This window comes from Lissotriton vulgaris, chromosome 12, assembly GCF_964263255.1.
Source record: "Lissotriton vulgaris chromosome 12, aLisVul1.2, whole genome shotgun sequence".
Classification (NCBI taxonomy): domain Eukaryota; kingdom Metazoa; phylum Chordata; class Amphibia; order Caudata; family Salamandridae; genus Lissotriton; species Lissotriton vulgaris.
In genome coordinates, this window is record NC_141700.1 from 586955255 (window position 1) to 587099433 (window position 144179).

Below are 144179 nucleotides of genomic sequence, written 5' to 3' on the forward strand. Positions count from 1 at the left end.
CATGATGCAGAGGTACATACATTACTCGTACATCTCAGGTATCAATGCATTGAATGCAATTGGTGGTGTGTGTAGTGATGCATGCCTCCCTCCCACATACAGGCCTCCCAGAGAAGATGGCTACCTACCTGTAAGGTGAGAGTGAAGAATGCAAAGGCTTCCATGTGCTCCTGGGCGGTGAGAGGGAGGGCTCCATCTTGCTGGGGTGGTGAACAATGCAATGGCTCCACAGTGCTTGTGGGACGGAGGGAGGGCTCCATCTTGCTGGGGTGTGGGGCAGGGGGCATGGTGGGCGTAGTAGTGCAGACCTCCATCCAACATACAGGCCTCTCAGAGAAGATGGCTACCTACCTGTAAGGTAAGGGTGAAGAATGCAATGGCTTCCATGTGCTCCTGGGTGCTCCATCTTGCTGGGGCGTGGGACAGGGGGCATGGTGGGAGTAGTAGTGTAGACTTCCCTCCCACATACAGGCCTCCCAGTGAAGATGGTTACCTACCTGTAAGTTTGTTTGGCTAACAATGCAATAGCTTCACAGTGCTTGCGAAAGGGAGGGCTCCATCTGGCTGGGGTGTGGGTCAGGGGGTATAGTGGGAGTAGTAGTGCTGACCTCCCTCCCACATACAGGCCTCCCAGTGAAGATAACTACCTACCTGTAAGTTTGTTTGGTGAACAATGCAATTGCTTCACAGTGCTTATGGGAGGGAGGGAGGGCTCCATCTTGCTGAGGTGTAGAACAGGGGCATGGTGGGAGTAGTAGTACGGACCTCCCTCCCACATACAGGCCTCCCAGTGAAGATTACTACCTACCTAAAAGTTTGCTTGGTGAATAATGCAATGGCTTCACAGTGCTTGTGGGAGGGAGGGAGGGCTCCATCTTGCTGGGGTGGCTGGGGTGTGGAACAGGGGGCATGGTGGGAGTAGTAGTGGAGACCTCCCTCCTACATACAGGCCTCCCAGGGAAGATGGCTACCTACCTGAAGTTTGTTTGGTGAAGAATGTAATGGCTTCCAGGTGCTCCTGAGTGGGATGGAGTGCTCCATGCTGCTGGGGTGTGGGACAGGGGGCATGGTGAGAGTAGGAGTACACGCCTCCCTCCCACAAAGAGGCCTCCCAAGCAAGATGGCTACCTACCTGTAAGGTGAGGGTGAACAATGCAATGGGTTCCAGGTGCTTCTGGGTGGTGTGGGGGGAGGGCCCCATCCTGCTGAGGTGTGGGACAGGGGGCCTGGTGGGAGTAGTAGTGCAGTCTGACTGTGCTCATGCTCCCATGGTTATATTGCTAGATATGTTTAGGGTACATGGGAGTGGGTGTCTGTTGGATTTGTGAGACACGTTTTTGTGGGTGTGTGGTGCAGATGGATGTGATTTGTTTGGTGTGGTGTGTGTTTTTGGTTGTGCAAAACAGTACATATTATTGTGTTGGTTGACATTTGTTTGTACTTACCAGCCTCCACTCCCCCGGATACTCCTATGAGACTCTCAGGATGCAGTATGGCAAGCACCTCTCCTCCCATGGTGTGAATGTTTTCTGTGGGATGGGAGGGCCACTGCCAGTCCAGTTAGCCAGCTCCCAGTCCTTGCTCCTCCTCTCTTTGACAACCTCTTGAGATCATGCCACCGCTTCATGATCTCCTTCTTGGATTGCGGGGTGGACCCTACTCCATTGACCCTCTGTACTATCCTTTCCCACATTTGAGTCCTTGTGGCTAAAGGCGTCTGTTGGACCAGGCTACCAAACAGTTGTGGTTCCACTCTGACTATCTCATTTACCATGACTGTCAACTCACTCTCTGTGAATTTGGGCATTTTCTGTGATGTCATGGTGTGTGGTGTTTGAAGTGTTTGTGGGTGCAGGGGTGTGGGTGCTGGGTGTGGTGTTTTTGTGTGAGGTGTGTTATGTGCTGGGGGATTGTTGGTGCTGGTGTGATGGTGGTGGTGGTGGTGGGTGTGCTGTGTTCTCTAGCCTCTCCTGTCAGATCTGGGTTATGCCCTTCTCTTCTGGAGTATTGCAAAGGATTGTGGTCAGTGAAGGGGCAGGTTTTATACATAGCTGTGTGGGTGTGTCCACAAAGGATTGTGCTGTCAGGTGTGTTGTGGGGGTTGTCCTGGTAATTGAAGGTTTCTGTTTGGTATTTTTCCTTTTCATTTATTTGTGTTTTGTGTATTTTGGGGGCATGGCTACATTGGTTTATGCAATTTTTGGCATTGCGGCAGTGTTTTTGCTTTGGACCGTCATGTTTTTCATATATCGTCCACTGCGGTAGCCATGCTGCAGCTCTTCTGCTGTCTCTCACATTCACTCCTGTATGCGACCGCGGCGGTCGGGAACAGCGGATCGTACCGCGGAACCATCGGGGATATACTAATTTCCTGTGCAGTGTCTCCGCTATGCTTGCGGCAGGTTGTAGCTTTTCCGCTGCGTTTCCGACCACCGCAGTCGGTTTTTGGACGTCACTGCTCGCGTCGGGCAGTTTTGGTTGGCCCGCTACCGCCGCGGTCGGTCTTTTTTAGCGGTTGTTCCTAATTTGACTGCCGGCTTCTCCACGGTCCGGGCGGACGGTTGTTTCCAGCCTCCATGGCGGTCGTGGTGGTTTACCACCCGTCACCATAATGTTACTGACATATTTTTTTTAGAATCATCTTTAAAATTTTGAAAATATTTCTCTTAATTTTTATAATATTTACATGAAAATATTTATACCTGAAAAAAACCTTCCCAAAAATATTTTACAATTACATTTACAATCCCACATACGGGCCTCCCAGAGAAGATGGCTACCTATCTGTAAGGTGAGAGTGAAGAATGCAATGGCTTCCATGTGCTCCTGGGCGGTGTGGGGGAGGACTCCATCTAGCGGGGTGGTGAACAATGCAATGGCTTCACAGTGCTTGTGGGAGGGAGGGAGGGCTCCATCTTGCTGGGGTGTGGGGCAGGGGGCAACGAGGGCGTAGTAGTGCAGACCTCCCTCCAACATACAGGCCTCCCAGAGAAGATGGCTACCTACCTGTAAGGTGAGGGTAAAGAATGCAATGGCTTCCATGTGCTCCTGGGTGGTGTGGAATGAGGGCTTCATCTTGCTGGGGTGTGGGACAGGGGACATGGTGGGAGTAGTAGTGCAGACCTCCCTCCCACATACAGGCCTCCCAGTGAAGATGGTTACCTACCTGTAAGTTTGTTTGGTTAACAATGCAATAGCTTCACAGTGCTTGCGGGAGGGAGGGCTCCATCTGGCTGGGGTGTGGGACAGGGGGCATAGTGGGAGTAGTAGTGCTGACCTCCCTCCCACATACAGGCCTCCCAGTGAAGATAACTACCTACCTGTAAGTTTGTTTGATGAACAATGCAATGGCTTCACAGTGCTTGTGGGAGGGAGGGAGGGAGGGCTCCATCTTGCTGGGGTGTAGAACAGGGGCATGGTGGGAGTAGTAGTGCAGACCTCCCTCCCACATACAGGCCTCCCATTGAAGATAACTACCTACCTGTAAGTTTGTTTGGTGAACAATGCAATGGCTTCACAGTGCTTGTGGGAGGGTGGGAGGGCTCTATCTTGCTGGGATATGGAACAGGGGGCATGGTGGGAGTAGTAGTGCAGACCTCCCTCCTACATACAGGCCTCCCAGGGAAGATGGCTACCTACCTGTAAGTTTGTTAGGTGAAGAATGTAATGGCTTCCAGGTGCTCCTGGGTGGGATGGAGTGCTCCATGCTGATGGGGTGTGGGACAGGGGGCATGGTGGGAGTAGGAGTACAGGCCTCCCTCCCACAAAGAGGCTTCCCAAGCAAGATGGCTTCCCACCTGTAAGGTGAGGGTGAACAATGCAATGGGTTCCAGGTGCTTCTGGGTGGTGTTGGGGGAGGGCCCCATCCTGCTGAGGTGTGGGACAGGGGGCATGGTGGGAGTAGTAGTGCAGTCTGACTGTGCTCATGCTCCCATGGTTATATTGCTAGCTACGTTTAGAGTACATGGGAGTGGGTGTCTGTTGGATCTGTGAGACAGGTTTTTGTGGGTGTGTGGTGCAGATGGATGTGATTTGTCTGATGTGGTGTGTGTTTTTGGTTGTGCAAAACAGTCCATATTAGTGTGTTGGTTGACATTTATTTGTACTTACCAGCCTCCACTCCCCCGGATACTCCTATGAGACTCTCAGGATACAGTATCGCAAGCACCTCTCCTCCCATGGTGTGAATGTTTTCCGTGAGATGGGAGGGCCACTGCCAGTCCAGTTAGCCAGCTCCCAGTCCTTGCTCCTCCTCTCTTTGACAACCCTCTTGAGATCATGCCACCGCTTCATGATCTCCTTCTTGGATCGTGGGGTGGACCCTACTCCATTGACCCTTTGTACTATACTTTCCCACATTGGAGTCCTTGTGGCTAATGGCGTCTGTTGGACCAGGCTACCGAACAGTTGTGGTTCCACTCTGACTATCTCATTTACCATGACTGTCAACTCACTCTCTGTGAATTTGAGCATTTTCTGTGATGTCATGGTGTGTGGTGTTTGAAGTGTTTGTGGGTGCAGGGGTGTGGTGTTTTTGTGTGAGGTGTGTTATGTGCTGGGGGATTGTTGGTGCTGGTGTGATGGTGGTGGTGGTGGTGGTGGGTGTGCTGTGTTCTCTTGCCTCTCCTGTCAGAACTGGTGTATGCCCTTCTCTTCTTGAGTATTGCAAATGATTGTGGTCAGTGAAGGGGCAGGTTTTATACATAGCTGTGTGGGTGTGTCCACAAAGGATTGTGCTGTCAGGTGTGTTGTGGGGGTTATCCTGGTAATTGAAGGTTTCAGATTGGCATTTTTCCTTTTCATTTATTTGTATTTTGTGTATTTTGGGGGCATGGCTACATTGGTTTATGCAATTTTTGGCATTGCGGCAGTGTTTTTGCTTTGGACCGTCATGTTTTTCATATATCGTCCACTGCGGTAGCCATGCTGCAGCTCTTCTGCTGTCTCTCACATTCACTCCTGTATGCGACCGCGGCGGTCGGGAACAGCGGATCGTACCGCGGAACCATCGGGGATATACTAATTTCCTGTGCAGTGTCTCCGCTATGCTTGCGGCAGGTTGTAGCTTTTCCGCTGCGTTTCCGACCACCGCAGTCGGTTTTTGGACGTCACTGCTCGCGTCGGGCAGTTTTGGTTGGCCCGCTACCGCCGCGGTCGGTCTTTTTTAGCGGTTGTTCCTAATTTGACTGCCGGCTTCTCCACGGTCCGGGCGGACGGTTGTTTCCAGCCTCCATGGCGGTCGTGGTGGTTTACCACCCGTCACCATAATGTTACTGACATATTTTTTTTAGAATCATCTTTAAAATTTTGAAAATATTTCTCTTAATTTTTATAATATTTACATGAAAATATTTATACCTGAAAAAAACCTTCCCAAAAATATTTTACAATTACATTTACAATCCCACATACGGGCCTCCCAGAGAAGATGGCTACCTATCTGTAAGGTGAGAGTGAAGAATGCAATGGCTTCCATGTGCTCCTGGGCGGTGTGGGGGAGGACTCCATCTAGCGGGGTGGTGAACAATGCAATGGCTTCACAGTGCTTGTGGGAGGGAGGGAGGGCTCCATCTTGCTGGGGTGTGGGGCAGGGGGCAACGAGGGCGTAGTAGTGCAGACCTCCCTCCAACATACAGGCCTCCCAGAGAAGATGGCTACCTACCTGTAAGGTGAGGGTAAAGAATGCAATGGCTTCCATGTGCTCCTGGGTGGTGTGGAATGAGGGCTTCATCTTGCTGGGGTGTGGGACAGGGGACATGGTGGGAGTAGTAGTGCAGACCTCCCTCCCACATACAGGCCTCCCAGTGAAGATGGTTACCTACCTGTAAGTTTGTTTGGTTAACAATGCAATAGCTTCACAGTGCTTGCGGGAGGGAGGGCTCCATCTGGCTGGGGTGTGGGACAGGGGGCATAGTGGGAGTAGTAGTGCTGACCTCCCTCCCACATACAGGCCTCCCAGTGAAGATAACTACCTACCTGTAAGTTTGTTTGATGAACAATGCAATGGCTTCACAGTGCTTGTGGGAGGGAGGGAGGGAGGGCTCCATCTTGCTGGGGTGTAGAACAGGGGCATGGTGGGAGTAGTAGTGCAGACCTCCCTCCCACATACAGGCCTCCCATTGAAGATAACTACCTACCTGTAAGTTTGTTTGGTGAACAATGCAATGGCTTCACAGTGCTTGTGGGAGGGTGGGAGGGCTCTATCTTGCTGGGATATGGAACAGGGGGCATGGTGGGAGTAGTAGTGCAGACCTCCCTCCTACATACAGGCCTCCCAGGGAAGATGGCTACCTACCTGTAAGTTTGTTAGGTGAAGAATGTAATGGCTTCCAGGTGCTCCTGGGTGGGATGGAGTGCTCCATGCTGATGGGGTGTGGGACAGGGGGCATGGTGGGAGTAGGAGTACAGGCCTCCCTCCCACAAAGAGGCTTCCCAAGCAAGATGGCTTCCCACCTGTAAGGTGAGGGTGAACAATGCAATGGGTTCCAGGTGCTTCTGGGTGGTGTTGGGGGAGGGCCCCATCCTGCTGAGGTGTGGGACAGGGGGCATGGTGGGAGTAGTAGTGCAGTCTGACTGTGCTCATGCTCCCATGGTTATATTGCTAGCTACGTTTAGAGTACATGGGAGTGGGTGTCTGTTGGATCTGTGAGACAGGTTTTTGTGGGTGTGTGGTGCAGATGGATGTGATTTGTCTGATGTGGTGTGTGTTTTTGGTTGTGCAAAACAGTCCATATTAGTGTGTTGGTTGACATTTATTTGTACTTACCAGCCTCCACTCCCCCGGATACTCCTATGAGACTCTCAGGATACAGTATCGCAAGCACCTCTCCTCCCATGGTGTGAATGTTTTCCGTGAGATGGGAGGGCCACTGCCAGTCCAGTTAGCCAGCTCCCAGTCCTTGCTCCTCCTCTCTTTGACAACCCTCTTGAGATCATGCCACCGCTTCATGATCTCCTTCTTGGATCGTGGGGTGGACCCTACTCCATTGACCCTTTGTACTATACTTTCCCACATTTGAGTCCTTGTGGCTAATGGCGTCTGTTGGACCAGGCTACCGAACAGTTGTGGTTCCACTCTGACTATCTCATTTACCATGACTGTCAACTCACTCTCTGTGAATTTGAGCATTTTCTGTGATGTCATGGTGTGTGGTGTTTGAAGTGTTTGTGGGTGCAGGGGTGTGGTGTTTTTGTGTGAGGTGTGTTATGTGCTGGGGGATTGTTGGTGCTGGTGTGATGGTGGTGGTGGTGGTGGTGGGTGTGCTGTGTTCTCTTGCCTCTCCTGTCAGAACTGGTGTATGCCCTTCTCTTCTTGAGTATTGCAAATGATTGTGGTCAGTGAAGGGGCAGGTTTTATACATAGCTGTGTGGGTGTGTCCACAAAGGATTGTGCTGTCAGGTGTGTTGTGGGGGTTATCCTGGTAATTGAAGGTTTCAGATTGGCATTTTTCCTTTTCATTTATTTGTATTTTGTGTATTTTGGGGGCATGGCTACTTTGGTTTGTGCAATTTTTGGCATTGCGGCAGTGTTTTTGCTTTGGACCGCCATGTTTTTCATATATCGTCCGCTGCGGTAGCTATGCTGCAGCTCTTCTGCTGTCTCTCACATTCACTCCTGTATGCGACCGCGGCGGTCGGGAACAGCGGATCGTACCGCGGAACCATCGGGGATATACTAATTTCCTGTGCGGTGTCTCTGCTATGCTTGCAGCAGGTTGTAGCTTTTCCGCTGCATTTCCGACAGCCGCAGTCTGTTTTTGGACGTCACCGCTCGTGTCGGGCAGTTTTGGTTGGCCTGCTACCGCCGCGGTCGGTCTTTTTTAGCGGTTGTTCCTAATTTGACTGCTGGTTTCTCCACGGTCCGGGCGGACGGTTGTTTCCCGCCTCCATGGCGGTCGTGGTGGTTTACCACCCGTCATCATAATGTAACTGACATATTTTTATTAGAATCATCTTTAAAATTTTGAAAATATTACTCTTAATTTTTATAGTATTTACCTGAAAATATTTACACCTGAAAAAAACTTCCCAAAAATATTTTACAATTACATTTAAAAACAGTTCAGGTAAGAATTATTTTTCATGTTTCATTAACATATTTTTTTTAAATTAAACAAATGTATTCAAACAAACATTTTTTAATGACTCCCCACTCTTATCCCATATAAACCCAACATCCGGCTGCTACAATTCTACATAAAATAAAAAAGTAATTAATACTTTAAACAAATATTTTTAAATTACTCCCACCCTTATTCCCTATAAACCCCACACACGGCTCCTAAAAATAAGTGAAAGTGCAATAAAATAAGTACTACTAAAATATCAAAAAGAGAATTTAAACATTAAACAAAAACAAAAAATACAAATAGTCGATATTAGTTACAACAATATTTCATATCAATATTTTGAAAATCAATATTTCTAAAATACACAAAAATCTATATTTTTTAAGAAAAACTTTACCTCAATATTTTACTCCATTGATATACTTGACTCGATATTCATGCAACTCGATATTTCTCCATCGAAATTCTGTCTCTTCATCCCTTGATAGCATTAAGGCCGAGCTCAGTATTATTGATCATGTTAAGCAGCTCCCACCTGGTTATTTGTAACCATGGGGCGTTCATCTTTATTTACAAGGTGAAGAAGGGTATGGACCCTCCCGTGTTTATTTGAGTGTCAGAAAATTGTCTGAATTCTTCCAGAATGTCCTTGTACTGAGCCAAGTAAAAGTAACCAGCAGTCCTTTTTTCTTAAGCCGGATGCAATAGAGTTGTTTTCTTCTGTAGCGGATGCTGGTATAACTTGGCTAAATCTTCTCTAGGGATTACCAGGGTTGGGGTGTGTATGGTTATGAGGGTGCAGAGGCACAGTCATCTGGGGAAAAGCTGGGTGTAGGCAAACACCCCATATTGCTAGTTGGTGCCCATCAACACAGAGGTAGCCCATTGCATATCTGCTACATGCAGTATTGATTCACAATGTTCGTTAGTGCCAAGCTGCATTGTTCCTTTGTCTCTGAAACACATGGATTTCAGTGTAAGTTTCTGTACAATTAGGGCTTGCCCCATCCCTTCTCTCCACGTGTACCTATCTATCTCAGTGTCCCATGGGGATTTTGACATGGGGCATCTATGATGGCATTCAACCCTTTCCTTCTAGACTCATTTCCCCTGGTATCACCGAGACAAATGGTCTGTACTGGAACTACATGTCCGGGGTCTATTTGGTATTAAAGAATACTGCCCCAGCTACGCTAAGGGCCACGCTGAGACCACAGACAGAGGCAGGAGCAGACATGTTTGTGTATTGGTGCAGTGGCTTTGCTACCTCCAAGAACCTCGTTTCAGGAAAATCGCGGGCCAAACAGTGTCCTCCCCTATAGTGCCTACCCTGTGCCTCCTGTCCAGTTCTGTTTGAATGTCACTAGGCTCAGAAAAATAGATGTAGTGCTGTGGGGTTGGTTTCATACCAGCAAATGTTTACCACTACTCTATGGGGTTCTACTCTACTGGGTTATATTTTGCCACTTATCATACATAGGTACAGGTGGATGAAACATTTGCGTTCTCAGGGACCATTTCTTGGGATAAGTAAAGTCTATCTGCGCCCATGGCATGGGGTAAGAGTGAGCAGACATAGCATGGTTTAGCTGCTGTCTGGGCACCCACGGCGCTGATACCATGTGTTGTGTAAGAGTGTGCTTTGTAGCATATGTGCCACACTAGCGTTTGTTTCAGTGTAAGTGTACGTGAGGTGAGAAAGGTCCCTACACAAGTACTGTAGAAACCATGTGAATAGGCAGATTTCTCGCTATAGATGGATGTCACCACAATCATCCTAACCAGATGATGAACAATGATGCAAAAATACATAACTTTTGGAACATTGCAAGTCTTGGGATGGTGCATGGAGGGGTCCTTTGCAACTTTATGGCATCCAGGGGTGTCTTTTCTTGGCATAGGGTAAACAGTCTGTAAAAAATGTCTGTTAAATATAGTCTAATGAACTGTTCAAGGAGGATTTGATGGGGAAGGTTTTAGCTGTACCTCGGAGAGGTGGAGCCAGGCCTCTCCTCCTTTTACCTTGAGGGCGGTAGGTGTTGCAAATATTACTCAGTTGGGCCTTTCAAATTTGACTTGCTTTAATTTCCTCCTGAAGTTGCGGATGTAGACTTCCTCCTCGGGCTAAGGTGTTGGTAGGGTAGCTTGGCAGTTGGGCACTTGGGGACTTGGAGCTCCAGTGGTGGTGGTGGTGGACCTGCTTAAATAGGAAGTTGGCATTTTTTGCTAATTTAGAAAGATACACATGCTGTTCGTACCCTAGTGCCTGAGAGCTTGCTTCAGCACTCAGTTTGGTCTGTGTTTTGGGATGGGTGTTCCCATCAGCCTGCCAATTAAAATCTGGTGTGGTGTAAGGTGGCGATTGCTGCTAGGTGTGTTCCTTAGTGCAAACAAGGCTAGGGGTAGACAGTGGAGCCACTTTTTGTTAAGGCTGGCGCACATTTTGCTAATCTTGTTTTTCAGCAGGCCATTGAGTTTCTCAATGATACTGTTGCTTTTGGGATGATATACAAGCCTGTTGGTGCTAAATACAAAGAAGGGCACAGATGTGGTCAAACATGGAGTTGACAAAATGCCTGCTGTTGTCTGATTGGATGACATCTGCTACCCTCCACCTTGGTATCACCTTCCTGATGAGGAACATGGGTGCTGCCTTAGCAGGGCTAGTCTCAATCCACCAGGAGTACAGGAAGCCCACTAGCATCAGGTACAGGTAACTAGTACATCGGTAGATCATATCGATGACGCGGATATGCAGTTCCTTGAATGGCCTTGTTGGTCAAGAAATGGCCGATGACATGACCTTCAGTGTAGGCTTGAGTGAGTATAACTGACAGACAGTACACTCATTCAGATGTATGGTTACGGTTTCAGACAGGTGGGGATGAACCAGTTGCTTTGGAGCTCAGCTACTAGGTTATCATTTGCCATGTGTGTGGATAAGTGCAGTTGGGGTAAAGCTATAGTGACTAGACATTGGGGCATGACGGGTTTCCGTGTGGTTACATGTTGGTATATAAGGTTGTATGCAGTTTGCAAGCAACCTTGGGCTAGCCATAGCCCCTGTTTGTCAGACAATACTGTCTCCTGCACTTCCCTCAAGTATAGTCCTGCTGTTTCAATATACAGTCTGTCATGCGATGGTTTGGTTCCTGTAGTCTGCTGTAAGCAGAGGTGCTTCTCTGACCTTTCCGTAGGCTGCCTTTTTCACAATTTGGTCTGCAAATGCATTTCAGAGATACAAAGTCCCTGCCCCCGGTATGAGCAGCACATTTAGCCATGCCTTTACTGGGCATAGGACAGCTCCACCGGGCCGATGCCAGGTGGAGCTGTCCTATGCAGCTATAGAGGATTCTGGCCCCTTGGCCATCACCTACCCAGCCTGACATCTGACATTGTTTTACTCGTCTCCCCGTTCGGTCCCCTTCCCTCCCCCTCCTCCCTCCTCTGCGATTGTTTGGATTCTAACTGATGTATCTATGTATTCTGTAACTCGCCGATTCAACTGATGTAGATACCTACTGCAGAGCCTGAGCAACCTTGGCCGATGCCCGTTGGAGCTGTCCTATGCAGCTATAGAGGAGTCTGGCCCCTTGGTCGTCACCTACCCAGCTGGTCATCTGGCATTGTCTTCCTCATCTCCCCGTTTGTGTCTCCTTCCCTCCCCCACCTCCTCCCTCAGTTTCTTTGCTTCAAAGTGTTGTAACTTTGTAACTGGTAACTCGCTGATCCAACTGATATAACTATGTAACCTGTAACTCGCTGATCTTCATGTAAAGCGCTCTGAAATCTCCGGGTCTAGCCAGCACTATATAAAACTTTGCAAATAAAAATAAATAAATAAATAAAATAAAACAAATAAAATTCTAGGGGGTCCCTCTGTGCGAGGGGGGTGCCGTCTGATTTTAGAAACCCTTGTCTTCTCCATCTGCCCATGCTAGAGTGCACCTTGGTAGTGACATATGCAGAGTCGGAATAGACCCTTACTGTCTTCCCTGAGTTTTGGGTGAGGGCTTCAATTAACTCTGTTAGCTCTACCGCCTGTGCTGAGAGGTGCGGGAGGAGATTCAGCTGTGTGGTAATGTGCAGCCCCCCTGTGACTATTCTGTTTTAAAATTGTCATGTAATTCCAGAGATACTTTATATCACAGACTTAAACAATTTTTGATAGAATAAAATAATATTTTAGTTGTGTTTCTGATTGTGTGTCTGGCCTTCTTTGTAATTAACTAGCAATTATCTCATTTAATGCTAAGTAATTATTAGTTTCCTAGGGATTTGTATGTATGTTCCCTGTCCTGGGAAATGACATTGATAGCAGAGGGTGCTAATATATACATATGTATGTACCAGCAATGAGGTGAGCTATTATAGGCCCATACCATCTAGAAAGGAGAAAAACATAACACATTGCAAATTAATATTACTAATGACCCAAAAGGGTGCCAAAAACTACTTGAAACCCACATGAAGTCAAAAATGGGGCAGAAACCACCCTGACTGCATGCTGAGCAGTGTGTATGATTGCGGCGGATCAGCAAGGAGAACGGATATCTACTGAAAAGCATGCATATATTGAGAAAAGCTTTTTAGCAAAAGATTTTGAAAACAAAGTGTATAAACAATAGTTGATAAAATGCCGTAGTAAATAATATCATATGATAGACATATATCAGTGGAAATGTCCGGAAAGAAACAATAAATAGCAGCCCAGTATTCACTCTTTGCAAACCAGGTTTGCGAAGATGTTTAGTCCATCAGAAAGACATGCAATTCTCTGTCTTGGTTTAATCCTAAGGCCACAGCTCCTAACTTGGTGATCCATATTGCCTCCCATTAGCGTAATTGTAAGGTATGATTGCCCCCTCTGGCGTGGGCTTTTACCATATCTATAGTTGTAAGCAGGGGAAACCCAATAAACCCTTGTAGGCTTGGGCAACGTATAATTCAACACAAAGAGGTGCTACAAGGGATTTATTTTTGAATTATTCGGTCTTAATTCTGAGTTGTACCATAGTAACACTCAACTGTATCCACTGGATAACAATATTTCTTTAAATGAATAAACGAATCAATGGAAGGTCAGAAGAAAGCAGAGTAAAGGGATTTTTTTGTTTGACAAAATCTTTACTGAAAACAAATTATGGGAGATACATGTACATACTGAATGTAGCAACAGATCATGAACAAAGATTGAATACAATTTATCTATAGTTCATGACAAAAAACATCAGCTCCTATTTAGTAAACAAAACATAACCCAAAATGATCAATTAAATGTGGTTACGAATATGTGTTGAAAAACAACATTAGTGGAGTTGATGGAGTGTCGACGTTTCGGTCTTGGTTGCAGATGTCAAAAAGACCATCATCAGGACGAGGATATTTCAATTGCTGAAGCAAAAACTCCCTTGGGGTGTGATTGACCACGGAGCCAGGATACATCGTTTTACGGAAGAAGGAGACGCTATCCCTTAAAACCGGAGCTTATTGAAAAGAACCAACACCGGGCTATTGTATTAACTCTTCAGAGATCACACTGAACAGAAAGTGTGTCATATGATCGTTGTTCCAATTCACCGACCAACGCGTCTAATATTTTTCTTTAAGAACTTTATTGATACAGCATTGAAAATTCGGTGACAGTCAACCAAAAAAGAGACACACCGCTTCCCACCCCAAGGGAGTTTTTGCTTCATGTTTTTTGTCATGAACTATAGATAAATTGTGTTCAATCTTTGTTCATGATCTGTTGCTACATTCAGTATGTACATGTATCTCCCATAATTTGTTTTCAGTAAAGATTTTGTCAAACAAAAAAAATCCCTTTACTCTGCTTTCTTCTGACCTTCCATTGATTCGTTTATTCATTTAAAGAAATATTGTTATCCAGTGGATACAGTTGAGTGTTACTATGGTACAACTCAGAATTAAGACCGAATAATTCAAAAATAAATCCCTTGTAGCACCTCTTTGTGTTGAATTTTACCATATCTATGGCATTGAATCGTAGCTGTAGCTCATCCCTGTGGTAACTTGTGGCATGATAAAAAGAGCCTGCAGAAGGGGTAATTAGAGTCAATGCTGCGGATTGCTCTATGGAGCTCTTGCATCCTTTCTTTCAGTGAATGGATGGTACTATTTATATAAATAAGGTTGCTTGATACAAACAATAGAGTAAGCAACATATTTTGTATCGAAATTCATAACGTTTCATATGTTGTACACTTTCTTTGTGTTGTACTGAAAAGACTTGACCTTATCACAAGCCAATGGGCAAATCAAGCAATGAAAACATTTGAAAAAACCTACTGCCAACTTGGAAAGCCAAGTGTGACACCAATCATTTTTTTATGTATCAAGGAAACTGTGACAAACCAGATCTCTAATAGTTCTGCCACTCTTATGTACCATCACAGATTGCTTTGAAATGAAAAGCAAAAGTGTACCATCAGTCCCTAATGGTTGTCAATGTTTGTAGAGTGTTCTATACACATGACTGCTTAGCCAACTATATGGTGTGATGAGTGTGGGAAGTTTTATCTGGTCCATTTTTCTATGACTAGGCCATAATACAGCACTTCTATTTGTTTTTATGATTTTGTTTTCTTTTTGCTATTTTTTATTTTACTTTTTTAGAGTTTGATATAGCGCAAACTAGACCAGAGACATTGGGTATCGGACCACTTTACATGAGCACCAGTTTTGTTACAGATGGAGACATTCATTTTTGTTAGGGAGATTCAGTGATTTGCCCAGAATCACAGGATGTTGAGCATCGTTGCAGAGACTCAAACCCGGTTCCCCAGCTTCAAAGTCGACCGCTCTAGCCGTAAGGCTACATTCTCTCCCAGGTCTCCATTGGGTATGCCTAACTGATGAATCTTGTTACTAAGACTGATAACTCTTCTGCAAAAATACCATCATTACTACAGTTTCTTCAAAGAAGGGTAATTTCACCCTATGGTTATAGTGTTAATCTGGGTTCTAGGATGAGAACAACGTTCATGTCATAGTGAGTTGCAGGCTGTTGGCTTCCAATAAATCTTCAATCTAATGTTGCAGTTATCAGCATAGAGTATAATATCTAAATACTCAATTACATACTTAGGCAGCAGGGTGTTTTGGGGCATCATTGTAGCACCACAGTTTACTAGATTTGTACTGGCACAATCAATACTCACCCATACTGTGACCATTGGATGTGCAGCAGGCCTCTGCACAGCTACCATAGTTTTGCACTTTCAACTGAAGCCAGGCTCTTTCACCGCCATCTGAGGCAGCTGAGTTGTCCACAGAATAAACGTGCATTGGCTTCCCTGTTTTTAAGTTAAGATTATTATTGTACCTAATTAAACAACAGTTTCATAATATGGTGTATACTTTAGCTGAAACCCTTTCACACCTACCTTGCATTTCAGCAGGACAGTCGGCTTCACCCCATTCTATACAATAGTTATCTGACATCTGTGCCCTGATATCAAAGGAACACACATACTAGATAGGAGGTGATATTCTGTAGCCACTCTTTGTAAATTTGTGATTTGGGGTCTGAGATACCCTGAGGAGCTAAGTGGAGCCCCTTTATCCCACCCACCACGTCTGATTTTGCACACTTTATTCTCAGTCTCTTGTTTGCTATAACTTTGAATCCCTTGGCTCTATTCTTGCCATTTTACTTACTATATTTAGTAAATGCTTTTCTTTTTAAGAATATCTACAATTGACATTCATGTTCTTTTGTTCTTAACAATAGTATTACTTGATTGTGATATCACTTATAATGTCACATCCATTTTCTCTGGGGACTGTGAATTGCAAAATTGTGTCACTAGGGGACAGCTCAGCTTTTAGAATCAGGGACCTATTTGGTGGGAAATCCTACCATTCCATTTTCTGTTCATCCAAGCTCTTGTTTCCATGAACACTAGGCATTGTATTATGTGTACGCTGGGTCCTACAGTTTAATTATTTTGGTGAAATACCACTTTCAGAAAGTCCTGTGGAATTGGTTGTGTCGAGATGGGGGTGAAATGCAAAATAGAAGGGCAACCCTGCAGAATGTGATGAGGGGGGTAGAGTAGCCCATACCTCATGGAAATTTATTGGCCGAGGGTTGAGTGGGGGCCCCTAGAAGGTTTGGGAGGGTCTAAATGGCTGAGACCCACTTGCGCCGCAGGGGCAGCATGGCCCTGTATTACATCCCTGCGCACAGAGAATTTTTTATTATACATGTTGCATTCACTGGTTCTCAATGTCATAGCATGGGTATATATCAACACAGGTTGTCCAGATTGTCTGGCCTATTATCAGAGCACAAACAGTTGATTACCTTGAACGTACAATATTTTTCTCACTTTTTTGGCTCTGCATTGTTGGCACAGAACTTTCGGTGATTCTGCATACAGTTGGTATTCTACTTCTCTTTTCTTTTTTTGTATCATACAAAAACACTGAGGACATACACTTTTGTTTCTAGAAGCCTTTGTTCTAATGTCCTACTCCTCTCCTCGTGTGGCACTTTGCAGCCAAACTGAAGAGTGGGCCCAGGCTTCTCTTCTCTGACGTTTTGGATAATCTGGATACTTTAATTGCATATTAGTCACCTCAGATTCACACAAATGTGAAGAATAATTTTAAGGCATTAATCTAATACTTTTCAGAAGTTCCTTTAATAGAATGTGTAGTGATGTACAATTAAATAAGAAGAAGAAAAGGTGAGTTATTCTTGTCCAGTGTTTATTAGCCACAGCTTCAGCAGTCCACGGGTAACTGACAAACCTGGAATGCTGTACAACCAATACCCATAGCAACATTCTACATTCCAGAGATGCAACCTTTTCATTTCCCTTGAGACAAACTGGACCCCATTGTCAGAAACAATCTCTTTGGGGTAACCTTCTCTTAGAAACAAATTGTTTAGAAATTTGATGACCCCAGAAGTGTTAGATTCCTCTACAAACTTTACTTCCCACCATTTACTGTAGTAATCTATGACAACAATGGCAAATTTGTATTTGTACGGCAAAATACTAAAAGGCCCTATGAAATCAATGGCCAGTTTGGACCACACAGACTTAGGTAAGCTGACAGGTTGGAGTGGAACTGCTTCAGTTTTAAGGCCTTCACTGGTGGCACAAATGACACATGCTCGGATACTGGCAATGATGGGAGAGTCCATCCCAGGCCACCAATAACTGCCTCTGATCTTTCTTTTAGTAATGGTCTGACCTACGTGCCCCTCATGACCATAAGTGATGATTCTGTATCTCAAACAAACAGGTGGAATAAATGTATTGCCTCGTACCAGCATCTCATTTTCTTCAATCAACAGCTCATCAGAGACCGTAAAATAAGATTGCATGGCCTGAGGAAGCCCCTTCTCTTTAGGCCACCCATTCATCACAAATTTCCTTACACACTCCAATTCCACATCTTTTTGAGATCCAGCATTCCACTCATGTTCAGTGAATGTGGTGTTGTGACAGACATCAACCCTTGCGATAAAACATTCTTCATCATTTTAATCAGCATTCTCAGTATAATCAGTAAAGCTTAAAGGTGAGCGAGACAAATCTGCCCTAGTGTTCTTACCACCAGGAATATGTTCAACAGTTAAATTGTATTGTAAAAGCTTGGAACTTAATCTGGCTATCCTGGGTGTGTGATCTTTAATAACAGAACCACTTAAAATACTTACTATAGGTTTGTGGTTAGACCTAAGGATGAACTTTCTTCCCCAAATAAAACATTTAAAACATTCAAGCGCCCAACAGCACCCCAAAAGTTCTTTTTCGATGACCAAGAATACTTTTTTTGTTTAACCCCAAAGACCTAGCGGCAAAACCAACAGTCACCTCAGTTGGACCCTTCACCTGGGTAATGGTGGCACCCAAACCATCATTACTGGCAATCACAGTGATGATGCACTCTTTGGAAGAATAGAAAGATGCAAGAACACCAGCCAATATGATATCTCTTTTCAAGTTTTGAAATTCTTCTTGACAATTTTTCTCCCATGCAAATGTTTTGTCTTTCTTCAACAGTTCTCTTAACGTGACAGTTTTAGCTGAAACTTTTTGAATAAACTTCGAATAGAACTCGCAAAGACCCAAAAAGGATGCAACATGTTCTTTACTCTTGGGATTTGGAGCTCTGGTAATTGCATCAACTAAACCGGGTCTAGCTTCAACCCTCCACTCACAAATAACATGGCCCAGATACTCAATTGTACACTTGGCAAACTCACATTTCCTGAGATTGGCAACAACCCCAAACTTATGTACCCTCTCCAAAACAGCATGCATGTGTTTGTCGTGGGTTCAAAGATCTTCACCCGCGATTAAGATGTCGTCTTGGAAGGTTACAACGCCCTCAATTCCTTTCAAAACATTCTCTAGAACATGCTGAAAACCAGATGCCACCTACGCTAGGCCGAAAGGCATCCTCTTGAACTGAAAAGTGCCCATTGGAGAAACGAAAGCTGTAAGGTGATGTGATGACACATCAAGTACTACTTGATGGTAGGCAGATGCTAAGTCGATCTTGGAGAAAACCGTAGCACCAGAGAATGAACTGATGATGTCATCAATTCTGGGTGGAGGGTGTGAGTCAATCCATATTGCCTTGTTAAGGCTTCTAAGGTCAACACAGCCTCTCAGTTGCCCATTCTTCTTCTTAGCAATAACTAAAGGGGATAACCATAAAGAAGACTCAATGGGTTCTATTACACCATCGGTACACATCTTCATCAGAATCTTGGTGAACATTGATGGGTACATTTCTCAACTTGTGTTTCACAGGGGTGACATCTCTTTGAACTTTAATATTATGCTTGAACCCTTTAATTGTACCCAGTTTGTCATAAAAAACTGAAGGAAATATCCTGTTCCACTTTGAACTGTTAACAACGGCATCCGGAGAACTATCATTTTGGTCACAGTCAGATACCAAAGAAACCTGGACATCCTTACCAGTACTGAGAGTCATGCCGAAAAGACCTTGGTGGTACCACCCAAGAATGTTAAGTCCCTTCTTGCCAACATACACTTTGCCGAAGATGGTTTAAGTTTTAAACTTGAGATGACACTCAAAATACCCAGACAGTTCGATCTTTCTTCCATCATAGGTTATGGGATTCCTGTCAGGTGGGAGAAACTCTTGGTTCTCCCAGATCTCTGAAAACAGTTCATCAGTCCCCATTGTCATCCTGGCACCAGAATCAATAAGGAGGTTTAAGATTTTACCATCCACCTCAATGTTTCCATAGGGATCCACACTGTTCGATTCACCATCTTGTATGACAACAACCATATACCTCACACCTCTCATACAACCTTATTCATCATCAGAGCTATCGCACATATCACCATCGGGAATGGCATTGACTTTGTCTCTGGATGACTTGCAAACCTTCCTTCCCAAATAACTTGCATTTTACATTTTTGGTAAGACAAGGCCAACAATTGGGACTATGATTGGGGTAACCACATCTAAAACAAATGTTTTTCTGGGAGAAAAACCCACCTTTGTATTCTTTTCTTTGTATTTCTTTTAAAAAAAATTTTTGTTTTAAAACAATGTTCTCATTCACTATAGACACGCCACTAGTTTCTCTACGAGTAAGCTCCATACAAGCCTTGCTTAAACTTCGATACCTTTGACCACATCGATTGTTTCTAACAGACGGGGATTTCTCATAGTGAGAAGTCTTTCTTGGACCTTTTTGTCTCAGAAATGTACTACTATCTAGTCACGAATAAGCTGATCTGCGAAATTCTCAGACTCACACTCTGCAGCCAGCATACGTAAAACCGCCACATAAGTGTCAATGGACTCGTCTTGTAACTGCTCTCTCGTAAAGAACTTGTGTCTGTTAACAAGCAAGCTTGGTTGAAAGTCAAACTATTTTTCAAATTATTTAACAGCCAATTCATATTCATCTAACTCATGTCCATCCTGCTAGACTGGATATGGCGGGAGATGTTCATAAATGATTTGCCCCTCAAACACCAGATTATGTTTTAATAAAAACCTCTTGCGTTCTGGGCGATACCTGTTCCTGCAATGGCTCCCAGGTACTTGGTGAAAGCCCTGTACCAATTTCTCCATGAGACAGGGGGATCACCAGGCGTCTGAAGAAATGGAGGAGGGGCATTGACATTCTGCATATTAGCCATAACAAACAGAAACGTAAAAATCAAGCAGAAATTCAATGACAGGAATTCGTAACAACCATTTAAAGTAAAGAAGAAACAATTTGCTGCCACAGATGGATTGGTTAATATTAAAAGTCTTCCACCAAGTGATGCTCCAGGTTGCATGTGCGCATCATGGGTGTGCAGTCTAGATGCGTGTGCACATCAGGGTTGTGCAAATCTGTTGGATCTTTGAAAACAGCTAACTTTTACTGAGTGTGCACATCATGGATGTGCAAACTCGTATGCGTATAAACCTCAAGCAATATGTTGCAGTTATTTACTGTTCTTGGACTGCGTGTGCACATCACAGACATGCAAGCTGTATGTATAACTTGAGGCAATGTGTTGCAGTACAGTGATGCAGTACTGTACTGTTCTTTATTTTTCACTGTGGTTGCGCTTTTACTTTTAAATGTTCCTTTTCGACTATCTTTAAAAATGTGGAAGTAGAGAAAACGGGTTGGCGTTCTAGTTGATGTTATCTTCCTTTTCCCTGACTCCCTCGTAAATCTGCCACTCAATGTCCCAGCGACGCGACGAGAACGCGCTGACCGGATCCTCAGGGAGAGAAGCGATGATGCTAGCAGAGGTGAAACACAAAAGGGAATCACGCTGCTGACGTGTGCTTCAGGCTTCCTCGGGCAGAGAAGTCACAACGAGGGAGCGTTGTGGAATGTGTGGAGACACAGTAGGTGCTTGAGCGTTGGCACGCACTTAATTGTGAGTAACTAGGCCCCCACGAGGGGAGGCACAAGCAAACAGTTAAGTTCTTGGATGCGCTTGAGCGGCAACAACACATGCACACTGGCCTATCCTCCGACGTGAGACGTGCGCATAAGAAACATTCAAAACCTTCACTTGCCTCATGTGTATACTTGCGACCCTTTGTTCCCTGGAACAGCAAAAGATGCATACAGTTCTGTCTTTTGATAAATCCAAACGGCAACAAGCGTGCGGTTAAAACCAAAGTTTCACTTGCCCCCATGTACTGTTAAATCGGGCAGCAGTAATACACAGGAAGCGCAGCACTTCAATTCAAAGTCTCGAACATACCTAAAGTACCAATACTGGCCTGCGTGTCTGGTTGGGCTCCATGTATTCCGCTTCTCTCGCCGTAGAGTACCAAATCCAATAGAAATGGGTGGCTGATGATCTGTGCAGCGTAGGTCCTTGGCTGTGGCTAAATCGTCGCCAAATTGTAGTGATGTACAATGAAATAAGAAGCAGAAGACGTAAGTTCTTCTTGTCCAGTGTTTGTTAGCCACAGCCTCAGCAGCCCACGGGCAACTGACAACCTGGAATGCTGTACAACCAATACCCATAGAAACATTCTACATTCCAGAGATTCAATACTGGAATGCAGGAGAAATTAGATATGCCTCCATGTATTTGCCAACAATGCCAAATAAGAAATCTTATAAAGTTTGACAAAACTATAAATTGATAGCCACTCATTGTAACAGTTTAGATGGGAAAGATATTGCCAATTCTTTAAATAAAAGTAAAATACAGACCCTCATTTAGAGAGTCAGGCTCGCAAAAACGTCAGAATTAACGTAAATTCCACAACAATGTACAAAAGGTACATTTCAAATCTATGCAAATAACTTGATAACACCACTGCATAAAACACATCCACAACTGAAGGAAATAACATATCATGCAATCGAACCCTGAAAAGATGGCTTGGGTTCTAGAGACTGCAGATAAACAGATGTCATCCAAACTAAAAACATTTCAAGCAAGATGTGACAAATGGATCACTGACATAATATAGAAATAACAAATATAGAATTACCAAAATATTGAAGAAAAAATACAAAATGCAAAAATATCAAATTCCTATCTATAAACAGGTAAGTACAAAAATTTCGAATCAAAAATACAGTTTTAAAAAATATAGTTAGTCAAAATTTCGATTTTTTTTTTTAAATGTCTTAAAAGTAATTTAAAATTAATGAAATAATAAATATAACATTTACTATTACCACTCCAGTGAGCCCAACAGTAGGGAAAGCGTTGGATAGCGTAGGGATAAAAATTACTATTCCCACTCCAGAGAGTGCAACAGTAGGGAAAGCGTTGGATAGCGTAGGGGTAAAAATTACTATTCCCACTCCAGAGAGTGCAACAGTAGGGAAAGTGTTGGATAGCGTTGGGGTAAAAATTACTATTCGATATTAAATTACTTACCTTCAATTCGATATTTTTCACCACTATATTGTGTCCATTCGATATTTTGTCCATTCTATATTTTGACTTCGATATTTTGGTAATTCTATATTTTGAATTCGATATTTTGTCTTGTTACTGTGACTAATACACGTGAATACCCTAACTAATATACCTACAATGGCACAATACAATCAGGAAATACAGCTATTACTGGCTTTCACAGTTCGCACAGTTCTCAGTATAGATATTGCATAATGTCCATAGTAAAACGGAGTCCCTACCAAGCATGACTGTATGGCAGTGGAATACCCTAATGTGTTCAACATAGAAAGTATCTTGAATCATGATAAATTTTTATATTTTACCAAAATCACCATGATAGTCTTTTGATTTTTTACCAAAATCACCATCATTTACAACATGAAATTGACACTAATGATGGCGTGTGCACTGACCCGCTCAGAAAGTATTGTAAAGAGGCAGAACATTTTAACAAGAGATTATGTCATTTCAAACTGTGTTCATGTAAGCATACACGCATACTTGTAAATTAAAGCCCACAACCATAAATCTCAAGCAAAGCCATAAATATAATCCATCTCCTACTCCCCTTTCTAATCCCAAGTGACCTCCTATCTCAGTCCCATCTTAAGCCCACATGACCCCATAAGCATTCCTATTTGCCTACCAACTACGTATCCTCAAGTGCCACATATATTTAGTGTTAAAACCACTTCTATCCCTCTGTAGGCCCTCAAGAGTAGGGCACTCCCTCTGCACTTTGCAGAACTCTGCCTGAGATGGGGCTTCCTCAGTTTGTTACCTGACCAACTCTGGTAGACCCCCAGGCCTGCAATGTCTTCCCCTGTAGGCTCTGGGGCATAAACCTCTGGGTCATCCTTCTCCTTGACCGTGGGAACCCCTGCCCTTCCTCAATCATTTGAGCCTTTGGCACCATCTCTTTATCACTCAGGGACTCTAGGGTAACCTCTGCGCTCCCCAACATTAACTGGGCAACCTCATCCCCAAGCACTACACTAGCCATACCTAGGAAAGGCCCATCAGTGGTGGGCTGCTTCCTGTGCTCGTAGATGGGATCCCATTTAAAGATCCCGTAATTATAGCATTCATGGCACTTAGGCATGAAGTAGCCCTGGGGCTTCTTCCCATGAAAACCACCCTTTTTTGCTCATAAATGGACTATAAACCCTTTCCATGAAAACTCTTATTGTGAGACTTGTGAGAACTGCTTTTGTTTTTCCTTGCCTCTCTCCTCTTTCGTCTGATGTAGACCCTTTTCACCCTTCTGATGATCCCCCAAGGTACCTTCTTTGACACTGTGGTACTAATCCAGAGGTCAGCAGGGTACTGTGAGCTTGGAGGCCATCCCATGTTGGCTCAACTCTTTACAGAAATTACTTAGCATGTGTGCTCTCTCAGAAAATAAAAATTGTTGTAAACTGAGTGGTGTTACTCCAGTGTGAGCATTTCAGATATGTCTAGCTCTGCGGCATATGATCTGTGAGTGTTCATATTATTTTACATTTTTTCACTCTTCCCCGTCTATAAACATATGACTGAGAATTTGGGTAGAATGGAAAAATTAAAGGACATGGACTGTAGAAGTGAAGAAAGATGTTTATGCATATTGAAAACTAACTAGCCGTATGAAAATGGGTACCCATAATTGTTGACCCGCCTATTTTTCTTCTAGCTCTAACACCAATCACAGGAAAATTGTGCTTCAAATTCACTGTATTGCCACTGTTATCTTAAAGTTTGCTTGGGCGGGTGAACCCACAAGACACTATAACACCATAAAGGTATTGGGATATTTCATTAGTATTCCTTCAGAACCTCTTCATTATTTTGGCTATTTATCTGGAAATTGTGATGCAAAATGCGCCATTTGCCCCTATTTTCTTAAATCTTTACTCCAAGGCAATTCCTCTAGACTCCATCACTATCATGGTCAGTGCATTTTGAGATACCTATGTGAGCCCCACCACTTTCAACGTTCACAAAATGCCATCGGTAATGAATTGTGCTGGAGTAAGGTGACCTTAAGACGTGCATCTATCTTGAAATACACCTATACACATCAGAAATTGGTAGATCCATGGCAAACATTCTTTAGGAGAGAGAGATGGTACTAGGCCATCTGTTTTTTGTGCTTTATGTTCTAGACAGTGAGGTTGGTGTCCAGGGTGAATCCAAGTAACTTGGCATTTGGTGAAAACTGGGGATTGAAGCCATCAAGGTTGAGCCATGTTTGTACTATTTCTTGGTTGTTGCTCTTGGCAAATCATATGAATTTTGTCTTGGTTGGTTGGAGCTTTGGGTAGGCACTGGGCATCCAAGCTTGGGTGAGGTACTGCTAGTGTTTGAGGCATTGGATGTTTTTCCTGGAATACATGGGGAAAAAGATCTTTCTGGAGGTTAACATGGATACAGTGTCCATTTCACACTCCTCAATGAGTGTATCCTCTCTAAAATGCACTCTGTGCTGCTATATGACCTACGTATTCTCAGAAATCTCAAAATATGTCCAGATAAAAACCAAATAATTTCAATTTTACCACACTATTTATACTCCACGCTCATTTTATTCTCTCCCCTACACAGCTTGACACAAATCATACTTTCACCTACAGCTTTAGCCCCACCTTTTTATATTTTTTAATGATTAGAGATATGTGGAGAAGTGTGGCTCAAGTGGTAGGAGCGGCAGACACTGATGCAGAGGTGTGGCCCGGACCAGGGTTCAATTCCCCGCCTCAGCGGGTCTTGGGCTCAAATTTCCCCGGACCTGACAATTCTCTCCTTGGTGCCTATTCCAATCATTGAGTCCCACTCTGTAACTCTGGGCAATAGCTTGCTTAATCTCCACGACGGCCCCTCGCAGCAGGACGCCTGGCTTTCACCTTGGGGATGCCCAGTAATGGGTTATCTAGCAGGGGAATACCAGGATGGGTTCCCTAAGCAAGCGCTTAGAAACCGGTTGGTGATACAGCGCTATATAAATTAACTACATTTACATATCTTAATTCATAAATTTTTATACAGTTTCCATTGTAATGCATTCATAGCAATAGCAGGAGTACCATCTGATCTGAGGAGAGTTTCTAAACTCATCTCAGCCACACACAAATATTCCATACTGATACCAATGGAATTATTATACCATAAAGGCCTGTATGACTGGGTGGTCAATCAATAACACTGATAGGAATGTTTTGATACTTTCTGAGATAAAAATTTGCTCAGCATAGATTACAGAGATTGGTATATCTTCAGCAATTATACTTCAAAAAATGTATCACCATGTTTCTCTTGACATAACTGCCTGTATACATAGAGCTCCCGACTCCTCTTGTGTTTGCTTTGTTCACCCTAAGTTGGAAGGGTATGCCCAGAAGTGGGTCCCTTGCTCACTTTACGACTGGATTCAAGCTAGGCTGGCTGATGAAGGGTGTTACCCAGAAACCGGTCCCAGGATGCTTGTTTCCGGTAGGGGAAGACCTGACTTGGCAGTTCGGGATGGACTGTTCCCATTAGGCACAGGGTCAAGACGGATTTGCATATAGCTGGGTCTGAACTGAGGTGGTGAAGTGAGCGAATGAATGATGATGGATTCAACCCAGATCTGTGACTGGGGGTGAGTGTCTGAAAGGGTTCAGCGCTCAGTCCATCATCCTCTTGTGTTTGTTTTGTAATGCAAAATGTAACAGAGTGGAGAGCACATAACAATGCCCCTTACATAAACACAAACACATCATAAGTATCACCACGCACACATACTAAAGAAGGAACGCAACTACTTTTAAATCTGAAAAATAAAGGCCTCTTTGAAAAATTATTTTAAAAAATCCGAAAATACATTTTACAGTCTTTGCTAATTAAAAATGAAATGTCTTTGGGAATTGGATAAAAAATAGCGCATGAGTTGATATAGGTAGATTCAACTTGGAGAGAGCCTGGCAACCTAAAAACGTGTTGGGAATGTAATGGAATCAGTCTAAATGCATAACATCAAATGGGGAACATATTCACAAAACATTACTCCATGTTGATACATTATACTGCCAAATCAAAGTGTTGAAATCCAAAAGTATTGTTTAAATTCACTAGAAAAGTCAAAAGTCCAAAATATATATATATAAAGTAAGTCCTCCTTCCCTGATGGGGTGTCAGAATTGCTTTCCTTGGTTGAAGGTCATCATTCCTGGAGTCAGGATTTCAGTCCAGAAGCTAGTCAGGAAGGGGGACACATTCACTTGCGTATATAACATCTGTCCGGACCTGCTAGAAACAACCTCACCGTTGCAGCCTCACCACCCACACATACATTAGAGAATAATCCGATTCAGACATGAAGATGCTAGAAATTCGTGTGAGTGGGATCTTTGTAGGTCATTAGTGATAGAGCACATATTTTACCACACTGCACTCTGGACTCCCTGCTTGGAAATGATTCGTAGTTGTATTGGCCCTCCGCTGTAGCTTATTTCACTCATCTGACCTCACGTCCCCTCAACTTTCTTGTTTTTCACCGTCCTGGTCACCTTTCAGGTTCAACGCTGCTCTTGTGACTATTCAGCTTTTGTCTTGTTGTTTAGATGCTGCCTGTCTACTTTGTGGCTGCTGCTGTTTGCAGAGTACCCTGCTCTTCAGTATCTGGGAACCATGGCTAAAATGTTTGTTAACACATGATGTCACCACTGTCTGGGCTGCTCTGGATTAGAGTAAAATACTCATCCCGATAGTGGGACAATTGATCAATGTTCGAATTATTACTCTGTATTGCATTTTCAATTAATTCTTAGTACCTACCTTATCTATCCAGAACTCCCCACAGCGCCTGGGAGTCCGTCATGCACCAGTCCGATAGAAGACTTCAGTCCAGACCACGTCTTCCAGGCGACAAAACACCACAACGAGCACTTCTGTGTTTTCTCTTCCCTTTCCTAATTTTCCCATTGTCCTTGAGAGATCTTCACTTTTCACTACCTCGGAAGAGACTCAGGAAGGCAGGGATTCTCGGTGAATCTCTATCCTCGGGATGAAGCTTGGCACCTGTCCACTCTCTTCCTCTTCTTCAGAGACCCAAACCTCCTGGACTTCCACTACACATCCTGGCACTTGGTTTTGCAGGACAGAACTGGACACCACCTGTGTATCTGTAGGCTTAGGAACAGATAGGGAAGACATAATAAGGGGAATAAAACACCTGTAGTGGTGGGTTAAGACAACAGATGGAGTTGGTTGTATTCCAGGAGGACTGGAGGCACCACAGCTGCCTGTGCTAGTCCTCATTCAGCTCTTGGTGTGCCTTCATCTCAGCTAAAACGTCTGGAAGGGACCAATAGATCAGCTGACCAGCAAGTGCCTGCTTCATGACCTCCTGGAAGGCATCCATGGTCACAAATCCAGGGGGGGGGGTGAGTGTAACACCATGTGATGGCTCAGGGATGCCAGGGGCAGATCTCACCCCCAGCCACTGATATTTCAGGTTAATTCTTGCAGGAGGAGATGAAAAAGGTGGTTCCGCTGATGGTACAAACAGCGTCATGCCTTAACAATGGAAGGGCATGCCCCTTGGACACCACCAGTTGGTATGTCTTGTTAGAAAGGAGGAGCCCAACTGCCTGCCTCGTCATCCATCCCCTCATTGGTTTCCTAGTCTCAATCAAGAGTCTCCTGGATTGTGATTGGATCACTCTCCGGGCAGGTTCACTTTTTCTGCTGGTGAGTGCTGGTGGAAATCATTGGTATGATTCTAAATGAAGCAGGAATCACATCGGTAGAATTTATTGTATGGAAATTAATTATGTTAAATGCAAATACATTTAAAAATACACTTGTGTGTTTTAGTGAAGATGACTGTATCTAATGCAACTTCATTTATAATTTCGTACACGCATACTACATGTGGAGTGTTTACTTGTGACATGAAAATGTAATTGCATGTGAATGATACATATAGTCATAACATGATCCATAAATGAGCGAGCGAGTGAAGTGTTAATGGGCGCATAGTACATCAAGACTTGCAGTGTTGGCCATTCATGATTGACTTGAAACTGTCCAACCACAGTAATGCAGCAACCAATGTAGCAGTTCAGAGAAAAATGAGGCAACTAGTTGGGAACTTGGGTAGCACATCCATAGGTGGAGCTCTCCAGCCAAAGCTTTGTGCTCTGGAGTACTTTCATACTCAAAAATGCTGCTTGAAAATATATATTTCCATGTGGACACATGAGGAGAAGCATGCTGTGGGCCCCTGGGCCAGTGCATGATCCCCCACTTCTTACGAGCCTGCCAATATGATTCCCAAATGGAAAGCTGTCCTACAGGGACATCAAGGTGCCAGGCACTTTGAAATGTGGGTATCAGACCAGTGGTATGCCAAATTTAAGTAAAGCTTTGATAAATTACACTGCCTCCACCAAATAGGAGTGGGAGATCCATTTCATCCCTCTCCTATCTGCGATCCATAGTAGGTCACAAACCCCTTTTGTGTGACGGTTTTTACGTAGAAATATATCCTTCTGCCGTGCAAAGCCTGTTTTTGTGATCCCCATGTGATTGCAAACAAGTTTTGCACATGAGGCCCTTCATTCTCACAGGCAAATAATTAAAAACAGGCAAAGCTTTGGATACATATCATTTACACATGCTAGGCCCAAGTTGCAACCTACAGGTCCACTGCGGAATTCCATGGTACCACTGAATACATTCTAAACAACACCTACCAGTAATAAAGAGAAATGCCAGGGCTCCCATGCACCTCTCTGATCTACATTCACCCCCTTCAAACATAACCATTTCTTTCTTCCATTTTTGTAGACAAGCAGCACAGTGGCTAAGCACAAATGACAGCTTTGCTGTTATACATTATGCTGATTTGTCCTCACGTTGCTCTTGTGCTGATTGCTGGCATTTCTCGGTGTTTGGGATAAATGGACTCTGTTGTTATGGCTCAATCCATGATTCTATGGTCCCATTATTCTAATAAACCTCGATTCAGCAAGAATCTGTCCTTGATTCTCAATGTGAGAAAATACCCCAGAAAATTGGGCAATTACTTTCATTATTTCAGGAACAAATCGAAATTATGAATCCCATCGGCATTGAGTGGCCAATCTATTAGACAAATAGGCCCGGCATCAATGGAACTCTAACGGAGAAATGTTCTGGTTTTTACAGTCGGCTGAAATACAATTTAGAGCTCAGTCCAGCTCTGCTTAATATTTTGTTGATTGAGACTGCATATCACATCATTCAAGGCGTTTACATGATAGAAGCACGCATGGTTAAACCATGCGTGCTTCTACCACGCAGCCCAAACCACAAATGCGTCTTAACCACGTATTCCTTTATCCAGTGGTCGAAGTGGGTCAAAAAAAGTTGGGGAACTGTGGGCGGAGACTCCGAGGGCGGGGATAACCCAAGGATTGGATCAGTGGGCAGAGACAGAGGTGTGGCCAAAATGTGCAAAACATCCCAATTTTGAGTATTTGTTTGGCCTTTCACTGACCAGTTATAGCTTTTTGTGTAATTTAATTCAACCAATGGATACACTTGATTATTTAAGGTTTAATATGAATTATTGCCATTTAAAAACATTCACAAAGTGGGATATATTTCCAATCACACAATGTCCCAAACACACTTAAAAGTGGAATCACAAGCCATCTGCCTCTGAGCCGTACAGTTTCTGTCATCAGTACTTCTCCTCCCTTCTTCCACAAGAACAGTTCAAACATGAATGGCAAAATATCTTAGGGCCATATTATCAAGATAGGGCGATACATTATCACCACTTTTATCGGCAGGAAACTTCCGCTAAAGCGGCGATAATGGGCTTGATAATAGGCCCTTGTGAATTCCCATAGAAGCCCAGGTTAACACCAGAACCTGGGCTTCTATGGGAATTCACAAGGGCATATTATCAAGCCCATTATCACCGCTTTAGCAGCAGTTTCCTGCCGATAAAAGCGGTGATAATGCATCTCCCTTTCTAGATAATATGGCCCCAAGTTCGCAAATGTTTCTATATAATTATGGCTCGGCCATATTTGCCACATAATATATCACCCACTGCATAATCTTACAGTTTTAACTAATCATTTTTGCAGCTCAAACGGATAAAAAGTTACTAAAAAACGTGATTTGTGTTGCTGCAAAGTGGACGGCTCTTTGCATTGGTTGACTGATCACCTTTCTCACTGCTGCATTTGTATGTTACACTGGTACAAATGAGGCAGAATCTTTGCAGAGACTTAACATGTGTAAAAATGTCAAAATAATAAAGTATAAGAAAATATATTGCATTATGCTGCAGCCATTTTTTGCTGCATAATTTAGTCGACACTGCTGCATAATTCCAGTGGCCCGCAGTGCAGGTAGTACATGTTAAAAGTGCTTGTACATAAAGCAGAGAGACTGTGAAGTTTGCAAACTCAGTTTGGTGTGCGTGCAAATCCTGCATTGCCGATCCATGGTGAGTTGCAGCTACTACTGCTGAAACAAAGCCAATGGAGGTACCAGTGGGTGAGGCGGACTGGCCTTGAGGGCAGAGTGCTGGTGGCGACCTGTACAACAGTGTTTGTTGGTACCCCCCAATGACCACCTACTCCTCGGACTCCCTGACTACCATGCTTTAAGAGTTCTCCTAAAGTCTCCATAACCACACTCTTTCTCAGATGCATTTAATTTTGATTTACAGCACCACTCATACCAGTGTATTGTGTCAGAGCACTTTACACCACACACTACACAGAGACAATTATTTATAAGTGTGTATATCTCTGTATAGGAAATGTTACATAAGACAAAGGACTACAAGGTGTAGAAGTCACTTGACAACCATACTAGTAGGCAGTATAGTTTAATAGCTCACTGTTCTATGTTAGGATTTTAACTTATATACTGCAAGTAACAAAAGGATCTCTCTGACAAAAGCAGTAACCTACTCACCTAGTTAACATTATGAGCACTTTTTGATCTGCATGGTACATGTTCTCAGTAGCTGGCACATTAACCCTCTGTGCTACCTTTCCAGGAGTCAACCCTTCCACTACACAAAACTCCAATCTCTTTCTAGGAAGAACAGTAATCACCAGAGTTATCATGGCATTTTTATTGTTGCTGAAAATGCGATGCAAAGCGCGCTACGAAATTTGTTTTATTAATTAAATTGTTTAAACAATTTAATTAATAAAACGAATTTCGTAGCGCGCACTTGCAAAGCACACTACGAAATTCGTTTTATTAATGAAATTGTTTACTTACCTGCAATTATCCATGTGCCGGTTTTTAGCACCCCCCCACCCTTCCCCTCTCCGCCTTCTTGCCCGACTGCAACTCCCTCCATGGGCCGCGGCTGTTCCCCTGCCCTAAGGCCTAAAACCCTGCCCCTTTACATACACGATCCCAACCTACCCCCACCCCTGCACTGTCCCTATAAATACCCTGACCCCCCCCCCCCCCCCCCCCCCCCAGGCCTAGATCCTAACCCCCCAGCCCCACTTACGTCACTGTGTCTCTTCCTGGCATCTTCCCGCTTCTGCCGTCACCACAGCAGTAGCAGCCAGCAGCTAGACAGCGCACTGCCTTAACCACGCATGTGCATGGTTAAGGCAAAGCGTTGTTGAGCTTGCGTAGTCGTAACATGTATGGTTAAGAACGCGGTGTTCCGACTGTTTCCCTTCAAAGCAGGTCCTGTGTCTATATATTGAAAAAGCCACATTGTTATGTACCTTTAAAAAGGATATAGGCAGACTAGATTGTATGTACCTCGACTAAGGATATGGCCAGATTACATAAAAATGCCCTATGTGAAGCCATTTTTACAGCTAAACTCCGACTTCTACTTTTCTTTTTTCGTGGCAAACATAATGTCACGTACCATGCACGAAAGAAGAAAAAACTAATTAAAAGAAGCCATGTAAAAAAAACTAATAAAATAGTAAAGGATGATTTCATAATATCAAGAGCCACCTTCCTCCAAAAACATGCAGCTAATGATTCCCAGACTTTCCTGAAATGCCCACTCAAGACCACGTGCCTCGCTGATTGTCTTATCAATAGTAATATAGCGTTCTAAAATCAGGTCCCACCAAAGACCAAATGCTAAAGTGGGAGACCTCTTCCAGTTCTTCGCCCTACAACATTGGCAATGAATATTTACTTTAAAGCGTTCTCAATCAACTGCACCAATCCAATATCCCAGCAAAAGTACAGTTTGCGCACATACAAACCCCTAACAGCATACTTCGTAAATACATCCATTTGTAAAAAAGCACACTTAAGACTTTTTGTTATAATTAGCTGGATTCTCAAAGGAAAACAAAGAGACTCGTGGCTCAGCATACAATTTGTTGTTTGCATACCAAACTGAGACACTATTTATGAACTAAACAGAGAAACTGGTGTACTTTGGAACTATGAATATATCCGGGGTTTATATACTTACAAATATAATACACTCGATACCAAACTATGACTTTTTTATGTACAGACACACAAAGTCCAAGCTTGGCAGATACATCCTCTGTGTAAAAAGCATGAGATGAGCTCATTGTTCCGGCTATAATTATCACTGCAACTTATGCACCGGTCTTAGGCCAGATGTATCAAAGGGTTTTACCCATTTTGTGTCAATGGCAAAATGTGTTCATACATAAGGCCCTAGGGGCGCAGAAGATCGCCACTATACAGTTTATTGTTGAAAAAACATAGCCAAGTATTATTTATCTAATTTGTTCATTTAGACCATTTTGTGCAGAGCTAGAAAGTGCACTTTTGTGATGTAATTCCATACGGTTCCTTTTTTAAGATTTACTAAAGAAGTACATTTTGCTATGCTTGGAAAAACACTCTCTGAGATGCAAGGGTTTGTAGCATGGGAATAGAAACAAAGTAAAGGAATCCCTCCACATGGCACTCTGCATTTTATCCTTGTGAGCTTCTCATACAGGGTAAACACAAACTTCCCTCCACTACAATTTGTATCCCAAGATCCAATAAAAGAGAAAAAGGAGTCCATCCAATTGTCAGAACCCCTTTCAGAGGGCCACAGGGCAAGCAGGAACTACTGGGCTCAACTGTGGGGGTTGAGTTACTCCTGATACCCCAGGACCCGGCCTACTATGGATTTTGAGCAACTGGGACAAGTAGCCCTTCAGCACTTGACTCTCAGTGGTAGCATGGGTTGAGCATTCAAAGACTTCTTGGGGGTGACAGGTGGAGAACTAGACACAGGGGGTGAGCACAGATTCACAGCTCAAAATAGGTTTAGCATCAGAAATAATGAATGGTCCAGAGAAATACTTGCTTTTATGGAAAAAGGAGCATTTTTATACGAGCACAAAGTAAAAGACAAGGGGGCATATTACCAACAACTAGCGACAATTATCGCTATGTTGGCTTAGCGGCAATATTTTTATCGCCGAGCTGCGACGATTTTTATCGCTTAGGAACCTTGCTATTATCAAGGTTTATCTCCTAAGCGATAAAAATCGTCCGAAATGCATGAATATCGCTGAAAAGTCCGCGATATTCATGCATTATCGAGCAATTGCTCTTAGCCATGTTATCCACCTACCATTGGATAACATGGTTAAGAACTGCTCAGGGGCAGGTGTTAGCTTTTGGAGATATTCGTGCTTAGCGCGAATATCTCCAAAAGTTGGTAATAGGAGATAGCGATGTTAGCGACTGTTTCCAGTCGCTAACATCTTGGCACGCCCACTTTGCATGTCATTAGTGATAAATTTCACTGACATGCAAAGCGGGGCCCAAGATGGTCGCTATCTCCTACTAGCTGTCGCTAACTGGTGTTAGCGACAGCTAGGTAATAGGGAGATAATTTTATCTCCGCTTTCTTGGCTTTTAAAGCCAAAAAAGCGGAGATAAACTCCCTTGATAATATGCCCCAATATTCACAGACAATAGACACAGTCCCCTGGGGCTCTTGTGTTTCATAGACAGTGCCTGAATCCCACTCCCCTCTCCTAGCACCTAATTACATTTGCATGCCTGGATGGTGTTGGCGTTGCGTATGCACACTGAGCACAGACTGTGTGTAGTAAGGGCTTGTCCAAGTAGTGGAGCACCATGGTGTATTGGGAGTACAATCTCAGCTGAACAGATTTACACCAAATCACAAAAAGCATACTTTCTGTGTAAAGATATAGCTTTCTGCCAAATTTGGTGTAATTCTGTTCAGCTGTATTTCTTTATCACTGACTGAACTTCTTTATGGAAAAAACATGGGGAAATGGCATTTTGGTATCCCCTTTTTCTTGGCCCCCACGTGAAAGGATCACTCCAAAACTTTCTGGGAAGCAGCTGATGTATATGAACTTTTTTTGGAACTGTTTGTAATGATTGGTCGAATGGTGCCAAAGTTTTAGAAAAACAAAAAGCACTCTTCCTATGGAAAGTCTGATATAACTGCACACACACACACATGCGCGTGCACACACACACCGTCACACACATACACACATAATACCCAGTCGCAGTCGCGACTGGGTAGTTATAATTAGGACCATGTTTCGATAGGAAAAGCAGTTTTTGTTTTCCTAAATACTTTAGTGCCACTTGACAAATCTTCCTGAAACTTTTCCCCCAAAAAAGTGTTATCCACCTCAGCTCCTTCAAGCAAAGTTTCAGGGTGATCCATGATATGGGGCACTATGCCAAAACACATTTTCTCCATACATTTTTCCATAGGAAAATTGAACAGTGATACCACAAAAACTGGTAAACGGAATTGCACCAAATTTGACGGAAAGCTAGATCTTCGTCCGAAAAGTGTGCTTTTTGTGTTTGGTGTAAATCCGTTCAGTAGTTTTAGAAAAATTAAGGCTAAATAAGATCGATATTTCAAACCACAGAGGATCCGTGGAGCAGTCAGATTTCAAGATGAGGATCCATGGAGCAGTCAGATTTCAAGACGAGATTTTTATACATGTACTAGCAGCCCGCCCCAACCTTGTCCGGGAGCAATCAGGCTTTCCCGCCCCCGCCCGCCCCGACATAGCAGCCCGTCCCGAAATGAGTGTTCAGGGCCCCCGAAACCCCGTCCCCCGCCATGAGTGTTCAGGGCCCCCGGCCGCCCCGTCCCCCGCCTGCCCCGACCCCCGCCTGCCCCGACATTGTCCGTGGGTCCCCCGGAGACTTATCTCAGCCGCCGCTCCTCCCCCGCGCTCCTCAGTTCACCACTCCGCCGCTCCTCGCCGCTCGTCACCATTCCTCCCCACCTGTCCACCGCTCGTCACCGCTCCTCCCCGCTTGTCTGCCGCTCCTCCCCACGCCATGTCCTCCGCTCCTCCTCACGCTCCTGGACGCCGCTCCTCCCTGCGCTCCTGACGTCAGCACGCAGGCCGCGGCCGGCGCTTCTTCCACGGGACTACTTTTTTTTCGCTAAATTTTATAAATAACGTATATTTTTTAACTTTATATAGCCTATGTCCATCTGCACACCCTGACAATTACAACGATGTATCAGGTGTGTGGATTGGCGCTGTGGTTCCCGAGTTTACCTGCCTCAAAGGTTAAAAGTTCTACCTTTATAATAGTAGTATAGATAAAAAAAGAAGAGAGGAATACCCTGTTCCCTTAGGCCCGGTGAAGGGGACCAATAGGGGACAAACTTTTTTTTATACATTTTAAAGAGGCCTTTCACACTTAAACTCCCCCCAGGTGGACCAGGATGTTGGGGCGCAGATCATTTTAATAATGTAGGGAGGAAGTGAGTGGCCCTCCTACCCGAGCCTCTAGGGCCCCAGGGACCATGTTCTCCAGGATCAAATAAAAATTAGAGGGGAGGGGGCACATTCCCCCAAGACAGTAAAGCCTTGGAGACCCCATTCCCAGGGCCTAAAATATAATTGTGGGGACGGGGTGCATGGCCCCACCTTGTTGAGCCACCATTCTGTGGAGCTGGCTGAATAACTGTGGTTCAGGGAGCATACCCAGTACACTGTTTCTCTGCCTGCAAGAGCACAAGCAGGGACCATTTTTTGCTCCCACCCACCTTGTGGACATCCCAGGCAAAATGCTAACCATAGGTAGAATGCTAGTTCTGGCATACCAGTGGCATTTCTTGTCAACTTGTGGGCATTCGTACTGATCAGGATAGAATGGCTGTAATCTTTGGTATATAATGTGCATCCATGGTGTGCTGGCATCAAGCGCAATGAATGCCCCTGCCTAAAGGTGGTAATTTTTGACATTTTTGGCATCTACGATATGATTGTGCAGCTCTCTGGAACAATGCTGGTCCTAGAATAGCTGTGGTCACTCTTGACATATTGGGCCATATTATGGGCTTGCTGTCGGGGGTCCAACCTCTTAATTACAATGTGTCCTCTATGTTGGAGGTCGCAAAGTACTCCTTTACACAGCGGCTTGTGCTGCAGCCAAGGAAAAGGGCCGCAGCACAAGCTGCTGTGTAAAGTAGCACTCCCTGCTCCTCTATACACATGGTGCATGGAGGCGCTTGGGAGCACTACATTTGACCCCTGGGTCACTTTGCATTGGGTCACGATGGAAGGGGGCTCCATTTGGGGTCCCCAAAATCTGTTTCCGACAGCCTTTTCATGGCAGTCTTTCTGATTTGAAAAGGCCGTCGGAAACAAATATTGTAATCCCAATGGCTGTGCCTGCCTCAGCACCACCTCCATTCAGGATTGAGATTCCGACCGCCGCCCCGATGGGATCACTGATTCTGTCAAAGGTGGCGGTCTTCGGCCCAACTATTTAGAGTCCCACCTCCTGAATTGTAATGCGGCAGTCAGACTGAAGGGCTGTCAGTCGGTCGGAACGCCAACGATGGCCTGTTGGTGGTGGTCTGACCGGCATCATAATACGACCCATAGTGTACATGTATGGCATAAACATGCTCAACCATGACATAATGGCGTTCCTGGCAGTATGGTGGCAATTCTGGTCATATTGTGGTCATGAACTGCATAATCGTCCCCAAAGGTGGCATAATACTTTCCCATGCACAAAAGTGGTAACTCCTGACATATTGTGGGAATCAATGGTTCAGTGGCAGGCCTGGAAGTATGCTGTTTATTCTTCCCATATTGTTGGCCTTCATTGATTGAACAATGATTTGGCTTTCTGAATGTTTTTTTGTAAAATAGGACCCCAATAAATCGTGGTCACACTCTATAATAGTACCTATATTTAAAAAAAATAAGCAAGTGTGACTCAAAATACCATTGCCCAATATCATTAATTAATTCAACTGCAAAAATGATAGGAAGAATTTTATTAGACCGCTTAGAAGTTTGAGTCCATGAAAGTGAGATTATATTGGACTTGCAGTTTGGGTTTTCTGCTGGCCAAGGAACAGTTAAGCATTGTCTTAATCTTTGTTTTTTAATTAACAAATACACTGTAGGCAAGCTTGGGAGTGCTTGCTTAGCCTTCTCGGACTTGAAATTAGCATTCAAGCATTTTAAACTTTTGAGCATTATGTCTGGCATGGGGATGGAGGCTAACATTGCCAGCTTTTTAAGACAGTTGCAGAAAGAGCTAACTGCTAGTGCGAGCTATGGCTCTATGCATGAGACAACAGTACAATTTAGTTCAGCCAGGGGTATGTGGCAGGATTGTGTACTGTCATCATTTTTATTTGCACTATATATATTTTTCTGGCAAGACATCTAGGGAACCTGAATGTGGATCCCCTACAAGTTGGGTATTGTCCAGTTCCCACGCTACTCTACACGGATGTTGCTGTGCTTATTGTCAAGATGCCACTTGGGCTTCTGAGGTTGTTCGATCAATATACCATTTTTATAACAGATCTAGAGTTAATAGTGAATTTATGATTTATGTATGGCCCAAAGGAAAATGGAAACAAGTCTTCTGTGGTCAAATAAAAAGACTAAACTTATGCCAGTTTCACCCTTTTCTTATTTGGAGGATACTCTTTGATGACACCTTTATTTAGAAGCCATTAGGGTGAACTATGGCAGCAAACTTTTCTAGAAGTGTGGAGACATCTTACGATTTGTAATAAATCTAGGATTTAAATCTCTTAAATAATTAGTGAAAGTGTATAAAGCAAAATGCTTATCAATTGCAACATAAGGATCTGGACTTTTGGGAATTAAGGATTACACAATCATTCAGAGAATTGAGAATGGGTGTCTTTGAAGACTCTTGGCAGTCCCTCAGAGCACTGTTACACTTTTATGTCATGTAGATTTAGGAATTAATTATGTTTCAGATCATAGCAAACGCCACCCTCTTCTTTTCTGGTTGTCTATTTGGACTAAGGGCCTCATTATGAGTTTGGCAGGGTGGGACCGCCCTGCTCCCGCAGCGCCAAACTCATGTTTGAACCGACCACCAGAACAGGAGTTTTCTCCTTGTCTGGAGGGTGATTATTTGGCATTTTCTTTGGCAATGGGAATGTCAAAGCTAGTACCTGCACGGCCTAAATGCTGTAGTCCATGCCATGCAGGTACTGATATGCATGCATTCAGGGGGGGCACATGTTGTGCCCCCCTGTGTGCATCCACGTGGAGTGAGATACAAGTGGTCCTACCCTATGTTTCCTCACTGCCTCACTTTTTTCATGGTGGTCGCACCACCATGAAATGTGTGGCCGTGAGGAAACTCGTAATATGCTTGGTGGGACCACGTAAGCCCTTCCAAGCATATTGCATCCTCAAGACCACCACGCCACCGCCAGGGATCTCTGATCCCAGGAGATTTCGGTGGTCCCATGGCGGTCTGACTGCCCTGGTCATCACGGGGTGGTCAGAAGACTGCGTGAGACTGGCAGTCCGTGGACCACCAGACTTGTAATAAAACCCTGAGCCAAAAACTAGCTTCATTCTCAGGATATTGCTGGATTGTATGAAACTTGACAAATGGCGGACGATTTGTTGGCTGACTGACTTATAGTGTGAGCTATAGTCTGGACATACCAAAATCATACACCAACCTAGAGACCCTTTTACCTTTGAAACAATATATGCTTGCATCTGGGCATGGAGTAGGAACATTAGGGATTGTACCGAAAATGTTATTCGCATAGTATTTCACCATAGTTCTCTAAAATGCAGACTGAGCCCATTGCACTTTACTTTCTCATTCATTGAACCAGTTACTCATGCTACTAGTCTGGGAGTGTGCTTGTGCGATTGTTCTTCCTCGTAGTCTGCATTGCACTTTATGGCTTTTTGCAAATTCCATACACATACGAAGAAACAATATTCATTACCATTGCGGAGAGAGGATATTTTTAGACCATTAGGTAGGCCATGCTTTATGTCTAATCACTGCCTTCATTTAATATTTTTCTTGGCGATTGTTAACTACATCCAGTGTGAAATTAAATGGTGGACGATGTTGGGACTTTCTGTTGTTTCCCAGTCAGCTGCACTTGATGCATTTTAGCCTTTACATGATAGATCTGTGATGATTTAAATATGTCTAATAATTGTGGTCTTTTTAATCTATTTATTAGGTGGATTTTTATTATTAAATTGGATGCCTTAATTCAATTTGTATTGTTTTCATTCTTTGTTTTTACAAGATGTGAAATGTTTATATACATTTGTATCTTTGTTTGTGTCTTTTATGGCCTATTTATTACCAAATAAAGAATTGAGTTGATTTGAATTGATTTGAATTGGATTCGATTTGTAAATGGCCCTGCTGCCCTAATTGGGGTGTCCTAGGCTAAGACTGTAGATCAGCTGTAATGAAAAGACCAGATACTATAGTTGGAGGGGCCACGTTTTCGGCTTTCTTCTGAAGGTAGTTTCGGAGTGATCAATCTGATGCTCAAAGGGAGAGTGTTCCATAGCTCAGGTGCCTGGAAGTAGAAGTAGTGTCTGAGAGTTTAGAGTGAGAGATTGCAACAAGATGATGGTTTGTGGACTGAAGATTTCACTTTCGAATGCAAGCGAGGATGTACCTTTGGCCTTTCCCAGAGAAGGCCTGATGCACAGAGCCTTAAACCTTGCCCTTTTGGCCACTGTCAACCAGTGGAGACTGCTCAGGAGAGTCAAGGTCAGATGTTGGTGAGGGATGTTTAGAGGCAGCTGGGGGGGGTGCGTTCTGAATGACTTAAAGATGATGAACAGGCATCTGAGACAGACCAAGACAGACCAAGAAAAAAATGTCCCTATAATGTAGGCGAGAGGTGATAAGGGCCTTGATTACAGTTTTGTGAGGGGTCACAGAGAGAATTTTGCAGGAGGACAAGTCAGCAAGCAGTAAGCTTTCTGATATGAGTGGTGTATGATAGTTTATAGTCTATCCAGACATCTAAGTTTTTAACCTCAGGTCCGGTTGCCGGGGCTGAGATCACTGAGTCAGGAGTTCAAAGACCAGAGGGTGTGTTGGATGCCTACTAGCAACATCTCTGTTCATTGAGCTTAAGGCAGATTAAGCTCATCCACTTCAAGACAATAGCCAACCAGTTTTGAAGTTGACCAGATGAGTGATCAGACAGATTTACAATGAGCAGAGTGTTATGAGCATAACAGAATATACTTGGTTGAAGGAGCAAATTATGAAGGCTGGATGAAGTAAATAGATATAAAAAAGAGTAGGATTGAGAAAAGATTCATATGTGTCCCCACGGGGGACAATGTAATTGTTGACATAATGTTGGCACACATGGCATAGTGGTGCCCACATCTGCTACATTGTTCACCCCTGCATTACAGTGGTAACTCAAAACATATTGTGTGTATACGCGGTATGACCGTGTCCTCCCTGGTATTATTGTGCCCCTGGTTTAATGGTGGTCATTTCTGGCATATAATGAGAAGCAATGACATGATAATGCAGAGGAAAAACTGTAAATACTTTTGAATAAATTACAATTCAAGGAGCTTGAGATATGAAATTAAATGAAGCAATACAATTGAACTATGTAGGGTGTAGGCTGGTATACATGCTTAGCCAGCCCTTTCTCCAAATCTCAGGACAGATAGATCTCTCACAATATCTGGGACTTGGAGAAAGAATAGAGCAAACCAAAACGTATTGCACTAGTAAGTGAGTTCACATTTGTGCAACAGTAAGCTATTTGGGCAAAGTAAAATATGTTTTTAAAGCTCCTACGGAGGTTTATGAGCACCTTGACCATGGGGCTCTGATTCCACTGGAAATGATTCATATATGGTATAAAAAAATGAAGTGCATATGAACTTGCTATCCGCAATACATTACTAGGAACAATGACTAACAGCAGCCTTTGAAGCAAGTCCATCTAATGGATGAATATATTTTTTGCTTCTGGCTTTTGTCCATGTACTAGCAATTTTTCTACTGAATGCGCTCTGAATATAGATTAATTTTCTCTAGGAAAGATGAATCTCTCAGTCAATTTATATAATATGCGCATGAATATTTAATTTCATATTTCATGACCTTTGCTAGCAATTTAAACTTTAAAAATTAAAATCCTCCTATAACTGCAGGTAAATACCAATCAGCTGTCAATTATTTTAACTCATTCCTATTATTTTCTGCTTTAATTAAACGAGTATTGACAATTAGCCACTATTAGCCTGTATTTTCATTGTGTTTCTTTGTTATTTGGAACACAGTGGCATGCAGGGACATATCTGACTGCCTGGTGGGTAGTGGGCCAATGGTGTTAGACCTTACAAGTAGCTAACAGAGTTTTTTTTTGTTCTTGATACTTGTAGTCCTGTTTATTTCAATCAATGAAAGCATGAGGGGCGGTATTGAAGAAAGTGCCCTGGGATGCTATAGGCTTGAGCACCCTCTTTGTGCACCCCGGGGCACTATGACATTACAGAAGGGGCCGCAGATGCTTGTGCGGCCCCTTCTGTAATACAGGTAGCGCTGGTGCATATTTAGCACTAGCGCTATCTCAAGAGGGTTTTCTCTCATTTGCATGGGGGCGTGGAACCATGCAAATGAGGCACTCTCTTTACATTTGCGCACACGCCGTGTTATCGACATGGGTGCAAAGGCAAAGAAGCTGTCAGAAGGTGCACTGATTGTGCGTCACAAAAAGTTGGCACACTGAAAAATAAGCATTAAAAATGCAACTGATGCTTGTTTTTTTTTCCAGCAGAAAAGAAAGCACCTGCTACATGTGAGAACACCCCAACCAAGCAGCAAAACAGTGTGAAACTTACATATAAGTATTTAAAATAGATGTAGAAGCATAATTGAAAATGTAAATAAAATAATGAATTGGTCGCTAGAAGGCGTGAAAGCAAGATGGCTGCACGTACGTGAGGCTCCTGGCAGCCCTAGAGCCTAAATCCGTCAGCATCCTGCCTAATCTCACCCTACAACCCCTCAACCTACAAGGGATGACAAGCCAAACATATCAGGCAGCTAAACAGTTGAAAAAGGAGCTGTGAGCTCGAGCTGCAGGCCAATTAACAGAGAGTTATTTTACTAGGCCGCTCTGCGCCCATTATGGCGGGCGCCCGCGGACCTGGCTTAGCTCAACCGCCGTGTGCACCTAGGCTCGGCTGGACACGGGCCTCCTTTCCTGCCTGGCAGACCGTATTCACCTGAAACTCTGCACGGGTCCCCAGCGACCTGGGCACCTGGGGAACCGGTGGGTGAAAGATGTGCGGCCTGGAGAGAGACATCCTGCTGGCTGTGGCTGGCCATCACCGAGAGTCCCAGTGAGTACACGCTGCTGCACGAGACACGCCGCACTAGTCCCGACTGTCCAAGAGGGTCCCCGGTGCGCTGCCAGGGCGGAAGGACTAGGCTACATCTCCGTTGAGCCCACTATCCTGCACAGAGGACTGGCCCCCGTGGGGAGCACTTCCCACTCAGTGCAGCACTGCAACCACGAAGTGAGAGCCGCAGCGGGTGACCGAGGGGCCTGCTGCTGGAGGGGGACCTTGCGGAGGGAGGTTTGTGAGGTGCGGTCGTACCCTGTGGAGCAGAAACAGCTTGGCCCATAAGCAACAGAGTGACCTGATACACACTCTGCTGGCTCCTTTGAAGAGATGCAACATCGGTGAGGGTAGGAGTACTACACTCTGTATAGAGGTGTGCACATTTTTACTCGGACCTGACGTGGTCCTGTTCTTCAATTCATCATTGTTCAATCAGAATCCATCAAAAACAATTCTTCTGAAACATCTTCCAATGCAATATCTTTTATTTGATATTTTCTCTCAATAAACTCATATTTCCAAAATAGTGTCAGATTTCATTATTTTCAGCATTTCACATCAACCCAATGCATTTCGGGTACAAACGGACCCTTCCTCGGGGGTCTCTATGGAAAAACACAAAAAAAATTTTTTGAGCCCACAGCTTTGTTCTCTAATGTGTAAAAGGCTAAATAATTTCATGGTACCCCACATTTTGCAATTTTAAATAAACAGTCTCAAAATTACTCAAGCGTGCAACTATGTGTTAAACAAACGTGATTATTTATCAATGATTATGTGATCTCCGTAGTAGATTACAACTTCTTGCATACACTCGATATGAGGATTTAGGAGTCTTGCGCTATCGTATATTGATAACAGTCCCTGCCTGACTTGGTCACTCTCACAAACAAAATTACATGTCCCAGATCTAGACAAAGCGTTTTAACAATTATTTTCAGGCTTCTCATGCATTTTTAAATCGGAACGACTAGCGTTCCGTGTCAGTTACTTACTGAAATGCTTGCTCGCGTACCGCTTCTTACTGCCACCAATGCCGGTATAGCTTAGATGTCAAACCTTGTTCTCAGCTCTTATTTACACGCTCATTGGCTAATGATGCGGTCACGTGACCGCAATTGTTCAAAATGTATCAAAATAGTGCAAGCGAAATAATAAACTTATCTTATCTTCACCAACAGTAAATAACGTTCAACTGTTATAAATGTAATTTAAGTAACCTTAAAGAAAATGACATATATAAACTTAGTGTGACCAATAGATATTCTCACAGTCAAAACGTGCCGGCCATGTTGGAACGGGATATGACTCAGGTACACAATGCATATTATCATGATGTTTAGCACAATGTTCAGTGTACTGATTAGATGTAACCACGGATCAACACTGTCAACCGAGGTCAATACAGGGTCAACAAAATACCATCCTGTTGATTTATAAAAAACATGCTAGTTCCAATCTGTCATTGAGCCCAAACGGTTGGAGGCTCCCCATCTTTTTTATCCAAAAGTATTCCGCCCTTAGTCTCATTTTATGTGTGTCCATATCTGGACGTGTTTCAATCACCTCAAGTATGGTGAAACGTAACTGGGAAATGTTGTGTCCTGTTTCTGCCCAGTGTGCTGCCACTGTAGATTTCAAATTTTTTAGCCGGATATTACTCTTATGTTCTGTTATCCTTATCTTGATTTTACGTTCTGTTTGCCCAACGTATAATTTTCCACAAGGGCATTTGATGCCATAAATTACTCCTTTGGTGTCACAAGTGCTTGAATGTTTTAATGGAATTGTTTGCCCAGTTCTGGGATGTGTGAAAGAGGATCCTGTTATTACGTTGCTACAATGTGTGCAGTTTTCACACTTTCGCATTCCTTTGTGGATTATACTGTTTTGATTCATTTCTTTCTTCTTTAGCAATTCTTTCAAATTTTTTGATCTGTTGTAGGCAAATGTTATAGGCAAATGTTATACTTTCTGCGAACAAAGGTTGAAGATCAGGTTCTTGAATGATAATGGCCAATGCTTTCTCATAATGTTAGTGATTTGCACTGACTGCATAGAATGTTTTAGAACACATACTGTAAGTTTTTGGTCGGATTTGTCTTTTTTGGTCAGTAAAGATTCTCTTGTCATGGCCATGACTTTAGTTTTGGACTCTTGTAGTAGTTTATTTGGATATCCTCGTTTTTGCAGTCTTTTGATCTGTCTGTCGATAGTGTCTGAAACCTCATTGGAATCCGATGTGATCCTTTTGTAGCGGATAAATTGGGATGTGGGTAAATGTTTCTTGAGAGCAGGATGATGAAAGCTCAAGTAGTGTAATCCGCTATTGCGGTCCGTCTCTTTCCTGTGTACATTTGTGCGTATTTGACCCTGTTGTATGGAAACTTTTACATCCAAGACAGGACACAACATTTCCCAGCTAAGGGCGGAATACTTTTGGATAAAAAAGATGGGGAGCCTCCAACCGTTTGGGCTCAATGACAGATTGGAACTAGCATGTTGTTTTATAAATCAACAGGATGGTATTTTGTTGACCCTGTATTGACCTCGGTTGACAGTGTTGATCCGTGGTTACATCTAATCAGTACACTGAACATTGTGCTAAACATCATGATAATATGCATTGTGTACCTGAGTCATATCCCGTTCCAACATGGCCGGCACGTTTTGACTGTGAGAATATCTATTGGTCACACTAAGTTTATATATGTCATTTTCTTTAAGGTTTCTTAAATTACATTTATAACAGTTGAACGTTATTTACTGTTGGTGAAGATAAGATAAGTTTATTATTTCGCTTGCACTATTTTGATACATCTTGAACAATTGCGGTCACGGGACCGCATCATTAGCCAATGAGCGTGTAAATAAGAGCTGAGAACAAGGTTTGACATCTAAGCTATACCGGCATTGGTGGCAGTAAGAAGCGGTACGCGAGCAAGCATTTCAGTAAGTAACTGACACGGAACGCTAGTCGTTCCGATTTAAAAATGCATGAGAAGCCTGAAAATAATTGTTAAAACGCTTTGTCTAGATCTGGGAAATGTAATTTTGTTTGTGAGTGTGACCAAGCCAGGCAGGGACTGTTATCAATATACGGTAGCGCAAGATTTCTAAATCCTCATCTCGAGTGTATGCAAGAAGTTGTAATCTACTACGGAGATCACGTAATCATTGATAAATAATCACGTTTGTTTAACACATAGTTGCACGCTTGAGTAATTTTGAGACTGTTTATTTAAAATTGCAAAATGTGGGGTACCATGAAATTATTTAGCCTTTTACACATTAGAGAACAAAGCTGTGGGCTCAAAAATTGTTTTTTTGCGTTTTTCCATAGAGACCCCTGAGGAAGGGTCCGTTTGTACCCGAAATGCATTGGGTTGATGTGAAATGCTGAAAATAATGAAATCTGCCAATATTTTGGAAATATGAGTTTATTGAGAGAAAATATCAAATAAAAGATATTGCATTGGAAGATGTTTCAGAAGAATTGTTTTTGATGGATTCTGATTGAACAATGATGAATTGAAGAACAGGACCACGTCAGGTCCGAGTAAAAATGTGCACACCTCTATACAGAGTGTAGTACTCCTACCCTCACCGATGTTGCATTTCTAGACAGTGTTCTGAGACAAAACACTTCAAGAGGGAGTAGCACAACGTTAAGAAGATGTCTAAACATTATTTAAAAGTGAAATTATAAGAGTGCAACTGATGAACATATTAAGATTTATCCTTTGAAGAGATGCCATCACAAGCTGACTGTGCCTCCGAATACTGGGTGTGTAGACGTGGTCTCCCTGGGGTGCCCCGGGTGCTTTGACACTGGTGCACTGGCGCCCTGTTTGCGGACCCACCATACCGTGCCTCAACTTGGACCCCCAATAAAGCCACACAGATAACCAGCTGAGGATCCTGGTCTGCGTGGCCCGGCGACAGGCTGCACAGTAGGGCCTTCGCCGCTCACTGTTTAGAGCCGGCCGAGACCCCTGCGGACGCTGGTTCTGGTAGCTGGGAGCAAGGCGGAATCAGCGACCTATGACACCAATGACACTGGCGCCTCTATTTCTGCACGAGAAGAACACAGCCATGCCAATCGAAAGTGGAGTAGATCCGACCACTGAGGGACCCAAAACTGGAAGTAGCAGCTGAAAGGAAAGACTGAAGGGATTCGCTACAGGCACGTTCTACAAGCTTGACCGGCCCAAACGAGCACACAGGTTTGGAACTGCACCACAGGCAGCTATCGTGAAGGGGGATAGGTGATCAACCCCTAAAAGTGGGGAAAACACAGAAGGACACCAGCCTACAGACTGGGGAGCTATGGGCAAAACTGACGGCAAACAAGCAAAACTGCAGTTCGAAGTGCGGAAATCCTCCTGAATAGCCGCCAAACCCGAACATACAATGGCGTAGAGCTTGAGCCCTTGTCCCAGACCTCCACGGGCAACCTCAAAGAACTGCTCCTAACTATGAAACACAGCCTCACCTCACTCGAAAATAAAATGGACACTATGAATGCCTGCATAGATAAAGTCACGCACAGAATTTATCAACTTGAGGAACGCAGAACAGCGCGTCTCACCCCTGGGAGATTCATCTGCGGGGCGGAATAAACAATTACTACAAATGGAGCGTCTATTGAAGGCCATTGCGGCCAAAAACAAGGACCTGCAATCGAGGTCACACCGCAACAATATACACATACTAGGAGTGCACAGGTCGCATGGGGGACTTTGTAGAGTGGCTTTTCACGACAGTGTTTGACAAAAGTGCGTTTTCCACAATGTTCATCCCTGGCCGCTCAGCCCCCGCCCGTATCTCCTGCTAGACCGATCATAGTGGGCATTCTTTTTGTAAAAGTTTTATTTTGATTTAAGCATGAAAACAAACAGGGCGAGGGCCCCCAAGGTGCCACAAATTCCCCGCACAGGGGGCACAGGAAGAAGCAATAGTGTCATTATTACACAGTGACAGATGAACTTCAGGTCCAGATCAATATACGCTAGTTAGTGAGCATAGCTCAGAAGTCCTCAGAGCCCTGTAAAGAGAACAAACTGGAAGATACGCAAGTCCGGGCACCTGTTCAGCTTAAGCGGGGTCAACAGTCCCTGCAGTACGCTCCCCAGGGGACCCCAGAGCCCGGAACAAAGGAAACAACTCCCCCCCACCCAAACCTCCCCCTCCCTCCCCCATGGTGGTGATCCAACAAGCACTCCGGCTGACACGCCTTCATTCACGCTAGACTTGAAAGAGGTGTAGTGACCTGATGGAGGCCGGGCAGACGGCTGAGGGCAACCCTTCAGAGAGAAAGTCCACCAGGGGACCCCATTGATATCGAAAGTTCTTGAAGTTACCCAAGAAGATGTCCGCCATTCTCTCCATACTCAGATATCTCCACAGTCGCGCGTGCCACAATGAAGTTGCTGGTGCCCCCCCTCTGCTTCCAAGCGGCGGCCAGAGTGAGCTTGGCAGCTCCTAGGCAGAGCCACAAGATTCTCTTATTCGCCCGGGTTTGATAGTCCAAACCGGGTTCCCGCAAGCCCAGCAGGACAGAGGCAATGGAGTCCTCAATAGGATAGTGAAGAATGTCCTTGATATGCGAGAGGATTTCCTCCCAGTAGGGCCGAATCACTGGGCAGTCCCACCAGATGTGGCGGAAGTCACCCAGGAGCCCACAACCCCTCCAGCACCTGTCGGACGTAGCCAGGTATATGCGATGGAGCCTAGCCGGGCAAAGATACCAGAGCATAAGTGTCTTAAGATGCGCCTCCCGCAGCTGCAGGGAGTGGTTAAACGCAGTAACGTCCCTCCACAGTGCTAACCACTCGTTATCGGAGATTTCTCTCCCCACCATCTCCTCCCATTGTTCCATATAACGAGGCCTCGGTGCCACAGCAGATTGAAGCAGGAGGCGGTATAAGAAAGAGATAGTCCCCTTCATGGCCGACGTCCGCAACAGAAAAGCCTCAAATGGTGATGGGGGTCTCGTAGCCGCTTCCCGCACCCCAGGCGACGTGGCCTAGTGGAGCAGCTGCACATGGCGATATCGCTCAGTTTGGGGAATCCCATAGTCCCTCATGCAATTGGTAAAGGAGAGGGGATCTTGCCTATGAAATAAATGTGTCAGCGCCCTGCAACCTCCTTCCCTCCAGGCATCGAAGGCTCCATCTCGGAGCGCCGGAGCAAAGGCGGGGTTAAAATGTATGGGCATAAAGGGAGAGGGGAAGGTAGTCCAGCGCTCATCTGAGGCGAGTGTGTCCCACACCTTCAGTGTTGTACCAGTCGGAGTGCTAATATATGCGTTGAGGGGTCGGTCCTTCTTGGGCTTCCAGGCGAGATCCCACACTGATCTGCCAGCCACGCTCCGGTCCATGTGGAGCCAGTGCTTCTCAGATGAATGCTGCGACCACTCCACCAACACCCTCAGTTGTGCCGCCTTATAATAGAGTTGGAGGTCGGGGAGGCCCACTCTTCCTTCCGCCCTCGGCCGACGTAAGACCGCAAAGGAGAGACGAGCCCGTCCCCCTTGCCAAATAAATCGCATTATTTGCGTCTTGAGGCGCCGAAAAAAATCGCTATCCAGCGGGATGGGCAGCGCCTGAAACAAATATAGGTATTTAGGGAGGAGAACCATCTTCACAGAATGGATTCTACCCAGCCAGGACAGGAATTTAGGTTTCCATTTATCCAGTTCCGCCCGCGTTTTAGCCAAGAGCGGGGGGAAGTTGGCCGAGAACAATTTGCCCACCGTCGAGGTCAAATGGACCCCCAGGTAGACTATCAAATTGACGGCCCACGCCAGGGGCGTCAGAGGACGGACCCTATCCACCTCCGCCTATGACAGGGTGAGGTTCAAGACATATGATTTACTATAGTTGACCTTGAAGCCGGCCACAGCCTCAAATTGCAACAGGGCCTCCCTGGTGCAGGGCAAGGAGCGTTCCGGGTCCACCACCGAGAACAAAATGTCATCCGCGAAGAGCGTGATTTTATGTTGCTCTCCCGTGAACGGGATGCCCAAAATCCCCTCGCAATTCCGCACCGCCAACGCTAGGGGTTCAATGCTCAGTGCGAACAGGAGAGGCGAAAGCGGGCAACCCTGCCTGGTACCCCTAGAGTGTGGGAAGAGCGCCGACCTGTGTCCGTTCACCGTCACTCGCGACCTGGGACTGCTATATTTGGCCTTCACCATAGTAATAAATTTGTCCGAGAAGCCAAACGCCGACAGAGTGGTAAAGAGAAAGCCCCAGTCCACACGATCGAAGGCCTTTTCGGCATCCAGCCCCACAAGGACCGCCGGGATGCGAAATCTATCGGCCTTTTCAATGAGATGCACCACTCTCCGAGTGTTATCGTGAGTTTGGCGCCCTTTAATAAAACCGGACTGGTCGGGGTGAATAATCGCCGGCATCAGATCTTGCAATCTGCGAGCCAGAATCGCTGAGTACAGCTTAGAGTCTATGTTCAGGAGCGCTATGGGGCGGTAGGAAGCACACTGGGTAGGGTCCTTCCCCGGTTTTGGCAAGACCGTAACCACCGCCTCCGCCAGTGTTCCAGCCGCGGTACCAGAGGTGCCCACGTCGTTAAACAGTGCCACCAGGAAGTCGCAGAGTTCGGAGTCATACGACTTGTAAAAGATGGCTGTATAGCCATCTGGCCCGGGCGCCTTGTGCAACTTCAGGTTATTGATGACCTCAATGACCTCTTCCCTGGTGATCGGGGACTCTAGCAGTTCGTTCCACTCCTTCGATACCTGGGGGAGTGGCACGTGCTGCAGATACTCCCTTTGCGCCTCCGCATCGAGACTATCCCCTGCGTAGAGGTCCGCATAAAAGCGGCCAAAAATCCTCGCCTTCACCTCGTCCCTATGCTGCAGCACGTCGTGTCGTCCCTCACCCCTCCGATATATTCCCGCTCCCTTCTGTCCCGTAGCTGACGGGCTAGGTGTCTTCCCACCTTATTTCCAAAGGAGTAGGAATGCCGCCTCATCCGCAGCATCGTAAGTTCGGCCCTGTTATTATAGTGGGCTCTCAGTTTCCCCCGAACCGCCGTGAGCGGTCGTAGGGTCGTCCTGGATGGATTAAGCTTGTGCTCCCGTTCGAGTCTGGCCAGTTCAGCCTCCAATTCCTCCCGATCTTTCCTCCGCAATTTATTAAGATTAGCATTAAGCGCTAGACAGGTACCCCTTATAGATGCCTTAAGGGCGTCCCAGGTATTAGCTACCGACGTATCTGTTGTGGGGTTGAGGTCAAGAAACTCCCTAATAGCCTCCCGAAGTGCCCTATTCGATGCGTCACCCCTGACCACCGAGGCGGGGAAGTACCATTTCCGCTGTCCGTCACCAGACGGTGACCAGCGAAGGGTGAGCACCAGCAAACTGTGGTCTGAGACCGAAAGCGGAAGAATGGCAGTGTCCTGGACATCCCCCTTAAGTGCCTGACTGATGAAGACATAATCTAATCGGGAGTAGGATCGGTGTACGTGCGAGAAGAACGTGTAGTCCCGAGAGGTAGGGTGATGAAATGGCCAGCCATCAGTCAGTCCCAAATCCCCCATCAACCGTTGTGTCGTGCCCGAGAACACACCCGTATCAGCCCTGTGGGTCCTAGAGCTATCCACATCCTTGTCCCACACCAAATTAAAATCGCCCAAAAGGAACAGGCTCCCTTCTGCGAAATCCCCCACCTTCTGCAATAATGCCTGTAGGAACTTATTCTGGCCTGCATTAGGGAGATATATCACAACAAAAGTACACAGGCGACCTTGAACCATCCCCTTCACCATCAGCCAACGGCCATCCCTGTCATTTCGCACCTCAACTGGTTGGAAGTGTAACGCAGCGCGGAAGAGGAGAGCCACCCCTCTGTGTTTTGTAGGAGCAGAGGACCTGTAAATAATTGGGTAAGCCCTATGCCTAAGGCGCAGCTCGTCTTTTCTTGCCAGATGAGTCTCCTGGAGGCCCTCCACATCTAGCTGATGGTCCACCACATACTTCCACACTTTCTGTCGCTTCTGCGGCGAGTTAAGCCCCTTCACGTTCCAAGTCCCTATGCTAACAGACATCGCAAAATACCGCTCCCCTCCCCCGCCCTAACAAGTCACCCCATGACCAAGCACCCCACACACCACACCCATCACCACCATGGTCCCCCCGACCCCCTTCCCTCACGTCCAACACCCCCCAACTCCCCCCCCAGCAGAAGCAGTGGCAAACAACTCCCCTTGTCCCCCCCCCCAAAAGCCAAACCCCAAGTAAAAAAAAAAACACAAATACTTTACAGTCTCAACGAAGACTCCCAGAACAGTGCAGCGCACCGGAAAGTCCCTGGGAGGGGGGTGGAAGACCTCGGATGGGACCTCCAAGGCCGCGGTCCTGGGGGTCTTCTCACAAAGTACCTGCATCCCCATGGACCGGAGAACGTGTGCCCCTCCGGAGCCTCCAGACCCAAAGCCAGCCGCTATGCCGCCCCAGAGCTCTGCTGCCAAGTCGTCAACGTCGCCGAAGCGACGGAGGCCACCGCTTCTCCCATCGCCTGTAGGCTGGTAGCTCGATCGGGCCGCCCACGGCCCGCCGCCGATCCCACTCGATGCCAAGAGGAAGAGCAATGTCGCCGTCTAGGTGATGGGCTGCTCGCCCTCGGAGTTGGCGATTCATCCTCGATGCCCAGTAAGTCCTTGGCCACCTGCAGCGAACGTATTTGTTCTAGCTTGTTTTGCCAACGAAACACTATGCGAAAGGGATGTCCCCATGAGTAAGAAATGTTATGCTGCCTCAGGAACGCCGTAACAGGCCTGAACTCTCGCCGCTTCTTGAGAGTCGTTGCCGCCAAGTCCTGAAAGAGCTGCGGTCGGTGTCCACGAAACAGCAAAGTAGGAGAGTCCCGCGCCTTCCGGAGGATCCTCTCCTTGAGTTGAAAATCGTGGACACACACCAGGATGTCCGGGGGCGGCCCTCCTCCCCTCCTCGGCAGACCAACTCGGTGAACCCGGTCCATTCGAACCTCACTCACATCTTCGTCACCCAGAAGCTGAATGAAGAGGTCCTGCACGTAACCACGGAGGTCCCCCGCCTCACCATCCCACGGCACCGCTCGTATGCGAATGTTGTTTCTTCGTGAGCGATTCTCTAAATCCTCCGCATGGGATTGCAGGTCTAGGTTCTGTTCAGTGAGCCTCAGAACGTCCTGCTGCAGCTGGTGAACGTCATTCGCCATGCTGAGGTCGTGGTCCTCCAACGTGGCTACCCTCTCCCCCACCGCATCCACATCCCTCCGTACTTCTCGAAGATCAGACGTGAGCTGCGCTCGGAGGTCCGAAATATCCTCCTTGATAGATTTGAAGAGGTCCGCCATGAAAGCTTTAGTGGCCGGCGCATCTTCATCGGAGGGCTTAGGAGAGGAGCTCGGGCCAGGGGACGCCGGCTGCTGGGTGCTCTTCGACTGGCCATCCTTTACCGTTTTCCCCTTACGCACCACGGTAGCCATCGCGGCCCCACGCGGCTTCCTGGGAGGCACCCTGAACGCAGTTCCTCCGCCACCAGGCCAGGACTCCACGAGGGCTCGGCTCGGCGCCTTCATACTGGGCCCAAATTGCCAATCACCGCCTCAATCCGTTCATCTGCGGGAGCAGCGAAGTCCACTAGCCACTCCGGGCCAGCACCCACAGCAGAGTGCGGCAACAGCTCGGCCAACGTGCCGCCAGGAAAGCGGGGGGTCAACGAGCCCGGGGTCTGGCCCTGCTAGATCCCACAACACGCCAATGTCCCAGTGCTTGCCCCGAGAGAAGGGGGGGGGAGGGGAACACAGCCAAGATGGCGGCCTCCAGAGAGGCGCCGGGAAAGCTCCCTCTCCGCCTGATCTCACCCGCGGGTCCCGCCGGCCCCCCAATCAGTCTGTGCCAAGGATGCAGGCAATCGCCGCTCGGATCGGCACTCCTCCGCAGTCGTACACCCCTCTCCCAGCTGCCGACCCAAAGTCACTCGTCTGGGGCCAAGCCGTGTGCCTCCTCACTCACCGCCACTAACCAGGTGCCCTCTGCCCTCCTGTGGACGGGCCGCTCCTCCCTCAGGTCCGCACAGCAGAGTCGCGCTGCCCTGCGACCCGCTCCGGCTCAGGAGCCCGGACAGCCGCTCCCGGCGGACCCCCAGCCAGGCCTCAATCCACGGCCTCAGGTAGTAGGCAGGCCGCTCCGCTGCTCCGGGCGCGCAAGACACGAGGCTCCGCCCCCGCCGGGGATCCGGAAGCTCGGTACCCGACTGGCACCCCCTCTCCGTCGACCGGGCCTCGCGGTGCCACACTACGCGTCCGGGTGAGAGCGCCGGTCCTCACTCCTCCTCACACACCGCCCCCGGGCTGCCACAGCACACCGCCTCTCTCAGCTCCGGTCCTGGGCTCGGCACAGCCGCCGACACGGGCGCCGCGAAGCGGGTCTCCCTGTCACCGGGCGATCAGCCCAGCTGGCCACTGCTACAGAGGGACGCCCGGACCACCAACTGCCCCAAAAGAGCTCCGGGGATCTTGCCAAACAACGCTATTTAGGGCCTGGGGCCGGAGGGGACACGAAACACGTCCTACTCCGCCGCCATCTAGGCCACGCCCCCATAGTGGGCATTCTTAATTACTGCGACCGGGATACCGTGCTTAAACTGGCAAGAGAGTGGAATACACTAGCCTATGAGAGATCCGAACTGGCTATTTTCCCAGATTTTACAATGTCGGTACAGGAGGCCTGGAAAAGGTTCCTTCCAGTCAAGAACAAACTGCAACAAATAAATATCCTGTACGCTATGTTATTTCCAGCCAAGCTGCGGAGCACTCACATAGGCAAACACCACATTTTTACAAATCCCCAAAATGTGGCAGACGTCTTAAAAAACACCCTGCGGAGGTTCCCCCCCCCCCCCCGACAAGATCCAGAACCAAGTTCTCCTCATTCTAATGCTGACCTATCTGACATAGAATGATTGGCTGGATCACCTGACTACCACAGTGGCCTCTATTATTCTGCTGTGCTGCGATGTGGTGACACAGGCCTATGGATCAAGGATCTGTCTCATCCTGCATTGAGCACTGGCATCCGGTGCTCCTGAGACTGTCTGAAGCATGGAGCTGACACAAAGTAGCCACTGAAGAACGTAATTTTGTCCCATGCATTTGCTCTATCAAGCTACATGGTGAAAAGAGTTTGCGCTGGGTGTTCCGATATTCACTGTATCCCCGTGTGTGGCTGCACCCCCTACGTCACGGGGTGGAGAAGGGCAGAGAGCGCCCCCGGGGTCCTTGTGCCAACATTGTTCACAGCCTCGAGCCGCCAGCAGCCCGAGGCGGTGTACGAGGCTGGAAAGTTCTAAATTCATGTTAATGAATGTCATGTTAATCACATCTATGATGGAGATTTGATTACAGCAGGAAAGGGAGAGGGGTCTGGGAAGAGGCACGCTGATGTTGTTGTAATGCAGGCAGCTTAGCATCCCAATATGCACTGTGATCATTCGTATAATAATTTGTTTAACACGCTTCCCGGGTACACGGTTTACATTTTAAATAAATATGTAGCAGCTTTAATGCGGGGTAATACCGGCCTGCAAGTGGGGGGTCCTGCTTGTACGGAGACGGGCTGTGTACAGAGGTCGGCACAAGGACCCCGCGGGCGCTGTCTGCCCGAGACGTGAGCCATGTTCGAATAGAGCATGCGCAATGATGATGACCCGGAATGATGGTGGGCGTGGTACCACGTCATCGGCCGTAATGTGCGCATGCGTACGCATGCGCAAAACAGGGGGGGCACTGCCACACGGGGGCAACGGATTATGGAACATGGGCACCCGCATTTAGAGAGAGGAGTTGCAGTGACCTGTGGGGACTCCCGACAGGTCAACCCTAACAAGTTTGTTGCCAACTGTTTTACTGGCTTTTTCTTTCAACACCTTTGCCCTAGAAAGGGGAATTGGAACTCTGTTCTTGCATGCCGCTGAGGAGGGAGGGGAGGGAGGTAATGTAGGTCACAGCAGGATTGGGCTGCTGATGTGGGAGGAGGGTACGAGTGCTTTACTGCACAGGAGGGGACAGTTGGGGATAGGTACATTCACACCTGCTGCAGACCTTGCATCACGATATTGCAATTCCTATATACGACACACACCATACCATCTGATGCATGATTACCGCATACTTCATGGCGTGCCCGACTTCAACTAACTATATCCTCCTCACATGGAGCGTGTGGGGATTGGGGAATCCCAGGAAATGTCAGCACGTTTTAGCTTACCTTGACAGCCACAACATCCACGATGACATACTCCAAGAGACACACATGGGCCGGTGGGCTTCGTACAGATGCTACTCGACGTACTCAACATATGCGCGGGGACGGTGATACTTGTCAAAAAACATGTCCCCTACGCATTGGCTGACCTTCAGGGGCGATATTGCATAACATGGGGAAAAAGTCCTCTTATTCCATCACACTTACCTGCTGCCACGGGCCTAATATAGATGACCCCATGTTCTTTAATTTACTACGGGGGAAAATATTCGACATTGGCTCCACTCATGTGGCATGGGGAGGGGACTTTAACTTAACACTCGACCTAACAATGGATAGACAGCGACAACAGCCGTACCACTACACAGCGGCCCAACAACAACTGCTTGACATTCTCTGTGTAAAGAACCAAATGTTTTTTGTTCAAGAACATGGTACATTCAGGATACAAATGTTGCAAAGTATCACCCTTTGAAGTCTTCACATCCACATTTTTCACATGAAATACGTACCGAGGAAAGTGTTCCTCTCCGTCGCAAACTAGTTTTACCTGGTTATTCTCCCCCTCTCTGCACACTCTTGCAAAGTGTTCCTTCCTTTTACATTTCAGACATGTTGCATTGAGGGCAGTGCAAAGAACATTGTTCGAAGGTGGTTACTGCTGCCACACCTAAAACATTGTAATCCTTCAGTTACACTCATAGGTTTTTCTGTCTTGACTTCTCTTTCCTTGCCTTTAAAAATCTCACTGTCATTGTTGTCATCCTGATACCCTTTGGCATTAACTACACTACAGACCAGTTCTTTGGGTGGGTTCATTTCTAAAATGCACTTAGCAGTGTGTTCAATAGATTGTGCCATACTAATGGCCTCCTTCAAGGATGGGTTTTTAGATAGAAGCTTCTCTCTAATGCGAGGATTGTGGGTACATCTTACTAACTGATCCCTGATAAGGGAATCATTCAGTTCCCCAAACTCACATAATTGAGTTAGACCTCTGAGAGCCGCAATGTAATTGCTAACCGACTCTTGTTTGCCCTGCACTTAAGTAAAGAACTTGTGCCTTTCTAGGATGACGTTTACTTTGTCACCAAAGTGAATTTCCAACTTCAAAAGAGTGATTTTGAAAACATCCAAATCAACCTCATCATCTTCTAGCTCAGGATCAGGTAGAGTATTGTATATTTTCCTACCTTGAACACCAAGTTTGTGCAACAGGACATGTTGTTTACGAACAGCAGAGAATTTTTCTCTCCCAATGGCAATAAGGTATGAATCGGACCGATTAATCCAATCCTTCCAATGGATTTCAGGATCCCCAATCTCATTTAAAAAGGATGGTGGTTGACTCATGGATGAAGCAGCCATGGAGTAGGGTAAGAAGAAGATTCCCTAAAGGCTAAGGGTGAACGTGGAATACAATGTAAGTGCTCACAACTAAGTTTACTCAGAGGTACAGTGGCACACAAAGGCTAAAAGTCCCACCAATGTCGAATATAATATACAGGTAAAAAGGGCAGATAGAACGTATGTATAATTTACTAAGGAAGGGCTGCACTTTAAAGATCCTGTCCAGAAGGATGATGATTATAAGGAACCTAGAAAAGTGGCAACTAAAAAAAACTACCTGAAAACTGAGAGGCTAAATGTGTGCATTAACAACCCCAATTAATTCTAATACTTTTACAACCATAAAAACATGCAGGAAGACTTAGCTTGTAAGGCAGAACTCAGTGAGCACAATCCTTTACATACTCCTACAATAGATGCAGAAAACTATGCATGTAATGGAACTAGTAATCACAGATAACCTCTGGATCCCCCAAGCTTAAATGGCAGAAGTTCCACTTAAGGAATAGTGAATGAAAGAAGATACAAGAAACTTTGCTTGTGAAACAACCAGAAAATACGCCAGAGCAATACTATGAAGAAGGTGTGCGTGTCACTGTGTAGAGGTGCGCACACCGTGCATGAGTGAGGAGGGAGGTCAGGGGAAATAAAAGTCATAAAGAATAACTCTCTTGGGGAAATGTACCAGGAAGGTGCAGTACTCTCCTATGTGTCCTGATAATGGCCATGAACAGTGGGGAAGACTGTGGAACTTGGTGAAGTAAAAATCTTGCCTAGAGGTATGAAAGATTCACCAGATGTGCCTTGGTTGAAGAAACTGTTCCCAGGAAGAAACGATTGTGGTATGGACGTTTTACAGACAAGGAGAAGGAAAACCGGAGGAAAGGGCCGGTTCTACAGCAGCTGGTGATCTGGGAAACTGACGAGGAGCGCTCTGAGGGAAATTGATGAGCAGCGCTCTGGATGACTGGAACTCCGGAAAACTGACAAGCTGCGCCCTGTGAAGAACTGACGAGCGGCGCACAGGGGCAAAAATGAGGACGATTGGGTGCCGGAGGAACTGCTAGCGTTGTCCGTCGGGCCACTCTGAGAGGAGATTGACGAACGGAGCTCCGAAGTAGGACAAGGGGAACAGAACATCAGAAGAAAGAGCAGGCAAAATCGTCGACCATAGAGAAGCAGTCGGCTGTCAGCACTCAGGAACCATGTGCAGATCAGGAAGGACGTGAAGCACTGCTGGCACTGTGGCGGGAACACACAGGATTACAACCAAAGACTTCACCTGGAATGGAACGAGGACGAACTTAGCTGAATTACTCTAATGAACTCCGTGAAGCAGTGATGGTCATGGTACACCGCTGGGCACTGTAGGCAAAACGGGGACCAGTACTAAGGTCCCTCCACAGTGGCAATTTTACTGGCACCACAGGAATTTGCTGGAGTCAACTCTCAATGGACCACCGCTGATCAGACAAAGATGACTCTTCCTGTGTGGAGAAACAGCCAACCCTCAGCCGTACTCACACTTCCCTGGACTCCTGGGCAGCTGAGGTGGGGACACAGCGTTCTCCACTTGATCTTCACCTCTGCAGCATAATAGCACGACCATCAACAAAGTACTGGGCACCAAGGACTATGCAACCGTCACCTCAACAACATTAGGGGGAAATCTTCTCCTCCGAAGTACATAGATTCACCCTCAATCCGAAGCAAATGGAGAGAGTACTTAAAGGGGAGGTGACAGCATGGCCCCCTACGCCGGTTTCTTCGCCAGTGTTATAATGAAGAATCTTGAAGCAGAAGTAAGTAAGAGCAGTCTTTATTCTGTCACCCACTCTCCAGAACTGCCTGAGAGATGCCAACATTCTAAGGCAAGCTCTGGCAGAACATACCAACAGGGAAAGGTAAAAAGGGAGAAAAGGAATGTACCAATAGAATATGTAAGCAAAAAGGAAGAATACAACAGGCCTTGATTACAGTTTTGTGAGTGGTCACAGAGAGAATTTTGCAGGAGGACAAGTCAGCAAGCAGTAAGCTTTCTGATATGAGTGGTGTATGATAGTTTAAAGTCTATCCAGACATCTAAGTTTTTAACCTCACGTCCGGTTGCCGGGGCTGAGATCACTGAGTCAGGAGTTCAAAGACCAGAAGGTGGGTTGGATGCCTACTAGCAACATCTCTGTTCATTGAGCTTAAGGCAACTTAAGCTCATCCACTTTGGGACAATAGCCAACCAGTTTCGAAGATGACCAGATGAGTGATCAGAGTGATCAGACAGATATACAAAGAGCAGAGTGTTATGAGCATAACAGAATATATTGAGGTTGAAGGAGCAAATTATGAAGGCTGGATGGAGAAGATATAAAAAAGAGTATGACTGAGAAAAGATTCCTGTGGGTTCCCTCAGGGGACAATCGTAATTTTACACTAATCCACATGCCAAAGTGCTCACCAACTGTGGATGCTCTCCCAGTTTCAAAGTCACAAGGGGAACGAGGCAGGGATGTCCGCTCTCCCCGCTCCTATTTGCTCTGACCATGGAGCCATTAACGGCCACGCTACAACAACATCATCGAGAGCATGCGCTCATCTACCTGGAGAGACACATCCTTATATCACTTTATGCTGATGACATCACGTTGTACCTGCGGGACCCTGAGGAAAGCCTGAATCCCATATTGAGGGCATTCCTGCTATTTGGGAGCTACTCCTGAAACAATATTAATTGGGGCAAGCCCCAGATATTTCCCCTAACAGGCAATGTCAGGAGGTATACCCCGCACTTCCAGCTAGACAGGCGCGACGATGAGATAACATATCTTGGCATAGTGGGCACCAGAGATCGGGAGCAATTATGAGATCCAATTATGGCAAAGCATTGGATAGGTTCACAGAATCCATAGCATCGTGGATAACAATGCCACTTTCTCTAGCAAGCCGAATAGCACTGATTAAAATGGTCATGCTTCCTAAACTACTATACCTCTTCACATGTATCCGGTATGCGCCCAGTAAAGTCTTCTTCACAACCCTCAAATCAGGTTGCAATGGGATAGGGGCGGCTTTGAGGTCCCAGACATGGAACTATACTTCTGGTGTGACTAGGCGCAATATGCGTCCTACTGGATGTCTTGCCCACCATACATGCCGCACCTAGTGAAAGAACAGTGGCCCATGGTTCCCACCCATTACTTCGCATATATCAGTGCGCCTATTAATCCCAAAGACACAGATCCAACTACTGTGGAATGTACTAACAGAGCGTGGAGAGCTATTGCCCACCGCATGGACTTCAACACGCTGTATTCCCCCCTTCTGCCACTAGTCGGCAGATTGGATATCCCGGTCACGCCTGAAGGGAGATGCCAACAAATGCAACGTAAACATGATGTACACACTTGGGGAGCACTCTATGAGACCGGCACCTTTCGCACACGGGAGCAAGTTTTAAAGGACTGTTCATCCGCTACTATGGAAATGTTTATATACGTGAGACTCCACCTCAACATTAAAGTGGCCGCCACAGGATTTCCAGCTGAGTCCCCCAGTTTTGCTCCACTACATGCTTTATTGCAAATCAACCCCCCACTCACATTGTGTCCCAGCTCTATCGCACCACTCAAACCAACCTCCAACACAGGGCCCCCGAAGCACAAACCAAGTATAAAAACGAATTGGGCGCCGCGATCACTGACGAGCAATGGATCTATTGTTGCCAACAAATGGGGAGATTTTTGGCCAGTAGCAGACTGCGCATAATCCATTTCAAATTCCTCCACCACCTTTACTATACCCCCGCATGACTCTGTCGCTACCGACTCAGGGAGCACGACCAGGGTGATAGATGCGAAAAAGAAGGCACAGATTTCCTCCACTTAGCATGAGAATGCCCCCCAATTCTGGCATTCTGGTCAGAGGTCACGGCCACCCTTGGTCGGATGACGGGGGAAAACGTCCCAACTTCCCCTCTTACTACACTGCTGGGATACACTAGGGAATTTAAAGCATCCTTTAGGAAATTTATATCATTAAGCCTACTGCTAGCTAAACGCAGGATGGCCTGCAGATGGGGGTGGGGGAGAGCGCCCAAGTTCAAGGTCTGGCTGGAGGATCTAATACATTGTCATGATCAACTGACCACATATGGGGAGTTAATGCCAGCAACATCACGCCCGAGACATTTGGGAACCACTACGGAGCAGACTGTCGAAGAAGGGGAAGAGAATGCAGCTCCAGGCAGCCCGGGGGCGAGGGGACAGCGGAGGGGATGTAGTAGATCTTTGAGCTGGACAATCTTGTAATGCTTCATGGATAATGCCCTATGTCCCCGGCTGTTAAGTTTCGCAAGCCACCATCAGCCCCAAGGGCAAAGCTCTGTTGCGTTAACTGATGCATGGTGTTTAAGACTTGAAACCTTTCCAAAATGATGTAATTTGGTCAACCTATGCAATTGCAATTGTCTGCTGGTGTCTGTACTCTTCTACTTTGTACCTTTTCATTTTCATGCAAAATCGAAAAAAACAAATGAATAAACTTTAAAATATTGTATTACACTACTTCCAGACACAGTGACATGAAAAGACTAATATATAACATCCCAGAAAGGAAAACAGTTACTAAGTCACATGGACTTAACCTACAACCAAGAAAGTGCATTGACAGAAAATGTATATTGGAAATGTACCAAATATTATTTTAAGGAATTGTAGTGTAGTTCCTATATTCCCAATAGGCTCTGCGCATTGGAATAATATATCCTATAGATGGGACTTAGGACTTATGTCTGCTAGGTCGCTATCGAATATATTAGACTTAATTGTGAGTGCCAGCTAGCTCAGAGGTCACTAGAAACTTTCTCGAATTCACAAGAAGGAATTTAGTTTCTGACAACCGCATAAACATGACAACTTTGTTTCCCCAAGATAAAACTGATCTTCAGAGTTGTGGAAACAATAGATAGATATTTTACCCCAGTCATTCCTGCAAGCTTCGTTTCACCAGAGGTGCAGAGAAATAGAGAGATGGGCGTTTTCAATAAAAGTATTTATTGAACAGTCTTCTTTCTTATGCAGAAGCAATGAACTGCTACAATAGTAAGACTTGTTGAAAAGTATAATGCGTACAGTAAGAAGAGTAGGGTAAAATAATACTGTAAAAGCATTGTATTATTCCTAGACCATAGATAAATACATCCCTCAGCTACGGTCGCTCCCCTCGCAGCTCCTAGCACTGAAGACATTTGGTATCGTAGCGCTCACCTGCATTTCTCGCTGCTCCTTATTGCCAATTTGCTTATGCTCACCCCCATCGCCCCTCTTGTCTCTGCACTGCCCTGACTGCCTGCGCGCCATCACTGTAGAGACTTCGCAGCGCCCAGAAGCATATCCTTTCCATCAGCTGTGTAAACGCAGCGCACCTTTACCGGACTGACCTCGCAGCGCCCACAAGCTCTATTACTGTTCAGCCTCTCGTCTGCAATAATTAATTAATTAATATTCGTAGCGCTTGAAATAATCTAGACGCTTTGGAACCATTTAGTGCACAGTGATTAATTAGCGTTGTGCCACTGTTTAAAACGCGCAGCCAGGAGGTTTGTCTTGCGCTTGCACACATGTGTTTATTTTGTGCATAGCGTCGCGTTTCAGGCTGTACCTCCATTTCAGGTTCTTTTACTGACCAGCTGCCATTTTGTGCTCTGTTGCTGTCCCTCCCTGCCCTGACCTCCGCCCCGCCTCCCAGCTGACCCTACCTTCCACAGATACTATCTCCATCCCCTTCCGACCCACACGCTGTGACCACCCTGACTCCCTCAGCTACGGTCGCTCCCCTCGCAGCTCCTAGCACTGAAGACATTTGGTATCGTAGCGCTCACCTGCATTTCTCGCTGCTCCTTATTGCCAATTTGCTTATGCTCACCCCCATCGCCCCTCTTGTCTCTGCACTGCCCTGACTGCCTGCGCGCCATCACTGTAGAGACTTCGCAGCGCCCAGAAGCATATCCTTTCCATCAGCTGTGTAAACGCAGCGCACCTTTACCGGACTGACCTCGCAGCGCCCACAAGCTCTATTACTGTTCAGCCTCTCGTCTGCAATAATTAATTAATTAATATTCGTAGCGCTTGAAATAATCTAGACGCTTTGGAACCATTTAGTGCACAGTGATTAATTAGCGTTGTGCCACTGTTTAAAACGCGCAGCCAGGAGGTTTGTCTTGTGCTTGCACACATGTGTTTATTTTGTGCATAGCGTCGCGTTTCAGGCTGTACCTCCATTTCAGGTTCTTTTACTGACCAGCTGCCATTTTGTGCTCTGTTGCTGTCCCTCCCTGCCCTGACCTCCGCCCCGCCTCCCAGCTGACCCTACCTTCCACAGATACTATCTGCATCCCCTTCCGACCCACACGCTGTGACCACCCTGACTCCCTCAGCTACGGTCGCTCCCCTCGCAGCTCCTAGCACTGAAGACATTTGGTATCGTAGCGCTCACCTGCATTTCTCGCTGCTCCTTATTGCCAATTTGCTTATGCTCACCCCCATCGCCCCTCTTGTCTCTGCACTGCCCTGACTGCCTGCGCGCCATCACTGTAGAGACTTCGCAGCGCCCAGAAGCATATCCTTTCCATCAGCTGTGTAAACGCAGCGCACCTTTACCGGACTGACCTCGCAGCGCCCACAAGCTCTATTACTGTTCAGCCTCTCGTCTGCAATAATTAATTAATTAATATTCGTAGCGCTTGAAATAATCTAGACGCTTTGGAACCATTTAGTGCACAGTGATTAATTAGCGTTGTGCCACTGTTTAAAACGCGCAGCCAGGAGGTTTGTCTTGCGCTTGCACACATGTGTTTATTTTGTGCATAGCGTCGCGTTTCAGGCTGTACCTCCATTTCAGGTTCTTTTACTGACCAGCTGCCATTTTGTGCTCTGTTGCTGTCCCTCCCTGCCCTGACCTCCGCCCCGCCTCCCAGCTGACCCTACCTTGCCCCTCCCCCTACACTATCCATATATGACAGTTGTTCCCGCGCGCAGCGTTCACGCGCAGCGATCGCGCCCAATCCGCGCCGAAGGTGCGCCAAAGGTAAGCCCGTCTACGCCCGTCCGCGCCTGGACCGCGCCCAGCGCCAGACCCCCTGCCCCTCGCGCTGCCCATCCCTCCCGCATTACCTACGATGCCGCCACCCTCCTAGCCCTTAACCCCGGTCGCGCCCCCACCTGCGTCCAAGCCGCTCCTGGACACACCCATGGACCATTCTCTTGCTACTCCTGCAAATTCAGCGGCACCGACAACATCTCCGCTACGACCACACCACAGATACCCGACCCCAACCACATACAATGCATCCTTCTCAACACCCGCTCGGTGCACAGGCACGCCATTGACCTATGGAACCTACTAGACACCATCTCTCCAGACGTCGCCTTCCTAACGGAAACATGGATGAACGCTTCCTCCGCCCCAGACATCACCATTGCCATCCCGGAAGACTATAAGATCACACGCAAAGACCGTACCAGCCACACAGGAGGAGGCATCGCTATCGTCCATAAGAAATCAATCCGCATCTCAACCAGCTCTGACACCAACCCCGCCAACTCCGAACACCTCCACTTCCAAATACACATCGACCCCAAGACCACACTCAGAGGCACCCTCCTCTACAGACCACCAGGACCCCGCGCTAAATTCAGTGAAGACATCACGGACTTCATCACTCCACACGTGCTCCCCTCCAAAGAATACATCCTTCTGGGAGACCTCAACTTTCACCTCGAAAATATCAACGACCGCAACACCACCACCCTCTTGGACAACCTCGCCAACCTCGGACTTAAACAACTAGTCACTTCCCCCACCCACATCGCAGGTCACACACTCGACCCCATCTTCACCTCCAGCAATCATGTCTCCTTCAGCCACACTACGGATCTCCTCTGGACTGACCACAGCTGCGTTCACTTCACCTACAACAAGCCAAAACCCACTAACCACCTCCATCCAACTCTGCAAAGAAACTGGAACAAGATCACCACCAACCAGATCTCCGCATCGCTCCTTCGAAACACTCCAGCCCACTCTTCTAACCCAGACCAAGCCGCCGCCAACTTCACCCTATGGTTATCCAACACCGCCGACACCATAGCACCACTGAAAAAACGTCAAAGCAAACCTGGCAACAAGAAGGCCTCATGGTTCAACGATGATCTTAAGAAGTCCAAGAAACTCTGCCGCTCCCTTGAAAAGGACTGGAAAAAAGACCCAACCACTAGCACCAGGGACGCCTTCAAAAACACCGCCCGCACTCACCACCAACTAATCCGAAAGGCCAAGAAAACAGCATTCAAGGATCGACTTGACAACAACGCCCACAACAGCAAGGAACTCTTCAACATCGTCAAGGAATTCTCCAACCCCCCAGCCAACTCCAATGACATCACCCCCTCTCAAGCCCTCTGCGACTCCCTAGCCTCATTCTTCCACAACAAAATTGCAGACATCCACAACAGCTTCGACAACCAACCCGGAGACCAACCCACCCAACCATTTGCTGAACACTCCCCCCCCCCCGTGAACACCCTCAACGACTGGAACCCAATCTCTACTGAGGACACAATCCGCCTGATGAATTCCATCCACTCAGGCTCCCCCACAGACCCATGTCCTCATCACATCTTCAACAAAGCAGACTCCGTCATAGCACCGCACCTACGAGACGTCATCAACTGCTCCTTCAACTCCGCCACCTTCCCGGAAAGCTGGAAACACGCTGAACTCACCGCCCTTCTGAAAAAACCCACAGCGGACCCCACCGAACTCAAAAATTACCGCCCCATTTCGCTCCTTCCATTCCCGGCCAAAGTCATCGAGAAAGCCGTCAACAACCAGCTCGCCGCTTTCCTCGAAGCCAACAAATCCCTCGACTCCTCACAATCTGGCTTCCGAGCAAAACACAGCACTGAGACCGCCCTCATCGCAGCAACAGACGACATTCAAACTCTATTGGACAATGGAGACACAGTCGCCCTTATCCTCCTCGACCTCTCGGCAGCATTCGACACAGTTTGTCACAGCACCCTGTTACAACGCCTCAATAACATCGGAATACAAGGAAAAGCACTTGAATGGATCACCTCGTTCCTCACCGGAAGAACCCAGAGAGTCCGCCTCCCACCATTCAAGTCCGAGGCTACTGAAGTCATCTGTGGCGTACCTCAAGGATCCTCACTCAGCCCCACCCTCTTCAACGTTTACATGAGCCCCCTCGCGGCCATCGCCCGCCAACACAACCTCAACATCATCTCTTACGCGGATGACACTCAACTAATCCTTTCTCTCACCAATGACCCCAGCACCGCCAAGACTAACCTACACGAAGGAATGAAAGAAGTTGCCGAATGGATGAAACAAAGCCGTCTGAAACTGAACTCAGACAAAACAGAAGTCCTCATCTTAGGTACATCCCCCTCTGCATGGGACGACTCTTGGTGGCCGGAAGCCCTTGGAAAAGCACCCATCCCGACAGACCACGCACGGAACCTAAGCGTCATCCTGGATTCTTCACTCTCAATGAACAGACAAGTCAGCGCCGTTACCTCATCCTGCTTCAACATTCTTCGCATGCTCAGAAAAACATTTCGCTGGATCCCCACCGAAACAAGGAAAACAGTCACCCATGCTCTAGTCACGAGCCGTCTAGACTACGGAAACACCCTCTACGCAGGTACGTCCGCTAAACTCCAGAAGAAACTCCAACGAATCCAAAACGCCTCAGCCAGAATCATATTAGACATCCCGCGCAACGAACACATCTCTGGCCACCTGAAAGACCTCCACTGGCTACCCGTCAATAAGAGAATCACCTTCCGACTGCTAACCCACGCACACAAATCACTCTACGACATCGGACCGGAATGCCTCAACTCACGACTATCCTTCTACACCCCCTCCCGCCAACTTCGCTCTTCCAGCCAAGCCCTCGCCACTGTACCTCGCATCAACAAGACCACCATGGGAGGCAGATCATTCTCTTACCTGGCTGCTAAAACATGGAACTCACTCCCCGCTTACCTTCGCCTCACCCAGCACCACCTAGCATTCAGAAAGCAACTTAAAACGTGGATATTTGACAAGTAAACCTCCTCCCATTTCTAAGCGCCTTGAGACCCTCTGGGTAGGTAGTGCGCTATATAAATTCTCTGACTTGACTTGACTTGACCAGGCTAAAAAGTACTCAACTGGTGCTTCTAAAATACTCCTACCCCGATGTACCTAACCTGAGTCTAGTATGAGGGAAGAAGGAAGTGAGGTGTAGCATAAATCTAGTATTCTTTTTGCCAAGAATCTATCTAAGATTTCTCTTAGGGTCTAATCAGCTCCGTACCTTGGTTTTAGAATGAAGGAGGTCAGTCTCGGGACTCGATTTCCCAAAAACCCGCAAGGGTAGCTTGGAAACACTGGAGCTGGATTTCTCGGCCAGAGAAAAGACGGCGTCTCTCTCAGTGCGTCTGCTGGAGGGTCGGCTTCCTTCGGCACTTGCTGTAGCAGGATGTGTCGGGCAAGTAGATAGTCGAACTGCTCCAAACCACTGTGTGTTTGCTAAGGCAAGTGTGGGTATATTTATACCTTGAAGGTGCCAAGATTGACGTAAAGGTAAACATAAAAACGTCATCAAAGAGTCTCAGTTCTTTGAAAACTCCATGAGTTCTTGTATAAATCAATATTCAAGCAAGGGGAAGTCCCTAGCTGCTGAAACCGAGTTTTCCAAGAAATCGTTGTGGATTTTCGGAACTAGTGGAAGTAGCCATGACGTATTTGGGCTGCATGAGCAATGTCTAAATATGGTTATGATTTCTATGCCTATATATGGACATGGTGATTTATACCTATATAAGGGCATGAATCGGGAAAATTACACTAGGGTCCTAAAATGTTCTACAGCAGAATGCTATGGGAGGGCCACTAATAAGGATGATGTTGTAATTCATGTAAGGGATAACAACCATCCCTCAAATGTTACAGAAATAGAAGAAACAGAGGTATTATAGGATATAAGGCAGGCAAGAACTAGCGCCCAGGAACCCACAACCAAACTCCTAAAAGATATACTGCCTAAGGTCCCCGAACACTTTTCAGGCAAATTACCACCTACACCCACTTTAAAACATTTATTTGCATGAACTAAAAAGCCACCACAGTACTCCTCCTGCACCAAGAAGTTACCAAGACATAGAAATACCTGAACATTTAACAATGGCACATAATGAGGAACCTTTTGTTTTATTCGACAACCCAAAAAAAGATAAATGGATCCTAATATTCTCTACAGAAGATAGCTTACTAACACTAACCCATTGTCAAAACCATTCATTCAGATATACACCAAACATGGTGAATTTCAAAACACAAATATCCCTTTTATATGTGCCCTACCACCAAATAAACAAAGCAGTATTTACTGGAACTCCTAAATCACATTAAACATAAAACAAATAACTACTACCCACAAAAAATAATCATAGACTTTGAGTGAGCCATGATTGAAACCATTTTAACAATTTACCCCCACAAAGCCATACACGCTGTTCCAATCAGCTCCAGTACGGCCGCTCCACCACGCTCCTCCTGTGCTTCAGCTGCGACGATCCCTGGTATCGCTGTAACGCACTAAAAACTAAACTGCTGCTGCATTTGTATTTTGGCGCCTCTGCTGATTACCTGGCTCTCTCTGCGCTTTTGGAATCATTATTGCCGCATTTGTAAAGCGCCTTTGGTCAGATTGTGATATATTTGCATAGCGCTTTTGGTGAGACTGTGCTGTAGTAACATAGCGCTTTAGGACAGATTGTGCTATATTTGCATAGCGCTTTTGGTGAGACTGTGCTGTAGTAACATAGCGCTTTAGGACAGATTGTGCTATATTTGCATAGCGCTTTTGGTGAGACTGTGCTGTATTAACATAGCGCTTTAGGACAGATTGTGCTTACTCGCTGTATTTCTGCTATTGTTACCCCTGTCTGCCTACCACTCGGACCCTCCATTTTGTTGTTGTTGACCTCCCCAGGCCCGCCCCTCAGCCACACTACCGCCTCCCTGCTGCCCCTCCCACGCTCCGCCCCCTCCACTGTCCATTAATGTCAGATGGTCCCACGCGCAGCGTCCATGCGCTACGGCCTCGCCGAAGGTGCGCCAAAGGTAAGCCCGTCTACGCCCGTCCGCGCCTGGACCGCGCCCAGTGCCAGACCCCCTGCCCCTCACGCTCCCCAGCCCCCCGCATTACCTATGATGCCGCCTCCCTCCTAGCCCTTGACCCCGGCCGCGCCCCCACCTGCGTCCAAGCCGCTCCTGGACACACCCATGGACCTTTCTCATGCTACTACTGCAGATTCAGCGGAACCGAAAACATCTCCGCTACGACCACAACACAGATTCCTGACCCCAACCACCTACAATGCATCCTTCTCAACACCCGCTCGGTCCACAGGCACGCCATTGACCTTTGGAACCTACTAGACACCATCTCTCCTGACGTCGCCTTCCTAACGGAAACATGGATGAACGCTTCCTCCGCCCCTGACATCGCCATCGCTATCCCTGATGACTATAAGATCACACGCAAGGACCGCACTGACCACACAGGAGGAGGAATCGCTATCGTCCATAAGAAATCAATCCGCATCTCAACCAGCTCTGACGCCAACCTCGCCAACTCTGAACACCTTCACTTCCAGATCCACATCGACCCCAAGACCACACTCAGAGGCACCCTCCTCTACAGACCACCAGGACCCCGCGCAAAATTCAGTGAAGACATCACGGACTTCATCACCCCACACGCGCTCCCCTCCAAAGACTACATCCTCCTGGGAGACCTCAACTTCCACCTTGAGAAGATCAACGACCGCAACACCGCCACCCTCTTAGACAACCTCGCCAACCTCGGACTTAAACAACTAGTCACTTCCCCCACCCACATCGCAGGTCACACACTCGACCCCATCTTCACCTCCAGCAACCATGTCTCCTTCAGCCACACTATGGATCTCCTCTGGACTGACCACAGCTGCGTTCACTTCACCTACAACAAGCCGAAACCCATCATCCACCTCCAACCAACTCTACAAAGAAACTGGAACAAAATCACCACGGAGCAGATCTCCACATCACTCCTTCAAACCTCCCCAGCCCTCTCTTCTAACACCAACGAAGCCGCCTCCAACCTCACCCTTTGGTTATCCAACACCGCCGACACCTTAGCACCACTGAAAAAACGTCAACACAAACTTGGCATCAAGAAGGCCTCATGGTTCAACGATGACCTCAAGAAGTCCAAGAAACTGTGCCGATCCCTTGAAAAGGCCTGGAAAAAAGACCCATCCACCAGCACCAAGGACGCCTTCAAAAGCGCCATCCGTACTCACCACCAACTGATCCGAAAAGCCAAGAAAACAGCATTCAAGGATCGACTTGACAACAACGCCCACAATAGCAAGGAACTTTTCAACATCGTCAAGGAATTTTCCAACCCCTCGGCCAACCCCAACGACATCACCCCCTCTCAAACCCTCTGCGATTCCCTAGCCTCTTTTTTCCACAACAAGATTGCTGACATCCACAACAGCTTTGACAACCAACCCGGAAGCCAACCCACCCTACCATCAGCTGACCATCTTCCCCCCGTTAACACCCTTAACGCCTGGAACCCAATCTCCACTGAGGACACCATCCGCCTGATGAATTCCATCCACTCTGGATCCCCCACAGACCCATGCCCTCACCACATCTTCAACAAAGCAGACTCCGTCATAGCTCCGCACCTCCGAGACGTCATCAACTGCTCCTTCAACTCCGCTACCTTCCCAGAAGACTGGAAACACGCTGAACTCACCGCCCTTCTGAAAAAACCAACAGCAGACCCCACCGAACTCAAAAACTACCGCCCCATCTCGCTTCTTCCATTCCCGGCCAAAGTCATCGAGAAAGCTGTCAACAACCAGCTCGCCGCCTTCCTCGAAGCCAACAAATCACTCGACCCCTCACAATCTGGCTTCCGAACCAAACACAGCACTGAGACCGCCCTCATCGCAGCAACAGACGACATTCGAACTCTACTGGACAATGGAGACACAGTCGCCCTCATCCTCCTCGACCTCTCTGCAGCCTTCGACACAGTCTGCCACAGCACCCTGTTACAACGCCTCAGAAACATCGGAATCCAAGGAAAGGCACTGGAATGGATCACCTCGTTCCTCACCGGAAGAACCCAGAGAGTCCGCCTCCCACCATTCAAGTCCGAGGCCTCTGAAATCATCTGCGGCGTACCACAGGGATCCTCACTCAGTCCCACCCTCTTCAACGTATACATGAGCCCCCTCGCGGCTATCGCCCGCCAACACAACCTCAACATCATCTCTTACGCGGATGACACTCAACTGATACTATCTCTCACCAAGGACCCCAGCACCGCCAAAAATAACCTACACGAAGGAATGAAAGAAGTCGCCGAATGGATGAAACAAAGCCGTCTGAAACTGAACTCAGACAAAACAGAAGTCCTCATCTTAGGTACATCCCCCTCTGCATGGGACGACTCCTGGTGGCCGGAAGCCCTCGGAAATGCACCCATCCCGACAGACCATGCACGGAACCTTGGCGTCATCCTGGATTCGTCACTCTCAATGAACAGACAAGTCAGCGCCGTATCCTCTTCCTGCTTTAACATTCTTCGCATGCTCAGAAAAACATTTCGCTGGATCCCCACCGAAACAAGGAAAACAGTCACCCACGCTCTAGTCACGAGCCGACTGGACTATGGAAACACCCTCTACGCAGGTACTACCGCAAAACTCCAGAAGAAACTCCAACGAATCCAAAACGCCTCAGCCAGGCTCATACTAGACATCCCACGCAACAAACACATCTCTGGTCACCTTAAAGACCTCCACTGGCTACCCGTCAATAAAAGGATTACTTTCCGACTGCTTACCCACGCACACAAATCACTCTACGACATCGGACCAGATTGCCTCAACTCTCGACTGTCCTTCTACACCCCCTCCCGCCAACTTCGCTCTTCCAACCAAGCCTTCGCCACTGTACCTCGCATCAACAAGACCACCATGGGAGGCAGATCCTTCTCATACCTGGCTGCCAAAACATGGAACTCACTCCCCGCTTACCTTCGCCTCACCCAGAATCACCCAGCGTTCAGAAAGCAGCTTAAAACGTGGATATTTGACAAATAATCCTCCTCCCCTTCCTAAGCGCCTTGAAACCCTCTGGGTATGTAGTGCGCTATATAAATTTTATGACTTGACTTGACTTGAATCAACGCATATGGAGACACCTCCAACAATCTGCACTAAGTGTTGAATGTTCTACATGCAGCTAATTTGTCTTTGAAATAAAACAATTGATAGGTCTAGCTTATGTCCAGGGGAAACTAACTACTACAATTTACTAATAGAAAGTCCTTTCTACCAACAAATTGAAGACAAATTAAGCGCCTTAATGGATTATTTCGAAGATGCATGGATTGGCAGACTGCATCGGTCTGGACACAAACGTCAACCCAAATTTCAAATATGATGGGAGTACTTGTATGACAGCACCTTGGCATAGGAAGCCAACTCAAATAAGGCAGTGGAAAGAAGGCAAAATGCCTTCCAATCCACACTAGGTAAAACCCAAACTACACTCTCTAAAATTATCGAAGCGTTACAAGAGCAAAGGTATCAACTACTATAAAACGAGCAATCTACTGGCCAAATTGCCCCTAAACGTAGCAAACAAACCAAAAGACGGTGTGACATTCAACAATGGAAAGTCAAACTCTTCAAAAATAACAAAGGAGTAGATTTCTTAGCAATAATAGCAAAAAGCATATTATAAAATGATATCAAATAAATAATAACCTACAAAAGTCCCAAAAACTGTCCAAAATCTAAGCCAATATCACAAATAACAAAACATAATAATTTATCACATCAGTCTATATACATTAAATAAAACCCCAATGTTAAATAAGACTGAGATAATATTGAATTTATTTACATGAAAAGTTAAACCTCAAAAAACAAAAAGCCCCAAAAAAAACGAAATCCATCATGTAAAATCAATACAACACATAAACCATACAATTCCAAATAACAATCACATAACATATTTACACAAACAATACAATATAACATTTCCCACCAAACAGAAATTAAATAAATAAGACTTACTATTCTGTAGCTGCAGATCTTCCAATGTATCCACAAAGTCAAAATAAGAATCCAGTCAAAACTTGAAAAATATTATCCAAAAGCCCCCAAAATTGCTAAAAAAAAATCTAATAGATATCCCTTGAAGCAATCCAACATGTATAGGAACCATAAAAAGCAACCACAAGTGTTTAAAAAAAACACTCCTAGAAACCCCAAAAAAGGAAATCAAAGTAAAATATATTTGTTTATTATAAACCAAACGTGTTTCCCTTAAAAAGAAAATGGTAACTCTCAATGCTCATAGGAGGACACATTTGAAGACAAAAACATGTAAACAAGAAAACCCACCTGCAAAACATATTACAGTCCCAAAAACACATATAGATTAGCCATAGTCATGGTGGAAGTCCGTGGACTGCCAGACTGGTGGTCCACCCGCCATATTACGAGTACAGCCGTTGGACCGCCACTGGACCGCTGCAACTGCTGGGGATCCCTGATCCCGGGGCAGTGGAGCAGGGGTCTGAGGCAGTAATATGCTGGGGGTGATGATGCAGCACCGCCAAGAATATTAAGAGTTTCCTCACTGCGACACCATCCACGGCTGTGAGCCCACTATGGAAAGGGTGGCGGTAAGGCAACTCAGGGGGACCTGTAATTGCCTCTGTGCAGATGGGTGCCTGCAGTGGGGCACATGGTGCGCCCACCTGTATGTTATCACCCTGTGTTCATGCAAGGGAAGAAATGCACAGCGTGGTGCATTTCTTCCTGTACAGGAATCTGCTCCGGCTCTCCCACGGCGCTGCCTGTCTATGGCTCTCCTTTGAGCCATAGAGAGGCACACCTGTAGGATTGCCGCCACAAGACCAACCGCAATGATCAGATGAAATAATATCACTCCCACGTAAACCATTTTAAAGAAAATGTTGGACACTAAAGGGTGCCATTTCTTATTCCAAGTCCAGTCTAAACCAATTTGCGGAAGGTGTTAGACATTAAAGGGGTCTCGTGTACTATTCCCACTCCAATCTAACCTAATTTGGGGAAGGTCTTGGACACTAAAATGGTAACATTTCCTATTCCCACTCTAAACTATACCAATTTGTGGAAGGGGTTGGACACCTAAAGGGTGACATTTACTATTCCCACTTCAATCTATACCAAATTGTGGAGAGTGTTGGACACCAAAGGGGTGGCATTTCTTATTCCCACTCCAATCTGTACCAATTTGCAGAAGGTGTTGGACACTAATGGGGTGACATTTAATATTTCCACTCCAATCTATACCAATTTGCGGAAGGTGTTGGACACAACCAGACTATATCTGTATGGGTTTGGTCATTGTACCATCATCAAAATGAACCAAGAACCACTCTGTTAGTGTCACTTCAGGCACCCCTATCGTACCGATCTGTTAAAGGGGTCTTGAAAGTACGTCCAAGTTGAGTGTGACTGAAACTATATCCACCTTTGAGCCCTCCCAAAAAAGGATTACCAAGGCCTCACAAAGAGAGCGAGAAATCTAGAATCAGGCACACATGTACAAAGTCATGCAGCAAAGTGCCCTGGACTAAGCATGGGCAAATTTTGCGAATTCGCAATTCGCGAATTTGCGAATTGGCCATAAGCAAAATTCGCGAATTCGCGCGAATTTGCAGATTTTGTTATTTTTGCGTGTTCGCAGGTGTTCGCGAGGCGCTTTGCAATTTTGCGGGGTTTTTTTTTTGCCTGCTTAATCACTGCCACCCTCTCGTTTTTCATGCCCATCTGCCCTCTGTACCACTCGTTTCTGTGCCCTTCTGCCCTCTGCCCCACTTTTGTGGCCTTCTGCGCTCAGCCCCACTTAAAATGGCGCCGGCAAGCTGCTAAAATAGCTAGAAATAGCTTCAACAGGAAGCACTAATAGATAAAGTAAAGCAGGTGCTCCAGTTGAAGGTCAAATTAAGTTACACAATCATTAATCACCCCAAGTTTGGGATGATTAATGATTGTGTAACTGAATTTGAGCAGCACCTGCTTTACTTTATCTATTAGAGCTTCCTGTTGAAGCTGACTTTTGTAGCTATTTTAGAATGGCTCTGGCAGCTTGCCGGCGCCATTCTAAAAGAGTTACAAAAGTCAGCTTGAACTTTTGACCCAATCCGTTCCGCTCGCGGATTTTGCGGGAAATTCGCGAATCTCGCGGATTGCGAATTTACCGAAAATCCGCGAAATCCGCGAGCGGAACGGATTTTCCGCCCATGCTTACCCTGGACCCTTAACCAAAAAAGAAAAAAGCATTGGTAAATGCATTAGGTTTAGCCTATGTGATTAATTATAAGCTGTTTTTAGTTGTAAGTTGTAGCTGGCTGAGTAGTTGTACAATATAAGTTACAGAAAGTCTGTTAAAGTGTAATGACTTGTTTATGTACAAAAATGCAATATATTGTGCTATTACTAGTGGCTTAGTGCAGGTAAGTAATAGAAAACTTTAGAAACATGAAATAAAAGAGGGAAATATTAGAATGAATTGGTGTAATAGCAATATGATATGTTTAGTGGAGCTCTAACAACTTTTAGGCCCGGTGCCATTGCACATGCTGCACCATACAAATCATGCCCCTAGGGCCTGCAAGATAACTGCATTTGTGACTGCCTGTCAAGTAGTAAAATATAGAAATATTTTGTGTTTGAAGGAGTGATGACAACTTTTGTCCCCGGGGCCACTGCCCCTACTGCATCATTCAAATCATGACTTATTGCGAGTACGGTAACTGCACTTGTGACTGCCTGTTTAGTAGTAAAATATTGCAATATTTGGTGTTTAGAGAAGTTCTCACAACTCAAGACCCTGGTGCCACTGCACCTGCAGCACTATTGAAATCATGGCCCTAGTGCCTTCTGGATGAATGCACTTGTGACTGCCTGCTTAGTAGTAAAATGTAGCAATATTATGCATTTAGTGGCATCCCTAGAGCTTTTCGCCCTTGTGCCACTTTAGCTGCCATTCAACTCAAACTCCTTTTAATTGCAAGATAACTGCAATTGTGGCTGCCTCCATTGTAGTAAAATATAGCAATATTAGGTGTTTAGAAGAGTTCTGGCAGCTGTTGGGGCCGGTGCTACTGCACCTGCTGCACCAATTAAATCACAACCCTGTTGTCTGCAAGGTAAATGCACTTGTGGTTGCCTGTTTAGGAATAAAACATAACAATATTAGATGTTTAGTGGGGTGCCTAGAGCTTTTGGTCCAGGTGCCACTGCACCTGCTGCACTGTTAAAATCATGACCTTAGTGCTTGCTAGATAACTGCACTTATGACTGCCTGTTTAGTTGTAAAATATAGCAATATTAGGTGTTCAGAGGAGTTCTGATAACTTTTGGGCCTGGTGCCACTGCACCTGCTGCACAATTTAAATCAAGCCCATTTTAACTTAAAGGTAACTGCAATTGTGACTACCTGTATAGTAGTGAAATATATCAATAGAAGGTGTTTGGAGGAGTTCTGACAACTTTTGTGCCTGAGGCCACTGCACCTGCTGCACCATCAAATCATGACTGCAAGGTAACTGTACTTGTGACTGCCTGTTTAGCGGTAAAATATAGCATTTTTAGTTTTTTAGTGGGGTGCCTAGAGCTTTTGGTCCTGGTGTCAATGCACTGTTGAACCATTAAAATCATGACCCTGTTTTCTGCAAGGTAACTGCACTTGTAACTGCCTGTTTAGTTTTAAATTTTAGCAATAATATGGGTTTAGTGGGGTCCCTAGAGCGTTGGGCCCCGGTACCACTGCACCTGCTGTATCATTCAAATGAAGTCCCTTTTAACTGCAAATAACTACAGTTGTTAGTTCTGACTAGCTTTGACTGGTAGATTAAGTTGAAAAAATTAATCTGATAATGCCTACAAAGTGCAACGAGAGGTACTGAGGCACGAATAGGAAATGCCCCAAACGTTCTAAGGCTAAAGCATCTGCTTTACACAACTAAGTAATAAAGAGCAAGCATTCCAGCATACTGTTAGAAGCTTTTGCCTTTTCTGTGGGAAGAGATCTTATCTTGACAGTGAATGAGGCTTAAACAGTGTGAGCAGGTTTAGTAGAAGTATTACAAATGCGTGCAGCCAGGGGAAGTTAACAAAGAAAAAAAATCCACACAAAAGCAAAGGAGCACAGTAATTCGGAAATTGTAACTGATAAGAGCCCCTTTTAAGATACATTAAATAAAAGAGATTTCACAGGCAAAAGCGCAAGCGCTGTGCAGGCAAAACTTAAAATGCCTGCATCTGCCCACCTGTTAGAGAGAAAAAGACTCCATTAATAGGGTGTAGGAAGGTAGGATCCTTCTGCATGTGTACCCCTGTAGGAGAGTAGGGTCTGCTTCCTATGGTCACCCTCACTTTTCGCTGTGATTTTCTGGTTTTTCGACTTTAGTGTTGCTGTGGGCCTGCTAATCAGACTCACAACCCAGCTGTTCTCTCTCTAAATTGATACCATGTACTTTGAGTACATACCAGTTTGGGTATTGGGTCACCTTTGTGAGCTCCTGTATAGTGTACCATAGGTACCCAGGGAATAGGTGCATCCAAGGCCTACCAGGGGCTGCAGCATGTATTATGCCACCCCTGGCTGGCCCTCCAAACTGACACCACAGGCTGATCACTCAGCTTGGGTAAGGTGGTGTAATCACCCCTTACTTAGATATAGTATATCTATATCTACCTATACATATAGACACATATGCACCTATAAGTCACTCCTATGGTAGGCCTCGACAATCCTGGAGGCAGAGTGCTTGGTTTTATGTGAGAGGGTGCCCTAGCATGAGCTGAGCCTCTCTGCAGCTTTCGGAACCATCTCCTTATAGCTGTTCTATGATATATACATACCATATACTCTTAAGTGCATTATAATCCTCGCGGTTAATGCTTAGTTTGGCTTTATCAAAACATGTTGTGTAAGGTGTCAAACACTTTGGAATACTACCCCCCCCCCGCCAATTCTGGCAGCGGGGTAGCATTACACCCTTCTAGAGGGAAAAGACATGTATGTTACTGCTTTACCGGGTTAAAGCTTATCAGAGCCTCAGCATCACAAAATGGATGCTGCTGCCACAGACCTGAGTCTGACCTCCTGTTGCTGGGGGGCACTCCAGCAAGCGTGGCCTGGACAATAGGTTTCCTGTCCAGGGAGGTGCCAGCACCTCCCCCAGACAGGGGTTTTGTGTATTGGGGCAGGGAGGGCTGCATTCAGTGAATGCATCTAGACACTTCCTGGGGCACACAAGGTGCTCCATGCATAGCCCGGTTCAAACCAGTTGCTGGGGCACTCCAGCCCCAGCTCTGGTGTGAAACTGGACAAAGGGAAAGGGGTGTAACCACCCCCTTCTCAGGTCCACCCATAGGAGGGACCTAGGCAGGTAATCCAGCCCCTTAGCTTAGTATAAGTATAGGAGCTGTGTCCCCAGGACTTTAGATTATCCTGGAAAGAAACATTGATACAGAACTCTTGGACCTTCGACATTCTTTTCTGACTAGAAGACGGAAGACATCTCCCTTGTGGTCACGAAGTGACCACCCTGTGCAAACAGGCCCACCAGTAACTTGCCAGTCTGCTTTGTCGACGCTCCCGCCGGAACCCGAAGACTCAGCGACACAGAAACTGGACTCTCAGACTTCGCTCACTATAACCCACATTCACAACAAAGCTGAGACCCATGGCGGACATGTGAGATGTGGGACCGGACACCCTGGACATCCTGCATTTTGCTAACAGCTCGACTACCAAGGTACCCTTGCAGTTAGGTATTAGGGTACGAGACGCCCCATACATGAGCACCATTTGCACCAAAGCTGGGCCCTCCACACTCCACGAGTGCCGTGTAGAGCCCGCTCTTGCATTTCAGCTTGATGCATCTTCCCTGTTCCTTGCCCGTTGGATAGTGAGCCCTCTGAAGACTTTCCTTTTAAACTAAACTGTTTTCCTGGTAGCTCCAGACTTGCTCCAGTTTCCCTTCAAAGGAAAAGCACCACAGATCTTGCTGGTCTGCAACAGAGCCAATCTCGACATCCTGCATGGGTTGTGGTTGCCAAGGCTTTTTGGGTCCAATCTGGATACTAACACCACAGTCAACTAGATCCTTTGCGGGACAGCTCAAATCCAGTACCTGGTCATCTTCGATGCCTCCTGGACCTCATGGCTGAAGAGACAAGCTCACCTTCTTCACCTTCAAGCACACGACATCGCCTGGTTCCTTCCTGGTTCCTTCCTGGTCACTGGCTAGTGACCCAGACTCTGTCCCCTCTGCTTTCAGGTTCTTCACATCGTCGATCCACCCTTGGATCCACCGGGACACTTTTCCTCTGGTCACCTGCAGCACTTCTTTGCAGATCTCCATAGAAAACGACGACGAAACCCGACACCAAAAGGCACCTATGCACCCGGCTTCCCTGTGTGAGGTAACACAAGTACTCCGCTGCTCCCATGGGTCTTGACTCTTGAAGTGTCCTAGTCTAAAGGAGTTTTGTCGTAGTCCATCTGGAAGTGCCCTTAAACAGTAACTTTGTAACTTCTTCGTTTCCCATTATAAGTCAATGGTAACTCGCGACTGTGTTTAGACACTGCACGCGTCTCCCATGGACCTCATACTTCCTAACCTTTGGTTGTTTAGTGTAGTCTCAGTGATTCTACAGGCCTTAGGCCTGCTCTCTAACTCTCACGTGGTTCTTATACCACTTCTTTAGTATATGGTTTGTGAGGCCCCTAGGGCATAACTGTATTTGTGCAACTTATCATATGCTAATTGAGTAACTTGTGATGTACTTTTACCTCTGACCTCATAAAGAGTGCAGAGGGGTTGTGGTTAGAATAAATACATATATATTTGATATATACATTGTGTGGTGTCCTTTCATTTGGTATTCAAGGGATTATAAGTGGTAAAACAGCTTGCTTCACATGCCCTCTGAAATCTTAGCCTATGGCTGCTGGTTCATGCTACCACAAGGATAGCTTGTCTATAAGGTTGACTTTACAACCACCATCAATAAGGGTTGATTAGACTGGTGCAAGGTGCCCACTAGAATAGTTGACATCATATGCCAAGCTAACTTCTCACTTAGGTATGCAGCGGATGGGATAATAGCTTGCTGTTGTTTTACCATATAATCTTAAAATATCATCTGAAAGTCAGATCACATTAAGGTACCTGTAGATACATATAAATCAAGTTCTTATAATACATAAGTTCTACTGAGCTTAGCAGTTGTAGGTGGTTAGGGCCTAGCACACCCTGACTACAACTCCTAGAGAAGTTCTAGTAGGAAACCATTTAGTGTAGGTAGGTGCACACACCACAGCTCACTAGAAAATGTCCTTGGAAGCAGGTCCTAGTGGACCTCTTCAAGAAGAAACCCAGAGGGTGCCTTCTAAGTATGAATCATTCACTTTTCATGAACTGAGAAGCCTGTGTGCAGTCAGAAAGTTGAGACAAGGACAAAGTCCCACCTTTAACCACCTGGTAGATATCTTAGTGGCTCATGATGTAGAGAATGCATCAGACCCAGGTAGCCAAGGGGGTAGACAGGGGGGACATCTTTCAACAGAGGAAATACCACTGGAGATGACCCATTGGTCTCTGATGGGGATGATGACCAGGGTGCAGCTTATGAAGCTCCCCTGGACAACCTAAGACTGCCTGGAGGTGGAAAGGGCCATGGTAGGCCCCCCTCTATCCTTCCAGACAGGACTAACAATGGAACCAGAAGGCCCTGATCAATGTCCAGTGGTTCTGATCAGTCCGATTCCTCAGTAGGGCCCAGTGCCTCTGCTCTGTGGAGGATGACTTCCCCTAAGAGGAGAGAGCATAAAGTTAGGATGAAGGAAGTCAAGCTTAGGATCAAGAGGCAAGAAGTTGCCCTTGCAAAAGAGACCCTGGCTCTTGAAAGAGAGAAAAAGTTGTGTGGGCTAGAGCCCACTGGTGGCAGCATAGTACCTAGAGATAGGGAAAGGTCTCATGACCATAGAAACCTGAACAAGATTGTTCCTCCCTATCAGGTTGGGGATGACATTCACAAGTGGATAACTGCTTTGGAAAGGGCTTGCAAAGTGCAAAAGGTCCCCAAGGAGCAGTGGGCAGCAATTGTGTGTCTCTCCTTTGCAGACAAAGGTAGGGATCAGCTCCTGACAGTTAGTTAACAGGATGCTGACAACTACAATGTCCTGAAGAGTGCTCTGATAGATGGGTTTCGCTTAACCACTGAGCAGTACAGGTTGCTGTTCAGAGATACCCAGAAGACACAGACTCAGTACTGGACTAACTTTATAGATTGTGCTACTAAGGCTCTGGAAGGCTGGTTACTGGGCAGTAAGTTAATGACTATGCAGGATTGTATAATCTGATCATGAGAGAACAAATTCTTAACAACTGTCAGAACCAGTTATTGCATCAGCACCTGGTTGACTCTGATCTGACCTCTCTCCAAGAATTGGGAAAGAAGGCAGACAAATGGGTCAGAACCAGGGTGAAGCAGAAGGTACAGAACCAAGGTGGTGATCAGAAGAAGCAAGACCAAATGGGTGGGGAGAAAGCAAAAGACTAGAAGTCTTCTCAAGGTCCCCAAAAAGCTTCTAATGGTGGGGGTTTCCAACCTGCAAAAAGGAAAGAAGGTCCTAAGAAACCATGGTGCAAAGTATGTAGGGTAAATACTCACTGGACCAGTGAATGTACCAAGAAGGAGGCAGCTCCAGCCACCATTGCCCCTAAGGCAACTGTTCCCCCTAGTACAGCTAATAGTTGTGTTTCTCAACAGAAGGGTGTAGTAGGGTTGGTTAAGCCTGGGAACTGAGATGGATTCTGGCCTAGTCAGAATACCAACTCAAGCTGTTCTTGTCTGTGATGTGGACATGGCTATGTCCTCTACTGTGAGCCCCAATAACTTGGGCAAGCACAGACAGACTCCTTTAATTAATAACAAAGTGGCTCAGACCTACAGGGACACATGTGCTAGTGTCAAAATGGTGACATCCAGGTTTGTGGACCCTGGACAGATCATACTAGGTGACAATTACCTAGTGACCAATGCAAGCAATGTCACTACCACCCATAGTATGGCAATTGGTAATTTCTCATGGGGAGCAGTAACTGGCCTCAAAAGAGTTGTTGTTAGTTCAGACCTCCCTGTAGAATGTTTGCTTGGCAATGACCTAGAATCTTCAGTCTGGTCTAAAGTGGAGTATAGGACTCATGCAGAGATGTTAGGTATATCAGCACATGTCCTTGCTGTGACCAGGTCCCGGGTCAAAAATTGCAACACTGAACAGGACTTGGATCCTGAAATAATGGACCAGTTGCCTACCAGGAGGAGAAGCAGTAGGGTTAAGGCAGTGCCTTCCCCCTTGCCTCGGGAAAAGGATCAGCCTTCTCAGGAAGCTGATTGTGAGACCCAGGAGGAAACTGTCCTAGAGGAGCTTGATCCTGATCAGGTTGAGTTTCTTGGGACAGTGGGACCCTCCAGGGCAGATCTGAGACAGGCGCAGTTGGACTGCCCTTCTCTTGAACCCCTCAGACAGCAAGCTGCTGCTGAGGCTGCTGGGAATGCTAGTGGGACCCGCAAAGTCTATTGGGATGATGGGCTCCTGTATTCAGAGGCTAGAGACCCCAAGTCTGGTTCTTCCAGGAGGTTGGTCATACCTTTGGCATTCAGGGGCTTCCTTCTCACACTAGCCCATGATATTAACCTTGCAGGACATTTTGGCCAGAACAAGACTTGGGACAGGCTTGTACCTCACTTTCACTGGCCCCACATGTCAGAAGACACCAAGGCGTTTTTTTCGCTCCTGTGTCACCTGCCAAGCGAGTGGCATATCAGGTGGCACCACAAAGGCTCCCCTAATACTACTACCTGTAGTGGGGGTTCACTTTGAAAGAGTAGGGATTGACATTGTTGGACCAATGGATCCCCAAACAGCCTCTGGGCACAGGTTTATTCTGGTGGTAGTGGATCATGCCACCAGATAACCAGAAGCTATTCCCCTAAGGACCACAACAGCACCTGTTGTGGCAAGAGCCCTCCTGGGAGTTTTCTCAAGAGTGGGTTTTCCAAAGGAGGTTGTCTTAGACAGAGGTGCAAACTTTATGTCTGGATATTTGACTGCTATGTGGAAGGAGTGTGGAGTGAACTACAAGTTCACCACACCCTATCATCCACAGTGCAATGGTCTGGTGGAGAGATTCAACAAGACCTTAAAGGGCATGATCAAGGGTTTACCTGAAAAGATTAGGCGAAGATGGGACATCCTGCTATTCTGCCTTTTGTTTGCTTACAGAGAGGTCCCACAGAAGGGGGTTGGCTACAGCCCTTTTGAGCTTCTGTCTGGGCATCCTGTAAGAGGACCCCTTTGTCTGGTGAAGATGGGATGGGATTTGCCTCTCAAACCTCCCAAACAAGACATTGTGGATTATGTGCTTGGTCTCCGCTTCAGGATGGCTGAGTATATGAAAAAGGCATCCAAAACCTTGAGGCTAGCCAGGAATTACAGAAAGCCTGGCATGACCAAAAGGCTGTGCTGAATGTTTACCAGACAGGACAGAAAGTGTTGCTGTTCGAGCCAGTGGCCCAAGCAGCTCTCCAAGACAAATGGCCTGGACCCACACTATTGTTGAGAAAAAGGGAGAGGTAACCTATTTGGTTGATCTTGGAACTCGCAGGAGCCCCCACAGGGTGCTTCATGTCAACAGTTTGAAACCAAATGTTGACAGGGCAGACATGGACTTGCTCAAGGCTACAGATGAGGGACAGGAGGAGGAGAGTGACCCTCTCACAGACCTGCTTTCTCAGAACCCTGATGATGGTTCAGTTGATGGTGTAGCCTTGGCAGGCAGCCTCACTGACCAACAGCAGCAGGTCTGCAGACAAGTTCTACAGTCCTACAGACATATGTTTTCTCTGACTCCAAGTCAGACTACCTGGTGCACTCATGAAGTGGACACTGGGGGCAGTCTGCCTGTTAAAAGTAAGATTTACTGCCAACCTGATCATGCCAGGGACTGTATAAGGACAGAGGTCCAGAAGATGTTGGAGTTGGGAGTCATTGAGCCATCAGAGAGCCCTTGGGCCAGTCCAGTAGTCCTGGTACCTAAACCTCACACCCAAGATGGTAGGAGAGAGATGAGGTTTTGCGTGGATTATAGAGGCCTCAATGCTGTCACTAGGACAGATGCCCACCCAATACCAAGGGTAGATGAACTCATTGTCAGATTGGCATCTGCCAAGTTTTTGAGTACATTTGACTTGACAGCTGGCTACTGGCAGATCAAACTAGCTGAGGATGCAAAAGCCAAAAGCAGCATTTTCAACCCCAGGAGGGCATTATCAATTTGTGGTAATGCCCTTTGGTCTGAAAAATGCACCTGCCACATTCCAAAGGTTGGTGAACCAAATCCTCTCAGGTCTGGATGACTACTGTGCAGCTTATCTAGATGATGTTGCTGTCTTTAGCTCCACTTGGGAAGATCACCTGATCCACCTGAAGAATGTTTTGGAGACCCTGCAGAAGGCAGGTCTAACTATCAAAGCTACCAAGTGCCAGATAGGGCAGAGCAACGTTGTATACCTGGGCCACCTTGTAGGTGGAGGTCAGGTTTAACCATTGGAGAGCAAGATCCAGACCATAAAGGACTGGACTGCTCCCACCACCCAGACACAGGTCAGAGCTTTCTTGGGCCTGACTGGGTACCACAGGAAATTTGTCAAGGGGTATGGTTCCATAGTGACGCCCCTTAATGACTTAAGTTCCAAGAAAATGCCAAAGAAAAATTAGTGGACAGTAAGCTGTCAAACGGCATTTGATGACCTGAAGCAGGCCATGTGCACTGCTCCTATTCTGCAAAGTCCAGACTACTCCAAATAATTCATTGTTCAAACAGATGCTTCTGAGTTGGGTGTAGGTGCTGTTCTTTCACAACTGAATAAAGATGGTCAAGACCAGCCAGTAGCTTTTATTAGCAGAAGGCTGACCCCTAGAGAAAAACGTTGGTCAGCTATTGAGAGGGAGGCCTTTGCTGTGGTTTGGGCACTGAAGAAGCTGAGGCCATACTTGTTTGGTACTCACTTCAGGATTCAGACAGACCATAAGCCCCTCTTGTGGCTAAATCAGATGAAGGGTGAAAATCCCAAACTGCTTAGGTGGTCCATTTCTCTACAGGGGATGGACTTTACAGTGGAACATAGACCTGGGACTGACCATGCCAATGCAGATGGACTCTCCAGATCCAGATATTTCCACTTAGAACATGAAGACTCAACTGGTCACGGTTAGTTTAATGTCCCTGCGTTGGGGGGGGGGGGGTTGTATAGGAGAATAGGGTCTGCTTCCTATGGTCACCCCCACTTTTTGCTGTGATTTTCTGGTTTTTCGACTTTAGTGTGGCTGTGGGCCTGCTAATCAGACCCACAGCCCAGCTGTTCTCTCTCTAAATTGATACCATGTATTTTAGGTACATACCAGATTGGGTATTGGGTCACTTTTGTGAGCCCTTGTATAGTGTACCATAGGTACCCAGGGTATAAGTGCATCCAAGGCCTACCAGGGGCTGCAGCATGTATTATGCCACCCCTGGCTGGCCCTCCAAACTGACACCACAGGCTGATCACTCAGCTTGGGTAAGGTGGTGTAATCACCCCTTACTTAGATATAGTATATCTATATCTACCTATACATATAGACACATATGCACCTACAAGTCACTCCTATGGTAGGCCTCGACAATCCTAGAGGCAGAGTGCTTGGTTTTATGTGAGAGGGTGCCCTAGCATGAGCTGAGCCCCTCTGCAGCTGTCGGAACCATCTTCTTATAGCTGTTCTATGATATAGCCATACCATATACTCTTAAGACATGTATGTTACTGCTTTAGCCGGTTAAAGTTAAACAGAGCCTCAGCATCACAAAATGGATGCTGCTGCCACTGACTCGAGTCTGACCTTCTGTTGCTGGGGGAAACTCCAGCAAGGGCGGCCTGGACAATAGGTTTCCTTTCATTTGGTATTCAAGGGATTATAAGTGGTAAAAAAGCTTGCTTCACATGCTCTCTGAAGTCTTAGCCTATGACTGCTGGTCCATGCTACCACTAGGATAGCTTGTCTATAAGATTGACTTTACAACCACCATCAATAAGGGTCGATTAGACTGGTGCAAGGTGCCAACTAGAATAGTGGACATCATATGTCAGACTAACTTTTCACAACCCCCACTTTTTGCCTGGTGCTAAGCTGGTTTTTGACTAGTCTGACTGGGATTCTGCTAATCAGGTCCCCAGTCTATCTGCTTTCTCCCTAAACTGTTATGATATGTACTTAGGTGCACCCCAGATTAGATACTGGGGTACCCTTGTTAGTCTCTAGTATATGGTGCACATGTACCCATGGCATAGGTACCCCAGAGGCCTCCCATCGGCTGAAGCCTGTATTATGTCACCAATGAGAGGCCATGCAAAATGGAACTACAGGCCTGCCATTGCACCACTTAATTAAGATATAGGTTTAATATTTCTAAGGGTCCCTTAACTTAAAATCTAAAAGTTACCCCTATAGCAGGCCTTGACAATCCTGAAGGCAGGGTGCTTGGTTCTAAGTGAGAGGGTGCCACTGCATGAGCAGGACACCCCTGCAGCCTACGGACTCCATTCTCCCGGGTTGTCAGTGAAGCAGCCATATACGACATATAGAGGGGCATTACAGGACCACGTGATGACCAACTCTAAAACGGCTGAAACAAACCCTATCGTGTTTGGTGTCAAACATGTTGAAATCATACCTACCACACTGGTAACCGGTGTGGGAGGTATGATTCCACCCCTCAGAAGTGAGCTTCGTGGGGTCCCTGGTGTCCCCGGTACCAGCATTCTAACTCTGGACAGCACAAAATGGTTGCTGTCAACCAGAGACCCATTTCTACCCTCCTGCTGCTGAGCCGAGCTCGAGCAGGGGAAGGCAGACCAATAAGCATCCTGTCTTAGACAGGATTTAGTGTATTAGGGCTTGCTGGGTGCGCTTGACAGTGACTGAAAGTCTGCATGAGGGACACATTTGGTGTCCCTGTGCATAGTCCAGTTTAAACCAGCCCTGGGAGACCTTGGCTCCCGCTCTGGCAAAACTGGACAAAAGACATGGGAGTAACCTTCCCCTGTCCAGATCCTCCTCTGGGAGGGTCCCCTGAATCTTTCTAACCCTGTCCCGTGGGTACTTAAGGGCTTACCTGGCTGTAGGACCTTAGATTTGTCGTGGACAAGATTCTAACCTTAAACCACAGCACTTCGACCGCCTGGGCACTCTGGACTTCGCTGGACTTTGTTTGGGCCTGACTCTGTCTCCCTCTCAGTCTGCTGCATTGTCTGTGCCTGTGCACCGTACAGGATCCGTGTAGGATCAGTGGAGCATAAAAGACACCTGAAGATAATCTACCTTGGAGTGAAGGAGTCACTCCCCTGCATTCGCAGGCACCGAAAATATGAAGATCAGTCTGCTGATCCAAAGCTCCTATGGACTCCAAAAGGCTCAGCAACACAGGAGGTGGGTTTCTCTGTCCCTCGAGGCCTGAGCTGCCCTTTCACCAAGTTTGAGGTCAGAATCCCTCATGGGGACTGCAATATCCAAACCCCTGTGCGCTGTGAACTTTTGCAGGCGCATGTGCTTGTTGGCAATTCCTTAACAAGTGCATTGGGCTCCAAGTAGCCCCAACCTCTGGCACCACTTCCTACAAAGATCTTCAACCACCTCACACGATGTGCTCCGTGGCCTGTGGTTTTGTAAAACTACCTAAGGTCATCTGGCGAGTCCTGTGCCTCTGGCTATGAGTCCATTTGAGGGTCAACTTTGCTTTTCTTGGGCTCCCCTGGTTGCTCTAGGCTTGCTCAGACTGCCCTGTGTGTGGTGAGTCTCCTGGACCTTGCTGGTTCGAAGCGTACACTTCCTTGACCTTCTGCGTGGATTGCAGTTGCCAAGGCTTTTAGGTGCTCCCACCAGACACCAACCCCCCAGTACTCAACATCCTTTATTGAACAGATTGTATCCGGCTCCGGGTTGACCTCAACTTCGCCTGGTCCCACCAGCTTTAGAGTCAAGGTCCCCGTCAACTATCCTGAAGCACCCGGAATCGGTGGGCATTTGCCTACCGAGCTCCTGGTCACCCAGAAATGTCCCCTCTGCTTTCAGGTACTCTATGACTAGAATCTATGTTTGGATTCCAATGCACATTCTTCTCCCAGCAGCTGCTCTTCTTCAAAGTCCTCCATTGGGTTTGACAGTGGTTTCCGAAGCCACATCACACATATGCATCGACTTCCCTGGGTTAGGTAACTTGGGTACTTCGGTACCCACGGGTGAGGTGGCTCCCCAACCTTCTGCCTTCCATGGGGTTTCTTTGGAGTCCACTGTGAAGGGTCCGTAATCTCTAAAACTCCAACCGCGGCTTTCACATAGAGTTGCACAGAGCACGCAGTCATGTTCCCACACTGCACCCGTCCTCCGTTCTGTCCGTAGCTACTCACCTTGGGTGGTTCCTTGGGGTCCCAGTGATTCTACATCCTTTTGACATCGTCCTTACTCGAGTTGTGGTTCTTATACCACTTTCTTGGTTTATGGTTTGGTTCCCCCCCTTGGGCCCACTGGGCATTAGTGCTATTTACTGTTGTTTCTTTGCTTAAGTATTGTGTGCTTTGTTACTATCTCCATGAAGGAGATACTGCAACGTACTAGATAGTGTTATATAATAAATACATATTTTTATAACTATTGCGTGGTTCTCTTTTCATTTAATCAGTACAATAAGATGACATTCGAGTAAAACAAGCTGCTTTACACTCCTTCAATACTTAGCCTGAAGGCTGCTCTCCACAGCTACCACTTGGATAGCTTTCTAAGGTTGTCTGCGAACTCTTAAATCACCATAAGGGTTGTCTGGACTGGTGCAGGGCGCCCACTTTAAATAGTGAACAGCATATACCAGGCCAGCCTCTCTCATTGGGGTGTAGTAGACTGCTCACACTCCTTGGATGCACCACTTCATTGTTAATAAAAACAGGCTGCTGCCTGCATCTGACTTCCCAAATTGGACGCCACACAACCTCACTCCCTGATCTGCCAGCCCGCAAATACCTCACATCACCCGACGCTTCCAAAGGTCGACACTCCTCTAGCCTGTTGTTGTTTCCAAAGGTCGACACTCCTCGAGCCTGTTGTTGTTTCTTTATATGGGCAGCCAATGAACTGCTTTTCATGCCATATGATATTAGCTTTGAACACATGGATCCATTAACACTGGCTAGGCTTGTGCCTCTACCCTGCTTCGCATGTCTGAAGTTGTGCGGACTGGTGGATATTCCTAAAGCCCAACAACCAAGGCAACAAGAAACAGGCTGCTAAAAAAATTAACACATAGATAATTAAAAACAACAGCTACCAGTGCCTGTTGGACAGTATGTTGCAGCCAGTTCTATTTCATATACACAAAATAAACTCTGACTCTGGCACTACATCTGGCCTGACAGCATGTGTCCTTCCCACCTGTACCTGATGGTGCTCATGTCTAGATATTACAGCAACTGCAAGCACCACCCTCTTGGCATCTTGGGAGCTGGAATGCAGGCCTCTACCCTGGTGTTCTAACACTACATTTAGCATAAGTTGGCTCCTGCCCTGATACGTTTGCTCAGCTGCTGCTCATAATTCAGAAAAATGTAAATTTCATACAATTCACCTTTTCAAATAACTGACACACTTGGAATCTCAGGGTAGGTCTATGAGATGTTCTTTGCTGCTCTGATGTAGCAGACAACAAGAGAAGGCTTGTGCTCCTTCAAGCGGCTGGAGAAGAGGTTTTATAATTGTTATTCACACTTGCTGAGGCTGGGCCACCGTTTACCTACACCACGGTTGTGGCAGTGCTCAAAAAGCATTTTGCCCCATTAGCAAATTCAGACTATGAATGGTTCCTACTATGTCAAGAACAGCAAACTCCTGAGGAATGCAGGGGCACCTTCCATGTAGGATTGAAGGAACGTGCCCGTGTGTGCCCACTGCTAAATGAATACGAAGAAATCAGGGCCCAGATCATCCAAGGCTGCTCTTCTGCAAAACTACGATGACTTGCTCTAAGACAGCCAGGCAAGACATTACCAGATAGCTTGACATTTGCATGATCTGTTCAACTATCTAATTTGAGAGAGCCACACATGGAGACAGCCCAGCATCCTTCTGTCAAGACAAAACTTGTCAACCAGATTTCCAAGGCCATCCTATAACCTAAAGAATACCATGCCAGACCGGAAATGACGCTTTTGGGCACTGTGGTGGAGTGTTTACTCCTCCCTACAAAAATGTCCAGACCAAGGAAAGAAATTAACCCAAAAAGCAGCACCGCAGACAGTGATTATGTCCACTCCACCTCACAACCAACTGAATACATGGATGACGAGGAAGAGTGTATCAGCTAATATCAGACCTCATTGATAATGGAACATTAGTAAATGTCATGGAAAAGTCATAGTTTGGTTTTCTGCATTCCTTCCCTGGCTATAGGCACAGAAGAACACTGCAACGCTGCCACTGTGTGGTCGGTTTACCACTGAGGTCAAAAATCACCAGCTTAGTGCTAAAAACTATGTCACCCAAAATAGAACTCAGTACCTCTCGAACAGCCAAACAACTCCACTTGGTACAGTCCACTCAAAACATGCACATCAATGACTTGAGTGATCTTTCACAAGATTTTGATGATGGCACTGGATGTGCAAAAGGAAGACAGTCCAATTGTACTATCATTCCATGCAACCTGTAATACTGCCCATTGTCAGGTGAGGTGACATTTCACTTTTGCCCAAAACTGAACTGTTAAAACTGGAGGCCAATTACAGATTGAACACCATATGACTCTCCTATAGTCACTGCTCTGAAGCTGAATCAAATGTGCATATATGTTGATGAACTTAGTAGCAGATGTGAATGGGGCATGCTGTTTTTTTTAAAAGGATCTTAACGTTGGCTACCCCAAGTTCTTGTAAACCCAAGTATGCAGATATATCACAGTGTCTTCTCAACTGAGTATCTGCAAGAAAAACGACTTAATTTTGGTAATTTTAGTTCTGCAGAATTCTTCTAGAATACCATGCATAAGGTCCTTGTTGGACTGACTGTTTTCATAAATGTTAGTGACATTTTAGTTTACGCTAAGACCCTCAGTGGGCACACCTCCAGGCCTTTGCCATTCTCTAGTGGATGAATGAATCTTGGCCAAACTCAACCATATGAACTGTGAATTTCTAAAGCATCAGATTCTTCTTAACTTGTTTCTTATCTGAAAGTGTGGCGCCAAATCAATCAAAGATTGTGGACATAAAATGTGAGCCTCCACTCATGTTAGTATCAGGGGTCCAGGGATTCTTTGATATGTAGACACCACTAGATGTCTCTCACATACTCTCAGCATAGCATGAGACACTTCCAGCAGGCCCCTCGAAGTCCTCAGTTGGCATTCTGACAACACAATCAATAGATAATCCAATCAGCCCTCAGACCTCTTACAACTACCCCCAGATTGCCCTTCAACAAAACAGGCCCCTGGAGACCCTCTGCCTGCCTTCATATACCTGCAAAGGTGACTTAAGCACTACTCAAACACTATTGGTCTACCTTTAGACACCCCCCAGTTGGCCATCAGAGACCCCCGGCACATCATTAGATACCCTCACCTTGTCCAGTGTGGTGAAATCCTACTTCTGGATACTAAGATTGTTAAAAACACCGTGGCGTGTTAGGACGTGTGGTTCCAGAGTTCCCGGGGAGCTGCTTCAATATCCGACATTCTTGTTATCCACAACGTCACCAAAATAACTGAAACAAAGCGGGAACATAGCAGTGACCAACGGAGGCGAGCAACGAGTTATATACCCGCCGGAATCGCCTACTTTGCTGACTTTTGCTGCCGCTTTCTGCACCACACGCACCTGGATAGATCCACAAGGGGCATACGCTGGAGTGCAGGGTACCTGGAATAGACGCACACACACGCTAATTTCGGTTTATGCACCACCCAAATTACAGACCCGTACGCTTACAGCGCTTGCGAACATCCTTTTAGACACAGCGGACACTATACAACTGGTGGGAGGTGATTTCAATGATGTTATGAATATAGAACAAGACCGATCCGGGGAAGCAGGGAGAGGAGGGCGCCAGACCACACTGTTCAGTCAGATGTCCACTGTGGGACTCACGGATATCTGGAGATGGCTACACCCGACACAGCCAGCCTACTCATATTATTCTGGGGCCCATAGGGTGTTCTCACGATTGGACTATGTTTTCATGTCCCAACAGTACTTGAGGGTGGAGGATACAGCAGAATATAAGGCCAGAGGCATATCGGATCATTCGCCACTGTTCGTAAGGTGGGACACAACCAGGGTAGGGGCAGAGGCTCCTGGCGCTTAGCGGCTTGGGATCTCCAGAACGTAGACATACTGAGAGGCATTCAAGCAGACATTAAGGTCTATATTGCAGAAAATGAGGGTTCAGTAGAGTCGAGTGTCACCCTCTGGGAAGCCCTAAAGCCGGTGTTGCGGGATAGGATACAAGGCAGACTGGGAGAGGAAAGACGTAAACTTCAGGCTGAGGTGGCTGCCCTGGAACAGGCTATCTTGGGATGGGAGAGGGAGTACCAGACCCATAAAAACAGCGAGGCTCTTAAAAGGTCACTTGATGCACAGCGACAATACAGGGAATTGGTAACTAATGAGGCGAAGACCCAATCCCTTGCCACCCTTCACCGCCTATACGACGTGGGTGACAAGTCAGGCAAACTTTTAGCGTGGCTCAGTAAAAAGGAGCGGGCGGCTAGATGGGTAGATAGTATCTTTAATGCAGACGGAACTAGTGTTAACACCGACACCGGGATAGCTGTAGCCTTTGCTACGCACGATGAAAATTTTTATGCAGCCCAAGATCTTGTAACTTGTGAGGAAGCATTACACTACATGGAACGGATGGACCTGCCGGTGCTGCCTCCCGAGGCCCTGGTGTACTTAGAGGCGGACATAACGACTGATGACATCACGGAAGCCATTGCCAAGCTGAGACCGGGCAAAACCCCGGGCCCGAATGGTTTCCCGGCTGAGTTCTTCAAGCGCTCTGCGGACATTTTGACACGCCATCTTAAGGGCCTCTTTACAGGTGCCTACCAGGAGGGGGAGCTCCCTCCAGATCTCGCTATGGCGACGATTGTACCAATCTAAAAGGAGGGCAAGCCCCGGGACAATTGTGCCTCCTACCGCCCCATCTCACTACTTAATACGGAAGTAAAACTGTTGGCAACCATCTTGGCGGCTCGCTTAAGAGCGGTTATTCCAGCCTTATCCATCTAGACCAATCGGGTTTTCTACCAGATAGGGCGACTAAATTGAACCTTAGAAGAACCCATAACTGGCTGCAGGAAGTGCGTGGGCGGAGCGAGCCTCACTGGTTCCTTTCCTTAGACGCAGAGAAAGCGTTTGACGCGGTACACTGGCCATTCCTCTATGCAGTGCTCCACAAGTTTGGTTTTGGACCAAACTTCGTAAAGTGGGTCCAGCTTCTCTACACCTCCCCGTGAGCCAAGGTGAGGGTGAACGGGACAATGTCGCGTGAGTTCCGGATTCAGAGAGGTACCCAACAGGGTTGTCCCCTGTCTCCCCTCCTCTTTACACTCACTATTGAGGTACTCGCCGCCAGGATCCGGCAAAACAAGGACATCTCTGGTTTTACAAGCAATGACATAGCTCCGACACAAGAAAAGATCTCGCTCTATGCAGACGATGTCTTGCTGTATATAACTAAACCGGAGAACACCATCCCGGAGTTTTTCCGGGAATTAGAGCAATGTGGCGGGCAGGAGGGACATAAAATAAATTGGCACAAGTCTATTCTCTATGACCCTGGGGGACGTGACAGGTGGGGGAGGCTACCGGAGAGACTACGGACGACGACCGAAGGCTTCCAATACCTCGGGATCTATATAACACTGAGTGAGACCCTCTTGTTCCAAAGAAACCTGGAGCGGATCATATTGAACGCGGAAACGGATATGGACCGATGGAGACAGCTCCCACTCACGCTCCTTGGCCGAGCGGCCATGTATAAAATGATCACTCTACCCAAATTCCTCTATGCCTTACAAAACGAATATTATCCACTACCAACTGCGGTCTTCGCTAAGATCCATGCTGACCTGCGATCCTTTCTTTGGCTAGGCAAACATGCTAGGGTGGCCCTGTCTACGCTCCAGAGGCACCAATATAGTGGGGGGGATCTCACTCCCCAACCTGGAGGCCTACTACTGGGCGGAACATCTAACACCAATTAATGACTGGTTCCATGCCCCGGCGGACCACCCAACTTATGGCTTGGAGAGAGTTAAAATGTCGTGCAAAAACCTATTGTGTTATCTCTATGGGGGTACTAGCAGGGCACTGCTCCTCCCGGCAACGTCGCTCACACTCAATGCATGGACTAAGGCCACAAGACGCATGGGTTGGGAAAAGATGCTCACACGGCAGACACCGCTGTGGCACTGCCAGTGGTTGACAGAACTCAACAAGCTACGAGGTTTCCAAAGGTGGGACGATATCGGCATCTCCACTATAGGGGATGTGATGGCCAAAGGGGAGCTGAAATCTTTTCAAGGACTTAAAACAGAGTTCCGCCTACATGACACACATCAGTTCAAATACATCCAATTAAGGCACGCATGGCGAGCCCAAAACATCACACTCACTGATATCCCAGAATATGCACCATTGGAGGGGCGTCTCCTCCAAGAGCAGATAACGGGGAAGGCGGTCTCCTTAACCTATAAAACCCTAACTAATAATATGCTAGGGGACCTGGCAAAACTCAGAGGTACGTGGGAGGCAGAGGTAAGAGAGATGAAAGACCTGGATTGAGAGATAATGTTGATGCATCCCCGGGAGATGGCAATCAAATCAAGACTGCGACTCATCCAATTCAATGTGCTCCATAGAACCTACTATGATAGAGTACGACTTAGTAAAATGGGGAAAATAGAAGACGCACGCTGCCTTAGATGCCGCCAATGTGAGGGGGACTTCTATCATACTATCTGGGCATGCGACACAATACAAACATACTGGACACAGGTATTCAAGGAACTTGAGGAGGTCTTGGGGGTTCCGATCCTACAGGAGCCCAAGCTGGCATTGCTAGGCATGACCAATGAGGTAGATCTGGCTAGCCCACTTCTTGCATTCCTAGTTCTTGTACTAGTTGTGGCAAAAAGGGACATCGCAAAATACTGGGGGGCGCCGGAACCTCCAGGACTGGAAGAATGGAGGAGGGGGCTGGGGGTGCCCCAAAAAATTCCGGAGAGTGTGGTCCAAATGGCGCCACCATCACGAGCTAGATGGGGGGTTGTGAGGGGGGTATATGTTAGGTATAGGCCAACACACCGAGCCTACTTTACACTGCTAACAAGGAGGAGATGAGACAAGAGGGACCCGAGGGGTGCCATGGGGCACTGGACATTTGAGGCTCTGAATTGTGAAGGAATCTACTGGCTTTGAGGGGGGTGGGGGGGAGGAATTGGAAGTGTAACTGCTGCTATTTTCGTGACTGTGTTGTTTAAGTTAATTTCTTTCGCATACTGTTTGGGTGGTTTATTGGGAGGAGGGAGGGTGTAAACAAGAAAAAGCAGATACTCGAAACGCTCATTGGACGCTCACACTTGTTTATGAGTTTGAATTTCCAGCGCCCCATCGATATTTGCCGCCCGACCTTCGGGGTGTGGGCTAAATGGCCGTGTGTTGCTCTGCCGACTGTGCGGTGCTGTATTTCTGGAATACTGATTGATTACGGGTATCTTTCTGTGTGTCTGCAAAAAAAATAAAAAAAAATTTTCAAAAAAAAGATTGTTAAAAACAATTCCTAGACTTTCTACCCTTGGAAACTCGTAAATCAGTGGTCCAAGTGCTGACTTTATCCAGGTTGGACTATTCTAATGCTCTTTATATGGTCCTACCAGAATATCTCATACAATGGCTCCAAGTGGTACAAAACGCTGCAGTGCATCTTATGTTTAAACTCACTAAATGGTCTTCTTTGTCTCTGTACTGAAATCAGCTGCACTGGTTGCCAGCGAGCAAAAAAATCCCTTTAAAGCCCTAACTATTGTACACCAAGCACGTCCATGAGATTGGAATTGAATGCCTCAATGACAAGATCCGAGAATACTATCCTCCATGGGCCGTGCGCTCGGGGAAGGCACATCTGTTAGTGGTTTCATGCTTCAAAAGAAAGAGACTGAGTGGCTCTGCCTTGTCTGTCCAAGTCGCCATGATCTGGAATCAGCTCCCATTAAAACTCAGAGCTATACCTGATGAGATTTCCTTCCAGAAGCTGTTAAAAACCTACTTGTTTAGCTTTTAGAAGGCTGAACCTGACCTGCTTTTGCCTTAGCACCGGAGAAGAACCGCAATCACAGCACAAGCTGGGAAACAGTTTGGGAGGCTTTTAAAGTATAGGTCAGTGGGATTAGTTTATCATGGAATGTGGAAATACTGAAAGTATTTAGGTAGAAACTGACCATCAGAAGTCAGAGAAAGTTCCTTTAACCAATGCATGAAGAGATCAAAAGAGCACATTTCCTAGGCACTATTTGATTTGACCCCTGCTAGGGAATCAAATGTATGGTACTAAGGTTGCAATGTGTTTGGCAGAGCTGCTGAGGCCCAGCCAAGCATATTACGAGTTTCTTCACCGCCACACTTTTCATGTCGGTGTGACCGCCATGAAAAGTGTGGCGGTGAGGAAACAAAGTAGGCTCTACAGGACCCCCTAGTGCCTCACGCCCTGTGGATGCACACAGGGGGACACAACATGTGACCCTCCGTGTATGCACACCAGTACCTGCACAGCATGGAATGCAGCCATCCAGGCCGTGCAGGTACTGCCTTTGACATTCCCATTGCATGCTTATTTCATAGGCACCGCCCTGGGAGTGCCGAAAAAGCCGCCCGCCAGACAGGAGAAAATTCCTGATCTGGCGGGCGGTTTGTACGTGGGTGAGGCGGTGCGGGATCGCCAAACTCATAATAGGGCCCCTAGATATTCATGTGATAGGCAGGCTGACCTGCAAATAGCACATGTCCCCAACATAAGCAACAACACGACGATTCATGGTTATTCATTTATGCAGGGTGTTGTCAGTGGTAATTTTCCTCACCATATCAATTGTTTCTAAATGAGAAGTACAAGTCAGAGTGTAAAGTAAAAAATTAATGAGAACAGGACTTGGGATGCGACATCATAAAGCAGTCCCACGCAGATCTGCAACCTGTGCAATATGTGGGTATACATGTGCCACATTATTTCATCTAATTGGGGAATGCCTCAAAGTTTTAAACTTCTGTCAAAGGGTGATGGGGAGAATTGATGGATCTTCAGCAAAGCACTCGCTGTAGATGCCGATGTGGTTATGCTAATCGTGTATCCCAAGCTCCCTCCAACACTATTAAAATCAATTAATTCCACAGTCATCTGGCCAATCACCATATTCCACTGAAGCGGATGCAGGCAATGCATTAGACTTCTGCACATGCTGGAATAGGAACAGGCTTGGCCATGGTTAATGACAGAGAAGAGTGTTTTCGAAAACATCCATATTACAAACAATGCCCTAGGATATTTCAATATATATATTTCTAATCTATGTAGACACCTGCTAATTTGGTCTCTGCCACTGGCAAGGGCTGCATTCCAGTCTATCACTTTTATGGCCACTATGCCACTTCCTAAAAAAGACCAGCAATGGGTAAATATGACTTAGTCTTGTTCCAAGGTCATTGAAGGTGAGATGATGGGGAGAGGATGTAGCCTTAGGGCTAGAGCTGTCCACCTCGAAGCTGTGCAACTGGCTTCGAGTCTCGTCAAGGATGCTCAACATCCTGTGATTCGGGGAGAATCAGGTAATCTCCCAGTGCCTAACAAAAATAAATGCGTCCTCACAGGGCTTTAAGTGGGATGAAAAAAAATTGGGGGGCTCTCTCAAAGCGGCGTGGCTATGTAATTAAGGGTGTGGCTTAAACACAGGGTCAAAATCTGTGCTTAGCATAGTGTGCCGTCCGACTTGTATTCTGCTCTCTCTATCATTGCATCCAGATATATGATACAACAAGTAACATCATACCTACAACAAGTCAGGACTATTGGCTTTCAGGGCTATTGGCTTTGTCAATAGTGGTTCCTAGTTGCATAAGATAAATAAGCAACAACTATGGCATGTATATATTATTGAAAACGCTTCCACAGAAAGCCCTGGTGGCACCCCGACGATGTTGCTGCTCCTGAGTATCAAAAGGAGAAGGGAAACTCAGAGAGAAAATCACTCTAAAGGATTTCTCTTCCCCTACAACGCTTACCTGGCATGAAATCATGCCCTAACTTCTCCACTAGAGGGAAGGGAGCAGTGTGAGCAGCGCACATTGATGTGCCTGCTGTCACTGCAGTCCAGCAAAAAACAGCCCAGCCCGCCTGTGCCAGAGCACAAAACAGAGCCCGATAGAGACCCGTTTCGAGGACCCCTCTAAAAAACTGCTGGTGCTCAGCACAGGTGATACCCAGCCCACTTAAAGCCCTTCGTCCTCATGTAACGAAACTGGCGCTCATGTAACGCGCTCTGATACCCGACGTTTCTTGTCTAGTTTGCGCTATATAAATCTAAATAAAAATAAAAAAAATTAAAAAGGTCATGCCCTACTGTCAGGCTAGGTCTTCTAGATGGGAAGACAAGCAACACAAGTCCGATTTGTGACTTATTATCAGCTATCCTAAAACTAAAGACAGTCAAGTAAAATTTGAGTATTTTTTAAATATATTTGAAATAGCATAACGCCGAAAATGCAAACATTATTAACTTCAGAGAGAGCAGTTTCAAGAACCTGATTCCCAGGCATACCCAGTTTTGTGCTGCAGTGTGGGCCTTATTGACTGTCAGCAAATCATTCGATAACCTTGCATTCGCTAACAGGAATAAAGGTTTATGTTTTTCATGCATGCTACTTGGTTCTGTTCATAAATCTGTATGGGGATGTGTTGTCTTCTTTAGGGTCTGGGTTGATTTCGTTTTTACTTTCTTTGGGAAGGACTTCAGCTTGCTTTGAGCTTATGTACCAGGAGGATTGGACTTATTTTGGATTCACACTTTACAACATTGTATGGCACAGCCACAATACCATATAGACCATTTTCCATCAAACGAATTACAGCCTGTTTTACCACCCCACTGGAGTTTGTGAGGAATGCTACTGGAACTGCATGTGGCCCACCGTTTTCATTGGAGTGGAGGGGAATACCTTAACGCATACCCTCTTGGTCAAGTGTTAATGTTTACATCGCTTCTCTTAACCGCATCGCTGCAAAGGCTTTTCCCGCTGTGTGCGGCATATTTACAAAAGCAGCGTTACATGACGAGCTCAGCTCGTCATCAGCACACGGCAGGTAAGCCTCATGACGAGCTGAGCTCGTCATCAGCAGGGAAGGGGTTAATCTGCTTCTTTTCACAGCAGCTTTCACCCATGCCCTTGAACTAATGGTAGCATTATCTTCCACGTGGTACGGGCTGGTAGTAACATCCAAGACTGGGATGTATGATATTACAATACTTTTACAATGCAACTTCCATTATAACGCATGCTATTATAACGTATGCTATAATGCTCGTCATGCTTGACTCTCCTGCAATGTGTACTTTCCCCAGTGAGGATTCTCAGCCACTTGTGTCTCCTGGAGGTCCCTGCTTTCTCTACAATGCATCTATGTACTTCACTAACCAATGCAAGGCTGCCCAGCTGGTGGTCATGGTACAACCAAACCTCTTGAACAGGAGAATATGGGCCTCACTACAGTCATTATGATCATCATGGTACCTTTTAATCCGAAATCAAAGAGTAAATGTATGTTGAATGGCATCTGAAACGTAATGACAGCTTGCCATTCTTCAAGCAGTTCTTGGTCACCCATTTGAGGCTCAGTCTCTTGGCACCTTGCTTCTTGCTCACTGTAATAAATTAAATGTTAATTGGGGTGGATGCTAGTCCTCCACAAGTAATAAAGGGGCAGATTTAAATATAGGAGGATAGGGAACACCCTTGCAATGGTGACAGAGTTTCCTTCCTGCCAACAATATGGCCCGCCTGCAGGATTTTGAAACAGGCAGACCATAGTTTGATGAAGCCGGAAACTACTCTGTCTCCACCATGGTCAAACTTCTCCGATGTCCCGACAGAGTAAGGGCTGTTGAAGATTTAACTATATGTTCTTCCACCTTATTTAGATGGGCAGACATATAGTCATTTTTCAGTGTCCTTCACCGCCCGGAAATACCTTGAGGTAGGGGACACTGAAAAGTGCTCAATGCCTCCTCGCCATTGAAGGAAACTCCCATGGAGAGGGGGTCATTCTTTTTTTGGGTATGTTCAAAAGGAAAATCCCGCTTTGAGGTTCCTCTTTGAAAATAAAAATTGTAGCTTTGCCATACGGCTCTGTTATGTTTCACAGAGACATCTGGCAAAGTTACAATGAAGTGGCATAAACCACCTTGATGCCTTTAGTGTATTAGTATATTTCAAGTAAGGTGGTGATTTTAAATGTCTGTGGCTTTGTGGCTCTCTTTCCTTTCTCCTTCTTCTGAGAAGCCATATCCAAAGAAGTTGAGTTGTACGTACAGAAACTCACACTTTTCATAAGGCCTCGTTCCTTGAGCCTACCTGGGCTTTCCTAAGGCCGATGATGACGTTCATGACTAGAGCAAAATAAATTAGTGTCATCGCTGACGTACAGCATATTTAGACCCCATGCCAGTATCTCCTGAATAGTGTTTTAGACCATGTCTGCTGTGGAAGGCATTCTGAAGAAGCATCACCTCTATGTTATGAAATCCAGCTTTGTCGAAAATGTGGTATTTAAACCCATTTTGTGAACCGTTGTGCTCCACCGCTCTCTATGAGCATTTCAATTGATGCCCCCAAACTGTATAAGTGATCATTATTGGGGAAGGTTCTTCAGATCCTCAACCTGTCCAGTAGGTTGGCCTATTGTTTGACTACAATCTGGATGTAGGTTCTAGGAGGCTTCCATGACTCAAGCATGCTTCAGCTTCTCTATTTCTTTCTCAACTTGCTTTTGGAGATTCAGCATTACATTTTGAGCCTCAGAGCCACCGGCTGAATGTCAGGATCAATACATAAACTGTTTTCTATACTGCTTGAGGTACCTAGGGCGTTGAAACCATAAACTATAATCTAGAATGAGGTTAAGTATTTTGCATTTGCTCCACCATTGCGTGGGCCAGAGCAGGAGGCACAGCGATCAAGCAGGAAGAACTAGTGGGTCTCAGGAAAGTATATATAGCTGAAAGCTGGAACGCGATCCTGGCAACACTACAGCAGAAACCGGTCCTCGGAAGCTTGTTTCCGGTCCAGGGAATACATGGCTTGGCAGTTCGGGCTGGACTGTTCCCATGAGGCACAGGGTCAGACTGATTGGCATATTGCCATGTCTGAACTGGGGTGGTAGAGTGGGCTAAAGAACGGTGATGGATTAAACCCAGATCTTTTGACTGGGTGTGAGTGTTTGATTGATTCAGATGCTCCGTCCATCACCACCCCCTTTTGTAACACTGCAGCAATCTAAGACCTGCCAAAACAGTCTTATCAGGCGCCTGACCTAAACAAACAACAATGCTCACGCGACCCTCACTCATAGATCACATTTCAGCAACCTATCATGCGCCGCAAGCTAAACCATGCTACTTTGATGCACTAGCACATCATAACCTTATGGCAATGGCGTTGCTAAGGGGCACCCTCGGAGGCATAAATACAGCATTCTACATATTCAAACCTGCGTGAGCATTCCAACCCTACTCCAATTTAACACCCCATATAAGCAGTTATTGCCACATGAACAGCTCAACCAGCCTATCTGCACCGAATTGACTATTAAACATAACCTGCTCCTCAACATGTACAAATACACCAGATGTATTGATTGTGGAAAATACTATACTATAAGCAACCATAAGTTAAAATACTGTGTTGAAAACAGCTATTGAAGTCACACTGTTGTATTAATGTATATTGATGTCTAGTGACTCACACCATCTAATGTTGTTACAAACTGTAGAAAAAAAAAGAAACAACTGCTCTTGTATTTGTTTATTAAAATGCTAATAAAACAGATTTTTTAAAAAAAGTAAGTTGCATTCGCTTAGACTTTGTACAAACTGGATCAGTTGAAGGCCACCTACCACAGAGGCAGCTGGTAATTCGAGCAGGAAGTACCAGACACACACACATATACTCACCCATCTCCGTGCACACTCGCTCACGCCTCCATGCCTTCACAAGAGTGCACACATACACCAACCATTCACAAGCACACACACACACAAACACAATTACAGCATACACCCAAAAATATACATACATTCATACACACACACATGCAAGCACACAACAAACATTAAAATTAAAAGAACTCACTAGTTGCAGCAGAGATCTCGGCCTCCGAGGTTCCTGGCGGATTGGGATTGCCACCAGATAGAGGAGGTAGCAGTCCCTACCTCGTCACAAAGTGAGATGGTGCCAGTGAGACTGCATACCTCACCCCACTCTGTGAAGAGGTGGCAATTATAGACATTCGACCCTCTGCACATTAGGGCTTAAAACTGAAGCACCCAGGTCTGAGGCTATCAGTGATGCTTTCCCTCATCATGAAGCTAGGTTCTTGAGACACTTTGAATGTAAAAAAGAAAGGGAGGCCTCCTTCTTTTGTGGTAATAGGGGACAAGGAGAACAAGGTAAAAAACGCAAGGAAAGTCCCTGGGCTATGTATTCGGTATGGACCCCTACTATAGCTTGCATATACCAAGACGTATCACCCAGTCTTAAAATTAGAATTCAAGGTTACACCATAATTTATACAATCTGCGAAATTGGAATCAGAAACTAGGAAAATAAGAACCTAAAGTGTTGTTTTTTCATAAAAAGTATACAATTTATTCCAGTTTTACAAGGGTTAAAATACATAATTCCACACAAATAAAAAACATTTTAAAATATCACAATTTGATTAAAAACAATGAGTTAAAGGAGTCACAGTTTGTTTTCGTTGTCGACGCTGCGTTTCGGTGAATCTTTGATCACACCTTCCTCAGGACAAAACAAATTCTATAAGGAAACATTAAAATTAGAAGACATCCTTTTTTGTGCATGTAAAGCAGCTGTTGCTCTTTTTTTGTTACAAAACAGTATGCTTGACTTTTTTTTAACCCTATGTCTAATCAGACAGCAAATTACATTAAAAAAACAACATTGTGCATGATACAAATATACTATACATTTAGGCTCTTAACGGTGTATTTCATTGGTGCATTCTGGTATACGCAGCTATATGTGTGGGTTCCATAGTTTTATTGCCTAAAAATCACATTTAGAGGCAGCTTCTAGACGGGAATGGGTATGAAGCATACCTGTGTGTGATTTCTTCTGATTCCTCTATTGGTCAGTTTAGAGGAAATTTGTTGTACGCTGAATTTCTGTAAAGTATCGCTTCCTGTTGCTTAGCTTGCAAGAAGTTGTACCTTTCTAAGAGATAGGGAAAATAGGTGCTCAATGCTTATCCACCCTTTCTACTTGGTAAATATACATAACAGGTAATAGTCACTGTATGGCCTATTTACCTGTTAAAATTAAAACTCTGGGATGTAGAGGTTACCGGAGGGGGGCCACCGATTTTGAATTGGGGGACCACTGTTAAAATAAAATTGACAGAGAGAAGGGGCCATATTGTTAGTTGTAAGGCCGGATTTGGTGTTCTGTACATTAAGCTGGGGTTTGTTTCAGGATATATAACTCACCAGTATAAGGATTAATCAATGGTCCTTTCTTCTCAAGTTAAAAGCACGCCACTGGATGTCTTCAATTGTATCCTCAGCGTTGGAGATGCCCAAAACGGTTGTTTAAAATTCAACCTACATGGAACATATAATATGTACCATAATTTAATAGAAGAATAAATTTATATCTATCGTTTACGATTATTTTAAAATTAAAGAGCCGTTCTATTTGTTAAGTCATGTTTTTCGATGTTTAAAGACAAACAGGCTAGCAGTAGTTAGTCTGTTACCTAGCATGTTATGACTAAGGGCCGGAGGGTTCTGCTGCCGCAGTTCGAAATACAGAAGTCGGCATATGTGAAATGCGGAGGCTCGCGTTTACCTTTTTAATTGTTGTCGGCCTCCTTGCTCCCCTCTCGGTCCTATCACCATCTGCTCGATACAGCGATCGGCCAAAGATAAACAGGGTTGTCTGTCTCCTGTTTAAAAAGGTATCATTTTCCCGGGAAAACCGCTAATTGAATGACGTCATTGGATAGTTAACCAATCACGCTTCATTTAGGCAAGGAACTACAATTGTAGTTTCACTTGTGTTCTGTCACGTGGTGACGGGTTAGGATTCCTATATGTTGCCGGTAGTCTGGGACACATTGGGTCTCTATGGTTACCACTACTACAGTCAACTTCCCGAGTCGTAGTGGTAACCATAGAGACCCAATGTGTCCCAGACTACCGGCAACATATAGGAATCCTAACCCGTCACCACGTGACAGAACACAAGTGAAACTACAATTGTAGTTCCTTGCCTAAATGAAGCGTGATTGGTTAACTATCCAATGACGTCATTCAATTAGCGGTTTTCCCGGGAAAATGATACCTTTTTAAACAGGAGACAGACAACCCTGTTTATCTTTGGCCGATCGCTGTATCGAGCAGATGGTGATAGGACCGAGAGGGGAGCAAGGAGGCCGACAACAATTAAAAAGGTAAACGCGAGCCTCCGCATTTCACATATGCCGACTTCTGTATTTCGAACTGCGGCAGCAGAACCCTCCGGCCCTTAGTCATAACATGCTAGGTAACAGACTAACTACTGCTAGCCTGTTTGTCTTTAAACATCGAAAAACATGACTTAACAAATAGAACGGCTCTTTAATTTTAAAATAATCGTAAACGATAGATATAAATTTATTCTTCTATTAAATTATGGTACATATTATATGTTCCATGTAGGTTGAATTTTAAACAACCGTTTTGGGCATCTCCAACGCTGAGGATACAATTGAAGACATCCAGTGGCGTGCTTTTAACTTGAGAAGAAAGGACCATTGATTAATCCTTATACTGGTGAGTTATATATCCTGAAACAAACCCCAGCTTAATGTACAGAACACCAAATCCGGCCTTACAACTAACAATATGCCCCCTTCTCTCTGTCAATTTTATTTTAACAGTGGTCCCCAATTCAAAATCGGTGGCCCCCCTCCGGTAACCTCTACATCCCAGAGTTTTAATTTTAACAGGTAAATAGGCCATACAGTGACTATTACCTGTTATGTATATTTACCAAGTAGAAAGGGTGGATAAGCATTGAGCACCTATTTTCCCTATCTCTTAGAAAGGTACAACTTCTTGCAAGCTAAGCAACAGGAAGCGATACTTTACAGAAATTCAGCGTACAACAAATTTCCTCTAAACTGACCAATAGAGGAATCAGAAGAAATCACACACAGGTATGCTTCATACCCATTCCCGTCTAGAAGCTGCCTCTAAATGTGATTTTTAGGCAATAAAACTATGGAACCCACACATATAGCTGCGTATACCAGAATGCACCAATGAAATACACCGTTAAGAGCCTAAATGTATAGTATATTTGTATCATGCACAATGTTGTTTTTTTAATGTAATTTGCTGTCTGATTAGACATAGGGTTAAAAAAAAGTCAAGCATACTGTTTTGTAACAAAAAAAGAGCAACAGCTGCTTTACATGCACAAAAAAGGATGTCTTCTAATTTTAATGTTTCCTTATAGAATTTGTTTTGTCCTGAGGAAGGTGTGATCAAAGATTCACCGAAACGCAGCGTCGACAACGAAAACAAACTGTGACTCCTTTAACTCATTGTTTTTAATCAAATTGTGATATTTTAAAATGTTTTTTATTTGTGTGGAATTATGTATTTTAACCCTTGTAAAACTGGAATAAATTGTATACTTTTTATGAAAAAACAACACTTTAGGTTCTTATTTTCCTAGTTTCTGATTCCAATTTCGCAGATTGTATAAATTATGGTGTAACCTTGAATTCTAATTTTAAGACTGGGTGATACGTCTTGGTATATGCAAGCTATAGTAGGGGTCCATACCGAATACATAGCCCAGGGACTTTTCTTGAGACACTTTGCCATTCTGGAGAGGTCACGCCCACATGACTATGACATCTTCAGCATGGCAAAGTTCAGCTCAGGCAGCCAGATGCCTGTGCATTTAGCGCATGTCTAGCTCTTGGCTGCCTGCCCTTCAGACACTTTCTGTGTCAGCCAAAAGGTGGGGGTGTGACCTCTCCGCCCTTAAGGATGGGCTGCTGCTGGCCTACCAGCAAGTGAATGGGTAGTGGCACCATACTGGTCTTAGTGACAAAGAAAGTGGCATTCACCTTGTAGTTACTCTGCTGCATGGTGATCTTCAAACATCTTTACAGTTGGTTAGGTTCCATGCTCTGTATAAAAATATTCAGGTATAGATATTTCCCAGTGCCAACCTGCATTTCAGTTGCTGGTATTTAGATAGGCCTTTACAGTGGCCTTAGCACCTATTCTATTAGGGTGATATTCTCCAGGCAATCAGTTACTATTGGGCTATGTGTGGCCGACTTTCTCCATTCCCACCTTTGGATGGCTGATATAAAATGTATTTCCCCATCTTAAAAACGGCCGCTTGTCTGGCATGTACCTTGTTTCCTCTGGCCCTTCAGGCTCTTCCATTGTGGTTCAGTTGCTGCATTCGGAACACCACTGGCATTTGGCTTGGCATTCATTTAAGCGGGCAACCACATCACTGCAGTATCCACAGTTGCCCTGCTCACCTGGCCGTATTGCATTTGAAGCGTCTTCTGGTTTTTATTTGAGATTTGTTAAGAGCGCGGCTACCCCCAACGGGGGTGTCCCGGCGCTGTGGACAGCAAACGGCAGAGACCATAGGTGAACTAGTGACTGGAAAACAGCCATGTCTTCAAGCTGCATCTGAACATAGATTCCAATACGATACGCCGGAGACTTAGTGGAAGGGAGTTCCAGAGCTTGGCCGTGACCACCGCAAAAGCTCTACCCCTTTTTCTTGAACGTTGGAAACGGGGGGAGCAGAAGACGGAGGTGGATGGATCTGAGAGCTCGCGATGAGTGCACCAGCTTCAGCCTCTATCTGAGATACCCTGGTCCCTTGCCATTCAGAGCCCTGAAGGACAAGACCAGGGCTTTGACCTGGATGCGGGAGGATACCGGGAGCCAGTGAAGTTTCTTAAAATGCCCCTTCAAATGCCCCTTTTATTTGAATTTGATTGCCTTTTTTGGTGTTTTTCCCTTGTTTTGCAATTTTTATTAAAGCGCTTTACATCAGCACCACATTACATTACACAGGGTCAGATTATTTTTTTAGGCCCCAGTTAAAAAGTCAGCAGCTCTGGCCATTAGGCCAAATCTTCTCCCGTGTTCCTTTATGACATTCATCTCAATGGTCATATTACAGAGGCAACTCAGATTCTCAGTTTAGTGCTAGCATTGCTGGCAGCTATATTTCTGGTTCTTGCTGTAAAAGTTGTTGTCTGTTTGGGAGGACCCCCAATCCACAAAATCTGCTGTCCTACCCAGTGACGACTTCTCCATGAAGGCCTCAGCCTGCACACACAGCTTGGGCTGGGACAAGCCTTACTAATCCCAGAGACACATGGTCACGTGAGCAAGGTGCAATGCTCCAGAGTGTGCACACAGTGGATGCTCTGGGGCTGAAAGAGGCCCTGGGGTGTACACACAGATCGCGTTGGTGTGCAGGGCTGGGACAGGCCATACGCTGCCCAGTCACCTGGTTTTAGGGCTGGTGCAGCAGGGCTCGGAGAAACACAAGTCCACAGACGCCGTATATAGTGGCATGGATGTATGGCACTATGGAACAGGTATGTCACTTTTATAGAAAGGGGTGTACCTATACATAATCCAGTGGGTGCAGTATCACCAGGCCCCAGGGGCCTGGCGGGGCCTCTTCACCTCATTATAGCTGTATTTCGGCGCCTAACTTTAGGGGAAGAGGGGTCTTTTTTGCTTGCTTGCATCACGGCCCCGGGCATTCTTGCTACACCTGAGCAAGAGATCCCACAAACTAAGCCTGCATGTGATGTAGCACAGATAGGACCCCTCCTTCTCGCACAGACATGTTCAGGATTTAAATCATGTAAATAACTCTTCAACAAGAATTCTCAGGGATGTGTGCCCTTAGGGTCATGCACAAGTCGTTAGCATATTGTCATCGTTTTTATTTGTATCAATCTGGTCTCCACAGGAGCAAGGAAAATACATGTATAAATGTATAGACCTGAGTGTGCAAATTTAAAAACTTGAAAGGAAAGAATTCTGGAAATATGTGTGTTGCCTAGTAATGTTGCTGCTGCCAAACTCTTGCTGCCGAGGGCTGTTTAAAAGCAACTCAGTGTAATCTGATATTACAGGCAATTTAGGGAGTGGGTGTGGATGGAATTAAACAGAAGGCGATCACAACTCAAGACGAGACAGTTCCTTAGGACAGGCTTCGAGGCAGCACATTATAGAGTGGGATCTCGAACCAGATGCTGCTCCCTGATACTATCTAAAGGACAGATTTACAAAGTTGTGATGCATAACAACCATCAATGTTGCTGTGAGAGAGCAGGGCAGCGCCATATCTATTGACAAGAAAGACAAGGGATAGTTATGGATCTGCTGCATTTAGCACGTTACCCATCACCTGCTGCACAATCTGCAGATTTTAACCCCATGCGCGCTACGCGTTTTCCCGCTGTGCGCTGAGTTTTTAAAAAACCCGCGGTTCATGATGAGCTCAGCTCGTCATGAGCGTACGACAGGGGTAACTCATGACGAGCCGAGCTCGTCATGAGCGTCGAAGGGGTTAAGCAAAAAAAAAAATTTTTTTAATTTGGATCAAAATTTACTAATAATTCGGGGCCATATTTACTACAAACGGCGATAAACGTTGCAAAGCGCGCTTAGCGCTATTACATTTATCGCCGCCTATCGCTCAAATTTATCGCCCGGATAGCGTGTTATTAACGACGCGTTTCTCCAAGGCAATAAATATTCCAGCAATAGTGGCGAAATGCAGGAATATCTCTGAAAATCCAACGACATACCTGCAGCGGTGGGGAAAACCTTGATGATAGGGAGATGTGGATTCAGCCATAGAATCCACCTCCCATTATATGTATAGGTAAGTCTTGATTTTTGCAGACGTTAGCTTACAGCGATATCCACGGTTAGTGCGGATTTTCATGTAGGTATTAATATCCTAGGCCAGCTTGATAATAGGGAAAAGTGTAAATGTAAATGTAAATGTATAGGCATTTATATAGCGCACTACTTACCCGGAGGGTCCCAAGGCGCTTCGACCGCTGCGAAACCCTTCCTGGCTTCCCTGAGAGATGGTCCCTTAATGGGTATCCCCAGGGTGAGACCAGGCATCCCCGGCGGTCTGGTGGGGCCGTTAGTGAAGATGAGGCAAGCTAATGCCCAGAGTTGCCGAGTGTGATCGCTGATCAGAGTGGGCACCGAGGCGAGAGAATTATCGAGTCCGCTGACCCTGGTCCAGAAACCTGCCGCGCCGGGAATCGAACCCTGGTCCCGGGCCGTCCTCTGCTCTCGGGTCTGCCGCCTCTAACCAGTGGCAATGATTCCCCTGTTGTTTTGGGAGGAAACGCCTACTTTGCATCTCATTAGAGATGTGAAACGAGGCGTCGGTAAAACGGCTGTTAACATGCACTAATGCATGTTAGCACCGCCTTGTAAATAGATCGAATATTTTATCTCTGCTTTTTTCGCTTTTTAAGCCAAAAAAGCGGAGATAAGGCCCTTGATGATATGCCCCTTGGTGAGGCGTGTTGCTGTGCACGGAAAGCCCTTCTTAAAGGTTGACTTGTCACCTTACTGTTACTTACTGCTATGTTCAGACGCTAAACTGGTAATAATGAAGTGGAGCCTATGCCCAGAGAGTGTTAACAAGTGTAAAACTGCCAAATATAATGCAGCAATGCCATCAGAAAATGTGATACATTTTGCCCCATGACGTACCTTTTCTTGCCATATCATTTAGTCACCCCTGCACCATAATTTGGTCTTCTCATGCCACATAAATCCGTTTGACTCTTATAAAGATATGAAAGTCCTGTTCTCTTAACTAGTGCTAGCACATAATCAGGCTGTCTAGAGCCACAAACTCACCTTTGCATTAGAATGCAAAGGTAGCTGCTTAATATCAATGGAGGAGATAATTGCTCTAATCACCCAAATAAAGAGCGGATGCCCCTCAGATATCATCCCGGCACGCATCATGCCACTACTGACTGACGATCTGGGTGCTGGAATTCGGCAGGTAGTTAATCTGTCCTTGAGTACAGGGGAAGTCCCCTCGGACTGGAAGCGCGCTCTGGTGAGGCCACTACGGAAAAACAATTCTATCCCTTGGACCGAATTGACAAACTTGAGACCGATATCTCTCCTCCCTTTCTTAGGGAAGCTCACTGAAAAGTTTGTGAATCGGCACTTGTCAAAATACATCGAAAGTGCTGGGGGGCTAGATCCCTCCCAATCTGGGTTCAGGCCTAGGCACAGCACTGAGACCGCCTTGCTGTCCGTCGCTGACGATCTTCATATGCTACAGGATAAAGGATATTCCGTTATCCTAGTGCTTTTAGATCTGTCAGCGGCGTTTGACACTATGTCACACGACATCATGACCTTCAGACTAGTTGACATCGGTCTGGGAGGCAAGGCGCTGGCCTGGCTAAGGAGTTTTTTCACTGAACGTACTCAAAGAGTCATTCTGGGTCCATTTCAGTCAGAGGAGGTGGAGATCTCTAAGGGGGTGCCACAGGGCTCTTGTCTGAGCCCAACGTTATTCAACATCTATGTGGCGCCCCTAGCCAACATCATGCGATCCCACGGGTTCATCCCTGTATCGTATGCGGACGATACCCAACTTCTCTTTCCGTTTAAAACCATGACTCCTGAAGTACGTAACTCCTTTGCCCGAGGGATGAAAGAAGTGGCACACTGGATGGCAGCAAACTTCCTGCAGTGTAACGTCTCTAAGACTGAGGTGATGCTCTTTGGGGAAGCCAAACGCCTGTGGACTCCTGACTGGTGGCCTCAAGATCTAGGCCCAGTCCCTGAGCCCAAAGCGGTCGTGAAAGATCTAGGAGTTAAACTGGATCAGGAGCTCACCCTTAAACAACATGCCAATCAAGTGGTCAGCTCCTGCTTCCATGTCATTGGGCTTCTCCGGAAGGTATTCCCCCTGTTACCTGATACCACCAGAAAAACACTAGTACAGTCGTTCGTGCTGAGTAGGCTGGATTATTGTAATGGTTTGCTGCTAGCCGCCAATGAGGGGATTATTGCTAGACTACAAGTTGTGCAAAACACTGCTGCATGCCTTGTTCTCAATGTTCCGGGCCGCACCCCTTCAAAACCACTATTAGTCAAACTTCACTGGCTCTCAGTGAAACAGAGGGTGATGTTCAAAACTTGTTGCATCATTCACAAGTGCCTCACTGGTAAAGGTCCAAATTACCTGACCAAAAAATTCATTCCATACGTTCCCTCCAGATCTCTGAGATCAGGAGATCAAGAACTGTTATGTGTCCCTAGGTTCAGGAAGACAAGACAAGGGGGAAGGGCTCTATCAGTGGCCGGCCCTAAGCTATGGAATGAACTCCCCAATGAAATCAGATTATGCAAAGAACATCTTCCCTTTAGGAAAAAATTAAAAACTTTCCTCTTTAATTACTAAGCTATCTGGATGGGGAATTAAAATACATGACTGGGCCTTTTTTGCTCTCAGATGCTGCCAAAGGCGCGGAGATACTCCTCAGGGAGTCGATTCCTAGCGCGGTACAAGCTTGCAAATAAATAAATAAATAAATATCTTACATAGATTTTGTACTGTAAAGATACGCTTCCAGTACAAAATACTATGGTTAGACAAACTGTCAAACTTTTTTAACCCCTTGCATGCTCGTGACGGAACCGTTCCGTCGCGAGCCTGGGGTGGGCCGTGCTGGGGACGGAACGGTTCCGTCACGGCCCACTCTCCGCGCCTGCGCAGCGTGAATTGCGCGCCTCGCTGAACATTCTATTAGGCGGGCGGGGCCGTGACAGAACCGTTCCGTCACAAGCACAGCCCACCCGAGGCTTGTGACGGAGCGGTTCCATCACGAGTACGGGAGCGCCGCGCGGCCCCCCCTTCCCCTTAGCACTGCGGCGGAATAGCCGCTGCAGCTAAGGGGTTAACCTTGGATGCATGTTGTACCCTCCCTGCTCAAAATACTATGGTTAGACTAACTTGGATGCATGTTGTAAAGTGCAGCACACATTCAATATAAGAAAAGTTTATAGAAAAAAAGATTCACCATTTAATGCCTGCCTAAAATAGGTGTTTTTTGGGCACAAAGCCCTGTCTACTATTGATAGTAGATAGGGCCTTGCATCAAAAACCAAGGAAAGCCCATGTATTACCCATAAAGCGCACCCTTGCTTTCCACCGGTTGCTTGAATTTAGCTCAACGTTTTAGCATGAAACAAGGTTAAAACTGTAAAGCAAATCCCAAATCAACATTTTACGTGAGTTTTGTCACTTTTTTTACACAGACCCAGCACAAAATAGTCAACCTACCACCTAGAGATAGAAAGTGAAATCAAAGAAAGACTGCTGTTTATGTTCTGGGCTGTTTTAAATTCAAAACCATAACATTGCAGATAAGAGCTAGATTCAGATATTTATTTCATTACTTGGAGGAACGTGCTTGGTAGTACTTGCTATAAAGTGTCACTCAAAATGTCACACATGAAACATTTCAGCGTCATGTACAAGCACACTAAAAAAATTGAAACCTCACACATCAGACCAATGAAAACTTCGCAGCTAAGCAACTTCCCATTAGAGTGTGACCCGGGTGTTGGGACTTTCATGCTGTACCACAAACATATTACTGATGACGGTCCTGTGTCTTTTCAGCATTTTATATGCTTATAAGGTCTTTTCAACATTATATATACTAGGCTTTTTCCAATGTGTTCCTCTAAAATAAGAACGTCAACGCTATATCCCCAAAAATTGAGGGGCATATTACCAAGGGCCATTATCGCCGCATTAGCTGGACTTTTTCCGGCTAATGCAGCGATAATTTCATCGCCCTATTACCAAGCTGTCGCTAACACAAGTTAACGACAGCTTGTAGGTGATAGCGGGCATTTAGGGGCCCACTTTGCATGTCAGCGATAATTATCGCTAATGACATGCAAAGTGGGTCTGCCAAGATTTTAGCGACTGAAAACTGTCGCTAACATCGCTATCGCTACTCACCAGGGTTCCATTGCTCACTGTGAAGCTCTGGCAGCGTTCTTTTTGGAAAAGGTCCATGCCATCTACAGAGCTTTTCCTACGGCTGTACCCTCTGCCGGCAGTCCTCTCAAGCCCCTTACCTTGGATGTGTTACACTCCTTCGCGAGATTAACATCGGTGAGTTTTGGTACGTTGGCCCAACAGGTCAAGTCAGGATCCCCGGCTGACCCTCTTCGCCCGGCTCTGTTTAGAGACCTACCATCCAATGTTCCTTTCACCGGTTTGCTCCTTAATTAACATCTCTTTAGCTTCCGGCGTGGTCCCAGCGAAGTGGAAACAGGCGGTAGTTGTGCCCATCCTTAAGAAACCAACTTTGGATGCCGATAAACCTAAGAATTATCGCCCAATTTCCCTCCTCCCGTGGCCTGCCAAAGTTGCGGAGGCGCATGTCAACTCTGTCCTCTGTGATCACCTTCTACAAGCTAACATCTTGGACAGGACGCAGAATGGTTTTGGGGCAGGGCATAGCACAGAGACGGCTCTACTATATATGGTGGAGCACTTGCACTCCGTGCTCGACGCGGGTCAAACGGCGGCGCTGGTGCTATTAGATCTAAGCGCCGCCTTTGACACCGTGGCCCACCCGATCCTTTTGCGGCGCTTGGAGGAAGCAGGTGTTACGGGTATTGCGCTCCAGTGGTTCCGATCTTTTCTTGCCAACCGTTCCTTTTGTGTGGCCGTTCCGCCCCATCAGTCCAAATTCCATCCTCTGGAACTGGGGGTCCCCCAGGGCTCCTAGCTGAGCCCCACATTGTTCAACCTTTATGTGAGACCGCTGGCTGAGGTTGTCAGGCATTGGGGCATGACCATGGTGTCCTATGCCGATGACACCCAGCTAGCGGTTACAATCAGCGGGGATGCGGATGTGGATGCCCCCAGATTCCAGAATGGACTTCGGGCGGTCGCCAGCTGGATGACTTCCAACTGTCTCCAGCTGAACGCAAGTAAGACGGAGGTTATGATCTTTGGCAAGCAGACAGAACTCTGGGGCGACAGGTGATGGCCATCGGACCTGGGCCCTACACCCATTCCGGCCGTTCAGCTAAAAAATCTTGGGGTATGGCTTGACCCATCTCTTTCTTTTGAATGCCATACTAAGCGCACGGCGGCCTGTTGTTTTGGCATCTTGTGGGGACTACGACCCGTACTAAAAAAATTTGATGCGAACACCAGGCAACTCGTCATCCAGGCAACTGTGATGTCACGCTTTGACTATGCCAACGCCCTACTACTGGGCTTAAATCAGGCGGAACTCACCCGCCTGCAGCGTGTACAGAACGAAGCCGCAAGAGCGATCGTGGGCCTGCCTAGTTTTTGCTCTACTTCCAATACCTTGCGCACGCTGCACTGGCTTCCGATCACTTGTAGGATCCAGTTTAAGGTCCTTTGTGTGGCTTACAAGATCATTAAGGGATCCCCTGCATTGATTCTCTCCAACCTTCTGTCCTGTTATATTCCAGGCCGTGCTTTAAGATCCTCTGACCTGGAACTTGCTGTTGTCCCCCGGTTTAAGCGCTGCCGGGCCGGCGGATGCTCCTTCCAAGTGCGTGCCGCCGCGTTATGGAATTCCCTTCCCTTTGAGATCCGTGCACTTCGGGATTTGCTCTCCTTTCGGCGGGCTGTAAAAACTTTTCTGTTTCCTTAGCTCCCTTGTTCTCTCTCCTTTGCCCTGTTGTGTTGTGTTGCTGCCTGGCGGGCGCCAGGGCGCTCCTTTGCTGGAGCATCTGTGCGCCTAATAAATAAGTTTAACATAACATAACATAACATCTCCGATTACCAACTTTTGGAAATATTCGCGCTAAGCGCGAATATCTCCAAAAGCTAACGCCTGCCCTGAGCAGTTCTTAGCCATGTTATCCAATGGGAGATGGATAACATGGCTAAGAGCATTAGCTCGGTAATGCATGAATATAGCGGACTTTTCAGCGATATTCATGCATTTCGGCCGATTTTTATCGCTAAACCTTGATAATAGCAAGGATCCTAAGCGATAAAATAGGCGAAGCACGGCGATAAAATTATTTCCGCTAACCAAGCATAGCGATAATTATCGCTTATGCTTGGTAATAATGCCCCTGATTCTTATACCGCAAAGCTACCATTTTTATGTCGTTAAAATAGAATTCGTGACTTGTAGGTCACTACAGACGGCAGGATCAAGTTCTGAACTTACTGGGCCCATAATACTAGTCTAGTGGCTATTAAAACGTCAAAAAAGCAAAGTTTATATGTCCCACTTATTATTTGTTAGCTTCCATTTCCATATTTTTTGGGCACAAGAATGTACGAGCACCTCCATTATAATTATTAATAACACAGTTGAAAGGTAGCTTTACATTGTTGGCTACTGCTGTCAGCAGTAAAACACGAACAAGTGCAGGTATAACTATAAAACATCAAAATATTTCTTTTGTTCAGAACCATCAATATGATGGACGAATAATTTGAATGTGGGAATGTGTGCTAAATAAAACACGTCCCAATTAGTTTGAGCATGCACTACAGCAGAAAGTCCAGCAGATGGCAGTAATTACATGCTTGGAAGTAAACCATAAATTCAAAAGTACAATTATTTCCAATGGCTAAAGAAAGGTAAGCAGAAGAAGCAGTTTAGGGAGTGTAACCTATTCATGAGTTTTAATTCACGCTTTCAAACTGTTGACAGTCAAAATTCACACATGAAGCAAAAGAAACGGTAAAATACATAAAACAGACCCCACATGTGTTCCCGATGTTGCGTTTTGGAAAATATGTTAACACTTTTATACATTTGTATGTGTGCTTTATAGTAAAGCATAAGTGCTCATTTAGAAAGGTTTTGAGAAAAGAGATCTCTTCACTAATTTCTGCCTTGAGGAGGTGAATTTTTTGGCGCAAATCTCTGTCTACCAATGTTAATAGATAGGGATTTTCATCTAAAACCAATGGGCGGTTGCATGGAAATGCCCATGTACCACCCAGTCCATGCCCCATTTTTACAAAGTAGCAATAAGAAGAGTATGAGCTATTTTGTAATGCTTTGAAACTACTTTCTACTGACAAAACATGTTTCGTGCTGGGAAGTAAATTTTTGCACCAGGTTTCCGTCAGAAAAGTGACACAAACTGGTGCACATTGTTGATCAAATTGAACCTCTGCATTTCCAGTTCCCATCTCACCTTTGTCTTTCTTTAAGTTAAGAAAACAAGAGTGATACCTTGAGCTGGTAGGAATGAGGTCGGAGCCACAGTCATTCAACTGTTACAACTTTTCAACTCAAAGACCTGTTCGGTCATTCCGCTTTGGCGTTGTGTATGTCCTTTAATCTTCTGTCCCCTCGCCCTCTCTTGATGATATGCTCCTAAGTACATTTCACATAGGTGCAGTGCCACTTTAATTGCAGTCATTTTGAAACACTATGTTAGGAGGCTGTTAGGGCCTATCCCTGATTGTATATTAAGTATTGCAGACACTATTTCATCATCTGTGGGGGCATCCTCTAGTGTTTGTTGGTCCTAAACGAGAGCGTTGGGACCAGTAAGTCTCTCAACAATTCGTGTGGCTCCTCCACAGTGGCAGAAGTCATGGGAAAATACAGTTGTGTAAAATAGGGTGCAAAGGCCTCTGCAAGAGCCTGTAGCTCTTTCAGTAGAGGACTACGTTTTTACAGTAGGAAATCCCCCCTTGTAGGAAACCACATAACAGAAGTACAACAATGAAAACTATCATCAGTGACGTAAATGATTTGGACACCCATATGGGGATCCATGAAACGATACTATGCAGCCAGTCCTGCTCTGGGTGATCCAGCGGGACACCAACCTGCGGACAAGTATCTCTAAATCACACACATTCGGGTCCATTAACCACACTCACTTACTGTATCCAGTTGATAAACCCCGCCGGGAATCAATTTAGGGCTTTTGTATATGTCCCTTTGCCTAAAGAATTTTAAACCTATTTAATTACTAAGCCCTTCCTTACTCATGGATCTATTTTAGTTGAGTTAGAAGTGGTAATTAATGACTTTAAAGCATTTACTTTTTTATTCAATGAATAACCACAGACTCAGTTCTAGTTTTAGAATTTTATCTGAAAATATGTTAGTGAATCAAATACAAATTACAGTATTAACTCCATCATTCTGAAAAAGGTAACATTTCAATTGCCTAAATTAGTCAAATAAACTTTAATGACGAGTACCTCAGGAAGAGAGGACAGAGAGAAAAGGCACATTAACACAATACATTTATATTTACCTAGGATGGTGTGAGATCAGACCCCTCTGGCCCAAGAGTTTGGACTCCACGAATTACCATGTATCGGTTCAGGACAGGATTAAGACAGATCACTTCATATGGATTCAATGCCAGCGTCAAACCCGTCTCAAATACTAGTTCCCTCCTCAACTATCATCCGCACCTTGTTCCGAGTCCGTCGCCTCCTCGGTCCTCTTCCGCACTCTTGTTCTTAAATTTTATTTGAAATTTCTAAGTCTGCTTCAGGCAGTCAATCAGCAATCGGACAGCATGTCTATTTCTAGGTGTTCTGGCAGCGATCAGCCTAATTCAATTTGCTAACTATCCCAATTATACCTTCTGGTGGCATGTTCCACCCCCAAATGTTTCAAACTTGTGTAAATTGTGTATTCTGATTGGATAAGCCAAAGGAAATGATCATCACACCATACTAACTGTATTACTTCTCTAAAGAGTATTGTCTTATGTTCCCGCCCATTTAATTTGTGTTCCCAAGCTTTATTCCCACCCGTTTCTCATTTAAATTAAAACATTGTATTACATGTATACATTTGATCATTGAGTCTTCAGGATGTTCCGTCAGTTCTCAATATGAGAAAATATCAACCTTGACCATGTTGCAAAGCTTGAGATCACGACTCCAGGGTTGCTGTTTACTGAGTCTGCGCACGTTACCCACGTGGGTTTAAGCCTCGTCTCTCAATTTATGCCCAATTACGAACTAACAGAGAAGTAAAAAAGACAAGATGTTAGATTCAAATAAAATGGTTTCACTGTATATCACTTATGTCTACTCTAATCCCATTTAATTAAAATAATTTTTTATGCATTAGCACTTAGTATAAACGCAGTTTTATGCAAAGCAGATGCTTAGCATGTGAGTTCAGAAGCGGCCATTTTCAACATTAGTGCACGGAAGCAAAGCTTTCCCTCCAAGATCTATGACATCATGCCATTGGTGCATGCGCTATTTGTTTCCCACGTTGTTAGCGGCCATTTTTAGTCTCATTCAATTACTTGTTAGTAGACACATAGGCAAGCTTCCCCTGCGTCTACATTGTAAACAAAATTTGTGCAAATTAGTACAACAAACAATTATTAGTACTTTAGTAGGATTAAAGGTGAGGATTCATCCGGCAAGTTGCTTATATGCAAATCCTTGCTCCATCACGGGGCACCTCCCTCCTTCTTCATGTCAGCTTGCAGACGATGCAGTTCTTGGATGGCACAAGCTAATATCCCATTGTCCATGTCATTTCTGGGAATAAAAGTACAACAAGAAGCACCAATCTTGGCACAAATCCCACCCTCCATCGCTGTCAGCAAGTCCAACATGTGCCGATGTTGCTTCACCATAAGGCGGGTGGCTCTCAGGTTCTTCTTTGATAGCATTAGGCTGAGCTCAGTATTGTTCATCATCTTCATCAATTCCCACCAGGTTATTTGCAACCAGCGAGTATTTGCCTTTGTTTGCATGGTGAAGGAGGGTATTGATCCTCAGGCATTTACTTAAGTCTCTGTGAACAGTCTCGATTCTTCTGGAATGTTCATGTACTGAGCCCAGCCAAAATAATCAGCAGCTCTCCTTCTTCGAGACTGATGCAACAGAGTTGTTTCCTTTTGTAACAGATGTTGAGACAACTCAGATAGATCTTCTCCAGAGATGACCAGGACTGGGGTATGTTTGGTCACTAGGATGCAGAGGCCCGCTTTCCAGGGATGAGCTGGGTGTAGGCAAGGTCACTGCATTGCCATTAGATATACATCAACTTGGAAGTGCACACTGCAGGTCCGGTATATGCAGTATGATTCCTTTTCCTCTGAAATACAAAGAGTCCAGTGTAAGTTTCAGTTCAATTAGGGGCTGCCCCCTCCCCTCCAACCATGTGTACCTATTAATCTCACTGTCCCAAATTGTCTGGTATAGTGTGTCTATGCTAGCATTGGGCCCCCTCCTATGGGACTCATTTCCCCCAACGTGATCAAGGTAAGTGGCCCTGGGCTGGAATTCCATGTCCGGGTCCACTTGTCATTAAAGAAGGTGGCACCAAAGATGTTAAGGACAAGCCTGGGACCCCAGAGGCGGGAGCAGACACATTTGTGCACAAAGGCGATGGTCGTGCTACCCCCCAGGAACCTCTTTTCTGCGAAGTCCCGGGACCAAACAGTGTCCTCCCCTATGTGCCCCTTCTGCGCATCCTGTTTACTTGGATTGGATGTTGCTAGGTCTCGGTGAAGAGATATAATGCTGTCGGGTTGGTCTAAAACCGGGTGATGTTTACTATTGTCTTTTGTGGTTTTACTCCATTGTGTTGGATCTTAGTCTGAATCCTACTTAGGTACAGATGGATGAGGCATTTTGCTTTATCTGGGGCTATCTCCTGCGATAGGCAAAGCATTGTCTGCACTTACGGCGTGGGGTATCAGTGAACATATATAACATGACCTGTTTGTATTTTGAGTGCCTACAGCTGTGTCAGGAGACCTTTCAGCCCACTTGCAAGGGAATAGAATGACGCTGGCCCCAATGCCTTTTTCACCCAGAGGGGTAGCAAGAATGAAATCCCAAAATGTTTGGTGTCTCTGGGTTGAGCATGGACTCAGAGCCCATATGAGTGAGTGGAAGGGTATGGTGCCCTTTGTGGATGCCCTTAATTGTGCAAACTTTTCAACAGTGAGTAAGTCTCTAGTTGCGGCCAGCCATACCTGAGGTTGCTGTACCCAGTGTTTAAGTTGTATGTAGTGGAATTTTTCAGAAGGCTGAAGCTTAAATATTTTAGCGCATTCCTCAAATGTCATTAACTTCCCCTTTTTATAAAGATTGGAGATCATAAGGCAACCCCCTCCCACCATCCTTCGAACGGCCCCTCTTGGTGAGCCGGTGGGAACTCGAGATTAAAGTGAATGGGAGTGTAAGGAGAAGGGAAAGTGGTTAGTTAGGGGCATCGACCCTGTAACTTCATTCCATACCTACAGGATGGTAGCTGTGGGGGTGCTAATATAAGCATTTAATGGTCGGTTTTGTTTCTGCTTCCATAGGAGTTCCCAAATTGTCCTGCCCACTATTTGTCAGTCCAAATGGAGCCAGAGTGTTTCAGATTCACAGAGGGACCAATCTTTGATCACCCGGAGTTGAGCCACCATGTAGTTCCCCAGGAAATCCAGAAGAGCCTACTCGAGCCTTGGTGTAACAGACGGTGGGACAAATGCGCCCTCTGACCTTGCCAAATGAACCTAGTGATCATCTTTTTCAGGTCAGCAAAGAGATCCCTTTCTACCGGTATCAGTAGGCCTTGAAATAGATAAAGCAGCCAAGGATGAACATTCATTTTGATGGCATTGATACGCCCTATCCAGAAAATATAGGAAGTTCTCCACCTGGCCAACTCTGCTTTAAGCTGCTGCAACAAGGGAGGATAATTTGCCCCATAAAGATTTGATAGCTTAGGGGTTAGTTTAATGCCCAGATATGTGATGTCTTCGTGTGGGCTTTGAAAAGGGGACATCTCTTCTATGATCCTCATATCCTGCTTAGGCAGTGTTAGATTGAGGAGATAGGACTTCGATAGGCTTTAAACCCTGAGGTTTTTTCGAACGTGGTGTGCTCTGTTTGGATGGCTGAAAGAGAGGACAGTGGCTTTGGACTGGGAGCAACACATCATCTGCAAAGAAAGAGATCTTGTTCTCGTCTGTCCCGAAAGGCACCCCTCCTATGTCTTGGTTGGCCCTGATTTGCTCCGCTAGGGGCTCAATGCTGAGGGCAAAAAGCAGGGGAGATAGCAGACAACCCTGCCTAGTTCCTCATGAGAGCCAGAACGGTTCCTAAGCCACCCCATTCACCAGAACCCGAGGTCTAGGAGCATATTAGTTAGCCCACACCATTCCTATAAAGGTCTCATTGAACCCAAAACGTCTCATTGTTCAAGTCATAAAGGCCCAATTGACCCGATCATAGACCTTCTCCGCATCTAGCGAAAGAAGGGCCACTGGGATGTCTTTTTTCTACACTTTTTCAATAATGTGTACCACCATCCTCAAATTATCATGTGTTTGCCTCCCCTTAATGAAACCCTCATGATCTGCCTTAATAAGACACGGCATGACATTCTCTAGGCGAGTGGCAGTATTTTAGAGTGTAAAGCGGTGTCTAGGTTCAAAAGTACAATAGGCCTATAGGAGGTGCATCATGTGGGGTCTCTTCCTGGTTTGGGGATGACAGAAATCAATGCTTCCCCCATGGAGGAGGTCAACCGCTGCGTGGCTGCTGTATCATTAAATAAGGTCACTGAGCGGGGGACCAGCTCCGGCGTGAAAGTACGATAGAAGTGAGCATTTAACCCATCTGGGTCAGTTGCCTTCTGCAATTTAAGAGTGTCTATTGCCCTCTGCACCTCCTCACAAGAGATAGGTCTACTTAGGTCCTCATTCGTGGAGGCTAATATCTGTAGCAGAACAAGTGCCTCTAGATATTTCTCCTGAACTCCTGGAAGCCTTCTGCCTTAGCATTGCTTCAGATGTGTCCCCAAGGCTACCCAGGTCAAACCACAGGCCTTTCCGAGACCAGTCCGGCGGGTGGGCACCACACCTGCCACACCAGGGCATCCGATCGGCGTCTTTATTGTTCACAAAACAAGTACGTGGAGTATCTAGCCGTGCAGCCAGAATGCTGCCCCGTCAGACCCCCAAGGTTCTCCGTGGTACACTGACCACCAAATACTACACAGTTAACTGCTCCAAAAGCACTGCTCAACAGTGTGTGCCAAATAACACCAAAACAATACACTTACCTGGTGCACACACGTACAATTGAGTGTTCTCCACTGCCAACTCCTGAAGACCAAGACGGTCAGCTCCTGGGTTAGGCCCGTAGGACTCCGGTGAAGGGTCACTAGCAGCTGGGGATACTCTGATCGTGAGAGCGGATTAAGTTCATACCAAAGATGGTTAAATTTCACAGGATCCTTTTTCCGTCCACCCGCTCGACCAGAACTACCCCTTGTCCTTACCACCCATTTACGGGAAGGACGACCCTATCACGGAGTCCCGGCGGAGTCGCCAACTGATGTACCATCAAAATAACATAAAGGACTATAACTACCAATAGCCCTAATACCATTACCAAATAATCCGTCAGTTGGCAGTGAAGAAGGTTCAACCATTTATTAAGCAAAATACTCTATGGAGGAGCCTCTCTGACCCTTACCCATCAGGTGCGCAGAGAAGACTACTGGCTCAAATTTAAACATTGAGTTATATACACTTTCACCCACCCCACACTACCCCTGTAAAAGGAAAAACACCAGTTGGCCCCCTAGCTCCAGGAAGGGACCATATATGGCACAGCTTGGATAGGAACAAAGGCATAGCTATCTATTACTGGGGAGGGCAGGAGGGGTGACTCGCTTTCGTCTCGGTGCTTGGGAAAGAAGAGGCGGCGCCTTCAGGAATGCTCTAATCACTCCCAAAGCCAGATGTGACCTTGAGTCTAAAACAGTAAAGTAAACAGGCTACCTTCAGCTGCTACCAGTAACTCAGATGAACAGGGAGCTTGAAAACAGCACGTGATCACGTGATCGCATCCCTTGCTCGAGCACATATGCTAAAAATGTCGTCTGTATGGTACTTGGCCTTCTCTTCTAGCAGCAGATTTACAGAGAAGGAAAAGAGGGTGTCTTTCTAGCAAAAGGACATATATATCAAGCAGAAAGTATACATATAGATACATCATGCTAACATAACATAGGTCCAATACCCCTTATGCACGGGATATCTAATTTTTATCCCTCATGTCTGCCAATGTTTGTGTGACTGGGGAGTTTGACAAATCTCCTGGATGTATATGTTGGTACTGTAGCTCACTGTAATGTGTGCATTTTGGATTACCTTGATGACAAATGTTGTGTGCTGGCTGTGATGCCAATACCTGACTAGTGAACAATGTTCTGTTGTGTTTTCCTAGGTCCCTTCAGCCTCTCCTCGCCTAGATACATTCCATACTCCTGTACATTGTAATCATGGTGGAGACTACACATCCTGGAATAAACATGGAACAGACAAAATGACATGTGTATGTAAGGAGTGTTTATTTACAATGGGGACATATGCCAGGGAGGTGTATATTTACAATGAGGTGATTGGTCCATGAGACTATCGAGTAGTCACCACATTGATGTTGTGACCCAGTCCAGCATATGTATGCCATTCACAAGGCAGTGTGGGGAAGGACAGTCCAAAAAGTCAATGCAGTAGTCAAGAGGTTTGCCTTCATGGCTGGCTCTGTGACTGGTGTTTGTCAGGTGCTTTGCCATGGAACCTCCCTGGTTTGTCTTTTAATGGCCCCTTGATCGTTTGGCAGGGGGGGCCTCTGCTGTGGGGCCAGTGGGGTCTGAGGACTCCGCCCTCTCTGTGGCCACAGTGGAGGATGGTAAACTGTCATCCTGTAGGCCACCAGAGGGAGGTGGAGGTGTTGGTTGTGGGTCAGGCCTATCCCTCAGTACCGCCACTAGCTGGCCCAAGAGGTCCATGATCTGGCACAAGCGGGTGTCCATGGACCTCATCAGCATGAATCACGTGAATCTTCCTCTGCCTGGCCCATTCGTCCCTGGGCCCGTTCATAGGCCCCAAGGACTTTGTTGGTGTTGTCCAGGACTTCGGTCCCAGTGTCCGGGTGTCTGTGACTGACCCTCGCCCTCACACCTGCCCTGCTGCCATGGGCCTGTTTTCTCACCACTGTTGGCACCCGCATATACTTTCTTCTACATGTGAATTGGTGATTCACACTATGGATGCTGTGACAGTTACATCTGCTTAGCTGTCTGCACACTGTAAGTGGCAATTGTTAATGTGTGACTTTAAGTGGGATGACAGGGCTGGTTTTGGCATATGGCAGCATGTTTTCTATAGGAATGGCAGGGTGCATGCACTGTCTACTTATCTGTTCTGTTGTGAAATATAGGTTTAAATTGTGACACATCTCTGTGTGTATGGTGGAAGGCTCCATCCTGCTCAGTGGTGGTACAAGAGACCAGGAGGTGGCTACCTACCGGTTATTTAGAAGTGCACATTGCCATGGCTGCCACATGCATATGAGAGGTAGTGCTCCATCCTGCTCAGGGGTGGGACCGGGGGTATGGGGGAGTAATAGTGCCGGCCTCCCACCACCAACCTGCCATCCATGGCAAGATGGCTACCTAACTATTAGGTGAGGGTGCACACTGCAATGGCTGCTACATGCTTCTGGTTGGGAGGGAGTGCTCCATCCTGCTGAGGGGTGGGACAGGGCACCTGGTGGGAGTTGTAGTGCAGGCCTCCCACCCCCAAATAGCCCTCCATGGCAAGATGGCTACCTAACTGTTAGGTGAGGGTGAACACTGCAATGGGTGCCACATGCTTCTGGGTGGGAGGGAGTGCTCCATCCTGCTCAGAGGTGGGACGGGGCATGGTAGGAGTAGTGCGCCAGGCCTCCCACCCCCAAACAGCACGTCCTGGGAAGATGGCTACTTACCTGCTAGGTGAGGGTGAACACTGCAATGGCTGCCACATGATTCTGAGTGGAAGGTAGTGCTCCATCCTGCTGAGGGGTGGGTCTGGGTGGCCGGTAGGAGTTGTAGTGCTACCTACCTGTTAGGTGGAGGTGAACACTGGAATGGCTGTCACATTCTTCTTGGTGGGTGGGAGTGCTCCATCCTGCTCAGAGTTTGGACAAGGGGCATGGTGAGAGTAGTGGGCCAGGCCTCCCACCCCCAAAAGCATGACCTGGGAAGATGGCTACCTACATGTTAGGTGAGGGTAAACACAGCAATGGATGCCACATGCTTCTGGGTGGGAGGGAGTGCTCCATCCTGCTGAGGGGTGGGACAGGGTGCCTGGTTGGAGTTGTAGTGCAGGCCTCCCACCCCCAAACAGCCCTTCATGGCATGATGGCTACCTACCTGTTAGGTGAGGGTGAACACTGCAATGGCGGCCACATGCTTCTGGGTGGGAGGGGGTGCTCCATCCTTCTCAGAGGTGGGACAGGGGGCATGGTGGGAGTAGTGGGCAAGGCATCCCCCCAACTGCAGGACCTGGGAAGATGGCTACCTACCTGTTAGGTGAGGATGGACACTGCAAAGGCTGACACATACTTCTGGGTGGGAGGGAGTGCTCCATCCTGCTCAGAGGTGGGACAGGGGGCATGGTGGGAATAGAGGGCCAGTCCTCCCCCACCCAACAGCACAACCTGGGAAGATGGCTATCTACCTGTTAGGTGAGGATGGACACTGCAATGGCTGCCACATGCTTCCGAGTGGGAGGGAGTAATCCATCCTGCTCAGAGGTGGGTCAGCGGGCATGGTGGGAGTTGTAGTGCAGGGTGCCTGTACACATGCAACCCTGGGAATGTTGAGGCTACCTTTGGGGTGATTTAGATGGAGTGGATGTTTCATCTGTGAGACCTGTTTTGGATACTGTGGTGCATATGAATGTACTTTTGCCTAGGAGGTGTAGCTTTGTAGTTGTGCAAGACAGTACATGGCAGTGTTATGGTTTACATTTCTTTGTTCTTACCTGCCTTCACTTCCCCGGATATTCCTGTGAGACTCTCTGGATGCAGTTTGACAAGCACCATCTCCTCCCATGAGGTGAATTTCTTGCTGGGATGGGGGGGGCACTGCCAGTCCTCTGAGGCAGGTCACAGTTCTCTTTCCTCTTTTTTTTGACAACCCTCTTCAGGTCATGCTACCGCTTCATGATTTCATTTCTGGAATGTGGGGTGGTCCCTACTGCATTGACCTTTTTGACTATCCTTGCCCACATTAGTGCTCTTGTGGCTAATGGTGTCTGTTGGGCCAGGCTACCAAACACTTGTGATTCTACTCTGATTATCTCAACTACTATAACTGACAACTCACTCTCTGTGAATTTGGGCATTTTCTGTGGTGCCATGGGGTGTGCTGTGCTAATGTTTTGGGGTGCAGTTGTGAGGGTGGTGGGGGTGGTGTAGGTGGTGTGTGTGTGTGTGTGTGTGTGTGTGGTTGTGTGTGTGTGTGTGTGTGTGTGTGTGTGGGTTTGTGTTACTATCCTTGTGGGGACTTGGGTGTGATAACACACTCACGCTGTGGGGACTTGAGTGCACTGTGGGGACTTGAACCCAAGTCCCCACAAGACAATGTCTTCTAAATGATAAAAAATGGCTTAAGTAACATCTGTGTCAATTTTTACAACTTTTTAAAAAACTGCCTTGTGGGGACCTGTGTTATATCAAGTGTGTTTATATTTGTGCTCAGCTCTGCCCCCGTAGACCGGTGATGGTATTGCAGTCCTAAACACACTTTGCATTTTAAACACACTTTGCTCACCAGAATCTCATGCTAGCAGCACAAGGGACAGACGTTTCAAAGGGAAAGCTGCACAGTCCTGTAATTATTCAAATATTTTCATGAAAATTAACCTTTCTATTTATTAAAATTATTTTTTATTTGCATGAAGCTATTCTAATTTAGACTTATTGTGTCTGAAAATAGTTTGTGGTATTATAAATAAAGCTAAAAGCAATTAGGTTAAATTTCTAAGCCCAAAATACTTCACAATTGCCTTTTGATCTGAAGCTGCAATTAAATAATGATAGTGCATTGCAATGCAATAGGATATTAGCTGATGTCATCGTTTTTTGCCCATAACCTTGCGTCATCAATGCCTATTGTTGCATTTCAATGCTTGTATCAGGAATTCAGAGTTTTTATGTTGCTTTGCCTTTGTTCACATACTAATATGCACTATGGAATATGCTCTTTTAGATAATGGCTAGAGGTGTGTGAGTGAATAGTTATATTGCGCTATGGGCTACGTTCTTGCATACAGTGAACGGAAGCAATGTCATGCCCGCAGCATGTGGAGGAATATATATTAACAGACAAGGGATGTCTTATAAAATTAGTGACTTATTAAAAGATATATTCGAATATCACAATAATATTTATTTTAAGTGATTTAAAGAGCAGAACAATATGCAGAGAATAGAGCAAGCACCAGAGATTTGTGACAAGGGAAAGTGTGGGATGCGCGAATTACCATTGTGCCAAGTTGTTTGATACCTTTGCAGTAGGTCAGAGCACCCGACCATCTTTTTTAGGACTACAGAGTTGAGCAGGATTTTTGAATTTCTGCCTTTACAAGTATTATGTTAGAATTGTGACAATTATGGAATTCTTTTGTAGGAACTGATTTGATTACATGATGTTGATTGGCAGAGTATGCCACATGTATGTTGAGCCAGACTTAAAAAATGCACTGCTTTGTCATGATGACATATTCATACAAAGACACCAAGCCATAGTCCTAGCCACACTTTGCACTTAAATACACTTTGCTCAACAGAAACACATATTAGCAGCATAAAAACAGACTTTTCAAAGTAAAAGCTGCATAGCACTATGTTTATCAAAGTATTTTTCATTCAAATGAATCTTTTCTCTATTTATAAAAATAAACCTTTATTGACATGAAGCTTTTGAATTTTGAAATTTTGGGTCTATATGTTGTTGGTGGTTTGATAACATTGCTAAAAGCAATTGTGGTCAGTTTTGAAACCCAGAATACTTCACTGTTGACATTGTATCCTTATTTGCAAATAAAAAATGATGGTACAATAGAATGCTATACAAATAAACTGATTTGATTGTTTTTGGCAAGAAGAATTAGAGGCTTCAATGCCTATTGTTACATTTTAATGCTAGTACTTACCAGCAAAACAAAGTCTTTCTATTGCTTTGCCTTTGTTTAAATATTAATAAGCAATGTGGAATACATGTTTTATGATGGCTAGATGAGTGAGAGACTAGCGGTATTTTGCGGTAATGGCTACATTCTCACAGGTAGCGAACTGAAGTAACGTTATGCCCACAGCATGGGGAAGTATATTTTTAAACGAAAAGGAAAGTTCTTATATTAATAGTAAACTGCTTAGAAGATATATTCGTATATCGCCATTATATGTAATTATCATTTTAAAAACATTTGAACGGCTTAATGTAAAAACAGTTCCAAAGGTTTTCCAAGTTAACACAGTTTGTTGACATTCCCAAGTGTGGATGAAGAGCAATCGTAGCAAGAATTGACAAAGGCATAAGGTCTCACCTATGCAAGAGTTATTGGCTCTGCCAATGTGTGTTTAGTCATTTTCTACACCAGCATACTCCAAAGTAGAGTAAAGTGTGGAAGAATGAAGAGGCATAGAGTGACGTGGCATGAAGTAGCTTAGAGTGACGTGGAGTGTAGAGTGGTGCGGAGGGTTTTGGAATGGTATAGAGAGGAGTTAGATAGAGTGGTGTGTCATGGAGTTGAATGGAGTGGAGTGTTGTGGAATGTCACGGAGTGTTGTAGAGTGGAGTGCAGTAGAGTGGAGTGGTGCGGAGGGGAGGTGAGTGGAGTGGAGGATTGGGAAGTAACAGAGAGGGAGATGAGTGTTGTGGGGTTTTGTGGAGTGTTGTGGAGTGTTGTAGAGTGTCGTGGAATAGAGCGGTGTAGAATGGAGGAGTATAGACTGGAGAGTTCTGGAGTGGCATAGAGGAGAGAGGAGTATTGTGAAGTGTCGTAGAGTGGAGTGTTTTGGAGTGGAGTGGAGCGGAGAGGCGCAGAGTGGAGTGAAGTGTTGTAGAGAGGAGTAGAATGGAGTATAGTGTTCTAAAGTATAGCACAACGGAGTAAAGTGTAGTAGAATGTTAGAGTGGAGTAAAGTGTTTTAGAGTGGAGTAAATTGTTGTAGAGTAGAGTAGAATGTCATAAAGTAGAGTGGAGCAGATGGAGCAGAGTGGAGTAAAGTGTTATATAGAGGAGTAGAATGGAGTATAGTGTTGTAAAGTGGAGCAAAGTGTCATGTAGAGGTGTAAAGTGTCAGAGTGGACAGAGTAGAGAAATGTGAAGTAAAGTATTTTACAGTGGCGTAGAGTGGAGCTAAGTGTCATAGCGTGGAGTAAAGTGTCATAGCGTGGAGTAAAGTGTCATAGCGTGGAGTAAAGTGTCATAGCGTGGAGTAGAGTGTCATAGCGTGGAGTAAAGTGCCATAGAGTGGAGCAAAGTGGAGTAAAGTGTCATAGCGTGGAGTAAAGTGCCATAGAGTGGAGCAAAGTGTTGTAGAGTGGAGTAAAGTGTCAAAGTTTAGTAGAGTGGAGCAGATGGAGCAGAGTGGAGTAAAGTGTTGTATCGAGGAGTAGAATGGGGTATAGTGTTGTTAAGTGGAGCAGAGTGGAGCAAAGTGTTGCAGAGAGGAATAAAGTGTCAGAGTGGAGAAGAGTGAAGCAATGTAAAGTAATGAGGACTAAAGTGGTGCAGAGTGGAATAAAGCATCGTAGAGAGGTGTAAAGTGTCATAGAGAGGAACAATTTAAGCATGAAGGTGTAATACAATGCAATACAATATAAACTGATTTTCTTGCTTTTGGCAAGTAACCTAGGGGCATCAAAGGCAATTGTTAGTTTAATGCTTATACCAAAAATGCAGGCCCTTTATATTGCTTTGCCCTTGTTTAAATATTACTATGCAACAAGGAATACGTTCTTTGAGATGATGGCTAGATGAGGGAGAGAATAGTGTTGTTTTGTGGTAAAGGCTACATTCTTTCAGGCAGCTAACTGAAGCAATGTTATGCCCACCTTGCAGTAGCCTCAAAGCACTTTGGATGAGATATATAGGAGGAGACAATTAGTGATGTCGTGAACCACCGCTTTAGCAACTAAAGCAGGTTTGGGGTTCTTTTTTGGCCTCCTATGTATGCAACTCTGCAGACAAAAGTTCATAATTAACTCGAAAAGGGAATATAAGGTTAATAGAAGAGCAAGCAGGAGGACTGAAGAACGAAAAGTGCACAAATAGAAAAGAGAAAGATGGAAGAAATATTGAATGAAAGGAAGGGTGGAAGGATGGATGAATGAGTGGGTGAGTAGATGAGTGGGTGGGTAGCTAGATGAGTGGGTGAAAGGATGAGAAAAGGGATAGGTGGATGGGCAGGATGGCAGAATAAAAGGTTGGTGGATGAATGGATGGATGGGTGAGTAAATGAATAGGTGGATGGATAGGTGAAAGGATAGCAGTGTTAATGGGTTGGATGGATGGATAGTTTGATGGACAGGTAAACAATGGGAAAGTAAAGTGATGGTAGGGTGTGTTAAAAGATGAAAGAATAGATGGCCGATTAGCTGGATGTGTGAATGGATGATGGATGGCAGAATGGAGGGGTGGATGGCAGACTGTATTAATGGCAGAGTGAATGGATGGATTATAATGGATGGATGGCAGAGTGGATGGATGGATGTAGATTAAATGATAGACGAAAGAATGAATGGATGACAGAATGCAAAGTTGAAATGGTGGATATCAGTGGGTGAATGGAAGGGTGAAAATGTGATATAAAGTGCTTGAATGGAAAAGTGCAGTTCATGCACACTGTTGTCTCCTGCACATTATTGTGTCTAAACTAATTTAATGCATGCATTGGATTCATGCCCATAATGCCTTTATGCACATGTTCGCTGATGCACACACTGCTTTCTTTCATGGGTGCGCTCTGCCGTAAGCGCACTTTTTTTTATAGGCCACTGTTTTCTCCCACAAATGTAATTTATGTACAATTTATTCAGGCGCACAATTGTTTCATGAGAGCACATGTTTTGTGCTCACACTGTTCATGCACAAGCACTTCATAATAACAAATGTTTTTCCTAGTCTCAGTGAGTTTTGGAACAAGCGCAACTTTCATTTACAAGCTGCTTTCATATCTATGCACCTTTCGTGCACTCACCAGGAACTGTACTTAAAAACTAGTGCATACCTTGGGAAAATAAACGTGGATCCCATCGTAAAAATCTGCTTTAAGTATTTGGAAAAGCCTTTGTGTGGCCTGCGTCAGTTGATATTTCAGAAATTAAAGCATTATTAACAATGGTTTCAAAAGTTTACTCCTGAGTCCTGAATACAGAATATTTTATGAACACATGCCTTCCTAAGTGTAAACTTTACATCTAGGACAGAGATCTACTTCCTCGTACAAACGCACTGAGCAAACTGGACTTTTAGGAGTGAGAATGCAAGAAGAAAGGGGCTAATTAATGAGAGGAAGCCCCGGAGGCTCAAAGAATGCGTGCTCTCTAAAATTAAAGGCACAAAACAAGTATCCTCACGGACAGCTTGAGAAATCAGACTGCTGGGGAAGGCTCTCGGCTCTGCAAACACTGGGGGCGTGGGCTGAAAGAGGCCTGACGGAGCCGGCAAAGTCAATGTCTTTGTCATGCAGCGCTGAAGGAAGCTCCCCTTCACACCTCTTTCCCAGCCAAGAGCATGACAATAGAGGCCCTCTTGCGCTGCAGGGTCCACACCCAGCACACCTTCAGGGGGGAAGGGCTGCCAAGGAGAACGGGCAGTGAAGGGGCTCTTCACGAAGGAGGAAGGGAACAAATCTGCAAAGGCAAAGAACACATTGCTAACGCCAATGACACATACTATCCTGTTAGGAGTGAAAATGTGAACGGACCTTTAAACATTGTCATTTTTGCACCTTTAAGCGCTGGCTGGAAATTCATTCTGAAATAACCCATCGTCAACTATATGTCAATTTAAGTAAACTGTTAAGTGTCCATGACTGGAGCAACCCAATATTTCTAATTTGAAATTTATAATTAGTTTTCGGTGCTGGTGCTTTAGAGAGGGAGTACTTTGAAAAGCACAGACAGTGAAATGCTTTGTATTCGCTTGTGAGTTTTCCCTTATTTCAATTCAGTAGGTGAGTAGGGAAAATGTCTGACTTTGCAAATTTTTAATTGTAAACTGTGTGGCTTCTTGGCACTATGGAACCTGCTTTGCTCTGTCTCCAGCAGCCCATTACTTAAAACCGGACACATGCTAAATCTGTTGAAGTTTTCAGGGTACAGATGGTGAAAAAAGAAGACGACAGACTCAGCAAATCCATGCTCCCTAGTAACATAATCAATATGGGATAACATTATCTGCGAAAAAAGCATTGTCGTTTGGCTAATTAATTGACTCTCCGTTTAGAAGTTTAGAAAGCATGGCAAAAGTAAAGCTCTGTTTGGTAAAATGAGCTTTTTGTGACTGGGAATGTGCTCAAAATAATTCCTGAAGTTCTCTCTGTTTAGGTTGGCATATCCAGTCCAGTACACTCCATTCAGGGGAGCTGGAATTATGCAGCAGGGGGACCCCAAATTATGTGACAGGTTTGACTAAATTATGTGTCAAGAAAAGGCAAGTTATGCAGCATAATACAGCACATTTTGTGATAGTATTACCTCATTTTTTTGGGCAAAAGTTTAACATCGTTAGTATCTGTTTAACACCCAAATACAGCAATGTGCAACAAAAAGGTGATCACTCAACCCTTGCGGAGGGCCTTTCACTGCGCAACAACACGTGTTGCTGTGTTTTACAAACTTTTCATTCATTTGCGATAGCAATAATTTTTGTGTTAAAATCTGCAGATTATGAATGATGCAGATGATAGATTATGTAGGAAAGGGGGCAAAACTATACCTATGCAGAAAACACCATGACTGCAAATTTGATTTGCATAATTCTAGTGACCCTGACTATAATGTATAAGTGACTAGTCTTTGCACTCCTGCTGATCAAAAAGGATTTAACTGAATTTTGTTTTCGGTGTGCACAGACAGGAGAAGGCCACATTTCTGCAGTCTGACTTTTGCTGTATGAAGGAAAATAGCTGGCTGCCTGGTTTTCCTACAAAGCAACAACAATGACATGATGGCCGGAGCGCTGAAACTTTTAAGATTCACACCCCAAGTCACAGATCTGGGTTGAATCCATAATTGTTCTTTAGCTCACTTCACCATCCCAGATCAGATCCAGCTTTATGCAAATCAGTCTTGGCCCTGTGCCTCATGGGAATAATTTATCCCTAACTGCCAGGCCAGGTCTTCCCTTGACTGTAAACAAGCATCCTGGTAACACCCCTCAACAGCCAGGTTAGTTTGAATCCAGAGGCAAAGTGAGCAAGGGACCCATGACTGGGCATTCCCTTCCAATTTAGGGCAAAGAAAGCAAACACAAGGAGATGATAGACGGAGTGCTGAAACTTTTCAGACACTCACCACCAATCACAGACCTGAGTTAAATCCATCATCGTTCTCCAGCCACAACCCCAGTTCAGACCCAGCCATATGCGAATCAATCTTGACCCTGTTCCTCATGAGAACAGTCCAGCCCGAAGTGCCGAACCAGGTCTTCCCTAAACCGGAAACAAGCATACTGGGATCGGTTTTGAGGTAACACCCCCTCATCAGAAAAGCTAGCTCGAATCCAGTGGCAAAGTGAGCAAGAGACCCACGTCTGTCAACTTAGGGTGAACAAAGCAAACACAAGAAGCTGATGGACAAAGCACTGACATTTTTCAGATACTCCCCCCAGTCACAGATCTGGGTTGAAGCCATCATCATTCATTAGCTCACTTCATCACCCCAATTTAGACACAGGCATATGGAAATCAGCATTGAGCCTGTTCCTTATTGGAACAGTCCCGTCAAGTCAGGTGTTCCCCGGACCAGAAACAAGCATCCTAGCACTGGTTTCGGGGTAACACCCCAAATCAGCCAGGCTAGCTTGAATCCAGTGGCAAAGTGAGCAAGAGATACACGCCTGGGCATAACCTGCCAACTTAGGGCGAACAAAGCAAACACAAGGAGATGATGGACGGAGCGCTGAAACTTTTCAGACACTCACCCCCCAGTTACAGATCTGGGTTGAATCCATCATCGTTCTTTAGCTCACTTTGCCACCCCAGTTCAGACTCAGGCATGTACAAATCAGTCTTGACCCTGTTCCTCATGGGAACAGTCTAACCTGAATGGAAACAAGCATCCTGGGACTGGTTTCAGAGTAATGCCACTAATCAGCTTTCTGTGACTTGAGGTGAGTGTCTGAAAAGTTTCAGCACTTCGTACATCATCTCCTTGTGTTTGCTTTGTTCACCCTATGCCCAGACGTGGGTCACTTGCTCACTTTGCCACTGGATTAAAGCTAGCCTGGTTGATGAGTTATGTTACCCAGCAACTGGTCCCAGGATGCTTGTTTCCGGTCCAAGGAAGATGTGTCTTGGCAGTTCGGTCTGGACTGTTCCCATGAGGCACAAGGTCAAGACTGATTTGCATATAGCTGGGTCTGAACTGGGGTGCTGAAGTGACCTGAAGAACAATGATGGATACAACCCAGATCTGTGACTGGGAATGGATGTCTGAATAGTTTCAACACTCCTTCCATCATCTTCTTGTGTTTACTTTTAGAAAGTTGGCATTGTCCTGACTTAGCCATTTAGTGGCTGCAGCCTGTCTCTGAGTCACATGACTTGGTGTAGTTGACAGTCGAGCTTTGTGTAGTCCATCTTCTCCTTGTTTTTGCCTCATTTGGTACAGACGGACAGGAATTACACATAGATTCTAACAAAGTGTAGCATGCCAGTTTTATAGGGCACCCTTGTTTTTGAGTGGACTGTGTCACTGCTTCCCATTCCTGTCTAATAGGTTAATTAAAGTGTGAGTCTAGGGCAATGTCTCATGTGTGAGAAACATATGACTAGTTTTGGACTTTGCCCTGTCTGCAGGGTGATTCCGAAGGTTTGAGTGTGTTTTAAAGTCTTGGGAGATGGCACTTTCCTATCGCTTCTCTCAGTACTCTTCTCTCTAGACTGGTTCATTTTGAATTTTCGTCCAGTCTCTTTTGAGTGGGAGGAAGGCATATTTAGGCTTTAATTATCAGTTGTGAGACGTGAAAATCTTCGCAGGAATATATTTCCTAAATTGATGCGCCTATTATATCTCAGAAATTTCTCAATTGTTTCACGTCCCCCATAATTTCTCCATTCCACTTTGGAAAGTTTGGCAAATTGTCACAGATGCTGTGGGATGGGGGTGAGTGAATACATTTGTTGTGTGAAGGGGTGAGATATGTATGCTTCCTCATTACAAACCCCATGAAGAAGAGGCGGAAGGGCCTCAAAACCCGTCGGGACATGGTTGAATGCTGGCACGATGGGTAGCAGAGCTGCAAGAGGCCAACAAGCTGGATGGCTGGATTGTCGAGTGTGCCCTTCTGAAGCACAAGTGCATTTGTTTATTTAATACACATATATATATATATATATATATATATATATATATATATATATATATATATATATATATATATATATATATATATATATATATAATTTCACTGAAAAAAACATAGGTTTCACACCAGTTATAGTTAGGAATTAGCATTTAAAAAACCTATTAAATTCACTGAAAAAACCATAGGTTTGACACCAGTTATAGTTAGCTGGAAATTTTACTGACATAAAACCATTGAAATTCCCACGTTATAGTTAGTTGGACTCACTATAACTTGCGCGCCTGCAATGCACTGCTGATGACGTCACATATTACCTCACTCATGACATGGTCAGTGACATCACTCATGACATCACTGATGACACCATCCAGTGAATGTGTGTCTTTCTGAAAAGTAAATGTTTTATATATGTATATGTAAAGGTCGATGGAAGATTACATGTTTAAATAAGTGTCTTAATGGATGTTTAAAAAAAAAAAGATTTTTTTTTTTTGATTGGGGACTATCTTTCATGGGGGGCGGGGTTACGAGGAACATGGCGGCCGCTAGCTGAACGGCCGTGGTCACCTTCCCCTATCTATGGAGTAGCTAGTTTTCCTGCGTAGAAAATGTATTATTATAAAGATCCATATAATAATATCCTGCACTCTGTATAACTTCGTAATATATCCCTGTACCGTAATTAAATTGAACTCCACTGAACTTTACCGTAGCTGCGGCTGGCTGGCCGAGAATGCCCCCGAATCTTGGTTTTCGCCGGTCAGGCAAGGGTGAGAGGTGGGAGATCAGCGAAGACAAGCGCAGTTGGGGCAGTGACCGCGAACTGCTTGAGAGCGGTAACGACGTCTCTGGGAACCGACACTGGTGGTGGGAGGAGGCGGCCAGGCTGAGGAGGAGGCGTGATTCCGCACTGCTGGTGTTCCGGGTCAGCGGCGGCAGAGCCAGCGGGAGTGTCTGCGGAGCTGAGGCGGCGAGGAAAGCAGAATTAAAAAACGCAAGTAGCGGGTTGACATGGGGGCAAAGCAGTGCAGGCTGTGCAATACGTGAGGCAGAGAGCAGCCGAGGGAGAGAAGGGGGTGAGAGTGATATATGTGCCAGCGCTCTCCAAGGATTAAACCTTCACCAATTCAGTGGTTATAACGTCACAAGTGATTTGGTAAGGTGTATGGATGTAGAGGGAGGCTGTGACAAGGGCAAAGACGCCAAAGAGAGCGTAACTGGGGCCAGTAACATCGAGGATAGCCAGTCTCCAGAGAGAAAGAACAGATACGCACTAAGAGCCAGGACAGCGTTTAATACATCCAAGGGAAAACCTGTTTATCCACCACGCATTTCACCCCCTATTTTGGTAGTGAAGGAACGGGCAAGAAGGGGGAAAACCAAGCTAAACACCTCTGAAGAGTATTTAAGCCCCAAAACCATCAAAAGCAGGGGGAAAAATAAAGGGGCAAAAGTGGCAGAAGTAAATATAAAAGTTAGCCCCTTACTTAAATCTTATTATAAAGTAATGTCTAGTAACATTACTACAACCTCTGCCTCCAGTTGCCCCCCCCTGGAAGCCCGATCAGTCCAGCAAGCATCTAACATTCAGTCTGTACAGAACAGCAAGGGCACCCAGCCCTCTCAGTACTCTCAGTCCACCTCAGCTATCTCAGAGATAAACCCAGAGATAAACTCCTTAAAGGGCCCGATACAGGGAGGTATCAATGGGAACAGCATTGATAACTGTTCTGCCCCCGTAGACGTAGAGGTAATAGTACATGCGGACATCGGTTTAAACAATCGATATTCGGCTCTAGAGGAGGAAGGCCCAAAGGACACGCAGAGCGCCATAATATCGGCCAGAAGCACAGATATGTCGAATATAGCACAAGATGTTTCTGAACATCGGTCTGACCCTTCTGATAGTTCAGGTACGGGTGTTGTGTATCATACAGATAAACCAGATGCAAATGCAGGTTCGCTGGCCGATATCCTATTGGCCATGAAGGAAGAAATCACTAGTAGGTTTAAAGTATCTGAAACCAATCAAGCCAAGATGGCCAACAGATTTACAGTCTCTGAGGCCAACCAAGCAGCAATAAAGGCTTTGTGTGAAGAACTGACCAAGAGTGTAGATGAAGTTACTCTCAGGACTGAGGTAATGGAGTTGGAGCTTCCTAAGATTAAGGAGTCGATGAGGACTACCGAGGCAGAGGTCACTAAGCTGTCTGCACAGAACAAAGAGCTTAAGGAGGACATTGAGCGCTTGGAAAATTATTCGCGTCAGGACAATTAGAGAATCCTGAATGTGCCAGAGTCTTTGGAGAGGGGGATATCAAGGGGTTTGTCATAGCTCTATTGAAGGGGACAGTTTTAAAAGATATGCCAGAGGTGGACCTGTTGCATTACATACAGAGAGTGCATCGTGACCCTTTCAAGAGAAATCTTACAAAGCAGAAACCCAGAAAAATTCTGGTTAATTTTTTGACATACTCCATAAAAGAACAGATTCTCTCTACTGCATTAAAAGTAGGCTCCATACACTTCAACAGTTCCAACCCCTTTACTTTTCATATAAGATCTGACATTTCACATATCACTGCAGCAAGGCAGTGGGAGTTGGGGAAAAGACTGGAGGAGTTAAATAGCTTAGGAGCTACGGCACAGTTGAAGTTTCCGGCACAGCTGAGAGTAATGTGGAACAACCACATGCACCAGATCAGGTCAGGGGAGGAAGCTGACGCTCTTATAGCCAAGATTAGAGACAGAAAAGAGGGGCAGGGAGCGAAATAGACTAAGATAGATTAAGCGGGTCTTTAACTAAAATGATGTGCAACTAGCAGGAATTTTTATAAATAATAACTGTGATTATACAGTTGCTCCATGGAGGGGATAGATGACTAAATAGGCTTTTGCCTATTAGTAGGGAGGGTTCCTCATGGGCAGAGGGGGCACGGGGTTGGGGGGGCTGGGTAGGAGGGGGGGCATGTGGTGGGGGAGCAGTGGGAAAAAAGGAAAAAAAAATCAACCTCATCTAAACCATTTGTATAACTGTTAAGTCTTGCCTCAAAAAAGGGTCGATGCTCACGGGTAGGAAAAGAGGACGATGACAGCTGTGACTTCAAGGAATAGTGGGGCAATATTTATCTTGTGGAACGTCAATGGCTTAAGATGCCCTCGGAGGCAGAGGCTTATTCTTAAACATTTAGAATTGTCAACTGCACAAATATGTCTGTTACAGGAGACACATCTGAGCTATGAAGAAAGCATCGCAATCTTCTCAAAGGTTACTTGAGTAAAGAGCTTTGGTGCTTCAAAACAAACAGCCCAAAATAGAGGGGTCGCCATATTAATTAGAAAAGGGACGCCCTGTGATATAAAAAAAAGCACAGTCAGACTCCTCTGGTAGATGGAGATGGAGACAAGACAGAGCTCATGCTCCTGGGTCACACTCTACCATCGACCATAGACAATCTCTGGCCCACCAGCTTGGGTCCGGCCCCAGCACCCAAAGACGCCATTAAGAGCCTTGGTGTCTGGCTCGACAGGTCCCTGTCCTTTGACCAACAGGCTACAAAACTATCTGCCACCTGCTTTGGTATCCTGAGAGTCATCAGGAAGATCTTGCCTCTACTCCCCTGTGAAGCAAGAAAAACCGTAGTCCTGGGCCTGATCCAATCGCGGCTGGACTATGGAAACGCATTATATCTCGGAGCTCCCGACTTCACCTTGCGCAAACTACAATTAATACAGAACTGCGCAGCCAGAACACTTCTACAAATCCCTTGCAGATTCTCAATAAAACCCGGACTGAGGAAACTGCACTGGCTCCCCATAAAGGAAAGAGTAGACTTCAAATCACTCTGCATCGCACACCAGACTTTCTGGTCGCGAGGCCCGACCATCAATCTCCCTCTCATCACACCCTATCTACCCACTAGACAGCTGCGTTCCACTTCCGCAAATTTAGCCATTGTACCGCAAATAAAGAAATCAAGATCCGGAGGCCGTTCATTCTCCTTCAATGTGGCTTAAAAGTGGAATGCCTTACCCCAGCATCTCAGATCAAACCCCGACATTCTCTCCTTTCGCAAACAGCTGAAAACGCTCCTGTTCACCACATAACCATGATACTGAATCTGCCTCCCTCCTAACTCAAACTTCAGAGATATACTCAGCGCTTGGACGCCTCAGGGCAGCTACCCGCGCTTTAGAAATCCGAATTCATTCATTCATTCATTCAGATGGTTGATTGTTACACTAGCATTTGAAAATCGTGATATGGTCTGTGCCTCATTTTATGGTCCAAATTCGGACAATCCAGATTATATCCATAAATTACAATCGGTATTGATGCTGGAGCCGCCACCATATGTGATCGGGGGAGATTTTAATGTCCTGATCGACTCCCTTAAGGATAGGTCTAATTTAAGTCATTATAAAGGTGCAGTGAAGGTACGTTGGGCATTAGTTAACATGATCCACGATATGGACTTAGTTGATCTATGGAGGGAAATAAAAGGAAACGAGAAGGGTTTTACTTTTTATAGCAAAAAGTACTGTCATTCCTCCAGGATTGACTATATTCTTTTAGATAGAGGTTCATTAGCTAACATAGGGGAGATTTCAGTGCTCCTGAGTCATTTGTCTGACCATGCACCTTTACATATTGTATATCAGATCAAGGAGGTGCAGCGGCGGTCGCTAAGGTGGACCCTTAACAGGACCAAGCTGCAGGACCCCGATGTGATTGCCGTGGTACAAGCCTCGACCTTGGAGTTCTTCATGTTGAACTCCGACTCAACAACACCCGATGTAGTCTGGGACGCCTATAAAGCCTGGCTCAGGGGGAAACTCCACGGAGTCATCTGTTATAAGAACAAGATTGAAGCGGGGGTACTAAAGGGTATCGAAGAGAGGATTAACGGCTTGGAGAGAGAAAGAGATGGAGCTAGCAAATGGGGACCGGGAGCAACTCACTCAAATCTTGGGGAAGTTGGAAGAGGCTAGATCAGAATATAGAGGGAGACTAGAAGCCAAATGCAGGGCACTGTGGGATACTAGTAAGATGCAGAATTATGAATATGGAGAAAAGGCTGGTGCTTTATTAGCATGGAAAGCCAGAACAGACCGAGCTAGGAATGACATAAAAGACCTTAAAATAAACGCCAGCGGGGAAATTTCAAATAAGACCGAAGATATACAGACCTGTCTTCTGTCTATGTTCTCAGAACTGTACAGGGAAGTCTTGGCTCCCCCTCCAAGTTTGATTCAGTAATTTCTTAGCAATAAACAACTCCCAGTACTCTCGGAAGAAAGCAAAAACAACTTAGATGCCCCCATTACGTCAGAGGAGATCGTAGCTCAGATAAATAAATCCAAGAACAAAAAAGCTGCAGGATCAGATGCACTCCCGAGTGAAATATACAAACATCTTAAAGAGGAGCTCCAATAACCAATGGAAGATACCTTTAATTCAATCTATGGTTTGGCTGGAAAGGTCCCTAACACTTGGAAAGAGGCAACAATAGTTCTGATACTGAAACCAGGCAAGGATCCGAAAAAGGCAGACTCTTACCGCCCAATCTCCCTGCTGAATGCCGATTATAAGATCTTTATGGGCATTTTAGCAGGGAGATTGGCCAAGCTGATACCTGAGTTAATACATCCAGATCAGAAAGGGTTTGTCGCAGGTAGACATATCCAGGAGGAACAAATACAGCTTCTTATAGGTAACATCGACCTGGCTATCCAGAGGGCAGAACCCTTGGCCGTTGTCGCTGTGGACACGGCCAAGGCGTTTGACAGAGTTTGCTGGGTATATCTATGGGAGGTCCTGAAGGTTATGGGTTTTGGTCCTATTTTTATACAGACCTTGCAGAATTGTTATCAGGGTGCCTCTGCCTGAATATTTTTGAATGGGTCCCTCACTGCGAGTTTTAGGGTTTAGAGTAGGTATGGGTTTTTGTCTGGCAAGGTATTTTTTAGGTTTTAGCGTGAGTATAGCTTTTTAGGCAAAAAGTGCTTTTTTAAGGCTTACTGTGGGTGTGGATTTTTGGGGGCAAGGGAAATGTTATGGTTTCAGGTAGGTATGGGTGTTCGGGTGATCAGGGAATTTTTAGCATTTAGGGTGGGTATCGATTTTTAGGTGGTAAGGGATGTTTTAGGGTTTAGGCTGGGTATGGGTTTTTGGGTGGCAAAGGAATTTTTTATTGTTTAGGGTGGGTGTAAGATTTTTGGTGCAAAGAATTTTGTAGATTTTACTGGGTGTATAGGTTTTTGGGTCGCAAGGGAATTTTTAAGGTGTAGGTTTGGTGTCAGTTTTTGGGTGCAAAGGGATTTTTTAAGGGTTTAGGGTGGGCATGGGTTTTGGGTGGCAAGGGAACATATAGAGTTTAGGGCTGATATGGGTTTTTTGGGTGGTAAAAATAATTTAGGGTTTAGTGTTTGCATGGGTTTTGGGGGCAAGGGATTTTTGATGGTGGGTATGGGGTTTTGGGTGGCAAGTTACATTTTTGGGTTTACGGTAGGGGTAGGTTTTTGAGAGGAAAGGGATTTTTAGAGTTTCGGGTAGGTATGGGTTTTTTGCTTTTGAAGGGAATTTTTAAGGTTTAGGGTGGCTGTGGGTTTATGGGGGCAAGGGAAATGTTATGGTTTAGGATGGGTATGAGTTTTTGGGCGATAATGAATCTTTAGGGTTGAGTGTGGTTATGGGTTTTTGGGTGCCAAGAGAATTTTGAGGGTTTAGGGTGGGCGTGGGATTTTGGTTGGCAAGGTATTTTTTATGGTTCATGGTGAGTATATGTTTTTAGGAGGTAAGGGCTTTTTTAGTGTTTAGGCTGGGTATGGGTTTTTGGGCTGCAAGGGAATTTTTAGGGTTTAGGATGGGTATGGGCTTTTGGGTGGCAAAGGCATTTTTAGGGTTAGGGTGGGTATGGGTTTTTGGGTTGTAAGGGATTTCTTAGGGTTTAGGGTGGGAATGGGTTTTTTGGGTGGCAAGGGCATTTTTAGGGTTTTGGGCAGGAAAAGGTTTTTAGGTGGCACGGGAATTTTGCAGAGTTTAGGGTGGGTATAGATTTTTTGGGTGGCAAATTCAGTTTTGGGGTTTTGGATGGGTATGGATTTTTGGGTGGTTGGGGATTTTTTAAGGTTTAGAGTGGGTATGAGTTTTTGGTTGGTAATGAATCATCTAGAGTTTAGTGTTTGCATGGGTTTTTGGGTGGCAAGGGATTTGCTAGTGTTTAGGGTGGGTGTGGGATTTTTGGTGGCAAGGGATTTTCTAGGGCTCAGGGTGGGTGTGTCCTTGTGGGTTTTTGGTTGGTAGGGGATTTTTTAG